The sequence below is a fragment of the Grampus griseus genome (assembly GCF_964374135.1).
Source record: "Grampus griseus genome assembly, chromosome: 19".
Classification (NCBI taxonomy): domain Eukaryota; kingdom Metazoa; phylum Chordata; class Mammalia; order Artiodactyla; family Delphinidae; genus Grampus; species Grampus griseus.
The window spans coordinates 17,050,722-17,194,900 of NC_139013.1; the positions used below are offsets into that span (position 1 = coordinate 17,050,722).

A 144,179-nucleotide genomic window follows, 5' to 3' on the forward strand; every position below is an offset into this window, starting at 1 on the left:
CCCCAGCGGCACCCTTGGCCACCCTCTGCTGTCTTCTTACAGCCGAGCCTCCTGTGCAAAGGGCCCTTCTGGGCAGCATGAAGAGTCAGGGAGCAGCGCAGGCCTCACCGCCAGGCCAGGCCGCCCCGAGGAACCAAAGCTCAGGGCTGTCACGTGCCCTCCCCTGAGCCTGGGACCGTGGACCACGGAGCCCCCTCCGTCCAGCAAGGTCATCTGGGGCTAGCACACTCCCCATGCCAGGGGCAGCTCCCCCAGCCTCATCCATGGTCATTGTACCCACCAGCATGGGGCCCGGAGACGGGGGCAGGATTATTTCAGCCCTGCTCAGCCCCACACTGCCCACCCCTAGTTCCTGGAGACCACCCTGGTCCACTCCTGGGCCCATAAGTCAGCAGTAATCCCCTTGTGCCCAGTTCTAGGTGAGATTGGGGGAGATACCAGGACAAAATTCCCATGATTAGCCATGAGTGCTCCCCAGAGAGGAAAGGGCTAAGAGGATGGGGAGAGTGAGGGGAGACCACCTTCTGCCCTCAGGGCTCTCCTGGGACTCCCATTCCCCCACCGAGGGGTCTCAACCCTGAGGATGAAATTGGTAAACAGGCCCTGCCTGGGAGGGGATAGGGGTCCTGGATGACTGTCCCTCCATCCACTACCTGCCCACCTCTGTCTTGAGCCCTTTTGTGGGTGGCCAGGCCCATGGTGACAGCAGATAGGATGGTTTGGTCATGTCTGGGAGGCCAGAGGTAACTGAAACTCATGTCTGACCATCTGGCTGGACCTCACATCTCATCTCCCCAGGGGACTCTAGGGCTTTTGGGATGTTTGTTCTCTTCACCACTTAGAGAGCAGGTCTCATGTCTAGGGAGGGCTCAGCTGCAGGGACTTCACTGTGGGCTGCCCCAGAGAGGGCCTATTTGGAGGACCAAGCTGGCAGAGGGCACTGGGAGTTCAGTGGTTATTTTCCCAACTTGATGGGCCGGCTTGGCCCCTGGGAGGAGGCTGTGACCCCTTCTTGGACCCCTGACCCAGAGGGCCCCCTCCTTCACCATGAAGTGATAAACAGGTTAAATGGGGCAGGGAGGGGCAGGGGAGGGGCAGTACACGATGGTCCCAGAGAGGAGGGAGGAAGGTCCACATTCCCCCCATCCTCCCAACACATATACGGGCTCACACACGTGTACACGCCCCCTCACCCCAGACACAGATGCCCATAAGACACCTACCACACCACTCACACACACTTATACACGTACACATAGACTCACAAGCTCACCATGCGCCCCCCAGAAACACACACACACACACACACACACACACACACACTTTCCTTTGTTGGCAGTTAAGTCCACTGTCCTTAGGGCTGTATGAGGCTGGGCCTGGGGCTGGGGGCTGGAGCTGGGCCCAGCACCATCTCAGTGGATTCAGGGTGAGGTCTCAGGGCTGGGCTTCTGGAGCTCATACTGGGGACCATCAAGCGGTGATCACGGTCATTGCCTGGACTGTGCTTCTGCCGTCGCCACCCAGAAGGAAAGCCCCTCTCTGATGGATGTGTTTGTGTGTATGTCTGCCCAACCCAGGCCTGGTTGTCTCTGAGATATGACACAAGATGTCTTTTCCTACCCTCAGATACACACACACACACACACACACACACACACACACACACACACACTCATTCACACCATGGAAGGATGGTCCCTGGGCAATCCTGATCGCCTCCAAGCAGCAGCAGTGGGTGAAGGTGCCCTGCAGGCTGCCCCAGCCGGGCTTCTGTGTGTCTTCTTGCTGAGTAGAAGACCAGTGACACTGCCACAGTCTTCGCCAAAGGCATCCTTGACCAGAGGCACTGTTTCTGCATTAGGAATTCCACCTCGCTTTGTGAGCACCGCAGCCTAGGGGCAGCTGTTTCTGGGTCCTGGTCAGCCAGGCCCCTCCCTGCCTCCTCTCACATTGACCTGGCCCTGGCTGAGGTGTTGAGGCGTCCCTGAGCCTCTCACCATCTGCCTTCCTGCCTTCCACACCTGTGAATCCCTCAGGCCCTGACCCCAGCCTCCTCCCTGCCCCTCTGGGTTCCTTCTGTCCAATGGCCCAGGCCACTTTCAGCTGGAACCCGAGCGGAGCCCTCACCCTGATCAGGGTTCTTGGATACATGTGGCCCTGAGCAGCTAGTGGGCAGCCTCAACCCCCTTGTTCTGCCTTTATACCTTTCCAGAGCCCAGAAAGAAAGATGGAGCCAATCATGCTAGTGTGAACCTGGCTGGGATGTCCCACCTTGGGGAGCACAGCGCCCTCTGTGTCTGGCAGCATCTCCCTTAGCAAGTGGGAGCAGACCGAGAGCCAGCTCGCGAGAGAAAGGCCACAGAAGGATTCAGGAGGGCATGCGGCAGACTGCGGGCAGACAGGCTGACAGAGAGATGAGACCCAACGGTGGCAGACAGACAAACAGGCCCCTAGAAACATCCAGGCAGCACCTCCTATTACAAACAAGACCCCAAAACAGCCGTAGTCATACCCAAACTCAAAGCTCCAACTAACACTTTCTCTGAGGCCTTTCGAGAATCACCCTGCCTTTTGACAATTTCAGACCATTTCTGCGTGTGAAAAATGTATGCTTTTGGGGGAGAAGTTTCCTCTACAGCTCCTTCCCCCCCGCCCCCACCCCGCAGAGCTGGTTCACATGTGGGCAGGCAATCCTGGTGTCTTTGAAGTGGTTCCGTCAGGGAATGCAGTCAGGGATCAAGGCCCGGTCAGGGGGTCTGCAGATGACATCTTCCGGCCAAAGCCCTGCTTATCCCAGGGTTCAGAAAGCCAAGGATGGCATCACTCCCTGCCTGGAAATGCCACACCCCCTGAGACCCGTGTGCAGTGTCCCATTGACTCCAGGGGCAGCCCCCAAATAGCAAGCTTGCCCAGAGAGCTTGTCACTGCTCTGGCAGTCCCCAGAGGGCCCCGCACAAAGTGCACTGACAAAAAGGGACCTTGATGGTCCTCCACGGGGACAGGTCTATCTTCTTTGGGGATGAATGTGCCGGTACCCAGACGGGAGGACCCTACTGACAGAGACCTGGCCTCGGGAGCCCGAGGCGAGATGCTGCTGGCATCCTGAAAGTGAGCTGCTGGGTGCTCTGCTCCTTCTGCTTGTGCCCTGGGCTTGCCTGGCTGGGGTCTGCAGGCGCGGGGCTCAGGCTGTCCTCAGGAGAGAGAAGGAGCCCCAGAAAGTACGGGGAAGGGCCCCTGTGTTTCCACACCAACGCACAGAGTACGGACACGGCTGCTCTGGAAACCATGTGCTTTATTTGGAACCTCATTCCAAGGGAACCTCCCCCCGGGTCTTAGAAAAGCTGCAAACCCTGTGGTTTGGTACAAGGCAATGGCTAAGGGATGCGGGAAATCCCTTACAGCCGGGGCCTTCATCCTCTGGGCCTCAGACTTCCCTGGTCATCCTGACGGTAGAGCTGGGTATGGGCAGCTGGGACTCTTGGGGTGTCCAGCTCACCCCCCAGCATCTTCCTTATTTGAGGAGTATGGAAGTGGGTATGGGACAGAGGCCAGGGTCCCCATCCAAGGCCTGGGTCTCTGTGGCCCCCTGAAGGGCCTGCACCACCCAGCAGGCATGGCTCCTCAGAGCCCTGTTGCTCTGGGTACATCTCAGCTCCCAGGTGAGAACCCACGGAGCGTGGGATGCCCCTGCGGACATGTGAGTGGGTGGCACCGGGCCGCCCACGGCCGGTTGGCCCCGCCCCTCAGTACAGGTCTGCGAAGGGCTTGGAGTAGTTGAACATCAGGTAGTCCATGTAGTAGAAGTCGTAGGTGCGCTGCCGCTGCGGGGTCGAGAGCTGGGCGAAGTACTGGTGTGCGATCTGTGCGGTGGTCCGCGCCTCCTGCGAGTGCCGGTCCTTGAACCGCGGGAAGGTCAGGTTCCGCGGCGCATGGACGAGGCTCAGGAAGAAGTCGGCGTCGTCCTCCATGCTCTCAAACTTGCCCACAAAGTCATAGTCGATGAGGCAGGGGCTGCACAGCCGGCTGACGTGGTCCCAGTGGATGTCCATCCCCACGGGCCGGTGCACGTCCAGTAGGTACTGGATGAACTCGGGGAACCGCACGCCGGAGCCCGTCCGCAGGGCCTCCCGAGAGGCGTTGGCCCGGTATCGGGCCAGGATGGCCTTGCCGAAGACGGGGTGATAGTAGCTATTGGGGTGCTCAAACTTGTCGCGGAAGGCAGAGACCAGCCTCTCGAAGGGCTCGCGGACAAAGAGCATCTTGGTGTAAGTGCTGAGGCGGTGAAGGATGCCCTGGCGGTCGAAGGTGTCCAGCCGCCTGAGGGCGCTGCCGTAGTGGACGGTGTTGTGCTGGATGTCGGTGGTGGACGAGGCCAGCCCGGCCAGCACCATGAGTACCCGCTTCCAGTTGGAGCAGCCCGCCTTGGGCACCTCGCAGTACAGCACGCGGTGGCGGTCCTCCACGAAGATGCGGGACACGTGGCGGGGCGTGACCGCCCTGCGGCTGCTGCTCGCCCTGTACTTGGCGCACGCCTCCCGCATCACCCGCTTGCGCTCCTGCTGGCTCTGGTGCAGGCTGACCCAACGGCCGTCCAGGGCCCGGGGTGCTGGCCGGACGAACGTACCAGCCGAGCTGTTGGCCGGGATGGCCGCCGCAGCTGGCATTTTCTTGATAAGCAGTCGCCGGCGGCGCTGCCGGGGTCGCAGACGGGCCCCCACGTTTAGGTGGGCTTGAGGCTGCTGGGACACCTGTAGGTTCAGGCCCCTCGGGGCCCGGCTGGACAAGTCTCGGGTGACACTCTCTGTGGGTGCCTTAAAGTCACCATCCTGGGAACTGCCTGATGGGAGGTCCTGGGGCAAGAAGAGAACTGGTTAGCGGGGTGGACAGGTCAGCTGGGCACTGGGGGTCACACAGGTCAGGCCCTCGCCACGGCCGGGGTCCCTGACCCCTCTGTAGACTGAGTTTTTTCCCAGGTGAGGGAGAGGGGGACAGGCTGGCCCTGCAGGACGCGACCCCTTTGGTCTGAGCCCCCATAACAGCCCCCACAATCCCCTCTCCCCTCAAGAGGCCGTGGCGTGAGGTGCAAGTGTCATTTAGGCCACAAGATGGCGCAGGTCTCCCAGGAATAGCCTCCTGGTGACGAGGGGCAGGGGGAGCCGGTGGCCCGGGGGAGCCAGGCTCAGAGGTAATGCTTCTATCAGCACAGGCCAAGGCCGCCATCCAAAGGGAAAGGGAAATTCATGGGGCCAAGGTCCCAGGCTTTGTTCCCAAGGCTCCTGGGAAGGACAGGACACATTTTTCTTTCCAAGAATGGGTTTACTGTGAGCTCTGAGCTTTCTTCCCTGCCCTCCCCAGCTTCCCCCAGGTTGCCCATGAGATTCATCAGACTCTCAGAACTCACGCTGTGGGGCTCCTGTGGCTTGATGTTGAACTTTATTCCTGAAAAGCAAACAGAGAGGACAGTGTTAGCAGTGGAAGTATCACGTGGTCCACAGGGACCACCTGCTTACAGGCTCTTGACTGTGGGTGCCCGGGCTGGAAAAGGCAGTTCGGGGGGACGGGAGGAGAGGCATGGCACGGTGCAAGTGCCCCTCGCCTCTCATACCCATGCAGCGAGTGGGAGTGCAGCAGAGACTTGGTCCCACTGGCTCCCAGCTGACGCTCACTGCTGGGTGTCCCACCTCCTGATGTGACCATCACGAGGGTCCAGAGGCGCCCTGCCCAAGGGTGCCCGCATACCTGCCCAGTGGAGCACCCAGGACCTCACAGCCTGCCCCCACCTCACACTTTCATTAAGTCATGGGGAAGCGCCCTCCGGGAAGATCTGTCCATCTTCTCCTTATACCCTGTCCTAGCTCTAGCCTTTCTGTGCCTGAAGATGACACACTTGTACCCATACCTTGGCACACAGGCCTGGGAGTGGAACACACTTTCCCCTCCGCCTTGGGCCTCCCCACTGGCTCCAGAAAGTTCCTTCACCTCGGCATCTGCTTTGCGGTTTGGGCCATCTCAGCTGGTCTTGGGGCTCCTGGCTGAGCTGGCTTCATCTCCAAAGGGCTGAAGAGAGGCCCGCACAGGGACTGACTGCCTGGTGAGCCTTTATTGGCGACTAGGGGGAGAATGGAGAGAGATCAGCGCATCACTGGCCACGCTCCAGACTGTTCGCGCTGCCCACCAAGGAGGTGCTTTGCCTGCGCTTATCACTCAGGATAAGCTCTGGGGAGTCGAGTTTTGCTTGGGTCTGTTTGGTCCCAGTTTGGTCCTTTTCAGGGGAGGTCCTCGGAGGACGAGAGGATTTCCTCTGGGGGAGCCTATTCAGGAGTCTTGGCTTCCTTTCCCATCCCAGCCTGGCCTCTGAGGCGTCGGGGTTCTTCCTGCCCCTGTGCCAGGCGAGTGGACATTTCTGCTCTGAGGCGTTGCCAAAAGCCACAGTCACAGTCAGCACTGGGCGTCCTTTAAACAAGCGGAAAGTTCCAACTTCCAGCTGGCGCGGTGGGACGCCTGCCTGAGCTCTGCCTGCTGCTGGGGGTGGGGATTGTTCTGAAGGCTCTCCCCCTGCTGTCTCTGTGTACACGGCAGAGGTCCAGTGGCTGGAGCCCAGCTGACGAGGGGACATCCCAGTCCTCTGTCCCTGACCCAGGGACTCCGCTGATTCCTTGTGAGATCCATTTTTACAGGTTCAGCCACTGCTGTGCCCCTGGCCTTATACTGGTCAATCTGAGGATATGCCCACAATTCTCCTTCATTCATCTGCAAGTGAGAGTGGGGGAACGTGAGGTCACCCCTGGGCTGGAAAACCTAAATTCCCTGAGCCTGGCTGGACCTTTTCCGAGTCCCATGATAGGTGGAGGTGAAGGCACAACTTACGTTGCATCTTTCTTCTCTGCAATACTAGTCTTTGACCTCTTTTCCCAGAGGATGACCCTTCCCTGGGCAAAGGGCAGAGTGTCCACACCTTCCCGGGCATCCCCCAGCTTATGTGCATTATGTGTGTGTGCATGTGGCTGAGCCCTGAAACAGGCCTTCCAGACTCTTCCATGGAGAGGGGGAAGCTCCCTGTAGAACTGGCTGCACCCCTCAGGGGCTGGGGTGTCAGCAGCGGGTGCCTGACCTTGAGGCAGGAGCCTCTTAGAATTAAGCCCCTCAAAGGGTCCCCGTCTCAGCCCAGAGCCTCCTTCCCTCTGCTGCCCCCCCGTCCCCGCATCCTTCCACATCTCTTCAGGTGGCAGTCCCCAGCATGAGCTTTCTGGGCTCATTTCCCTCTGATACGGGCAAGTTCCCTCTTGCGGCCAATGATCACAGATCCCTTCACCAGAAGGGACCCTCTGCACACTCAGTTTTCCTTCACGCTGTCGGGTTTCCTTAATTATTTTCTGATGGCAGCTGGCTCTGCTAAATCACCTTTCCTCCTCAGAGCCTCAGACACAGGAATTTACTCTGCTTGTCAATCCTGTCAACTTGTCAAGGTGCTATGCTGCTTATTTATTTTCCTTTTCTGGAGCAAATGAGTCGTGCCAGATTTGGCCGAGAACGGGGTGGAGGAGCCGCTTACAAAAGGCATCTTGTCAGCAGGTGAAGTCAGATGAGGATGTGCTCACAGAGTCACAGCCCCGACGGCTGCGACCTCCCATCAGCTCTGTCCCCACAGCCTGGAGGGTGGTGGGCTGTGAGGTCTGACCCATTTTCATCTGTGCAGACCGGACAGGAGGGCTCTGAGCCCGAAGGGGTTCCAAGGCAGGCCAGGCCAGAGCTCTGAGCACAGCCTGGAGAGAAAGTCCTTGCTGGACAGAGCCCAGGGCTGGGTGAGTCTCCTGAGCTATTGGCCGCTTTTGTCCAACAAAGTCAACCTGGTTGCAACTGTCCCCTTTGAAAAAAACAATCATCTTGTGGAAAACCCAACAACAGATCTTATGTGGAGCCTGAGTTGGCCACAGGTTGCATGTTCGTGACCCTTAAACTTATGGCAACTTGTTTGCAGACCATGAGCCTATCCCACATGGCCACTTTGGAATAAAGAAACTTAAGGAAGGAAATGTAACAGAAATGGCCGGAAATGGCCCCGCTGGCCAGGGTCCCGGTGTCCCAACTTTTTTCTTGGAGGAAGCTGCTCTTTCACACCCTGTTCAGATAAAGGCTGAAGCAAAGACCACCCCCAGCTCTGTGCAGGTGACGGCCAGGAGGAGCCTTGGGCATCTTGAGCCTGGGGCCTGCGCATTCCCTAGAGAGCTGCACTCAGGACCCTGGACAGCTCCAGGGAGCAGCCCGGGAAGGGCCCTGCCTCTGCTGCACCACCAGGAAGGTATTGTCACCAGGAGCCCCCGGAACCCGTGCCACGGGGGACTTGGCCTCAACACAGCACCACATGCCCAGCCCCCAAATAAGTCTAAGAGGTAGATAAAAGCCATGCCCCCCAGCCTTCTCTTCCATCCAATGTCACCGTGCTGCGTCTCACCTCGCCTGTCTCCCTCACGCCTACCCTGCGACAGGAACCCCCAACGCCAGTCATGTACACCCTCTGCTTTCAGAGTCTGAGTCACCTGTCCTCTCCCTTCAGCATAACATTAATAACCTGTAAGGGAGCCCTATCCCCCTGTACGGAAAGAAATAAACGACCACTTTCTCTTTCTGGACAGAGGAGATTGGCAGAGTGGTGGAAACACATGCAGTATGATGGCAGTGAGCATCGGTGGGAGTAAACAAGGTGTGAGCTATTGGGGCTGCCAAGCGCCCTCCACACTGCGAGCCCTTCATTGGCTGAAGGTTTTCTTCTGAGCGTTTGGCTGAAGCAGCTTCCTGGCTGCCTGCCAAGGGGATGCAGAGACGGATGAGAGTGAGAGGCCAGCCCTATAATTAGGCCATGCAGCCTGGGTCTGCAGCAGAGCTGGGGAGGGGGGGGGTCACTGGCATGTGGGCTGTTGGGGAGGACGGTCCCTAGCCCACCACTCCTCTCTGAATCACAGGAGGGAGACGTGCTGTGCTCAGTTCAGAAGTCCCAATCCTGGATGCCCAGGACCCACTGGGGGTGGGGGCCGGGGACCAGCCTTTCGGTCTGGCTGTGTAGACAAGTGACACTGACGTGGGTCAAAATAGGACTCAAGTGCCTAGAAAGGGCTGCCTCCTGAGCCCTTGAGCCCCTGGCCCCAGGTCGGTCATTTGAGGAGAGTGACTGCTATTCTAGCTGCTCAAATTCCAGCCCTAGGCCCTGATGGGCAGTGGGGAGAGGGTCCTGCCACTCTAAACGCCGCAGCCTTGGGGAAGCCATGGCTGTCCTGAAGGAGTCAGACCCACAAACAGGGACAGAGATGGGAGAGAACTGGAGGGGCCAGGCGGGGCCCCAGCTATGAGTGCAAGTGCAAAGTCCCTGCCTGTCCGGAGTTTCAGACTCGTGGTCCTTGGATTCTCCAGAGTTTCCTGCACTGAGCTGGGTTTCCTTGGTTCCTTTTTCCACAGCCTGGCTCTTCCGGCGGCTGAGTCTGCATGATGGACATCCCCACACCGATCTGTGCTGTCCACCCACATGTCCACTTATGCTGCCCATCAGGCCAGGAGACTCCAGGGGTTTCAGGCTGGGCGGAGCCAGGAGAGACACCAAAGGCAAGTCCCCCACTGCACCCTGGGTGCCCCACATGCGAGATCCTGCATCCAAGCATCGGTCCCACCCCAGACTCCCTGGCAGCTGCGTCTGGTGCGATGAACACCGTTGCCCTGCTCTGCTGTTTCCACATCCCAATTAGAAAGAAGTTGATCCTGTACCTACCACGTGTACTGGGAGAAAGGCCTTCACGCCCTGGGGCAGCCCTGCCTGGCTGGCCAGTGTGCAGGACCTCACGCAAGCGGTGATGAGCTACAAGGTGTGAGACTGGGATGCTGGCAGGAGAAACGGCAGCCAGGGTGCATGTGCTGGTTGCTCGGGTCAGGGGAGAGACCCCGAGGGAGCTGCGAGGCCACACTCTGCAGGGAGCCTGAAAGGTTTCTGAATGAGGGTCCCCCAGAGAAACCACCAACAGGATATATGTATGTGGAGGAGGGTTTAGTTTAAGCGATTGGCTCTTGTAGTTGTGGAGGATGGGTGAAATCTGCAGGGCAGGCCACGGCCTAGAGACCCAGGGAAGAACTGATGGTGCAGCTCGGGTCTGAGGGCCGTCTGGAGGCGGAATTCTTTCCTTCTTTTCTCCTAAGGCCTTCAGCTGATTGGATGAGGCCCACCCACATTATGGAGGGTAATCTCTTTATTCAAAGTCTATTGATTCAAAGGTAATCATATCTAGGGACTTCCCTGGCGGTCCGGTGGTTAAAGATTTCACCTTCCGACGCAGGGGGCGGGGCGGGTTCGATCCCTGGTGGGGGAGCTAAGATCCCACACGCCTCGGGGCCAAGAAACCAAAAACATAAAACAGAAGCAATATTGTAACAAAAATTCAATAAAGCCTTTTAAAAAAATTAAAAAATCAAAAAATAAAACATCAAAAAATAAAAAATAAAGGTAAACATCAAAAAATAAAGGTAAAAATAAAGGTAAGCTAAGAAATACCTTCACAGTAACATCTAGACTGGTGCTTGACCACACATCTGGGCACCACAGCCTAGTCAAGCTGACATATAAACTTAACCCTCACAGAGGGCGTAGCAGTTTCCTAGGGCTGCTGTAACAGTACCACAAAACGGGCTGGTGTAAAAATAACAAAAATGCATTCTCTCACAGTTCTGGAGGCCAGATGTCTGAAATGAAGGCGTCAGCAGGGCCCTGCTCCCTCTGGAGCCTCAAGGGGAGGATCCTTCCTTGCCTCGTCTAGCTTCTGGCTGCCCCAGATGCTCCTTGGCTGTGGCAATTGAGATCCAACCTCTGCCTCTGTCCTCACACGGCTGTCTTACGTACCTGTCCCTTCTCCTGTGGTCGTTTTGCATTAGGGCCCACCCTAATGACCGCATCTTGATGACATCTGCAAAGAGCCTATAATATGGTCACATGCACAGGTACTAGAGGCTGAGACTTCAACCTTTTTTTGGGGGGGGGGACACAATTCAGTTCCTAACACGGGGGAAGCGACTTCAGAGGGCTTTCAGAGCACTGGGCAGGGAAAACCTGGAGGAGGTGAGAAAACACTTCCCTTGCTGGTTTGGGTGGTCCAATTAGTAATGAAGGACTGTGTTAGTTCTCCGTGTTCTTGGGGCAGAAACTGTGTCAGACAGAGTCTGGCACAAGGCCTGGCACGCAGCAGGAGCTCAGTAAACGCTTGTGAGAAAGCCAAGGCTGCCTGGACTGAGAGCTGGCCCTGGAGGGGGGACGGGTGTCGGGCTTCTCTCTGCAGCCCAGGGTTCCGGCTGGAGGCCACCAACGCCCCGCTGAGCTTCTCCGGCTCGGCCTGGTAGCCTGGGAAGCGTCTGTGTGTCTGGGTGGCAGGTGCTAGCCGGGTAGCCGGTTGCAGACAGGAGCTGCGCCGGCCGAGGGTTTGTCCAGCCCAGCCCGGCTGTGTGGGGTCTGTGTGGTCGGAACTAAGACACGCCCAGCTGGCTCCCTCCCATTGCCACCTGGGGGGCACCTGGCCAGGGCCTGCTCCTGGGTCCTCGCAGTGGCTGTATCTCCTCCGGCTCTTCTCCCACCAGCTCAGGCTCTGCCCTTTTGAGGGGCAAGCCCTCCTGACCGCCCCCTCGGCCTCTGTCTGCCTCATTGTGAGCTGCTCCCTTCATCTGGGCAGATTGTTAATTTATGCAGATTTGATGCAAAACTCAGCAATTAGAGGGCAGCCTGGACTCAAGGCACAGAACTCAGATGGAAGAAGCCTCACCAAAGGGCCTTAAATCCTCACTTGTGTTCACTGGAAAATTCAACTCATTAGATTCTCTGCTAGGGACTCAGCTCACAGCCATGCCACCTCTGCTGCCCCCAGGGCCCAGGGCAGGCAAATGGGGCTCCAGGCAGCTGGGGGCCCCAGACGAAGGTGCTGGCTGCTCCTGGAACCAAAAGGTGGCTCTGTAGTCAGTGTGGACCTTGGGGAAAGGTGGGGGTCAGGCCACACATGCTCCTGGGCGGGACAGCAGGTGGCCCTGCAGGGCTCTGTCCTCTTGCCTCAGCCTCTGGGGAGTGGGGAGAACTTCTTCAAGTTGCTCTGAGACAACCAAACTCACAGTGGGGTCACCTTCGGCCCCAGACCAGAGCAAGGGCTTCCTCTCCCTTAACCTAGAGACGCCACTGAGTCATAGCTTTTAACAAGGGGTCAGCATATTTAAAAAGAAGGAAAAGAGAAAATGAGAACACTGCCGTGTGACCTTAACCTCACTAAACTTTAGTCTCCTCACCAGGAAGATGGGATAAAAATACCCATCTCCCAGTTCCACAGATGTGTAAATGAAACGGTGCACAGTGGTGGGCATAGAGAGCGCACGCAGGATAGAAGCCACCGGCCCCTGGTATCCCCATCAAATGGATACCTTCGCCCCGGCTGAGTTTCCCTGAGCCCAGCTCCCGCACGATCGCAGGACCTCTGGGACCTGTCTGCCGGGGAGGGAAGCGGTAATCTTCCCGTCTTGGGCTGATGGGCACCTGACAGCTTGGACCGCTACTTGTTTTGGTTAGCGATTCCATTCCCTCGCCTCTGAGATTAGGATCCGCATTTCAACTGGGTAGCTCCTTGTCCGCTCAGCCTTGGCTGTGAATCCCCTTGGAGCTGTCAGAGTGGGGCCCTGGAGCTGCCCGTCAGTCAACCAGCCAGCCAGTTAGAGGGTCTGCAAAGCCGACAGCTGTCCTGCCGTTCCACCCCTACCCCTCTGCCCATCACTTGGTTGGGTGGGGGGTGTCTCTGAGCATCCTCTGTGTGCCCGCCTGTCCACAGGGGAGGGGTCCCCAGCTCCCACCTCGAGGCTCTCCTGTGTCAGAGCCTGGGGGTGACTCCACCACGTTCAGGGGGGGTGTGTGGCCCCAGCACACGTGCCATGCACTGCTCTGTGCCCTCACATATGCACGTTGCATGGAACAGGACCTGGTACGTCGTGCTGCTACACCACGTGTGCCAAGGGGATGCCTCGCACCACATCTCTGTGCCGCACACACGCATGCCTCCTGCTGTGCGCTGCGGCCTGCGCTGGGCGGGGAGGCCACGTTCATGTCCGTGTACGGTTTCTGAGAGCACGTGGCACACGCTTTAGAGCAAGCCACGCCTTTCCTTCCCTTTATGTATTCCTTCAACACACACAGGCCTTTCCAGGATAAGCGGGAGCTAGTGGATGCTGCTGCAGATGAGATAGAAGCAAGCTCGTGACACTCGCCGGCAAAGTCACGGTGCCCCCGGCGGCACCTGCGGCGTGGGAGCTGGTGGCAGAACACAGTCACGCAGGCCACCACGGTCTGGCCATTCACTCCACGCTGACTGAGCACTGTATGTGCCCGGCAGTGTCTTAGGCGCCAGTGACGGCATCTTGGCCGTGAACGGGACAGTCGTGGCCCTGCCCTCATGGCGTTCACAGGAGGTGAGGCGCTGAACAGTGGTTCCACGTGTGATGGCAGTCACGGAGGACGTGGCGGGCAGCAAGTGGTGGGGGACACCAGCGAGTCCAGGGCATCAGGTGAGCTCTCCCTTAGGTGGTGACAATCAATTGACACCTGAAAGTGATGAGGGCATTCCTGGCAGAGGTCGATGGCCTTGACCATGACAGCAGGGCTCATGGGATGCAGAGAGGCAGAGACTGAAGGGTGTCCAGAAATGGCAGGACCATGGTGGCTGCAGGGAGGCCCAGCAAGGAAGGGGCCGTCTGGTCCCAGCAAAGGTAGCAGATCCTTAACTTCTCTCCTAAGGCCCGAAGGGGAGCCTAGAAGGGCTTTAAGCTGCGAGTTATTTTGAATTTGAGTGATTCTGAGATGAAGAGCTGAAGACAGAGCAGAAAGGCTGGTCCGTGCGTGTTGCCGTTGTCCGGGCAGGACATGTCTGAGGCCTGGCCCCAGGTGATGACGGTAGAAAGTGGGGAAACGTGCGAAGAGTATTTCAGGAGGAACAGTCAGCAGTAGGAGGTGTGCTGGTAAATGTTTAACAACTGGCTCCGTGGGTGGCGGGTGGGGGAGGAGCCTAACTTGTAGTGTTTGCTGATTTCCCGCGTGTAAATACTCCTACCGTGGCAGATTCCAAGCTGCTGATGTAACTGTGGAGCTGGGCCCTTGTGGACTGGTACCAGTGGGCCCCTGGATCAGCGGGACCTGGGGGCTGACTGGGAGCAGAGTCAGGGACCCTGGCTTCTGGCTTCAGCAGTAGGGGTGTGCTGGTGGCATTTCCTGCGAAGGGGGGCAGATCCTCACTGAGTCTGAGACGCCTATGGGTCTCCCAAGGGCAGATGTCCAGAGGGCGGCTGAAGGAGGGACGATGGGGGCAGGTGTATGAGCTGGGGCACATTCCATGGCCTGTGGCTCTCTGGGGTCGGTGACGGTGTGGGACCAGCACTTTCCAGAGGACAGAAAGCAGGGCAGACGCAGCCAGTTACCTGGAGCACAGGCAGTGGGCCTGGCCTGGGTCCTGCCCTTGTCCACAGCCCCCGGGGAGCCACGGCTCCGGCTCCGAGTCACGTGACCAGCTTGAATGGGATGGATGTAACGTTCTTCCTGTTTGGCTGTCAGGGGCCCCTGGTGACTGCTCTCCAGCCAGCGCTCTGCAGGAAGGGGCCTAATTTGGCTTGAATATTGGTGAGTTCCTGCTGGGGGTTGCCAGAAAATAAAAACGAGTGAGTCATGCTGAAGCCCGAGGCCGAGACGGCCCCACTGAGGGGCTGCCTGTTTGCAGGGAAAATGCCAACACCACCGACTGGCCCAGGCCTGTGACAGACTCTGCTTCTCTGGAGCCGAGTCAGGCCGTCAGAGGCCGCCGGCGGGGCAGCCTCATTACCGCGACGGCCTGGCCACAAGATAAGGATCGGGCCAGCTCGAGCCGGCTTAAGGATGTGACGTGCCGGCCGCAGCATCAATTACTGAGCTGGCCTGTGGCTGTCAGACCCGTCACAGCTGCTGCCTGCGATACCCTGAAGAGCCACAACAGTAAATCCATCGTAGCTGATGCTTCCTTGAAGGGCCCCCCACCTGCTGCAGGGGCCGCTCGGTGAGGGAGGCATCCCAGGCTCCCAGGGGGGAGTCGGGCTCCTGCAACGGAGACCGCAAAGGGCTGCCCGGGGGCTCAGGGATGGGCCGCCCCGGATGGCCGTGCATCGGCAGTCACGCTGTCCACCGATCGTGCCCGGAGGGGCCCCTGGCCCCGACTCCAGCACCTCCCAGGCCCATCCTGTCTCCAGTGTCTCCTCCAGCACCATTGGGACCCCCCCCCCCGCCTCCCCGAGGGGCAGTGGCATTTCAGGGATCATCCTGTGTGCCCCTGAGCAGAACTGAGCCCCTGGTGACTCACAGATGGCAAGGGCAAGGCAGGGGGCCCTGGCAGTCCATCCAGCTGTTCTCTGCCACGGGTCTCGAGAGCTGCGGTCCACAGCTAACCCTAACCCCAAGGCAGGGCCTTGAAAGTGGAGCCGGTCCAGCCAAGGACCGGGCCACCAGCGGCTCAGGAAGTCTTAGGCCTGAGGATTTGGCCGGGTCCTCCAAGAGGTGAGGCACTAATCCTGGCCTTGACAGTGGCTGGCTGTGGAGACGTCACCTTCCCTGGACATCTGGCCAAGACCCACTCACTCTCCCTTCTGTCTGCCCAGCTCATCACGCTGGGGTCCAGCCAGCAGTGGACCTGGCTGGCTGGGGGCTGGGGAGCACAGAAAACCCGTTCTCCCACTGCTCCCTCACGGCGTGCTGGAGCTGGGCTCTACACGCACATCACGCCATCATGCAAAGACCCACAGGCCCTGTGTCCCCAGCCCCCAGCTCACGAAAGGTAACGGTCTGCAGAAACCAAAGGCCTAAAGGCCCAGGAAAAACTGGTCAGGACTCTTAAACCCTAATGTAGAGGAGCGATGCTGGGCCTGAACTCAGGCGGGGCAGGGAGCTGAAAGGGGAGGGTAGATTCTGGAGAACCGCCGGGGGGAGGGCTGGCGGGCTTGGTGAGGCAGGGCTGAGGATGAGGGAAGTGTCTGGGGTGCCCCGCATAATGCAGTCCGGGGGAGGTCCAGGGGGAGGGAGGAGCCGGCGGGGGAAGACAACACCCTGGGTTTATTCATCTTGAACCAGAGACCCAAGACTTGAGTAAGGCCTGCAGATAGAAGCTGGAAACAGTGTCTAGACACAACCCAGCCCAAACTTCCAACATCCTTGAAACACGAGCCAACGTAACACGGCATAACAATACCCTCTTAGCTCTGAGCACAAGAATATTAAGTAGAACTACACACCGGAAATACCATCCAGCATTTTCACAACTGTCACGTGTATTTAGAATTTGCCAAAGCAGCAGAGACCCCAGTGCCCCTCTGGCCAGCAGCATTTGGGGGATGTCACCTTAACTCTGAGAGGCACCCTTCACAGGGAAATGCCTGGCCGGGGCACAGGGCTGCTGGGTTCCTAGCAGGCACTCTCTGAGGTGACCGGATGTTCCCTTCAAGGCTCCGTTCTCCTCTTAGCCTCGGCCTGCACATTGGCAGCAAAGCTCTGGAAGTCAGACGCGCCTGCGTTGCAAATCGAACATGGTCCCTGTGTAATAGCTGCTCACAGGGTGGCGAGGGCCACTGTGAACAGAAAGCTGAAGAAGATATTCTGAGCTGTCTTTCTGCTTCCTTTGAAGTCCAACCGGCAGCTGCTCTCAGGACGACGAGCACGGATCACAGGCACAGACGCAGCCCCTCCCGGCTATGTGCATTTCCTTCGGAATTAAGACTCCGGCCTGGATTACTGGGCACGCGTTTGGGGCACCTCTTTGCAGTTGAGAATGTGCCATCCCACAAAACAAAAGCAACCTGGCTCGCGCCTTGTCCTTCTGTGCCTGTGTGCGGTGGAGACGAGGGGCTGCCCATGTTGGTGTCTTTGGGGCCATCCTCTCCAGAAGGAATTGGTTCTCTGGCTGGGTGAGAGCGGCTCAGCCCACCGAGGCTTCTTCCGCAGGATTAGACATCATTCCTTCTAATGACTTATGTCTGGAGGTTTACAGCTCCAAACAAAATATTGTGGATGGCAATAAATCACACCAGGGATGTTTACAACGGCGACTAGAGTGTTTTCTGTTTGTTAGGGAGGTGAGTAGAGAACGAGGGGCTGCTGTGTAATAGCTCATGTGGGGCAGGGAGTGCCCAGGACACACGTGGCATCAGGCAGAGGGATGCTTGAACGCCTGAGGCTTTTGTGCGAATTTGTGGCTGGAGATGGCAGGGGTTTCAGAAGAGCTGGAGATCCGCAGGAAGGCACTATTCTGGACGCGGGAGGAGGCTCACGGGCGGTGGACATCCTGAGGATATCATTTCCAGCTTTCAGCCACTGTCTCCCCTGCTGCATCCCCGACAGAGGGCACAAGCCGGCTGATGTCAGGGCCCAGGAACCCGTGTATGCCGTTCCTCTGTGCACTGGACAGCTTCCGCAGCACACTGGGGCCATGTGCCAGTCTGCAGCCTTGTCTTGGGTGGGGAGAGGACCTGGATGGGCCAGGCTAGAATGGCTCTGCAGGGCTGAGCTTCTGGGAAGAATGAGGACCAATCGGGCTGCAGACAGGTGCCCCTGGGCTGGCATCTCTCACTCAGACGGTCAACAGAGAGCGATCTCTTTCCCCCCGAGACATCACCCTGCAGAGCAGAGCTCAGAGGAACCGAAGTCAACCTCAAGGTTGGCCAAGGATTTAGATGGGACCCCAGCCTGGGCTCAGGAAGAAACCCACAGCCCTGCTTCCCCAGCTCCTGTCCTTCGCTGAAGTCTTCTGTCAGAGATGCTGTCACCCACGCCCCCAATGGCTGGGAATGGCTGTCCCTGTGAGGCAGGGCAGAGGCTGGAGCTGGCACGCAAGGACAAACACTTGAGGGGCTGCCACAGAGCAACCTGGACAGTTCCCACCAGACCAGCTGACGCTCCATTCTGGCTGGAAGTCTGTGAGAGTCCAAGCCTTTTTGTTGGTAAAATGAATCCTGTCCCTGGCATCAAACTGGGGGAAAGGCAATGAGAGGAGGCAGGACTGGGGTCAAGTTCTGGGGGGAGGTTTGCTGATCCCACGGGAACACAGCAGCTCTTCTGGCACTCTCTTCCTAGGCAAAGAGGTGTGTTCTCGGAGGAGCCCCATGGCCTTAAATGCCACATCAAAGACAGTATGCCCACTGGAGGTCATGGGACGGGGTGACTCAGGGATGCTGGGCACTGGGGGAAAGTGATGCATGATGAGGTATTGGCCCCAGCCGCTGCTCATGGCACATTTAACTGGCAGGTGTGGGTGGGGAAATCAGGGTGGGGGGAGGCTCATATGGTGCACAGAGGGTGTCTTCCACATCAGACGAGATGCAGCACAGGTGATGGCTGGGGAGAGGGCACGTGAGTGGCACACTGACAGCACAGAGGATAGTGGGTGAGAAGGGAAGAGGATGGCATGTGGGTGGTGATGGATGGTGGGTAGATGGTTGGTGGATGGGGGTGTGGATGGAAAGTGGATAGTGGATGGATGGGTTGAGGTCCAGGGAAGGGATTTCAAAAAAATTTTTTTTCTATTGGAGTATAGCTGGTTTATCATATTGTGTTAGTTTCTGCTGTATATCAAAGTGCAAGTTACACATATACATATATTCACTCTTTTTTAGATTCTTTTCCATATAGGTCATTACAGAGTATTGAGTAGAGTTCCCTGTGCTATACAGGAGGTCCTTATTAGTTATCTATTTTATGTATAGTAGTGTGTATATGTCAATCAGGGAAGGGATTTGAGATGGATGCTGGGTGAGGACCGGACAGGTGGGTAGCTGGAGGGGTGACGGAGGGAAGAAGAGGCTACACAGACACAGGCAGGCTCCAGTCCAGCCCCACTGGCCAAAGATGCAGCCGCTGGTCGTGGCTTCCCTGTGGGCAAGATGGACGGGAAGCTCAGTCCCTGACCACCTTTGGCTTCCTTGATGGTCAGGAGGTGGCTTAGGTAACAGCTCCAAGTCAAGGGTAAGCCGGCACCCCCTCTGACCCGCCTTGAGCCCTGAGTGTACATCCCGGCCGCTTCAAAAGACAGCACTTCCCTTTCCACCAAATGCTGAGAGCAATCTCCAATATGTCAGAAGACAAAGCTTCTGTCCATCTTTGATTAAACCAAGGGCCTCCCCCCCAAAAATGTTGTTTGCTTTATAAAGTCTGGCAAATTTTGATAATGAAACCTTCAGAACATATAATACCAAAACTTTTCTAATTCCAGCTAGATAACTTCAACTAGATAACTTTCAACTGCAGAAGCAAGAAATAACCTTTTATCACCTAATTTAACAACGTTACTGGGAAAATATGTTAGGAGAATGTAAAAATGCTATTTAAATGATAAAATATTCTGTCTTGGATGGCAAGGATTTTAATTGCCACACTCAGAGTCCAAACACACTTCTGTGCCAGCTCTGACAAACACCGTTAATGACATGGTGTCCATAACGAGGTGCGGCGGAGAGGGTCAGCAGCTCCCCCGGGATCTGCCAAAACCCAACAGCTGTCTGGGCTCTGCTCATCGACATCCCTGCCTTGTGAAGTATGAACCGGTTCGGTATTAATATTAATCGGCCAATACATTAATATTCATCAGTTAATATATACTTCCCATGACAACAAGAGATAAAGGAATCTTATTATGTGGGGGATCAGGGAACACGGAATATCTAAGTGGATTTCTTTGGGACGCACAGCATGAAGGAGCCTAAGCCTCTTACACGTGTCGTCTCCACAGAGAATAGAACCAGGGCGCACTAGTGGGCAGAGTCAGGAGCAGGAAGTGCCTGGGGCAGGGTGAATCCTCTCCAGAGGCAGGGAGATGTGTCCCCTAGCTGGCGAGCAGGTTGGTGGGACCGTGGAGGGTGTGGGCGGCCCTCACACTCCTTCCTCTCAGAAGAATAGCTGTTCCCAGGGGAAGCAGGCTGCACAGCCCACAAGGAGAGAACACAATGGCCCTGCCCTCGACCCGCAACCCTCCTGGTCCTGGTGAAAGGGGTCCATTGCTTCTGGAATGAATCATCTGGGACCTGCTGGGTGCCGAGGACCCAAGGGTGTCTCAAGCGCTTCAGCAGGGGAGGTCTTGCTCCCGTTCTGCATGAATGAGAGCATGAATCTCACAGAGGTCACGTATGCTGCCTGCGTCCACACTGCTGGCCCTGTGGGTGGCAGAGCCGGGGTCCAGGCTAGACCTGTCTGACTCTGTGCCCTTGTTCTAACCATTACACCACACTGCCTGTCTGTGTCTGGGGACAGTGGGCTGGCCAGGCAGGGGGTCACAGCAGGTCTCACAGAGCCATCACACTGGCATCACATGGACAGAATGAGCACTTGTGCTGCGCACTCTGGGCTTCCTGGGGAGGCCAGCCTGCTGGGCAGGGGCAGGGGGTGTACGGGGGCAGAGCTCTCTCCACCAAGGACTGCCTTCCTGCATACTCACTTGCAGACAGCTTCCAGAGGCAAAGGCACATCTGAGCACAATTAACATTTTAAGCACTAATTATTTTACTTGGGTGTCTAAGTCTGAGGACCCTTCAATTTCAGTTTAATTGGAGAAAAATGGTCATCAGTTATTGAACAGCGGGAGGGCGGCTCCACGCTTCCCCAGTATCGAGCTTCCCCAATACCGAGCCAAGCTGCGAATCGTCCAAACATATGGGTCGCCGTGGCAGCAGCCGTGCCTCTGTGCCAGGCGAGGGTGCGGTGGGCGGGCCTCGGGCGCCCTGCCCTGCTGTCCCTGACATCTGCTGGGAAGGCTTTGGGGCCGAGTTACTCGCCTTTTCGTCTTTTCCATTTTGTTCCATTTTCTGCAACAGCGTCTGTTGCAAGAAAACCAACTGCAAGAGGAAATGGGATTCATTATTAAAAGGAGAGCTTATAACGTCCCCTTCACTCCCCCTTGTACTCGATAATCATCTGAGCTCATAATGAAATCCTCAGGCCCTCCCTGGCATGGCTAGGAGGGTCGGGGGCTGGCAGGGGGTGCACTTACCTGTGGCTGAGGGACATAAGGGCTGTCCTGGACGGGAAGCTCATCTGAGGGGCTTGGGCCAGTGCCCATGGCTGCCTCTCCCTCTGGGGGTGGGCACCCGGTGTCCAGGGTCTCATAGAACCTTGAGGTTTTGGTGCCCACACTTGTGGAAAGCTAAAAGGAATGTTTAATTTTGCTTTGCTTATTGTTTTTCCTTCAGTCCTCTATGAGCAACCAATTAAGAGAATCAATAGTTCTGGGCCCCTGACAGGGAGCTGAGAAGGTGGGCCCCAGGAGCCTGGCTGCTGGCGGAGTGGGGCTGTGGCGCTCTCCTCTGGCAGAGTGTCTGCAGTCTGGATGGCCTGGCCCAAGGCTGGGGGAGGGGGCTGTGGAGGGAGGGGTGGCCCAGGTAGCTCTGGAGAGGAATGAACAAGAGACTAAGGAGAAAGGGCCTGTCCCAGCACACACCCTTGCTGGGGACCGGAGCCCCCGGTGAGGGCATCTAGTTTTGTGCGCAGCTGGAAGAGCTGAGTTCAGCTGTGACCAGCCGTGGACATGTAACAGGCCCCTGCCCAAGAACGCATCCTTCCGACTCCCACTGACCCCACTCGGTAACCTCCCCTAGTCACAGACTCCCTGACCCCATCAGGGTCTCCTTAGTGCCCCCATGCTGTCACCACCCTGCTCAGGATACCCTTCTCAGGCCTCATCTCTCTCTCTCTCAGCTTCCAGACCCCTGGCCTTTCCTCCCTGGGGAGAGACCCCACTTCCCAGGCAGGCCTGATAGATCACCCTGGTGCAGGGTCTGGGTCCTTCCAGGCCTGACCCCTCAGGCCTGCGTCTGGGTCACGTCAGCTGCCTGGGATCACCCTTAACCCAGGCTCTGGCTTCACGGAGGCCCTTGGGCCCTGCAGGACTCAGGCGATGCAGCCTGTGGACAGAGGAAGGACAGGAGCCACCCCTCTGAGCGCCTGGCACGGCCCCTCCTCGCCTGATGTGTGCAATGACCCCAATCTTCTCAAGCACTGTGTGAGCCCACTGCACGTGCCCACCCTCTGCAAGGGGCCCCTGCCTCCTTTCCCTGGGGCTCTGATCCTAGAAGGCTGGGTCTCCCACCTCAGCGGCCCCCCCACCGCACCCAGAGGCCACCCAGGGAAGAGCCCACTCTGCTCCCACACCGACCCTGTTGTCCTCGTCAGTGAGGGTATTTTTTGATTCCAGGTACCTTGTAGAAGCTCTGGACCCTTACAGAAGCCCGCAAGGTCGGTGTTATTTTGACCCAACTTGACCCACGAAGAGACACACAGAGATGCACACGTGTTAAGCCACCCAAGGGCGCACAGCTGGTCAGTGGCGGAGCTGGGATTTAAACCCGGTGGTCCTTGGCCCCAGGGTCCGCTCTCCTCCCCACCTACTGCTTTCTCAGGGTCTTGCTGAGCACGGGACACAGGCTGCCCTTGCTACGTCTCCTCAGACCCAGCTCCCCCATTCCACTCCCAGTCCGCCCGGCCTCTCAGGGGTTGACTCAGGGTGGGGATTTTCCTTGCTGCCTCCCTCCAGCTTCAGCCTGGGCCATATCTGAAACAGCTTCTGGAACTTCTCTGACGCCCTCAGGCATCTGTGTGCACGTGTGGGACGTGAGCTTCCCAGCCTGAGTTTCTTCTTTAGACTCTCCTTGGCTGTCTGCCTTCAGTCCTGGCCGCCTCCCCCTGGGCTGTGGTCCCTGCTACCTCACTACATGGGCTTCTGCGTTAACGAAGGTGGCCTGGTCCCGAGGGTCTGAGCTGTGAGTCTCCACGGGGCCCATGAGCAACGGCAGTTCACTGGCCTGCAGCCTCAGTTTCACCAACTCTATAATGGGAAATCAGGGGCTTTGTACAGACGAATGTGTCTCCCAGAGGAAAGGGCGACGTGAACAACCTGGTGAAGGAGCATGCAGCCACTGTGTTCAGATGGTAGGAGCCCCTGGGTGCCCAGGTGTGGGCCAGACCCTCCATCTTCCCCTCCTCAGCTGGGAGCCCCAGCCAGGCTGCAAGCAGAAGTGAACCCCGGGGAAGGAAGGCCCTGGTGAAGGGAACCTGGAGGGGACAGGGCCACAGCCGCCCAGTGGCGCTGGCACGAGAGCGCGGGGGGCACCGCGTGGCTGCAAGAGCAAGGCCTCCCGCCGGAAGCTTCTTGCCCTGCCCGGTTCCAGACTCGCTCCGGTCCTGCATCTCCTTACGTGGAAAATGGGATTATGAGGGGGACTCTGGGGAGGGCGGCAGGGGCTCATCCGTGGGAGATGAAAAGCAGAGCGCCCAGGGCTGCTACGTGCCTGGAGCACATCTAGATGCTAAGTATCACACAGTGGGATGGTCTGGCTCTAATAGCCTCTCCGGGTCAAAAGAAGAACTGAGTTGGGTGCGGGGCGCAGATCTAGCCTCAGGCCTGAGGGCAGCATGGCTTGGTCCTCGACGGGAGGAGGTGCTGCACAGCGCAGTTCTGTCCACAGGCGCTGACTCATCTCCTTCTGCTGCCCATCCTGAGAGAAATGGGCATCTCCCTCCATGGGACCACGCTTAGAGCTTGTCAGGGGTGTAAACTTTGTAGCTGCACCCAGCAGGCAGACGGAGGGAGAGTCAAGACCAGCCTTCAAGCTGCTTCCACGGTCTCTACCAAAAAGCCACGCCTTATGTGTGTAGGTGAAGACGAGTTCAAAGCTTAAAAGGCTTCTCTAGAATTGCTTTTGTCATGAAACATTTCATTCACGCAAAAGAAGATGTATAACATATAATGTACACAGTACAAAGAAAAAGAGCACACACATTCAGGTATCTACAACCAAGCTTAAGAAACAGAGCTTTATTGATAGTACCAGTGCCACCCAGACTCCCTCAGCCCCTCTGACATCCCTATCCCACCCAGCCAGGATAGCCACTACACTGAATTCTGTGTTTATCATTCCCATGCTTTTAAATGTCATTTGTTTTTTTGTTTGGCACGTGCTTACACTCCTAAGCAACTTATTTATTTTTGCAAGGTAGCCTGGCTTTGGCCACAGTGGGAGTAGTTACACCACAGACATTGGAGAGTGCTACAAACCAGGGCTTTTTCGGTTTGTCTCCTGCACCCAAAGCACGTTAACCAGAGTGTGTCTGGTTGTAGGCCGCCTCCAGGAGGAAGGTATCACCTTCCAGATGAGGCTCCTGTCAGCCGAAGTCAAGTCTCTGAATTAAGGGTGCAGCTGTGAGCCATCAGCAGCCCACACTTATGGGGGCGGGTGATGGGTTCATCACTGGGAAAGCAGATCTGGGCGGGGCAAAGAGCTATAGCAAGATCCAGACTAGAAGTGACCCCACAAATCTGTCCCCTCATTTTTTTATTCTACGGCTCACAATACTTACAGGCCACTCCCTGGAGTCAAGCACATGCTTACCAGAGCTCTTCCCAACCTGAAATTATTTATGACTTGGCATTCAGGGAGGAAAAGCAATTTTCTCGAAATGTCTGATGTCATGATATATAGTCCGTTTGACATGCATGTGCCCAAACCCATTGCTCTGCAGGTCTGCCCCTCAATTACTATTACCCTGAATTAAAAAAGGAGAATTAATATTGCTTGGCAGGACACTAACTCAAGTAGTTTCCAAAGAAAATGCCTAGAGCATCTTCTAGAAAAATACATGCCTTGGAAGAAGTTACAAAATGCACCAGTTATTTGGCCAGAGCATTGTTTCCTAGGGCTCTTTGGTTAAGCGATGCTGGAGTGAAGTGATGTCCGGTCTCCTGGCTCATGGAGGCCCCCTCCTAGCTACTCAAGGCTGCACGGCTGTGTAAGGTCACACCCCTTTACTGAACTTCACTAAGGACCGCATTGCCTGTGTCCCGGTATGCCGTGACAGTAAACTCTAAGAACATGCCTACCGACAGATGAATGGATAAACAAATTGTGGCATGTCCATACAATGGAATGCTACTGTCTGTAAAAAGAAACAAACTACCGATACACATGGCAACATGGGTGAGCTCACAGACCTCACGCTGAACGAAAGAAGCCACACTGTACGTACTGCAGGATTGCACTTACATGAAATTCTACAACAGGCAAAACTAATCTCTAGAGTCAGAATAAGATGGGTGGTTGCCCGGGGGATGGGGACGCGGAGGTTGAGTGATCAGGCGTATGGAAGCACGTTCTGGGATGAAAGAAATGTATATTTCGATTGGGATGATGGTATACATTTGTCAGAACGCACAATGAATGTGTTTTCCTGTGTATAAATTATTCCTCAATTAAACTGATAAAAAATTGTGTAAACATATTTTAGAACTCTGAGGTGCCACGTTAAGAAAACCTGCCATCTCCGTTTCAGAGATCATGCTTGTATCTCAGGAACCAAACGGCAGTTCCTGGAAGGAAAAGGCTTTTCTAAAACTGAAAAAAGAAGTGAACTCAGTAACATTAGCTACAGCTAATTTTCAATGATACTCGAGTAAGCAAAGCAATTTGGAAAAACTGCTCCCCGGGTTTCCCTCCAGAGATTACTCCCGGCTGCAGAAAGTCGCCTCACCCAAGGTCGCATCTTCCCTGGGGCTGCCTGCATCCAGTAACCGGCTGATGCAGAGTATGAAGGCTCCAGCTCCTTGCTTCCATTCAGGGCCACCCTGCTCCGGAGCTCCATATGGGACTGGCTGACTAAATCACAGTCTGACTCTTCTTCCTCTGCCCGCTCTTGCTTCTCCCCCTTCCCGCACAGGTGTTGATCCGAGAGAACACCTTCCACCACACATTCCCTGCACTTCCTCAGAGTCTGCTCCAAAGGAATCAGACAGTTGGTGCCGGTGGTCTGAGAAAGCAGATGCGAAGATGAAGTGTTAGAGTTGAATCACCTGCTGGCCAGCCAGCGAGGACCCCGGACCTGGTGGTAGGTGGCGCAACAGACTGTCCCTGGCAAGAGGCAGTAATACAATTGTTAAAATTTTCACTGGTGGTGAGCTAGGATGGCATAGCAGTGGAAGGAGATGCACTGGTGTATTCAAAAATGTATGAGAAGTTTGAGAAATGTGGGGCAAATAGTCATTTAGGAACAATGGAGTTGGTTGGCTGTTGCCTCTTGGGCAGCCTATCAAGAGACCCTCATCTTCTGCAGCAGGAGGACCAGCCCCAGGACTTCATAGTTGGAGCAGCAGAGCTGCAGACACAGTTCGTTCTCAGCAATGTCAGGCACCTGATGGAGAAGGAATTGGAGCCTGAGAAATGGGATGGGGACATCTGGATTGATGTATGTGAGGAGAAAAGGGACTATACCCCTGAGAGAGGTGAAGGATCCATAAAACAGGCACCGGCAGGAGCCAGGAGTATACATAGATTCTGCGGGTGTTAAGATAAGAAAGCAGAACATCAAGTTGGATAAGGAGGAAGAATTTATAGGGGAGTGTTCTCTCGGGATACAGGATTTAAGAGTAAGGCGAGGACCCCAGGTGATGATGTTAACATGCTGCTAGGATGGCTCTTAGAAACACAGAGAAGGAGATGGCCCACACAAATGAAGCAGAAATGATAGAACTGCTGTGACAGACAGTGGAGGAAGAGATCAAAAGGCTCACAAAGGTGATCATGCCAGCTGATCTATGAAAGGCTAGAGAACTCACCACATGACTTGAGTTTTGTAGGAGGACCTGAAGGGTACTCCCTTGTCTAAAGCAATAGAGAATGCACCGGTGAGACAGGCACCAGCATCAATGAGAAGCTCAGTGGTGGCTCTCCTGTGTAGGACAGGGCTGAATAAAGAGATGCCATTATAGATCAGGACTCCCTGATATCCATGGGAGACGATAGGCTCCTGAAATAATACAACCCACGTGGCGGTGCTTAGCCACCACAAATGAATCTTAATGAGCAGCAATGTCAGAGCCTCAGCCAACAGAAGCTGGCCTGCAGAAAGCTATGAGGAAGGTTAATAGAACACGTCATCCCAAGGGCAAGAAAGATGGGTAGCCAACAAGGGTATTGACCAATATATACAACCCAAAGAAACCAAGGATGGACGATCAGGAGGTTGAGGGCCGCTGATCCAATAAAATGGCACAATCCCTGGACCAGTTTTCAAATCCAGAACTCAACGACTGAGGGGAGGTTGGGTCCCCAAGAGGAAGAAGCTTACGTCATCATGGCAAGTGTACACAGTAGTCCTTCCTCAAAGTGACCGGTGGCCATTTATTTGGATAAATATACACTGCAGGGGTTGGGGGGAATGACATCTAAACTTTTCTAGATTTTTGTCCGAGTTGACATTTACACCTAGGGACTTGGCTCTTGGGAACCGGACATGTAGCCTTTCAGGTAGAGTGAGGGAATATAGGGACCAGGTAATAAATGGCCCATATCTGGCAGACTCCCCCACCCCAGTGATCATTTTCCCCATCTCTGAATGTACAATTGAAATGGACATATGTGATAGTTGGCAGAACCCCTATGTCCTTGACCCATGGGATAAGAGCTACCACAGTAAGGAATACCTAGGAAGCCTTTGGAAGTTACCATATCCCCTGAGCCAAGATATTAAATCAAAGGTAATATTTAATTTTCCATTTTGCCATTCCTGGGGAAATGGCAGAGATGAGTGCTACCTTTAAAGACCTAAAAGATGTAGGAGTAGTCAAACCATCAAATCACCATGTAATTCACTAGTCTAGTCCCTACAAATGACAAATGAGTCCTGGAGGAAGAAAGCAGATTGCTGCAAACTCTATCAAGTTGTAGCCCTAATTGTAATCACTGTGTCGTGTGGTATCTGCTAGATTTACGTGGCCTTGGGTACATGGTATACGACCATAGCTTGACAAATAGATTCTTTTCCATCTCTGTCCAAAAAAAAGTATCAGAAACAGTTCACATTGACTTGGAATGGACAACAGTAGACGCTTAGTTTGCTCCAAAGCTATTTTAACTCTCCTGTCCTCTGTCATAATAGAGTCCCAATAAACTTCCTGCACGTGAATCTCTGTCTCAGAGTCTGCTTTCCCAAGGAACCAAGCATGCAGTAGGATGAAATGGAAACACAGCTTTGCAATCAGAGGCCAAACCCTGGTTCAGGGCCTGGCAAGACTGAAGTCACAGGCAGAGCTGATTCAGACAGGATCACGTCAACAGCTGCAAGGACTGGGAGCATGACTGAAGCAGAAGGCCAGATTCTCGCCAGAATCTAAGCTGCAGCAACAAACACAGCAACCAGCAATTAGGTGACTGAAATCAGGCTGAGGCCTGGCACTAGGACGTTCCTGAAAATGGGCCCCACTGGCAACTCAGCCAACTGGAAGAAGGGTGGCTGTTTTCAGGACCACGGACAGCTGCAAATGCTATTCCGCCTCCAAGATTTGGCCCCAGGTCGTGTTCTGGTCTCTGGTTCCAGGAGCCCCTGGAAATGTACAGTGTGAAGTCTGTCAAAACAACACTATGGATAACCAGGTGAGGTCCTGGCCATCAGCATAATCAAGTGAAATGACTGCAACTGAGTGTCAACACCACGGACAGTTCCTCAAACTCAGAAGCCAAGATTTGCACATGCACATGATACCAGTTCTGGGGGCTGATACAAAAATAAATCATTTATCTCCAGAGGGGTTCACTGTCTAGTGGGAAAGACACGTAGGTCAACTTATAATCCCCTTTATGGGTCCTTGAACCTCCTGAGATGAGAGAGAGAGAGAGAGAGAGAGAGAGAGAGAGAGAGAGAGAGAGAGAGAGAACAAACAGGAGAGGAGAGGAGGAGGGAGGCCTCCTCTGGCTGAAACTCCATGCTGTGGTTTAATCGCGAGAGTCTAACAGTATGTCTTAAACTGCCAGCCTAGGCCTGTTTCAGAGAGATTCTCCTCCCCCGGAAAGGGTGTTTCCACTAATTCCCTAAAGTGACATAGTCCAGCAGTGTCTTTGTCCCAGACTCACCTTCCCATGGCACATGGCCACACAGCCTGTGCTGTGTGGGGAAAACCTGTGTCTTCTCAGCTTGGTAACTGCTGGCTTTGAACTTAGTACGGCACATGGTTTTCATGACACAGTTCTGCAAACATACCTTCACCCTTGAGGGTCATTGGAGAGGTCCCCTCACCTTCAGAGATTGGGAATTTCTACGAAGGAACCCCACAAACCATTGTGAGGCACTCTTGGAGGGAGCTGCGAGAGGTCTGCTCTATGACCTGGTTTGACTTTCTCTACTCAGGGCTCCTGTGGTCGGTGGATGGTTCCAGCACAGCCTCATATTTGCATCTAATTCCAGGACAAGTGGTTGGCATTTATTACATACTGATTGAGAAAATATTTTAAAGCACATATTTCTTTAAAAAAGTAGTATGGAAGGACTTATAAGGAAAGTGACAGGGTCCTCATTCTTACCCCTCCTTCTTTCTGAGAGTTAACCTCCCCTAACCAGGCTGCACCTGACCAAAGCCTCGAGCGTGTGGTACCACTTGCCAGGATGTAGCCTTGTCTAGTTCTCTATGGCTCCTTGTTTATCAGCCCCAAATCCCATTAGATCCCTCGACCTTCTCTTTCTGAGAGGTGCCCAGAGCCTGGATGTCAGAGAAGAGAGATCTCATTTTCAACCCTTACCTAAGCATTCAGGGAATATTAGAAGAGACAAAAGTGTGTTTGTAAAAATACGTAATACATGTGAACTCTTGGGAACAATGTTTTGGGGCTGATGGAATGAGCCTTCAATTCCATTTAACACGCAAGCAGACACAAAATTTCACACCTCTGCATTCACAAATGCAAGTACCACTTGAGTCTCACACTGTGATTTGCAGCAAAAAGCAAATAAATGACTTAATTTCTATTTATTAACCAGCCCTGAGCACACAGGAGAAAACAACAGTGTAATTTGGGATGAACAAGTCCAGACACCATGTGAGGCGTCCGAGGATGATCAGAGCCTCAGGGGAGGAAGACAACTGGTCACCCAGCTCTGAAGGAAGGGGAGGGAAGGTTTTCTGCTTCCATGCCTTCTGGGGGGATGGGTGACGTCGGGGTGGGGATTACCTTTCTCTGCTTTTTATTGCTCCATCTTGTGGGAGTGGGAGAAGAATCAGCTCGGGCTGGTAATAGCCATGGCTGGGAGTGGGCTGGGGAAGAGATTAGGTGGTTGGAACGAAGTTAAAAGTAGACTCCAAATCTCCGTGAACTTACATTTTCCTTGCTCTCTCCCTCTCTCTCTGCAGGTGGAAATGGAGAGAGGAGAGTCAAGGCATGCCCTGTGAGCTTAAGTGGTAAATGGATTTCTGAAGGGGGCAGGGTTGGGTGGGGAGCTGTGTCCGATCTCCTTGGACACAGCCCATCCCAGGGAGTCTGGCTGGAAGGGAGAGGAGACAGGACTCTCACAGCCTTAATTAATCCTGGCAATTTCCTCTGTGGAACCATCTGTGCCCTTGCCAAAGAACTTGTGCCTCATCTCTCCAGATGTCCAAGAGAACTAATGTGGACATCAGAATAACAGCACACAAGTCCGTACTGGCTTTCTGGCTCATTTGGAGTCCACGACTTCCTGCATTTGACGGAACTGAAGTTTTGAAGTAATACGGGAATGCGTTTGGTAAATTCCACTCTGCTACAGCCACCTGGCTTGCGGCGTTTTGTCAAAAGCCGGGGGATGGCGAGCTCAGAACGACCGCAGAATCTTTACAAAGGTTGACACGAGTCCTCCTGCCTCTGCAATTGTGCCATTTCCCCAATTAATTCTAATGACAGGGAAGGGCAGAGATCAAATGCTGCCCAAATTTTCCAAACATACATTTTCAGGGCCTTTTGAAGTACCTAGTTCGTGACTCCATCCTCTCACACAGGCCGAGGGTGGCCAGGGGACACAGAGTTCCCAGATCAGCCCTGGGAAATGATAAGCAGGCAGAGACGATGATACATTTATCTAGCAGAATGTTCTCTAGCTGCATGTCATATCCTCATCAAGAATGGGAAAAGGGTAATTGGATTTAAATGTCAAGATGTTCCCAGTGTAGTGTGGAAAAGCACATCTCTGTTTTCTCAGCTGCATTTTTTTTTTTTTTTGGTCTTATGATAATGAGAACTGCAACCACTTGTTGCTGAAGATGACAGAAAATTCTCCAGGACTCGGGGATAAATGCTGAGTCACAGCCCAGGGGCCAGGTGCCTGGCTATCAAATGCAGAGGTCATTTGACAGGTGGTCCAGGGAAGAGGGAGAACCCAGGATTAGGCAAGGGGATAGGCTGGGCGGAGAACAAGTGGAGAAGGCCCAGGGGGAGCCCCAGGGGAAGAGATGGCTAGGACACCCATCCTGGAAGGAGGGCGTGACAGGCCCAAGCACTCCCTGGCGCTAATTCCTTCTTGGAGTTCTGTCCTGTGGCCTTTTTTTTTTTTGCGGTACGCAGGCCTCTCACTGTTGTGGCCTCTCTCATTGCGGAGCACAGGCTCCAGACGCGCAGGCTCAGCGGCCATGGCCCACGGGCCCAGCCGCTCCGCGGCACGTGGGATCCTCCCGGACCGGGGCACGAACCCGCGTCCCCTGCATCGGCAGGCGGACTCTCAACCCCTGTGCCACCAGGGAAGCCCGTGTCCTGTGGCCTTTTTCTGAATTTTGAAAAGCTGAAGGTAAGGACCGAATGGCAAGGGGAAGTGAACTGTCTCCCCCATTTGTCTCAGCTCTAATCAAGTCCACCTTTATCCCCGGTCACCAGGCAGTCGATTTCCACTGCAGGGGACAGCTCTGAATGGATGTCCCACTGGCCCTGCACTTGGATGTAGAATGACAATGACACACCACACATTCTTTCTTTCATGTACGTTGGGGACAGGGCTGTGGGCTGTATCCTACATGGCCACAGACCCCCAACTTCTGTGGTGTGGGGTAAGGAGGTGGGGGGCAGGGTAGTGTGTCTGCTGGTGCTAGACCATCTCTTCAGGAACAGGAAGGGCTTCTGGACAGCCCCAAGGACATGGGACCTCTGCAGTGTCCCAGGTCCCCAAACTGCCCATACACACTTAACGGCCAAGGAAGCGGTCACCCAGGTTGGCCTGACAGGCACAGACTGTGCATCTAGTCTGAGCTCAAGCAGACCCCACAGGGTGCCTCAGAAGGGTCCTCTGTAAAAGAGAAGCCCCGCTCTCTGGAGGTGGCAGTGCCCGGCTAAAGAGACAGCCAGGCGCAGGGGAGGGGAAGCAGGGGAGCCTAAGTGCCCATAGGAAGCGCTACCCCCCAACCCCTCACCTCTGGGAGAGGCCCTTGTGATCCCGATGTGCGTCCAGGGTTGAGAGCCCCTGGTTCCACCAATGCCTCCTCCCCCCACCCCCAACCCCACCATGCTCATAGTTGACGAAGAAAGGCGGTTTCCACAGCAGCTGGGAGTGGAGTCCTGGAGGGCAGCCGGGAAGGCAGGCAGGACCCCAGGGCAGTACTGAGTCTGGCTTCATCAGTTCCTGGCTAGTGCTTCACTGCTGGTCTCCAAAAAGCACCTGGACTTTGAAGCGCTCTCTAATCCATCCTCCAGCCTCCTCTCTTGCCCTCGAGGGGTCCAATTCTCAGTTCAGTAAGCACAGCTGATAGGACAGGAATGAAAGCAAATCATTCAGCCTGAGGGCAGAGTTTGGGCTGCTGCTAGGAACTCAGAGGGACACAGGCTTAGGAAGGGATTCCCGAGACCGCCTCCACCCAGAAGGCCTCCAAGACTGTCCCCACGCTGAGAGTCCATGCAGGGGAGCGAGGCTAGAGGCCTTTCTGAGAGAAGGCTGGGGCTCAGGTGTCTGTCTTGGTCACCACAAGTTGTTGGCTTGGTTGAGCTAAGGTCACTTGTGGTCCCTCAGCAAGGAGCCGTCCTTGAGAGAGAGAGAGAGAGAGAGAGAGAGAGAGAGAGAGAGAGAAGGAGGGACGGAGGGACGGAGGGAGACGGACTAGGTAAGACCCCCTGGCTGTCCACAGGCTGGGGAACCAGGAGGTGGACAGCACTCAGCGGGAGGCAGGCACCGCCCCCTCTCACAGCCACAGTCTCACGCTGCCAGGGGCACGCTTGGTGCCTTTCTCTTCTCCAGCTCAATTGCTTATTCTGCATGTGAGGTGTTTGAAGCCTCATCTGGATGTGCCCCCTCCCCGCCTGCCGAGAAGCAAGGGGCCTCTGTGGTGGGATGAGTGCCAGCGGGGGGAGGGGGCCCAAAGCTGTCCCCGCCTCTCTTCCACTTCTCCCCAGCCAGGCTGTGTCCAGGGACTGTCTTCATCTCTGCCAACAGCTGGGATGTTTCTAAAGGAAAGCCGGGTCTGGTACTGCTGCCTGCCAGAGAGCACATGCCCTTAGAGGCTGCCCCCGCCCCCCACCCCGGGCCACAGCCCTCCTCACCTGAAATGTGCTACACCCTCTAGGCCACGGCGTGGAGGACCCTCGGACAGAGACCCCACTCACCCTCTGCTCAGTTTGATGAGGGGAGCGGAGAATGTTTCGGGGACCAACTCGGGGGGATTCGCGGTCGTCACTGGGACCTCATCCCCGACTCACCGTGCAGGGTTTGTACCCACTCCCTCACACCCTGGGCAGGAAGGATACCCTGGGTAAGTCTGAGCTTCCAGGGAGGGGGGCTGGGCATGGTGGGAGGGGCAGCTCGGGGAACAGGAAGCTGGGTCCCCACTCCCAGCGGACTCTGCTGCTGGTGTCCCTCCTGCCTGGGCACAAGTGCCCTCCCTCCTTCTCTCCTCACTGCGCTCCTGCAGTTGGGGTGACAAAGGAAGGGCACACTCCTTGGAGTTAGGAGCCTGGGGTCTGGCCTGGCTAGCCCCACCCCTTCCTCTCCACCCCACCTGAGGGCAGCACCCCGAGTCACGCTCTGGGGCACACCCCAGCAGACACACCCTGCTGCTGTCTGCTCACAGAGCAATGAGCCTTGACTAGAAGAATTGACAAGATCATCAACTGAAGTCTCAGCAGCAGGCACGGGGGTGGACTGGGGGCCCCCTGAGCACCGTGCTCCGAGATGTCAGGTGCGATACACATAGGAAGCTTCCGCTCTTAGGTCACGTGTTCTTTTGGAGTTGAAGCTAGAACCAGGGATGATTTCTCTATTCCACCCCATCTTGTGCAGAGAGGGTTGAAGATGGCATCCAAGAAATGACAGCATAAATTAAAAGTGGGACTGACAAAGGAAAAACGAGTGAGGGGCTATAAATGGATTCAGAAGCAAAGTTGAGAGTTGCCTTTCACAATGACGTATTCACTTGGGAACAGGCTGTGATATAATAAACTACATAAGCGGCCTTTGTCCTGGGGTTCCTGGCACAGAGCTTCACACTCCCTTGGAATTTCCTGAGCGGTAGGGGTCTTTGTTGTGCTAACGAGGTGACTCTTGCTGGGCCCCTTGAGAGCTTCAGGATGGGAGCCGGTCACCAGAAAGGTCAACCACCGGCGGTTAGAGGGTTGGAAATTTCAGTGCCTGATGGAGTGGGGGGTGGGGGCCTGGAGACTGAGTCCCATCGTTTGGTCAATGATTCATTGATCCTGCCTCTGTTCTGAAACCTCAGTAAAAACTCTGGACACCGAGGTTCAGGGGAGCTCCTAGTTAAACACAATGATGTGTCAGGAGGGTGATGTGCCCTGACTCCAAGGGGAAGGACACGGAAGCTCTGGGTTCAGGACCCTCCCGGACCTGCTCTATGTGCGTTCTTTATAATGAAACTGTAATTGTGAATACAGCACTTCTCTGGGTTCTGTGAGTCTTTCTAACTAGTTATCAAGCTTGAGGGGATCGTGGAGCCCCTGAATTTGTAGCCCCTTGGTGAGCAGTGCGGGTGGCCTGGGGACCCCACTTGTGGCTGGTGTCTGCAGGAAGCTCAGTCGTGTGCAGCACTCCGCCCTCCACTTGTGGGGTCTGACACCAACTCTGGGTGTCAGAGTCAGAACTGTGTTGTAGAAGCCACCCGACGCCTAGTGGCGGGAGAAACAGAACACGGGCACGAGCTTCTCAAGCGCCAACACAGAACAAAGATGCTCGCTGAGTTCATCCTTAAATTAAAGGCAATCATGAACTTCAGGGGGCTCTTTTCCAGACCCTCCAGAGAAAGAGGCAGCGTCACAGGGAGCACACCCAGGACATCCAGCTGGACTCACAGGGCAACGATCAGTGCGGTGGCAGCCCTGGCCAGGTTGAAGTGGAGGCTCTGCAGCCCCAGCGTGTGGATGAAGGGCCCTCCCCACACCCGTACCCCAATCTCCTCCACGTGATCAAGGTGCTGAGATGCCTCTCCTGGTTTCCTGAGACTGTGAGCTGCTTCAGGTGGAAATGGGGCCTGAGGCAGCTGGCAAGGAAAACAGAACGTCCTCGCACCTCTCCTCTGCCCAGGGTCTTCTTGGGCAAACGAGGAACTTGGGCCACCCTTGGCCGCACAGGGCCCAGAGCTCCAGGGGAAGAACTTTAACTTGTCTCCAATCATTGTTTGCAGACATCTAGACACATAAAGACACATCCAGCGAGATGAAGGTGAAACCGAGTCCCCCTAAAACTGAGTTCCCCTGCCGAGTTTATGATTAACCTCTCTATCCAAAACTTTATTCCCCTTCTGGCCTTGCACCTGTTCCCCTCTGGATTGAGGAATGTCAAAGAAAAGGGGGATGGGAGCTGAGCAAGATGCTGCAGGGCCCTCCTGTGTACAGAGGCCTTTCTGTGTCCTCTGTTTCTTGTGTGTAGAAAAAGGCTTTAGTCTCCAAGGCCTTCCCTGAGTTCCAAAGAGCAGATTCAAGCAGTTACTAATTAGGGAAATGAGGGGAGGCAGGAACAAAGGAAAAGCAGTTAAGAAACAACAGTTCAGCAGTAACAGGGTCCTAGTTCCTCCTCAAAGGCTATATGCTTGTTCTGCAGGAACTAACGCCCCCTCCCTCCCACCAGGTGGAGGGTGGTGACCACATGCTGAGGACAAGCATGTAGACCCCAGACTGGTTGGAGCCAGAGGTCAATGACTGAGATTTCTGAAACACTACCAACTAATCAGAAGAAATTCATGCCCCTTGCAGCCCTCACCCCCATCATACCTTTAAAAACCATATGCCCTGACCAGCCAGGAAGATGGATTTGAAACAAGCCTATGTCTCCCATCTTCCCAGTTGGTGCTCTCGGTCAAGAAACATTTCTCTCCTCCAAACTCTGATGATTCGGCTTGTCTGGCTTCACTGTGTGTCGGGCACACGAACTTGGGTTCTACAGCAAAGGGGGCGGCGGCAAATGCCAGACCCTGGGAGGGTCAGGGGCAAAGACACGTCCGAAGGAAAAAGATGACACGTCTGCATCGCCCTGTGCTGAGCTTGGTCCCCATATTATCGCATTTAATTCTCACAAGGACCTGGGAGGGAGGCTCTGTGATTAACCTTACAGCCAATTTACATATAGGGAAACGAATCTCAGAGAAGTCAAGTCTCCCTGCTTCATCCTTGCCCCGTCCCAACTGTTTCTCCACACGGCAGCCAGAGTGATCCTTTACAAAGTAAATCAGAACATGTCATTTTCCTATGGAAGCACCTCCAGACCCCGCGGTGGTACCCAAAGACATCCCTGCCTGGTAACTTCCCTTGCAATCCCCTCTCCCCACACGTGAGAGACCAGCCTCTAACACACAACACACAGGAGACGGCTAATGCGATGGATGTCACTTCTGAGGGTAAGTTACAGAGACACTGAGATGCCTGTGTGATCTGCTCTGTCCTGCTTCCTTGCTCTGAGATAACCCAGCTCCTGTGTTGTGAGCTGTCCTATGGAGAGGCCCACAAGCAGGGAACTGAGGGAGTTCTCAGGCCTGGGAGGAATGACTCCTGCCAATGGCTGAGCTTGGAAACAGATCCACCCTTAGTCAAACCTTCAGATGAGACTGCTGCCCCAGCTACACCTTGACTGTGGCCTGTTTCGCTCTGAGTGTCCGCTGGACTTCCCTCTAAGCTCCACTGGTAACCGAGGTCTGGAGCTCCTGGGATGCCCACAAAGCAGGGCAGTCTGGTGCAAAACAGGGTCAGGCCCATCTCCCCTCCGTCTCACCCCTGTTAGATGCCAGCAGACCAGTTCCCTGTGCTTTGTCAGCACTTGGTCAGCTGCTCTTCCTGCCTGTTCCCAGCCCCTCCCACAGGACAAGATGTGGTCCACAGAGGGTGGGGCCGGAAGTTGGACTAGAGCAGCTGACACCACGGGGCGTGTGAGCTTGTCTCCATCCCAAGGCCCAAAGCTCCCTCAGGGGGCAAGGCTGCCTTAGGATGCATTTTTTCCCTGGGGGGCCCCAGCTCCTCTTGACCTCAGCTCACAGTCTCCCAGGCAGCTGGAAGGGGTGGGGTCTGCTGCCCTCCCACCCCACCCCCATTCTGTGCTCCCCCACATCTCTCTGCCCAGTGGGCTGCAAGCCTCTTGAGGGCAGATGCACGTCTGGGTACCTGTAGCCAGCCCAGGCACGGCCAGAGGAGAGACCAGGATGCTGACTGAACCAAACCCGAGTATCAGGAGATAGGCTGGGAGCTCTCTCCTGAGGCTGCGTGAGGCACGGTTACCTGAGGTCCAGCCCAGATGCGCCCCTTCTTCACCTGGCACCAGCTGGCACTACTTCTCCACCTGCCTTCTTTGCATCTGGCAGCTACTCTGAAGGACATCCATTGTTGGCGGCTGTGATGTGTAGTCCTGGGCAAGCCAGGGGAAGAAGCAGACACTACCCAGAAAGCTGAGGGGCACCACCACCCCTGTAACAGGAACCACCCCCAGAGCAGCGTGTGCATACGCAGATGAAGGCCGTAGACGCCACCCTTGGCCCGGCCGGAGCCAGGAGAGGTTTCTGAAAGGGATGGGGTCGTGTTCATTGTCCCAAATTTGTCCAGGAAATCGTGGGTTGGGCTGCATTTATCTGAAAGAGTAGCTAAGCAGTCTGCACGAGGTGGGCTGGGGGATCTAGAACAAAACAATTCAAATCTCTTCTGGAAATAAAGTTCTGCCTGTGAAGCCAGAATTTCTGTTGACTGCTGCAGGTGGGGCTGTGACCCTGCCACGAGGCTAAGGCTGGCTGGAGCCTCCAGGCGCTGCTCACAGCAGGCCCACATGGGTACTCGTCTGCCCATGGCCCTGCCCTTGACCCTTCGAGGACACACCCATCCATGACCCACCACAGGTGGTAGAGCCTGGCTGGTTTCGGGGCTCAGTGGGGCCAGGGCAGCGGGACTCTGGAAGGAAAGGCAAGGGGAGGCACGTAGGTTTTTGCAAACAGCACACAGAGGCTGGCCTGGAATGCAGCCACCAGCCCGCTACAGCGGAAGGCATCCCCAGGGAGCAGATTCGCTTGGCACCTGGTCACGGTAATTACAGCTGAACTTTAAAACCTAACGCAGCAAAACCGCAAATATTTAACATGTGCTCCTCCCCACAGGAGGCACGGAGGAAACAGGAGCAAATGGCCGGATTCACAACATGAACTCCGAGTCTGCTCACAAAATGGGTTAATAAAGAAGCCGGCCGAGACGAGATGCACGACCCCCGGCAAGCGGGAGCCCCCTGCCCCCAGCGCCGCTCCTCGGGCTGGGGGCAGGAGCCCCGTCAGCCGCAGACTCTCAGCTCCCCTGAGGCCCACTCCAGGACCACGCGGCACACACACGTGCACTGATACTCATGTGCCTGGATGCACCCGCCCACAGGCCTGCAGGCCCCCAGCCCCACCCCCCGTCCTCGGGTCTCACAGGCAGGACTCCTCGGGTGGTGCTAAGAGCTGCTATGGGAGCTGGTCCAGCCTCCCAGGTTAGCACGAGACTGGTCTGGCCCTGCCTTTCTAACCCAAGTATGAAGATGGAGGACTTCCAGGAGGGGATGCCCACAGTACCAGGCCTCTCCCCTGGCAGGAACACAGACAGCCTCAGAGCAAGGAAACACACGGTTCTGAAGAAAGGGAGGTGATGTGGGAGCATCATAACTCAGGCGCGGCTGGGGAGCTGGACACTTGGTCGTCAATGGTTCCCACGTGACTCTGGACAGAGTGCATCGTCCCAGCAGGTGCACATGCTGGGAGGGGGACCCGTCAGGTCAGGAACAATCGGGGAGTGCGGCCAGGTCTGATGCTGGTGTGGGTTGGGAGCAGCGCTGAGGCTGGGCAGATGGGAGGCCCGAATACGGGGCCAGCTGTCACTTTTTCTTCCGGCTCCCTTTGCTCACGACCCTCGGCCCACGTCTCCCTCGCCCCTTGCCAGGGGAGCCCCTCCTTTGCGGCAGTTGGGATGAAGATGCAAACCCAGAGCCGCCCGTGCCAAGAGTGGGGCTGGATGCCGTTGTGGAGAGGCAAGTATTTGGTGGGTCTCTCTGCTCTGGGGAAACGGACCCAGCTCCATCCTATTTCCCACCCAGCAGGGAGATCTGAGGCCCGAGACCTTGCCACCACCCCTAGGCTGATGCCTCCCATTTAGGCGGCCCAAGGCCCAGTGTGGCCAGGCCCGCGTGACCTGGCTCTGTCCTCTGCCCTACCCACAGCTCCACCTTGCACTCCCAGCGGGCAGCACGGTCATCTCAAGAGATCAGTGGTCCACGAAGGCCTCAGGGCAGAGTCAGGTCAACTCTAGTCCCCAGCTGACCACCCTCTCTCCCAGGTCCAGGGAGGGAATAAGAGGGATTGTGCAGGATGCCCCCACCCCCTGAGCAGTGACCCTCCTGCCCCATCCCAGCTGCTTCTCTCTGGACCGGCAGGAGAGCAGGACCCCCTGCAGGAGACAGTCCCGAGGGACCCCATTCCAAGCGTCCCAAGTGGCAAGTCCAGCTGAGCCCAGGCCCCCGCCCAGCCCACCCTGAGCCGAGTCTCCCCAAAGCGTCTACCATGACCGAAAGAGGGGACACAAAGGGACAGGGAATGCTGGGGCCAGAGGTCACCTGTGGCTGGATGCCCCAGCCTGGCTCTCCTAGCTTCTCCTCCCACCCGACCCCTTCCCCGCTCACACCTCTCTACAGAGACCCCCAGAGTCCCAGGTGAGGACCAGGTCGGGGGTCAGGGGCGGGAAGAGCCACAGAGAAATCCGACCTCTCACTCGTGTGGCGTTTGGAACAGATGTGGAAGGGAAGGAGGGAGGAGTCACTGCTGTCTACTAAGGAGGACACCAACTGCCAGGGGGGAGGAGCTGTCCGAGAAGGGCATGCGCTACCTCCAAGACCCCACCCAGGGCCCAGCAGGGAGCCCGGGCTGGCGCAGTGGCCAAGGAACGTGCCCCTTGGTTTCTAATTTTCACCTTTCACAAATTTCATTACCCAAAATCCCAGGTTTGAAGGATTAGACCTACAGGCTCAGCTCTCAGAATGAGGGTCCTGGAGGAGCCCCGACGGCAGCCAGGGGACGTACTCCAGGATGGGACGCCCTGGGGTTGTCTCTGGGGCTTTGAGGGCTCAGCCTGGAGCTAAAGGGAGAGGCCCTGCCAGGCTCGGGACCTCCTAGCTCTGATCAAGGCTCTGTGACATGCAGACCTGTAGACCTAGAGACCCAGCTGCGACCCCTCAATCACACCCACAGCCACCCAGCTCCTGACACATCCACACAGTGTGACACACCTACACACACACACACACACACACGCTCACGGCCCTTGTAACATCTGCCTCCCCACCCCAGGCACGTCACACGCACAGCTGAATTGGACGGCTCCCCAGAGCTCGGAGAAATCACTACCGGCCCCCTTTCCGCATCACCTGCTGGGTCCCTTCTCCAGGGATCTGCCTTGGAGCAGCTGCAGGCTGGCTCTGCTCCAGCCTGGCTCCTAGCTGGAGTTGGCCCGGGTGGGGCCCCTCCCTCTGGGCCCCCTGGAACAGCCGCGGAGAGGAGGGGCTGCTGGGGATGGCCCGGGTCCCTTCCCCTCCCCCTCCCCCAAGCAGCCACTCTGGGCAACTCCAGGCTTGCTAGGCCCGCCATAGGCAGCAGGCCCTCAGCAGACCCTCTTCTGCCCTGAGGGTTCCAAGGGCGGCAGGCGGGAAGGAGACTGGTGCAGGGGGCAGGCCCAGGCCTGGCCTCCACCCTCTCCAGGGCCATCCCCGGCAGATGGGGCCCACGCAGCAGCACCCTCTGGGCCCGCTCCTGCACTCAGTGGGGGAGGGGCGTCCTCCAGGCTGCAGGCGCACATTCTAAGGTGTCTTCAATTATTCACAGACACTTGGAAGAGCTGCCTGCCTGCTGGAACCCGGCAGCCATCCATGGAGGACGGCTTCCGGCTCCTCTGGCGGGATGTCAGAGGGGTCCTGGGTGTCTCTATCCAGGATGGGAGGCCCACTGTGAAGGCGAGGCCCCCCATGCTGTCCACGGGGAGAGAGGAGCTGGCCCAGCATCTTCCCCTTCTGAAAGGCCGCATGGGGTTAGGGGCCCCACGCCAGGGTGCAGACACTACCAGTGGGTCAGGGTCTCTAGGGAGGAGGGGGAGGCAACAAAGCAGGAGGCAAGACGGGACCGGGCCAGGGAGTCTGGGGTAGGGTTTGGGTTTCATGGGCAGGAGCCAGTTTAGGGCCTGGGTGGCTGGTAACCGGGGGAACTTGGTGAAGGGCATGTGGCCAAAGGCCAGGGTCATGGAAAGCCTGAAGCCAGAGGAGCTGGCCTCACCCAGGGCCTGCAGAGTGGCTGTTGTGAGCCCCCATGAAGGGCTGGGGCACTGAGGAGGAAGGGTCTGCACCTGTTCGTGCCCGGGACGTGAGACCTACACCAGGGAGAAAAGTGTCCACATCCTGTTCCTGCCCACCCAGTCGCCCCGTTCCCATCCCATCAACACCCACTTTATCCCCTCCACACTCTCAGCCCCTGCAGCTTGGATGGGGCAACACCACACACACACAGAGGGACATGTGATCCAGCTGGACCAACCAGCTTAGTGACAAAGCTAGGTGATAATGGAGGCCTGGAGACGCCAGGGCCACCCCCCTGGGGAGAGGCTGCCTGGGAGTGAAGCCCATAAAGGGAAAGCAGAGGCGAAGAATGGAGAAGCTGAGTTCTGATGACGAAGACAGCACCTGAATACAGCCCTACCTGATGCCGTCCATTTCAACTGAGATGTCAACCCAGGACCCTTCTCCCTACGGATTCTCCTCTCTCTGGCACCTGCTTTCTCCAGCAGGAAAGGTACAATGGGTGAGAACAGAGCTCCAGCCACCACTCCTCCCTTCTAGGCACCAGCTAAGGGGTGAGCGACACTGAGATGGCCCAGGGTAGGGCATCCTGCAGGCACCCCTCTCCCGGAGGGAGGACTCAAAGGGGTACCCAAGGGGGCTGCAGCCTCTGGCACGTACAGCAGCACCCTGATGACAAACAGAGGCACCTGGCACACACCTTCATGACACACACATGCGTAGATACATATGTGCACAGACACCGGCTTCTAAATGTCTGTGCACGCACACACACGGACACTCAAGAGATACGCACACAGACACACACACACATACAGACACACACATTCTCAAACAGATGTTCACAGTCATATGCACACACTTACAGATAAGCCCTCAGGCACACCCCAAAGGCCAGGCGTTCACGCTCTAGGCTGCTCACACGCACATGTGCACTCACGAGCCCAGGGCATGCTCACGTTCCCACGGTGGGATTGCGTGTTGGGAGTGGAAGTGTGACCTGCTGAGCACTCTCGGCCTGCAGGGGAGTGGGACAGAGCCTGACACTGCCTCCTGGTCGCCAGCAGGCCTCGGAGGAGAGCCGTGGATCTCGGGAAGGGTGAGTGCCAGGTGGAAAATGACGAGCTGTCCCTCAGCACTTAGTGTGCTCATACCAGCAGCCTGCGCCGGGGCGAGCTACGGAATTCAAGGAGCAGGGCAGGAAAGGGCCGCGCAGGGGTGCGGGGCGGGGAGCTGCCTCAGCAGTTACGCTCGGCTGGGGAACAGTCCTTTCTCTCCAGAAACCTCATCTCAGCAGTCACGCCCCTTCCAGGTTTGTGTCCCAGTCGTGAGGGCCCAGCCCAGGTTGGAGAGGGGAAGGGGCGTAACCAGCGAACAGAGGGAAACTTGACGACAAGACCACAGGAACACTGGGTGTGAGGAAATGTCAGCATTTGGGCCTTTTCCCTGGAGATACTGGAAAAATGAAGCTTTCTCTCTTTTTCCTGAAAGAATTCAGTCCACAGCCAGGGCTATAGCGTCAGTCTATCAATTAGCCTTTATTGACCTCCCTGTGACTTCCTTCTTATAGTGCATTTACCTATCCATCCATCCATCAGTCTGTCTGTCCATCCATCCATCTATCCACTCACCAACCTGCCCACCCATCCATCCATCCAACTGTTGATCTGTCCATCTGTCCATCCAGTTGTTCATCCATCCACCTACCTACCCATCTGTCCATCCATCTATCCTTCCTTCTTCCCTCCTTTCTTCTTCCCTCCCTCCCTCTCTCCCTTCCTTCCTTCCTTCTTTCATCTGTCCATCTATCCATCCTTCCATCCATTCAACAGTTATTAACCACTTAGCAGGTGCTAAGTCCTGCATCCTTTATGGTGATGGGAGGTGAGAAGGTGGCTGGAGGTGGACAGAGACAGGAACAGACCTGGGCCCTGTCCTGAGGGTGCCCAGTCTTGGAGGACAGAGGACCGAGAACTGAGGGTAGACTAGACTGTTGTGAGCAGGCTCACGGCGCCCTCTGCTGGTGGCAAGGCACATGCACAGCTCTAAAGCCAACGGGGGCTCTAGGGACCTTGGAACTGGGCTTCAGCTGGTGGTCACAGGGCTCCCAGAAAGGGTCCTGAGGGACCACCAGTGTTCCCACAAAGTTTTCATTTGTGGATATGTGGACTTTGGGCTTCCTGGTGCTACATGCCAGTCACATCTGGGACAAATGGCTTTGAACCTGGGGATGGCCACAGGCACAGGCCAAGGACAAACAGAACATGTCTGGTCCGACCAGGCTTCGGCCGCCCTTGCTTGGGCCAGGTCCAAGCACCATTCCTCCCTGTGTCCAGGCTGGGCCAGAGCACAGCAACGGCCAGAGCACGGCCATCCCTGTTGTGGGCTCCCCCACTTCTGACCCCAGCTCCCAGGCTAGGCTGACCCTGCAGGGGGAAGGGAACCAAGGGGTGGCATTTAGGATAGGCAGGCAAGGTCCTGCCCTTGGTAGCTCTGGCCCTGCACACCTTTGCCTGCCCAGCTCCCTGCCTGCTGCATCCTCATGGCTTTGGAGTGGAGACGTTGCCCAGCTCTCATCAGGGCAGGTGCTGCAGTCCACATGGGAGCCCCAGAGGGTTAAAAGAGGGAAAGGGTTGCCCCCTGCAGCGAGCAGACACCAGGACTGGCAGCAGAGCTTCGGCTGGGCGTGACTTTGGCTGGCGAACCGCAGCCAAGGGGATGGAGTGCGGTGTGTGTGATGTGTGTGTGTGATGTGTGTGTGTGCGTGTGTACACGTGTGGGTGTGTGTGGACCACAGGGCCCACACGGCTCCTCCCTGCCCCTCCCAAGGTACCAGGAACCTCAGGTCCTTTCCCTCCTCTGTCAGGCCGGTTCTCTGGTCGGGAAGGTCTGGCTGGGAGCTCCCAGCGCTCAGAGGGGTAACTCCAGCCTCTGCAGGAGAGAGCCACCGAGGCACACAGCGGGGCTGCCCGTGGAGCAATCAGTGCTGAAGCTCTCGCAGCGGGGAAGCCGGAGCCCAAGTGTCTCCTTGCGGCCCTAAGCCTTCCCATCGTCACCCAGCAGCTGACACGCTGAGTGTGCAGTGGCACTGTCACAATACAGGCCGGCAGCCTCTCTGGTTGGCTGGAGAGATGTTTGCAGGCGACAGTCACAGGCTGGGTAAAGCCCGGCTTGTTGTGCGTGGTTCTGGCCCCCCTGCACACCTGTCGCCCCCTACCCAGGGAACCCCAAACACCTACCCCTTCCTAGCCTTGGGCAAACTCCATTCCTCTCAGCTTTGGACACTGAATCTGCCTCACATCTTTCAAGGACATTCCCCGTTCCTTTTCCCTAGAACAATTCCAAAGTAAGCTCAGGATTTCCAAAACAGAAGCCAAAAGTAGGGGTGGGACCCGCTCCCTCACAAGGACACAGAGACTCGGAAGGAAAAATTCAACTGGGACTAAACACAGATGACTGTCACCATGGCTTATCCGGCAACTCGGCACAGCCCCTTCCTGCCTGCCCTGCAGGTCCCCCTCCCTCACAGACACAGGGCCCCCTACCCCAGGCCTGTGTCTCCCTCCAAGCCTGTCCTTTTCCCCCGTGAAGAGGCCTTGCTCTGATCCAGCTTCTCCAGTTTAAGGGCCCCCCGCCTCCCGACCCACATCCGGCTGACAGAAGGTATTTGCCTTATATCAAGGGAAGTGTAAACGGTTTTAAAAAAACATTTTAGCAGCTTCAGCAACAGTTTGGAAAACATGTATTATTTTGGAGGTGTCAGATGCCCCCCCACACCGTCTCTGGCTCTAGAGTGTCACACCTGTGACACCACCAGGGGGAGAGGGGCTGGCAGGCAGGGCAGTTCCAGGCCCTGGAACCAAGCCTGGGGTCCAGAGCCCGCCGTCACGCACAGCAAGAGCTGGGAATCTCCTTCCCTCTCTCCCAGCAGCAACAGGGATTCAGGATTCAAAGGGCAGCTCCATAGGCCTCACCCACAGCTGTGCTCTCACCCCAAACCCACCCCCTCAAGCCCTAGGTGGCTATAGCTCCTCCCCATTGGGTCCAATGGGGCCCGAGAGCCCCTGGCTGAGTCCGCGCTGCTTCTGTGCCCTCCCCTGCAGACCAGGAGGTTTCTGAGTGGACACAGTGGATTGAACGTATACATTTATCTCATCGTCCTCCCAAGATTCTAGTGTAATGACAGTCAAGGAATAAAACAGATAGAGGCCCATGGGAGCAGAGACCTGGAGGGGGACAGCAGCAGATGACAGATACCAACAGATTTTTGGAAGTCGGAGAGTGGCTGGAGGGTGCTAACAGATTCCACAAGGTGAAGGAGACGTGTAGCTGAGCTTGCAGAGGTGCGGATGGAGGGTTGATCTGTGTCACGGAAGCCAGGACTTGGAGAGGCAAAGCTGCCAGGGCTGATGTGTAGGCTTGAAAGCCCAGCAGCCCCGCAAACTGTCCCCTAATCACCACCTGTACCCTGACCCCACCCGGCAGGAGATGGAAGATCTCACCTCTGATGAGACTGCAAAGGGCCTGAGGACTCCAGGCTGGGAGGGGAGCAGGGCAGCTCTGAAACAAGAGGATTAACTGCATATGCCAGGGGTCCCCCCTCAGGCTGGAGATTGCAAATCTCTGTTATGGGTTAAGTTGTGTCCTCCCAAAATTCATATGTTGAAGTCCTAACCCTCAGTACTTCAGAATGTGATGGACAGGGACTTTAAAGAGGCAATGAAGTTAAAATGAGGTCATGTGGGTAGATTCTAATCCAATATAACTGGTGTCCTTATAAGAAGAAGAAATTCAAATACAGATAAAGACAGATCATGTGAAGACACAGGGAGGAGACGGCCAGCTGTAAGTCAAGGAGAGAGACCTCAGAAGAAAGTAACCCTGCTGACACCTTGATCTTGGATTTCTAACCTCCAAGACTGTGAGAGAATACATTTCTGTTGTTTACGCCCCCCAGTCTGTGGTAGTTTGTGGCAGCCCTAGCAGATAAGACACTCTCCCTTGGAAGACTCCAGGTAGATGGCTGATTCCTCCCCACACTTCATGAAGTAAAGCCTGCCCCCGACCTTACTTCAAACAATCAGGTGTTTGGTGACCTGCTCTCAACTATGAATCGATATCTAAGGGTCATCAAGCATCTGAGGACAGCCTCCAACACAAGAGAGACCGAAAGAAGCAAACAGATAAAGATGACCCTAGAGGAAACAGAAATAATTCATGAACCAGCCAAAGACTGCAAACACCATTTCGTGTTTAAATAAACCAATGGGACATCTTTACAATGAATACCATAAGGCTGTTAAAAAGGGTGAAAATAATCTTTATGTGTCTATGTGGAAAGAGGTCCACCATGTAGCATTAGGTGAAAGAAAATAGATTACAGTGTGCAGAATGTGACTGCGTTTATGCAAATTACACGGACATAAGGGCCTGGCAGAGGGTGGTAGGCAGGCTTACAGTGTTTATGGGTTGAGAATATCTTCTAAATGGACTCACACATGTCTATGGCTTTCCTGACCTCCAGGCTTGCCCAGTTACCTCTGGACCCATAGAGGCATTCGTGTTTGACCTGGAGGCCCAGGAACTCATATACCTGCCTGAAGAGGCCAGCATGAGGCTAGGCACACAGCAGATGCTCAGCGACTGCTTACTGGATAAACAGATGGATGGATGGATGGATGGATGGATGGGAGGATGGCTGGCTGGTTGGACACGATCACAGGATCATGCAGGTAGCTAGAGGACAACTGAGGTCAGCTAACCCAGCAAGGAGGTGAGGGGCATCCTGGGCGCTGAGCTGTCTGCCTGCTGAAGACCTGCACACCTCTAGGACTCCTGTCACCTCCTGTCTGAGCAGACAGCGATGCCCAGAGAAGAGGTTGAACCTGTTGAGTTGCTAAGGCAACCAGAAGCATGCTGGACGCAGAGCTGACAGTCCCAGGACGTCTTATCTTCCATTTCTTAAATCATAGCCCTATCAGCCCTACCTCAAAGCCTGTCCCTATCAGTTCAGAAACCAGCCCTCTGGGTCTGCTTTCCCTCCCTGACCCCAGTTCCAGGAGAAGTTGCGAGACGCCAGCCAAGACCCCTAGGTTCCCCACCCCTGGGAATGGGAGTCCCAGCTCCCGAAAGAGCTCAGATCATGCAGGGGACAAGGCATGGGATGGCACAACCAGAGAGTGAATTGGGAGCTGCAGGCCATTCACAGAACACCCATGGCTTGGACCAAACAGCAGCGCTGCGAGAGTGAGGGAGGGGAGGACCAAGGGTGAGCCAGTGACTTGTTTGAAGACAGGGCTGGAGTTCTTTACTGGCTGGAGCAGAGGGGCAGCTCAGATGGCAACAGGGCAAACATGAAAACAGCCGGGCGAGCATCCTGGATAAGCCGTCTAGAGAGAAGTGGGTGTGTGGGAGAAGGCGGCAGCCGGCGTCTTTGGCGCTGGGGTTAGGGGCCTGTGGAGGGAGGGGCTGGCTGGGTTTGCAGGGAGGGTGCAGTGGGGACACTGTTGGAGACAGTGTTGTGTGTCAGCAGGCTGTGCCTTCCCCCTGATGGGCAAGGCTGCTCTGCGAAGCCGAAGCCGGAGAAGTTCTGAGGCTTCGGGCAGTGTAAGCGAGCCTGGCGTCAGGATCCCACCCCAGGCGGGATAGGGAAGGCGGGGCTGGAGCAGGGGCCATGGGGAAGGCAAAGGGAGGGACACACCCAGCTGGGTCAGGTCCCAGAGTAGGAGAGCAAGAGATGAAAGAGCTGTCAGGATTCTGGAAGGACCCAAGCCTGGGCTTTGTCATCTGATGATGAAGAGATGTTGGCCTGTGACCTCTGATGAGGCCTGGAAGCAGCCTGCCCCTCTCTCTAAGGCTTGCTGGGCCATAAAAGTCTCCTAAACCAGTGTGTCTCAACCTCAAAGCGCATCCAAACACCCGGGAATCTTATCAAAATGCAGGTTCTAATTCAGCAGATCTGGCGGCAGGCCCTGGAGCCTGCATCTTTAGGAAGCTCCCAAGCTTTGCGGCTGCTGCAGGTCCACAGCCACACTTTAAGCAGCACGATTCCAATTATGAACCCTTGCTGCTGGCAATGCAGAATCCTGGGCCCCACCTAGACCCAGAGAATCAGAATCTGCATTTTAGCAGGTTGTCCAAATGATCTGTAGTTATGTTAAATTCTGAGAAACGCTATTCTGAATCCAATGGCTTTCAAAATCGCTTGCACGGCGGAGTTGCCTGGGGAGCTCTGCAAACTTGCGCTGCTTGGATCTCTTCCCCCAGAGATTCAGGTTTGATTGGTCTTAGGCATGGGGCAGCTGGGGCATCAGCTTTTTAACATCTCCACAGGTAACTCTAACGCGGAGCCCAGGCTGAGAACTGTTATTCTAAGTTGTGGCTGCCCCTCCCGGTGCCAAGGTAGATGGAAGCTGTGGTATGCAGGCTGCCCTCACCCAGCCCTGCGCTCCTCAGCCAGGCTCTGTCTGGAACCCGTGGCTCAAAAAAACCTGGCAGATTCAAAACCCCAATCTCATCCTCTCCGGCAATAACAGTTTGAAATGCTCGGGTTTTGCCTGGTAGCTACATGCCTCAAAGAATGAAGACCCTGGGGAGGGAAAGAGGGTCGTGCTGGTGAGCATGCCCCGGTGGCATTTGAGATGGTGCCTCAAAGACAGCTGAGGAGGGAGCCTGTCACTTCACTACTGCTGCGACGGTACCTGCCAGGGTCACCAATCCTTGTTCTTCTGCTTGGAGAGAAGATACTGGAAGATGTGGCACCTCCACAGATCCCCACGGACCGGGAGAAGCCACAGGTGGCAAGTGGAACCTCATTTCACCCACCCACTGAGCTACACTGGTTCCTGAAACAGCAGCGAGCGTGGCCAGGCTACAGACCCTTCACGTGTGTCAGGGATGGAGGGACCTGCGCCAGGTGATGCTGGGGTTACCTATGTCAGGTAGGGGCTGTGAGTACCAGAAACCCCAATGCTGGGCTCAGGGCCTCATTGCTGGTGCGTGGCTGCTGTCCATGGGGTGAGGGCCCACGCTGGTTGGACAGTCTCCATCTACATCATTTCTGAAGGAATCACAGACTAGGGGGCTATGGGGTTTTATAGCATGTTCCTATAAATAAGGTTGGACAGATGGTGGAGAGAGAGCTGGATATACAGATAGGCAGGATGCAAGGGCAGAGGGTGACCAGGGCAGGAGCTAAGCAGGGTTCCAGCACCTTAGCTGGCGTGAGGGGAGTCCTGAGACTACAGCAAGGACGTCCTCTCTCCAGCTTTTGGCTCAGGGCTGCCCCCACTCGGGGCGAGGTGTTTCCACTCTTAGGCTTCTGTGGGACAATCTGCCTAAAGTAAGGTCTAAAATTAAGGCCCAATATCACATGCTGCCTTGACACCTGGTGAAATCAGGAGGGCCTCCAATGGCCCAACTGCAAGTCCCCTCCCCACTCTGCTCCTGCAGATGAGGTCCCCTAGCTAAACAACACCTACCAAGGGGACCAGGCACAGTTTCTGCTTTCCCTGAGGAGCAGGTTTCAGTGCCCTACCAGCCCATGGAATTATTCAAACAAATCAATGACATCCTCCCATGGGAACCAGGGGGCACCCCACCCTCTTGATACTACTAGCTTGCCTCCCACAGCCCCTGCTTGTTCTCTCTCCATGTGACCATAGGGGCAAGGCGTGCAGTGTCCTTCTTCCCCAGGCTGTGAGTGACTGATCAATGGCTGTGGAGCTCATCTGTCCAGTGTTGAGGGTTCACCATCCCCATAACCATAGGCTGGGAATCCTCTTTTACCAGTGAGGTGAACAGGAGGTGATTAAACAGGTGCCCAGCTCTAAGAGTGGGGCTACACTGAGAGGGGCCAGTGCAGAGGCTCAGAAGATATACATTATACTTCCAGAGCTGAGCCGCATTTGAAAATAAAGTCCAAAGTTTATTACTATCCCTATTTTCCTCCTTAACAAGATTAAGATCTTAGAATGCTTAAAGCCAATTACTGTCCCCATACACACTTCCATGTTATTGCAGTTCCTAAACTTGCAAAATGAGTGTTTATTTTTTTTACAGTAAATATTCACATTTATCTACATACCTACAACTTATTTCCTTACCATTATTTCTTGCATCCCATTCTTTCTGGTTAAATTTTCTTCTTACAGAATTACACTTACACAGCGACTTATCATCAAAATAAAGCCACTTCCGGGAGTGAGGGGAATGCTGATGATAATTACACCAGGCCACAGTATAAATCGGGGCTGTCCCAAGCAAACTGGACCCATGGGGAGAGGGTTTGATGCCTTCTGAGGGTGCTATTTATAGAGAGGCTGCACTCCAGTTCAGCGCCTTTGTCAGGCCAGAGACCTCACCTCCTGTCTTTGTAGACATCAAGACCCCAGTCCTGGAGGTGGGACGTCTAGAATGACTGAGTGAGGAGCTCGGCAAATTCCTTCCCTCAAAGAAATGACAGAACAGGAAAAAAAAAAAATCAAAACAACTGTTTAAGAACTCTGGAAATTGACCAACGGTACACAACATATTAGGCAACATTTATTCAAGAACTTCTACTGAACTCTAGGAAGAATAAGGTAAGCCTATGGCATTTTAGCCTGGGGCTGCTTCCATCACCCCGACTCAGTTCCCTGGTGGTTGAAGTTCTACCAAGGTAGAGCAGGCCAAGAAGATGGAAACATTCCATGCCCAGGAATGTTGCTGAAAATAATACTTCCAAATTCTCAGCTAGTCCAAGGTTGTGATATGGGTTGAGGGAAGCAACAGACCATGCAGAAATTTAAAGTGAGATCTAGGAAATGAGACAACTAAAGTGGACTCCAGATAAAACCATGCTTAGAGGGAAATGTATAGGTGTAATATCTATATTGGAAAAGAAGGATCTCAAATTAATGACCTAAGCTTCTGCCTTAAGGAACTAGAAAGAGAAAAGAAGAGCAAACTGAAAGCAAGGAGATAAAAGGAAATAATAAATATCAGAGTAGAAATCAATGAAATAGAAAACAGAAAAAACAAAAAGACAAAAACAGTGAAACTAAAAGCTGGTTCTTTGAAAAGATCTACAAAATTGACAATCAGGAACAAGAGAGGGGCCATCACTAACGAATATAAAGAAATACTATCAACATTTTTATGCTAACAAATGAGACAACTTGAGTGAAATAAACAAAGCCCTAGAAAGACATAAATTACTGAAGTTGACTCGAGAAGAAACAGAAAATCTGAATAGACCTATAGCAAAGAAATTGACTTAGTAATTTAAAAATCTTCCAGCTCCAGATGGCTTCATTAGCAAATTCTTCTAAACATTTAAAAAAGAAATAATGCCAATCCTTCACAAACTCTTCCAGAAAAATAAAGGAGGAGGAGGAGGAAATACCCTCAACTAATTCTAAGACCTATGTTAATCCAGTACCAAAGCCAGACAAAAAACATCACAAGAAAAGAAAACTACGGACAACTATCCCTTAAAAAATTCCACAACACAGGGACTTCCCTGGTGGTCCAGTGGCTAAGACTCTGCACTCCCAATGCAGGGGGCCCGGGTTCAATCCCAGGTCAGGGAACTAGATCCCATGTGCTACAATTAAAAGATCTCACATGCCGCAACTAAAGATCCCGCATGCGGCAGTGAAGATCCCACACACCACAACTAAGACCCGGTGCAGCCAAAGAAATAAATATTAAACAAAAAAATTCCACAACACAATCCTAGCAAAATGAATCCAGTAACAAATAAAAAAAATTATGTACTATGACCAAGAGGGATTTACCTTAGGAATGCAAGGTTGATGTATTAATGTAATATATTATATTTATAGAATAAAGGATAAAACCATAAAACATCTCAATAGATGTAGAACAAGCATTTGACAAAATCCAACACCCATTTAGGGTAAAAAAAATTTTTTTTCAACAAACTAGCTATAGAAGGAAACTTCCTCAGACTGGTAAAGGTGATCAACAGAAATCCTACAGCTACCATTATACTTAATGGTCAAAGGCTGAATGAACGCCTTTAAGATCAGGAATAAGGCAAAGACGTCCACTTTCACCACTTCTATTTCATATTGTACTAGAGGTTCTAGCCAGTACAATCAGGCATGGGGAAAAAAAAGGCATTTAGATTGGAAATGAAGTAAAACGCTCTTTATTTGCAGACAACATGGCCCTGTATTTAGCAAATTCCAGGGAATTTTCACAAAAAGAACTAGAATTAATCACCAAGTTGCAAGGTACAAGATCAATATAGAAAAATCAATTTTATCTCTTTATATTAGTGATGAACAGTCCAGAAATGAAATTAAGAAAAACAATTTCAGGGAATTCCCTGGTGGCGCAGTGGTTAAGAGTCTGCCTGCCAATTGCAGGGGACAGGGGTTTGAGCCCTGGTCCGGGAGGATCCCACATGCGGCACAGCAACTAAGCCCATGCACCACAACTACAGAAGCCCACGTGCTCTAGGGCCCACGAGCCACGACTACTGAGCCTGCGTGCCACAACTACTGAAGCCCGCACGCCTAGAGCCCATGCTCTGCAACAAGAGAAGCCACCGCAAGGAGAAGCCCGCCCACCGCAATGAATTGTAGCCCCCGCTCGCTGCAACTAGAGAAAGCCCACGCGCAGCAACGAAGACCCAACGCAGCCCCCCCAAAAGAAGAAAAAAGAAAAACAATTTCATTCACTATAGCATCAAAAAGAATAAAATACTTAGGATTAAATTTTTTTTTTTTTTTTTTTTTTTTTTGGTGGTACGCGGTCCTCTCACTGTTGTGGCCTCTCCCGTTGCGGAGCACAGGCTCCAGATGCACAGGCTCAGAGGTCATGGCTCACGGGCCCAGCCGCTCTGCAGCACGTGGGATCTCCCCGGACCGGGGCACGAACCCGCGTCCCCCGCATCGGCAGGCGGACTCCCAACCACTGCGCCACCAGGGAAGCCCCCACTTAGGAATAAATTTAACAAAAGAAGGGTAACACTTGTATACTGAAAGCTATAGAATATTGCTAATAGGAACTAAAGAAGATCTAAATAAACGGAGAGGCATTCCACATTCACAGATTGGAAGACTCAATATTGCTAAGGGTGCAGTTCTTCCCAAGTTGACTGTTGGATTCAATGCAATACCTATCAAAATCTCAGCAGGCTTTTTGTTGGCAGGATAGGCTGATCCTAAAATTTACATGGGAACTTACACTGTCTTTACAGAGACTCAGAATAGTCAAAACAATCTTGAAAAAGATGAACAAAGCTGGAGGACTTATACTTCCTGATTTCACAACTTATTACAAACCCATAGTAATTAAGACATTGTCCTGCTGGTGTAAGGATCAACAAATAGATCAGTGGAATAGAATTAGGACACCAGAAACAAACCTTTACATTCAAGGCCAATTTATTTTGACCAGACTGGCAAGATAATTCAATGGGGGAAAAGATAGCCTTCAATAAACAGTGCTGGGACAATCGGATATCCACGTGCAAAAGACCATTACCTCACACAAAACACAAAAATTAACTCAAAATGGATCATGGACATAGATGGAAGAGCTAAAACTATAAAACTGTTAAAGGAAAACATAGGGGAAAATCTTTATGACTTTAAGTTAAGCAGAGATTTCTTAGCTACAAGGCCAAAAGAATGATCCATAAAAGAAAAAAAAAACGAACTGTAGTTCTTCAAAGTTAAAAACTTTTGCACTTTAAAAGACACCACTAAGAAAATGAAGACGAACCACAGACGGTAGAAATGATTTGCAAATCGAATAAGTACTTGTATCTACAAAATAAAAATAACAACTCAATAAAAAGACAACTCAATTTAAAAGATGGGCAAAAGATTTGAATAGATAGTTCACTAAAGAATATATTCAAATGACTATTAAGCACGTGAACATATGCTCAATAACACTAGTCATTAGAGAATGCAAATTAGAACCACAATGAGATACCACTGCACACTCACTAGAATGCCTATAATTAGAAAGACAGATAATAACAAGTGTTGATGAGAATGTTGAGAAATTGGAACCCTCATACATTGTTGGCAGGAATGGAAACAGTGTAGCCATTTTGGCAACAGTGTCTTTAAAAATTCAACATAAAGTTACTAAACAATCTAGCACAATCTAGCAATTCTACTCCTAAGTATCTGCCCAAGAGAAATAAAAAACCTGCATGTGAATGTTCATAGCACTATTATTCATAACAGCCCAAAAGTATAAACAATCCAAAAGTCCATCAACGGGTGAATGGGTAAACCAAGAATCCATGAAATGGAATACTATTGAACAATAAAGAGGGATGAACTACTGATGCAGGCTACATGATGACAAGTGACCACAAACCTGATGCTAAGTGAAAGAAGCCCGATGCAAAAGACCACATATTGTATGATTACATTTATGGGCAAATCGATAAAGACAGAAAGTAGATTAGTGGTTGCCTGGGGCAACAGGGAGTGACTGCAAAGCGCCTGAGAGATTTGGGATGGAAATTGGGGGCGGGGCAGAGGACAGTGGAAATATCCTAAAATTGGATCGTGGTGATCACAGAGCTCTGTAGATTTACTAAAATCCACTGAAGTGTACACTTAAAATACGTGACTTTTATGGCATGTAAGTTATACCTGAATAAAGGTGTTTTGTAAAAAAAGGCTCTAGCCGCAGGCTCGGTGGCAGGCTGCTTCGCTAATCCGTCTCATTTTCTGGCTCCTGGGATTTCCCTTTCCTTCTGGAGTTTTAAGGAAGTTGTAGGTTCTGCTTTGCCCAGGGTGGGTGGGCACATCACCTCTGTCAGCCGCACTACCGATATTTGCTTTCTTGGAATTCTGGCATTTTCTGCTTCCCGAGGAGGGCTGTGTGTTCCTCTCAGTGAAGCAAATGGAAGAAATGAAAAACGGGCTCGGGGGGAGGGATGTTCCAGCCTGGGTGTGAGCTCCAACTGACCTCCAGCGTTGGATCTGGCTCCCTCATCCCTCTCTCTAGGACACAGGATGGGTCAGATGGGGGGGTCATGCCACACTAATGCCCTTCCTTTCTCTTTCTCTGGTGCGTGGGAAGTCGCAGCACGGTTTCAGCCTCGGACGCTAATTTACAGGTCCCCGAGCGGAAGGAGGCAGTTCTCAACATCACAGGGCTCCTGGGACCAGCTTGCTTGGGAAAGAGGCGGGAGTCGGGTGGGGAACACCAGGAATTCCCCATCACCCTACTCACTGTTGAGTTCCATGAGCGCAGGGACCTCATGGTCCGGTTCGCTGCAGAATCCCAGTGCCTGGCCACGTTGGGACTGCTCTCGCCGACTTTCATCCCAGTCCCCAGGAAGGGACAAGGCCCACACACGTTTTGCAAGCCCTGTATATTGTACCTGCTTGACGAGCAGACTTGGTTTAAGCCCAGAAAATCCTTTAATTACTGCTGCTACTTCTGGCCGGGTTCTGGGAAGGAACTAATTCGAGCAGCAGTCACTCGACCTGACTTATTAAGAATGTAATTTCATTATTTGGTCTGCCCCGGTCGCGGGCAGGGGGTTACAATAACTGGTTTTGCCAAGTTTCTGCTGGAATAGCAATTCATTCCTCACCCACTTCTGTGGTGACAACTCCCACGCTGTTGCCCGAGTCGCTCGTCCCAGCCCAGGCCCTGATTGTTTGCGTCCCACGCCTGCCCGTGGCAGGTGGAAACGTCAGTGTGCCCTCCAAGGAGGCGGCCACAAACTTCAGTGGGAAGCGTTCCCCATGTGAGCTGTGAGCCCGCGGCGCGCACACACCTCATGGTTGTGCACATACACACCTGTACACAGGATCGCGGATGAGAGCCAGACACACACACGTTCACAGAGGTCCCCGTCCTTCACCAGCCGATTTAGGTGCAAACCAGAACGTGTCTGCAACACACAGGAATGAAGTACACCCCACACATCAGCGTGGCACCGCGTGCAGGCTCCCAGGCTGGTCCTCCAACAGTGTGTGTCTCAGCTCTGAGCGGCTGTCAGTCACCCAGAAGACCCTGTGTCTTTGGGATCCAAAGACCCGGGTTCTAGTTTAGGCACTGCTACTTCCGGGCTGTGTAACCTTGGGCAAGTGACTTTGCCTCCTGTGCTTCAGTTTCCCTACCTATAACACGGAGACAAGCAGCTGTGAGTGTGGAAATATCTACAAGGCAGGTAAAGTGCAGCGCCTGGGACACAGGAGGCACCTGGCACTCATACCATCGTCACTGCCCAGAACACACCCCCAGGTGCCACCTCCCTGGGTGCTACTGGGACTCTCAGGTCCCACTCACAGCCCCAGTGCCATTGCGACTCCCTGGCCCTTGCCTCCCTGGCACCTCCGCTACCCAGTCATCTTCTGGGCCCCCCAGGTCCCAGGCCTGAATGGTGAACAGTGATCTGGCAGGGCTCCTGGCCCCCTGAACTGGGCAGGGGCCCCTCGGGCTCTGGGAAGCCACCGTTGGTCAGCAGACACCTGGAGAAACTGTGCCCAGCACTCGCTTGGGGCCTGGCTTGGAGTGAGTCCTGCCGGGGCTGGAAAGATAACGAGTTCCCTGCCCACCAGGGAGACCCACTACCTCTCCGTCCTGGGGCGGGGGTGTGGGGGGGAGTAGCTAGGGAGGGTGGGAGGGGGCAAGTCTCAGCCTGAGGGAGGGCAGGAGAGTGGACACAGCCTCTCCTTCCAGCCCATCCAACCAACAGGCGGTGACAAGCGTGACCAACTGTAAAAACACCTTCTAAAGTTTGAGCTGCCACTTAAAAATCAGGAGAAATTATATATGTCACAGATTCCTGGTTTCTTTGAAAAACTAAAAAATAAAAAGGAGGATCTGGCCACGCTGGGCCCGCATTCCACACAGTGCTCCTGGCTAAGGCTGAGCGGCGGCCCTGCCCCAGGAGCCAGGGACCATCTCTTCCCCCCTCCCCTCCCCCACCCCGCTCCCTGGGGTCTCCCGGCCCTGGCAGCTCTGCGCTGATACATTTTCTGATGGGCCTGGTGACCCAACACCATTTTTTTAAATTGACATTCCCCCTCATCCCTTCCTCTTTCCTATCTCCCTCCCTGCGGGGCAGGCCCAGACCCTGAGGGCAAAGGTCGAAAGCACCCACAGATGCTTGTAGCCTTTGGAGAGGTAGGGTGGGGGTCCCAGACTCCTTCCAGGCTGCCTTTTCTTCCCAGGACCTAAGCACATTCAGACACACAACCAAAACGTGGTGAGGGGTTCACAGATCACCCCCTCGGTCCAACCTAGCTTGGAAACCACCTGGGCTGAGAACCGCTGGCCAGGGACTGGACCCTTGGCCTGCTTTGAGGACAACCAAGCTGGGGTGAGCAGGTAGCTTGGGCGGGGAGAGCCTGCTCTATAGGTGGCCGGTCTTCAGGACTGCTGAGGAGGGCTGGGAAATGCCATGGCTGGGCCGCAGGGCTCGGTAAGAGGCAGCCCACAGCTTCCTGCCTGGACCCCAGACGGAGAATGGGAAGACCCCCCCGGGGCTCTTCCCCCTCCGGCAGGAGCCAGCCAGCTGTTGGGGACAATGGAACCCATTTAAGTTCAGCTATTTTTCCCAGATAAATACAAACTTTTAAAAGCGAGAATCGTCCACTGAGTTCTACCATGATTCAAGTTAAAACTGCAGAGCCATAAATCCTGGGAGATAAGATTTACCATGCAAATACCAGCAGACAGGTAACGATGGGCTTCTGGCTTAGATGGCATCTGCCTGAGCACCCAACTTCCTGCAAAGATTTCGGGAAGGAGACCCACACCGACCGGAAGGCTACAAGAAAGGCAGCATCATAATAGGAGGGGCCGGCACGCCCACCCGGCAGGCAGTCGGTGCCCAGGTGAGAGCTCCCCCTGGCCTGGCCCGAGGGCATCCCTGATTGGCCCACCTCACCACGGACCCGCATCGGCCTCCAAAATCAGCCTCCAGCACTTCTGTTGTCATAACTACAACCATGACATTTTGGGGGTTTAAAAAAACAAGAACCAGCTACGGAGAAGGATGGCAGTCGTAGCAACAGCCTTGTCCTTAGACCAGGTCCTGGCAGAGAACCACTTCTCTGCCGCCCACGTTAGCAACCTAGGACTTCTGGAAGGTTAGCAGGGCCTAGATAAGCACATGTTAGGACCCGACCGGACCCTTCCCCAATCTGGCGGTGAGATTCACTGTCTCCCTAGCCTCTCTCCCAGAGCCCTGAGACTGCAGACCAAGTGGGGCTGAGTGGGGAGGCAAGCCAGGCAGGAGGCCACCCCCAGAGCCCCGTGCCACTTTGGGATTGAAGTCTCGCCCTGTCCTGCTCTCCCTGGCAGAGCTTCTGGGCTGAGTGGGGGGCCTGGCTCTGATGTCAGGTGACTGACTCCCCCTCCATCCCCCCACTGAAGATGCCTGGTTGGTGCATGGGCACAGAGGTGGGGAGGTACGGGGTGCATGTCCCTGCTAATGCCGGCCCAGGTGCTCTCCCCACGGTGGCCCAGACGAGGTACTTCTGGGGCATCTCACACACAGATCTTGAGCCCTCGTCCTCCTCCCTGGATCCCTCCTATTCATTCTGGGCCGGGCAGATGGGAAAGGGGTCACCCCACACCTGAGCCCTGCTCTGGGCTCCCGGAGTCATGACTCACATCGCAGGTGAACAGAGCCTGATTCATCTCCCAGGAGGGGGCTTGGCGGGGGGCGGGGGGGAACAATCAGCTGCTGTGGAGACACAACCTGAAACCGGGGCTTCCGGGGTTGGCATGAGCATCGGAACCGCCAGCCCAGCTCGGCCGCTCAGCCCCGCCCAGACCTGGACACAATGGGAGCCCCAGTTTCCCAGCTGCACTGTAATTTCAGAAGGTGTCTTTGTGTGGGTTTTATTAACCAAGACGCCAGAGGAGCCTTGGGGTTGGGGCGGGGAGTCTGGCTGCCAAGAAATCTGCTGGGTGTCGGCAAGAAATGCCCTTTGAGGCGACGGTGGAAAAACAGAAAATACAGGAACTGCTGACCGTGACATCAACCAGCAGCAACAGGTGAGGAGGGCAAAGGGCTTTGCAAGCAGGCAGATCTGGGTTCGAATCCCAGCTCCGGCCACTCTGGCTGTGGGACTTCGGGCAACTGACCTAACCTCTGTGAATGTAAGTTGAGGACAGGGATGCCTGCGTCTCACTGGGTGAAGGAAGATGAAATAAAGGCACCCGAGACAGTGCCTGGTGCCAATAAACGATAACTATTACTAGGTTTCATGCACACTGAAGCTTAATTACATTGTCTCATTTAAAAAATTATCATCGTAAACGTGTGTGGGGCTCTGTGGTTTTCAAAGGCACCTTTGTCCATCACTTCATTAGAGCCTCACAGTGATCCTGTATTCTATTTTTAGCATTTTACTTTAGTTCCTTTAAAACATGTCTTGCTCTTATTGGATACGATTGTCCCCATTTTCCGTTCTGCTCTCCTTTTTAATTTCCCCACCCGTAGGAACATTTAGCATAACAATGCTGGGACCATTTTCTATTAATATCAGTTTTCAGATTACAGTGATAAGATGTCTGTTTCCTAATTTAATTAGGTGATTCCTGTTATTAGCTCCTACATGCTCATTATTTTTCACTTAGCATATTCGAACGCACCAGAGGAAAAGGGAGGCTCCAGCTGGAGACCTCCAGGGCGTCTTCTGCAGTGGGGAGGGAGGAACCCAGGAAATGGGGGCCACAGCAGAGAAGCAGATGCCAGGGGGCTGCAGGCCGGGGCGGTGTCTCAGGTGAGAGAGGATGGGGGCAGAGAAACTTCCACTGAAGACGGGCCCGCAGTGGACACCCCTGAGGTCAGGGCGTCCCAGGGAGGGCTCTGTGAGGGTCCTCCCCCCAAAGCAGACTTCAGAGAAGGCTCTAAAACCAGCACCCCTGGGGCCTACCAGCCCCCCTGGGCTCTGGTGCCCACACTTGAGGGCTGTGTGTTCTGACATGGCCCCCCTTTCTGGCACTCATTGTCCAATTGCCGTGGAGGTCCCATGTCTGCCCCTCCATCAGTACTGTCCTCTGCACAACTCCAGGGGGCGCCCTTCACACCACAGTTGAAATCAACCCTACCCTGGAGTTAGCATAGAACACAGTGTGAGTAGTGCCCTTGAAAGGTGCAGGCCCCGCCTCAACGCTCCCACCCGACCAAGGCAGGGCTCAGCCGTCGTGCCATGGGTTCCTGCCACCCCCGGTCCCCAACCATCCAATCGTCCACACTGACCCCACCAGTGTCCTTCCCTAGGCTGGCACAGTGATGGCTGGCCCGGCCCAGCACACTGCTCACCCTGTGGCACCAGAAAGAACCCCCCACAAAGCCACTCTGGAGTAGAGGAAAGGGGGGGACAGGAAGCCCCAGGGCCACGCTTGGAAGGAGCACTGCTACAAGCATCCTGACCGCAGCCCTGACTTCGAGAACCCAGTGCGTTCTGTGACAAGGAGTGGGCATTCCAGAGAACCGAAAACTCACTGGGTGGCTTTAACCAGAGTTAAGTTTTCTTTGCTGTGGTCATAGAAAGGCGAGGCGAGGCAGGTGAGGCAGCCTTCGTGAGCCCTGGGCGGCATTTGGTGAAGAGAGTTTGAACACACACGCTTGCAGGTGCGTTGTTTAGAAACACTGGGTTCTGAGAGTCCCAGCCCTGCTGATTTTGCAATGATATATTGCCAGCTACTTACCAGGACGGATCACTGCAATTACATGTCACTTCTGATATTCACAGTCACAACAAGGAGGTGTCAGTTTCACAAGGTTGTAGGAAATATATATGATGTTCCCAGTGCTGATCGAAAAAGGTTTCAGGAGACAGACTCGACAGGATTCTAGTAAAACCCACCTGCCTGGGCAAAGCAGACAGCTCCAGGGAAACTGGAGGGGCTGGCTCCCCTGGCCCGGGAAGGAGTGTGGGCTTAGGCACACCAGCTCCAGCAGGCTGCCCCTACCCCAAGGCCACCTTGCCCAGAGAAGGGGGAGGAGGGACGGCCACCGCGCTTCTGGTTACTCCATCACCCTCACGTGGGTGAGCTGTTGAGAGCATCTCAGCAGTTACCCCTGTGGCCCTGGCTCACCCAGGGCTTTTGGCCTGGTGGTGTCTCAGGGCTACAAGGGGTCACACCTAGGCAAAGACAGTCATTGTAGGAACAAGACAAACCCTCTGACATTGACCCCCGCACATGGGCACAGGCAGGGCCATGTGTCCCTGGTAACCAGGGAACCGAGAGTGAGGGCCATGCTCTCTCCAGCCAACACAGCCCTGCCTCCAGGGGACCAAAGCAGGAGCTCTGTCAATTTCTGAGTCAATTCCGGCTCTGTTAATTTCTAACTGTGAGATATTGGGCACAATACTTAGCGTCATGCACTCTGGAGAGAGACCACGGGCTCCCACTGAGTCTCATCCAAATTCACGTCACTGCTTCTGCCGGAGGTCAGCATCTCGTCACCTCTTGTGCCCTGGAGAAGGCCAACAAGCGATCCACAGCTCCCCTCCTCCAGGAAGCCCTCCCGACTCCTCCAGCCAGGACCTTGCCCTCGGGTGTGTGAGAGCGAAGGCGTGAGTGTGTGACCTGTGTGAATGAAGATGCAGGTGGGGGAGGGATGGGCAGGGTGGGAGCTTCCTGCTTTTCTCGCCTGTTCTTGTGACCTGTGAGTCTGGAACCCTGGATGGAGGAGTCACAGTGCAACTCCACACACCCTGCCCAGCATCTCAGATGCCATCTGCCCAAAATAGAACATGTGGTCTCCAGCTCCCTCCTCTGACCACTCCCTGTCTGAAGTGTCTGCCTCGGTGAGTGGCACCCTAACCCCCATCTAGCAGAGACAGACGCTCTGCGCTAGAGTCACCCTGAACCCTGACGGCTGCCTTCCTCACCCTCCTCGTCCTCTCACCCATGTGGTCACCAACTCTGGGGTTGCCGCCCCACGATGGCCCTGACCCACCCTCTCCAGTCCCTGCCTGCCTGCCCCAGGCCTTGCCATCTCTTCCAGTCTCCCTCAACCCCTCCCAGCCACTCTCCTTATACTTGTGTTCTCCCCCTCTGCCCACAGGTCCACGACATGCAGTCACTGGAGTGGGCTCTCCGGTGGCCACTGCACCCTCAGAATCCCCAGAGCTTTCCCGCTGAGCCTGCAAAGGCTCGCTCTTTGCAGTCTTCCAAGGGCTCAGGGGGCCCAGCGCCTGGCTGTGTCTTCAGCCCCTAGTCTGGATCCCCGGGTCTCACTCCAGCCCCTAATGCACTGGGAGCTCTTCGCACGCACATTCTCTCATGCCTCTTTGATCCACGCTCTTCTCTCTGCCAGGTTCTGCTCTGGGACCAGACAGGCCAGACCGAGTGAGCATCACTGCTGTTGGGAAGGCAGTAGGTGCCGTGGGCAACAGCCGGCTGCCTAAGGATGAATCTGGGCTCTGAAGCCCAAAGCTTTATGGCCCTGGGCACAGCTCGTAACCTCTCTCACCTCAGGAGTCTTGTCTGTCAAATGGTGTAATAGTACTTAACTCAGGGGGTTCCGAAAGTATTAAATGAGTGCTAAGTACTTGTGAAGTGCTTGTCTTAGTGGTGGGCACGCAGTGAGTGGCTGGGAGCGTTAGCCCCCATCAGTGTTTTCTGCGTGTCCATCCTGTAAGTCTCAGGACCTCATTTATTGTAAGAATTACATGCATTAAAACACGTAAAGGGCTTAGCACAAGACCTGGCACATGGTAAACTTTTGCTATTATTATTATTCCTGGATGCCCTGGAAGGAATGCCCTGGGGCCTGGCTATGGACCAACAAGTCATCAGAGGCTGTCCTGTCTGCACTCGGGGCCGCTGAGCCATCACTGTGGCTGCCTTTTTCCGTCGGCACCCCAGCACTGGCCTCAGTCCCCAGAGACGCCCCCCATCACAACCACATGGCTTTGGGGAAAGTAAAGAGCTACTCCACTAAAACGTGGGGTGGCTCACTCTAAGAAAATCCACTCTGCCAAAACCAAACATTAAAAAAAAACAAAAAAACAAAACAACCTACCTGTAGTATGCCAGCAACAGAACCTGTATCATAAGGTCACATTTTAAAATATATCAATGAACAAGCCAATCAATCCACTGTTCACTTTGGCTTCACAGGTCACTAACAACGCTTCGCCTCACCCCATTAAAACAAAATCCATCCCACTTAAAAGAATGAAGAAGGAATGATAATGATTAGAACATCACAGGGGAGGGGCTGGGGGACGGATGGAGTGGGAGGTTGGGGTTAGCAGATGTAAGCTTTTATGTACAGAATGGTCCTCCTGTATAGCACAGAGAGCTATATTCAATATCCTGTGATAAACCATAATGGAAAAGAATATTTTAAAAAAAGAATGTATATATATGTACAACTGAATCACTCTGCTGTGCAGCAGTAATTAACATAACATTGTAAATCAACTATACTTCAATTTAAAGAAATAAATTAAAATCAACTATACTTCAATTTAAAAAAATAAATTAAAAAATTAAAAAAAAAAAAAAGAACATCACTGGACTTGCCTAGTGGCACAGTGGTTAAGAATCGGCCTGCCCATGCAGGGGACACAGGTTCAATACCTGGTCCAGGAAGATCCCACATGCCGCGGAGCAACTAAGCCCATGCACCACAACTACTGAGCCTGTGCTCTAGAGCCCGCGAGCCACAACTACTGAAGCCTGCGCGCCTAGAGCCCGTGCTCCGCAACAAGAGAAGCCACCGTAATGAGAAGCCCACGCACCACAATGAACGAAGAGTAGCCCCCACTCGCCGCAGCTAGAGAAAGCCCGCGCGCAGCAACGAAGACCCAACACAGCCAAAAATAAATAATTTAAAAAAAAAGAACATCGCGTTGTACAGCCGCAAATGAATGGACGGTCTAGGTACAGGGTCAGTGGCTAACTGACATACCAAAAGAAAGCCGGGCAGATGTGCGTCTCCCAACGGAAGAACATAGGACCACACGTGAATTCTTGCCAAAAAAAAAGAAAGAAAGAAAAAGAAACCAAACCTGCATCCGATCAAGCTGCTAAATTTACTTAATTTATAGGGAATACAAAGAGCAGAAGGCTGTGCTGAGCTACACCAAACGGCACAATCAGCAAAAACCCCAGCTGTGGGAAACTCACAGGACCTGCGACCCAGTTTCCTCCAATAAACAGCAAGAGAGAAATAAAGGTGGCCTCTTATAGACTGAGACAGACCTAAACGACTCATCCACCCACTGCGACATGTGGGCCTTATCTGGATACTGGATAAAACAAATTGGAAATAAAGGTACTTATGGTATTTGTGGGCCCACTAGAAATGTGAACACTGGTCATGTGGTGAGATTAAAGAACTGTTGAATGTTAAAAAAAAAAAAGAGTTCTTATCTTTTAAACTGAGAAATATATTGAAATAGTTATGGCTTTATGGTTACCAGGGGGTAAAGCGGGGCAAGGGGGGGAGGGATAAATTGGGAGATTGGGATTGACATATACACACCACTATACATGAAGTAGATAAAATAAGAACCTACTGTATGGCACAGGGAACTCCACTCAATACTCTGTAATGACCTACGTGGGAAAAGAATCTAAAAAATAGTGGATAGGGACCTCCCCGGTGGTCCAGTGGTTAAGACTCTGTGCTTCCCCTGCAAGGGGCACGAGTCCGATCCCTGGTCGGGGAACTAAGATCCTGCATGAGGTGTGGCGTGGCCAAAAATAATTAAAAAAAAAAAAAAGAAAGACTGGATATGTGTGTATGTGTATAACTGATTCACTTTGCTGTTGAGCAGAAACTAACACCACATTGTAAATCAACTATATTCCAATAGAAATTAAAAAAAAAATTGATGGCTGAATAGACAGGCCATGTGGTATGCGCTTCAAAAGGAGAGAAGTGGATGGGGCTGTGGATGGGGCCCTCTTGAGGCTACTGGGTGTTGGGTGCATGGGGTTCATTGCACTATGCTAACCTACCTTTGTGTGTGTTCCAAGCTCTCCATAATACAACGTTCATAATAAAGACAGGCAGCTCATAAAAAGTCAGTGTGTCCAAACACACACGTGGAGAGCACCATTTGTACCCCCAGGGCCAGCACGTTGGGATGTGTTATTCCCGGTTCTGGTCTGCTCTCTTCCCCTTAAGGAAGGGGCAAGTGTAGTCTCCTGGGTCAAGAAGTGAATTTCCTGAGGCCTCAGGGCCTGGCAATATTGGAGACTGAAAAATAGTAGGATAGGTGGATTCTGATACCCAAGAAAATCTAATCTTAGAATGAAGGTAGGTTAACCGGCAGTGATTTATGTTCCAGGAGGTTTGATTTAAAATATAGCAAACAGGGCTTCCCTGGTGGCGCAGTGGTTGAGAGTCCGCCTGCCGATGCAGGGGACACGGGTTCGTGCCCCGGTCCGGGAAGATCCCACGTGCCGCAGAGCGGCTGGGCCCGTGAGCCATGGCCGCTGAGCCTGCGCGTCCGGAGCCTGTGCTCCGCAACGGGAGAGGCCACAACAGGGAGAGGCCCGCGTACCGCAAAAAATAAATAAATAAATAAAATATAGCAAACATTTTGGAAAATATCGCTTGGTTTACAGAAGCTGGCAGCCCCACAGGATTGCACCTAATGCACAAACCAGGTGAGATTTGCTGACTGGTCTCTGAGAAGTTCAGGTGCTCTTAACAGCTGGTAGCTGCACGGGAGAAATCTGAAGGACACCCCCACCCCAAGGGGCCACAAACAGCTACAGGCTCTGCCGCCTTCTCGAGCTCGTTTCTGGGTCTTCGCCTGCCCACCCTCCCCCTTCCACCTTGATCAGTGCCGCCAACAGCGGGTACCAGACACTCCGGTCCCAGGGAAGTTTCTGCTGCTGGGAAGGCCAGAGTAGCCTGTGTGGAATTTCCTCTGAAGGTGCCCCCCACCATCGGCCTTGCCTGATCCAGATGACAGGGCAGACCCCACACGTCCACACCTCCCGTGGGTAGAAATCCTGACTTGTCCAGGGCCCTTGGGGCCACCCACCCATGCAACTGGATACATACACTTTGTAAGTACTGGTTTCCAACAGATAAATGTAATCAAGGTTTATATGCTCAAAGAAGCCAACAGGATGGGACTGTTTCACTTGAAAGATCAGAAGAAAATTGTAACTAATGTTGTGGAAAATTACTTTGATATTGCTTTCTTGGTACCGAATCACAATTAGGCTGCTGTGAGAAGTACAGGGAAAGAATAAATGAATAGCAACAAATCAACACAAACAGCCTGTGTCAGGAACACTTTGCTCAGGGAAAGTAATGTAAGCATCACTTAAGGTTTTATGACTGTGTTTGAGGTGATTTCCGTAGAACATCCAGGTTGCCCGTCACCTGGCATGTGGCGAGGGGGTGGTCCAGCTCCATCTACAGCCCGAGGAAGGGAGCCCAAGACCCAGGTGTGCACCTTGCCTGGGTTTGCCAGGCCTTTGCCATCCCCGGCTGCAGCGGGAGGGGAATCTCCGCTTCCTGCCATCCTACACGCCCTGCCGGCTGAGGCTCCACGCTCCCCTCCTGCTCACCCCTCCAGCCCACCCCAGAAACCCCAGCCATCCGGTGGGCTCCCACCCCACCAGTAATCAAGGAGATCCGCACGTGCATGCACTGGGGGGGCTGTGCAAGGCAGTGCTGGCTGGCAGGAGGGACAGGAAGCCACGTCTGCAGAAGGATGAGGGGCAAGGGCTCTGCGTTGCCAGCTGCTACAGTACGGTGGGGGAGGGGGGGTGTCATGGCCACCAGACCCTGAGCCCACCCAGGAAAATAACACCTGTCTCCAGAGGACACCACGGATGGGATACACAGGTGGACACCACAGACACACTCATGCCTTCTCTCCCAGGCCCGTCCCAAAGAACGCAGATGTTCTGCCCACGTGTGCTCCAATCACACATACTCACCATGACCTGTGCCGAGGATACACGGTGCCATTAACCCCGAGCCCTGTCTGAGGGCCCTTCTTTGGGAGCCCACGTCTGCATATATAACCCGCAACTGCAGAGACCAACTCTTAGCGTCCCCGCGGGCACTGCCTGTGGAGCCCGGTTCCACTGACACAGTGAGCCGGCCGCTCTGGGGCTCACGTGGGGCTGCAAAGTCTCCGCAGAGGACCAACTCGGTCATGGGCCCCTGCTTTTGCTTCTCCAGAAGCCAGGAAGCAGCCAGACCCCCTTCGACAGCCACCCGCTAGGAGGGTCCGGCCCAAGCGTGAGTCAGCCCCACTGACTCACCCACTGTCTCCTGCAGACCCAGCGCCTGGGCTGCCTCTAGCTGACTCTCTGTGATGAGAGAATCAACTCATCAGCCTCTCCCACCAGGGCCCCTGAGAGCAGCTGCCAGGCCCAGGGCCCCAGCTCTGGCCTCCTTGTGCTTCTTCTGCCTTTCCGCATGTTGCCTACAGGCCCCCAGTCTGAGCCCGGGTGCAGGCTGCCCTGAGCGTGTGAGCCATGGCTGAGGGGGTGCTGGGCGGGGAGGCTGCAGGCCTGAGAGCCCTCCGCACTCAGGGCCAGGGGCCCCCGTGCCGTGTCCCGCACTCCTGTGCTACGGGCTGCGGGCAGGGATGGCACAGGAATCCCTCTGCCTAACTCCCCAGCCTCCACACTTCTCTCATTCTGTTCGTGTCCTGGAGCAGAGGGCTGTCATCACGGACTCTCCCCTAACAAGGCCTCTGGGACCACTGCTGGGAAATGCTGGTGCTCGGGCCTGGCAACGCTCTCCTCTCACCCCAGAGCAGAGTGATCCTTGGCCTTGGCCCCGAGCCGGATGCCCTCCAGCCCTGCCGTGCTCTCTGTGTCCCAGCAAGAGGGGCCTGGCCTGAGCTCCCCTCTCCACATCCTGTCCACCCCGAGGTTCCAGAACCATCCTTCCTGCTCTCCCCTCACTGCCACCCCACCTCTGAGTCAGGGAGGGTGCTTCCCTCCAGTGTGTTAGGAGGAAGCAGGTGGGGGGCCAGCAGGAGCCACCTCAGCTTCACAAAGCCAGGAGGTACCCCGACCTCCCTGCATTTGAGGGGTCCCCGGGGCTGGGCAGAGAATCAGAGTCCCATTTGGGAGGCCCGGGCTCAGGGAGAAGGCATTCATCTTCGGGTGTCCGAGACCATGTGGAAGAGGTCCTGAGAGGTGGCAGAATCCTCCTTAAATCTGGGTTTCACCAAAGGCAGGGAGCAGCTGAGCGATGGGCAGCCTGGCTGTCCTTCCCCAGAAGAGTGCACAGGCCAGAGGCCAGAACCCTGGGGCTGGTGGTCTGACAACAGACACTGTGTGCCCACCCTGAGGCCAGGACCCCTGCCTTGGCACCAGCGCAGCGCGGAGACCTGCACCTCGAGCGGGAAAGCCGGGGCCAGCAGACGGCGGGGCGGAGAGTGAGGGCTCACCTGGCACCTGCTGGAGGGCGAGCTCTGTGGGGTCCTGCAGGCTGATGAAGAGGAGGAGGCCCGCAGCTCCAAACAGCAGGATGGACGAGAACATGCAGGCCAGCCGCATCGTTCCTGCTCGCGGGGCCATCCGGGGCTCGCTCTGGGGTCACCTCTCGGGTGTGGGAGGCGCGTTCTTCCCTCATCGTCCACACCAGGTGTCCATCAGGCCACGGTCTACGGAGCAGCAGAGGAGAAAGACGGTCCATCACTGAGGCCCAGGGCCCCAGTCGCTGCACTTGACCAGCGTAATCCTGGATCCCTCCACCCTTACTCAGGTGCGTCCCTTTCACGTTTTCAAGCCCAAGGAGGTGAAGGGAAGCCCGGTCACCACCTGTGGCCAAGACACCAGCTTCCTGCCAGGGTCTCCTGTATCTGCACCCCTAGAAAAACCATGGAGAGACACTGCCCAGTTCCTGCCCAGGGGAGCCCAGGATGGAGCCCCAACACCCACAGCTGGGGACAGCGGTCACACCCCTGCAATGTCCAGGCAGGAATCTGGGTCCTTCTCCCTCGCAACTGGCCTGGTGGACAGAAAAGCTCTTGGGTCTCTCTCTGCCCTGGCTCCTGTTTACAGGGTGCTGGGGACAAGGGTCTCCATGGAACTGGAGGCTGGGAGAAGGAGCCTCCCAGGCCCAGAGGATGTCAGGGACTGAGTGACTCCCCACCCCCACCAGCCAGAGCTTTCCCTCCCTGACAGACTGAAGGATGGGCTGGTGGGATCGAGGCTCCACTGGACAGTCACACCTGCAGGAGCTGAAGCTCTGGCCAGATCACGGTTGTCCCTGCTCTCAAAGCCCTGGGGCCTGGAGCTGAGACGGGGCAGCCAGACCCAGATCTGACAGACCCCAGGCTCAGAGGCTGTGTCCCTGCAGATGGACCCCCACTGCTCTGGCCGCTGCAGACCCAGAGCATGCCTGCGTGGCTTGTCCCAACCCTCGTTCCTCCTGAAGTAGAAGAAATTGCAAATACACCAGTACCAACCAAGTGACATGGGTTGGGCCAGGCTGTGGGTCAAGATGGGGGTACCCCAGGACTTCCCTGGTGGTCCAGTGGTTAAGACTCCACGCTTCCACTGCAGGGGGCGTGGGTTCGATCCCTGGCCTAGGGTCCCCTTACCTTCACTGGGTCCTACCCGCCCGGGCCCAGGGATACCACCCTCTTTCCACCCAAGGAGCCCTTGGGAACTTGCCCCTCCCTGGCACAGGGTAGTGCCCGAGGGAGGCTGAGGCCAGGTGGGCAGATTCCAGCGGCCTCCAAGAGCACAGCTGGGTGGCTGATGGGGCCCCAGACCAGATGTGCTGCTCGGCACAGGACGGTCCCTGCCCAGGGTCTCCTTGGTGCGATACGTTGGTCAGGGAACCCATCCCCGACCTGGCACCCAGGTGCTGGGGGAGGAAACCCTAACTTTTTCCCCTCTGCATCCAACCTGGGGGGCGCGAAGCAGGAAATGATACTAAGAGAAGCCCCTCCCTCCTCTGCCCAGACAGATTCCCAAGGACTAGACGGTGCTCAGCAAAGCTCTGAGGCTGAGGAGAGTTAAACTGCAGGTTTAGGTTTCTCCCCTCTACAGTCTCTGTAATTATTTTTTCACTCAGTTAACTTTAATTAACCTGCTCCAGGCCTCCACGTACGGGAACGTGCGTGAATGCCGGGCTCTCTGGGCTGGCCCGAGCAGGGGTTTCCCACGGCCTCCCAGCTTTTATGTCTGGGAGGCAGTGCTGAGCCGGGCTCGGTTTGCCTCTGGAGTTGGCTCTGGGGTTCCAGCTGGCCCTGACCTCGCTGCAGTGGCCCCTGCCGCAGAGAAAGATGGCTGCTTCCCGCCGTCACCAGGGACACTCCCACCCTGGGCTTGCGGTGGGTGAAAATGGGTAGCCACGTGTCCCCAAAGGCTCAGACCCTGAAGCCCCTCATGAAGGGCTGTGGCCTCCCCCTCCATGGCTGCCCCAGATGGGACTGTCCTGGGGACCTGGCTCATCATCCTGCAAAGACACAGATGCGAGAGCGCAGGCCCCAGGCTCCGGGAAAGGACGAGGCCACTCTCAGCGCTGCCCACAGCATGCCCGGCACCCTGTGGTCTCCCAGGCCCTTCCCTCAGTGAAGACAGGCCCTGAGTGCAGGACCCACCGGGTAAGCCTATAAGCAAGGCCGCAGCTGTAAGGACACCCAGCTTATGCTGGCCGTGGTGTTGGCACACCTCCTGCAGCCACACCGGCCTGCAGAGTCAGACACGAGGCCAGGAGGCTGATCTGATCTAAGGAGGGGGAGAGGGAAGGAGAGAGGAAGGCGGGACGACAGGATGGCAAATTGATGGCCAGTGTACACAGCGGCCTGGTTAAACAGCTAATAAAGAGCTGCCTGATCTCGACCCAGAGACTCTATTGGATGAGAAAAGGGGACTCAGACGCACATGTGATCATCATCGCACTGTCTGTACAGTGGCTGGCCCTGCAGAAGTGAGTACAGAGAGCTGGTCAGTCCCTTTTTCTTCCTAATCTGTCACACTGTCGCCGTTCAAGCCAGTATCGATTCCCCTTGTCCTGCAGCCACGACCTGTCCTCGCTTGTTTCTGAACCTGCCCAAACCAAGTCCGCCCAGTGGAGCCAGGCTCCAGCAGCCCATGTGCCTGGAGCCAGGATGAGGACCACATCCCCGCCCCCAAATCTGGGGGAGAAGAGAACACAGCCCCAGGACCTGCACCTTCACTGTGGCAGGAGCGTCAACCATACAAGTGTCTCATTTCAGTGACTCTTTTTTTTGTTGGCCCCCAAGAGAATATAAGCCCCTTCCCCCACCAGCCCAGGGAAGCTGGTGTTAGAGTTGTGTTTGGCTTCCCCTGCCCAGACCCAGCCCTTAAGCCTCAGACCCCAGCCTTCCCCCACCCCCGCCACCCCCCCCCCCGCCCCCCGCGGCACTCCTCCCAGTGGGGGCTCTCACTGAGAGACCATCTGATTGGCTAACTCCCTGCTCCACGTAAACAAGAATCAAAGGTTAGCATGCCTCCCCTCCTGGGAGACTAGTTCACAGTCTGGCTGGGTCTTCAGTACCCCAGGAGGGGGCCAACATCACATTATCCATAGGAACGTCCTTCCTTTAAAGGGAGGTAGCTGAGAGGTCACCAGCAGACCACCAGACACTCCAGAGGGTATGCACATCTGATCCACTACTGTTCCCGTGAGGGTCCTTGTCTTCAAAGTCACACGTTATTTTCAAGGCCGTGGGGAGAGCTGTCCAAAGGCTGTCTCCCTCTCCAGGGAGTTGAGCTGCTGCCTGGGAAGGGGTCACCACACTCTACCACAGGCTGGGGCCGGGCTGCCCGGGGGCCCATAAACACATTCACCGGCCTCCGCCCCCAGCTGGGAGGCCTGGTGCATCCTCCGCACGCAGGCGCTGCATCACCCTCGGCTCTGATGACAAGTGGAAAAGCCTCCCCTACTTCCCTGCTTCCCTTCCAAGGCCAACAGACAATAAGAAAATTCAAATAACTGGGGGTGGAAGGGGGAGGGGGGAGGCAAGAAAAATAAACAGCCCGCTGAGTTTTCAGAAGGTCCTGCCCTTCTCCCTATTCCTAGCGCTCCCAGCGGCTTCTCTCCCTGAGGCCTGAATGACACCACCAATTTTTACAGTAAGAAAAAGAAATCCAATTAATCTTGTAAACACCTCCTGGGACACAGGGCAGGGCCAAGGATTTCTCCTATTTCCTTATTTATCTGATTTAAAAATTCGTCTCTAGAAAATTCACTTCAGGGCACAAGCAAGGACTTGGGAATTCAGCCAACAAAACACACGCACCTCCAGTGGCGAAGGGCCGGCAGGCAGACGGACGGACGCCTCCAAGGACACACTTGCCTGTGGAGGCTCCAAGGCCCAGACACTCACCCCAGTCACCCAGAGGACGCTGTGTCCCGCTGGAGGCAGCAGGATGCATCCAGCCACATGCCCACCGGGTGCACTCACTTGGTGTGCAGGCCCCGGGCCCAGGAAAGTTCTCTGTCTAGTCAGTCTCCTTCTCTAACCGGCAGGAGCGAAGAATGACGTCCCTCCCAGCTGAGGGTTCCAGGAGAAGCTGCTCATCGGGAGACAGGCTGCTATGGCAACTTGAGGAGAATGGAGCCAGGCACTGCCGTCACCTTGAACCCGGCACCAAGCGTTCTGCCAGGGCAGCAGAGGGGGCTGCGCCTCCGGCTCTGCCCCGCACCGAGGCCGGCGCTGGGGCTGACCTCCCGGCTTCCCTCCTCGGCCTCCTGGCCTCAGTAACTCATCTGCTCTTTGCTGAAACAAAGCACACAGCCCAGTCCCCTGAGAACACCACCTCCATCTGTTTTGTCAGACGAGTTCCTCCATGTGTGTGGCTCCTGCTTACTTCTGAGATGGGGTTCTTCTTGATTTCAGGTCCTTAAAAGCCTGCAGCTAATTATAACTGCTCTCACGGCAGTGGTGGAAGCAGCAGCAAACTCTGGGACGAGTCCCTCCAGTTTTCATGCCTAGGCATAAAGTTGCAATGCTCTGTGAGGATGACAAATGGCTGCAAGTGCTGAGACTCTGAGGCGGGGCTGCAGACTCCTGCCCCACCGCTGCCACCTGTGTGTGTGTGTGTGTGTGTGTGTGTGTGTGTGTGCTGACCTGGGTCCTGAAATGGCCAGGGCCCAGCCTTGGCACACCCAAGTAGGCATGACAGCACCCCATTCCTGGAGGAAGCAATTCACCTGATATGCATCCCCCTGTTACAAGGCAGGGAGTCCCTCCAATCCCCCATGCTCTCCGCAGGGGGAGGGAAAGGGGACGCTAAGGTGAAGGCCGAGGCATAAATCAGGCTCAAACAGCCCCAAGCCATATCCCCACTGCCCCACTAGGAACACCACAGCCCAGCTTCCCATCACTGCGCATACAAAGAGGATGAACGGAAGACGAACAGCCACAGCAAGAGGGTCCTGAGAGCCTGGCCAAGGTGTCACAGGCTGCAGTGCCTTCCACTGCTACTCTGGGTATCACCTCTGCCCAGAACGTCTTATATTTTCAGGGTGTTTTATGACAATGGAACTGGGTCGTGGAGTAGTAATTCTACAGGTAGAAAAACTGAGTCCCTCCCCACCCCTGCCCTGGCTGTACCTCCAATCTTGTGAGCATGTGTACCTCAGTTACAGCCCTTCCCCCACTGTGTGGAGAGCATTCACATGCCTGTTTCAGACTCTCTGCTCATCTCTGTACTCCCAGCACTTAGCACAGTGCCTGGCACAGGTGATCGATAAACTTCGCTGCACGTTGAATGAGCATGAGTTAATAGACAGAGGTGATTGGGCCATCTGGAGAGAGGCACTCCATGAACCTGGACTTTTAAAAAGGTCACTTATGTTTCAGGGAGCTGTGGGTTTGTTTCGATCAGGTCTGGCTTGGAATCAGGTCCAATGAGTAGTCCAATCCTATGACTGAAGAAGAGACAAGGAACTGAGCTCCACCAGGGAGCCCAATGGAACCTGACAGCTCCCAAACACCCAAGGCACACGCACCACCAGGATCCTCATGCTGGTGGGGCAGGTTTCCAATCATGGGGCTTGAAGACTCGTAGACTTGTAGAGGTAAACGACGACTCTATTTCTATATATACACGTGTATTAACACACACAACACACGCACAAGCAAATATACAAGTAATTTAGAGGCTGTAAAATGGATGATTCCCAAACCTTTAAAATACAGTAGGATGACAGGAAACTCCCAGACAAAACTGGAGGTTGAACGTGTTGATCAAAAGCCAATGAAAGCAACACATGGTGTAACATGGATGAACCTTGAGGACATTATGCTATGTGAAAGAAGCCAGTGACAACAGGACAAATACTGTACGATTCCATGTAGTCAAATTCAGAGACAGGAAGTAGAATAGTGGTTACCAGGGGCTGCAGGGGAGGGAGGGAGGAATGAGGCATTATTAATTAATGGGTACAGACTTTCAGTTGGGAAAAATGAAAAAAGTCCTGGAGATGCAGAGTGGTGATGGCTACACAACAATGTGAATGTAGTTAATGCCTCTGGACTTAAAAATGGTTAAAATGGTAAGTTTTCTATTATATATATATAAATAACAGTAAGAATAGTAATTTTACTGCAATAAAAAAAAAATCAATGAAAGCAAACTGAGCAGAAATCACTATGTTATCATTTTGCTCATCCCACAGGTGACTGGGTGTGGGCCCAGAAGCTGAGGAGGACCAGAATGGTCAAGTTCACGCCTGTGTGAAACATGACCAGGACATAGAGGAACTAAGTTTACGAACCCAGGCAGCCCCCACACAAGCGACCAGATGTCATGGGATGGACACAAGGCTCAGAGTGGAGCTCAGGTTCTGGACCTGGCTGCCCCTCCAATTAACTGTTGACCCTCAGGGCTTGATTTTCCTAACCTTGAAATCAAGATGCGTCCAAAATACGCACTATAGGTGAGTTTCCAAATTCCTTGCAGCTCTGGAGTGAGACAAACACCTATCCTGGAGAACAGAAAGGCACCTTGGGAATTTTATCTGCGTGAGGCCACTTTCAGGTCCCTCCCCCACACCTGCTGACTATCCCTTGCCACAAATCTGGGTCAATGCTGTGCCCCTATGGACCAAAGCTGCCAAGCTGTTTCTCTTCGAGATAACTCTGTCCTTATTTGAGGGGGCAAGGGATGCTGATGCAAGTGTCCAACTGAAAAAATGTGTTCTCAGGTTCTTTCTGATCTACCCCTGAGGCCTGGATGGTTGAGGCGAGTCTCTCCTGGGTCCACTCTCTACCTAGGTTACCACTGCTCTCTGTTTGAACCCACTGAGCCCAGTTGGGACAGTGTCTCACCTAATGATAAAAATCATTTTAAGGCAGAAATCTAAACAGGGCTAATGATTTGAATCCCACTGTATCCATGGTCAACTTTGTCATTTAAAAATCTTTAATTCTTAAACAATGTAAAAGGGGCAGCATGAGGCGTCCTTGTGGTGATGGAAATGTCCTCTGTCTTGACCGTATCGATGTCAACGTTCTCACTGTGATATTGGACTGTAGTTTTACAAGATGTTACTATTGGGGGAAACAGGATAAAGGGTACACAGTATTTCTCTGTATTACTTCTTACAACTGTATGTTAATCTATAATTATTTTGAAATAAAAAGTTTAATTAAAAAAATCAAGAACTTAAAAAGAAAAGGTACCGGCCTTTCAGCTCACGCATAATGGAAGCCCATTCTAATGTTGTGCACGTAAATAACAGATAACCATTTTCACGGATTAGCGCCATCCTCTGTTGAATAAGAAACATTTTATAGGTAAGGGACTATGCCTTTAACGGGAAAATTTGATGTGTTAGCAACTACTGGTTGATCTTTGTGTATTTTTCGATTGCAAATTGCACTTTAAAAATGCAAACAATTATTAATATTGATTTGGACTAAAACCATATTGAATTTCAATGTACTTCCGGCTCTTTCATGAATCTCCCCCTGGATAATACTCTTTTATCATAATCAATGATAAAAGAGTATTTGCATGCTCGATTTCTTTTCAGTGAGGGACGTTGAAGAGGGCTGATGTGATCCATGGATACTGAACTTCACAGGGACAAGGTTGGCTCCAGAGTCCTCTGCCAGGTTCTCAAACTTAGCAGCTGGGACAAACTTTCAGGGCCACTTTCCCCTCTGGTCTTTATCCAAACCGATATTACAGAGCACAGGCTATGAACAAATGCTCAAGGCCTGGAATGCGACTTAGTGTCACTGTTTTTAGGGGAAACGGAAAAGGAACAGACATTTGTCATGCTTTGTTAACTAACGTTCCAGGCACTATGTGGGATACCACATCAACATCTCATTTAGTTTTCACACAATAACCTCTTGAAGTGAAAATCTTTATCCCTATTTGTCACAGGCTTTGGTTTTCTATAAGGAGATGCTGTGATGGAGTTTGGGGTACAAGATGTTTATCAAGGCTCAACATCTATGAAGGGAAAAGGGAGGAAGGGGGAGTGAGCAGAAGTCGGTCAGGGTTTCAGGTCCAACATAGCCTGGATGGGAACTCTGGAGTAGGTGTTGGCGGTCAGAGCACCCTGCAGCAGGCAGAAATGGCTCTGCCTGGATGCCTCTACCTTACTCAGTAGCTGGATGTGGGGTGCCCAGGGAAGGGCATGACCCGGGATAAGGCAGATCCCTAAGGAGCTGACGGCTGACCACCTGTCCCGCGGGTGGTCAGTGAGTCCTTCCTGGAAGGGGATCCAGGCAGCACATCTCCAAGTCCACTGCTCTGTTTTACAGATGATAAAATTAAGACCCAGAGAGACTGTCAAGGTTACACGGTAAATAAGCCATCCCAGATCTGTTTGTCTTGCTTCTTCCAAACAAAAGCGTAGATCAGATTATCCTGACCTTCAATTACGGAGGCACGAAGGTTTGAAAGTCTCCAGAGGAACATGCAGAAAGTTTGACTGCGTAAGCAGATACCTTTGTTTCACCTGCAACGTGCACGACTAACATCCCTGCAACACGCATGCATGTGTCTGGGTGCACACACACGCTTACTTCTTGGCAATTAACTCATTGCTAATGGTAGGCGGGGACGTGGATTATCTGGGTTAAAAGTTCCCCTGACGGTACAGCCTGGAGAGCATCTCCCCACAGTACAGCCTCTGCATCTTGCGAAGCGCAGCAGACGACGTACGAAGCCGCACGGCCTCCTTTTACTTTTAGAAAGCACTGAGCTACTCACACTTTCCAGCTGCTTTGAAATCCACAGCCACAGCAGGGAAAATTACAGGGAGGAAAAAATTGCATATTTACTTCTCAAAATTGAAAGTTGGGGTATAATATGAACAGAAAGGAGTGTATGAGTAAACCCAGAATGCCCTGGGCCCTGGCAGAGTGCAGCTGCCTCTAGTTGCAAACTGAATCCACAGACTCCAGAGGAGTAGAGAATGGCTAGGAGGCTTGGCTTCCTTCCAGGGAATCCCTCTCCCTGCGGCTGGCGCAAGGAAGCCCCAGAGGGCTTGCTTTTGTGCTCCCAGCTGCCAAAAGTGCCTGGCACAGAGGAGGTATTCGGGCAATGTGTAGTGAGTGATGAAAGGCTAGGAGGAGGAGGGAGGAAGGGAAAGGATGCTTGTACACTAAGGCCGGCTGGGCGCTTTGAGTTGAGGTCATGTGGAGCCCAGCAGGTGTGCCCTGGGTGTCCTGTGGGAGCAGGCTGGCCTTTCTAAGCTGGTGCCAAGGCTGACCGCCACATTCATGATTCCTACTGGTCCAGCATGATTTCCCCTGGAGCTCTTCTCAGAACAGGCTGCTGGTTCCTTCCGATCTAAGGGCTCAAAGACTAAGGATATGGCAGAATAACCAAGTTGTCTCTGTCCTGACTGTTCCGTGGAGAAGTGGGTCTCTCTCAGGCTATCAGGATGGGGCCAAGGCTGTGAGTGACCTGGAAGTCCTAATGAGCAGCTATGCATGAGGTAGAAGCCTGCCTTCTCCATGAGACTCTGCCTCATGTCTCCTTCCACTTGACTTCCTGTATTTCAAGTCTCCTCCCCCTCAATGCCTTCCCCGCTTTTCACCACAGGGTTGGAAAGACATAAATTTAGGACCAACCTCCCCTCCCTTCTCTCTCCCCCGACATCCAACTGTACACTTGGTCCCCTGCTCCTGTCCTGTCTATCTTTTCCAGCCCCTCAGTGTGGCTGATTCAGCACCGGGGTCCGGGACAGCTCCCCACCTCCACACCACTTCTGGCAGTGCATGTGCTGTCCCTCCCTTTTCAAAACCGTCTGAGGGCACCCCGTTGCCGAATAGTCCAAGTTTAAATGTCTCAGCATGTCCCACAAGGCAAGTGAGTATCCGGTCTCATCTCTCACCATTCCCTGACAGCCCCCAGGCTGGGTGAGAGGCATCCAAAGAGCCCCTGGGCTTTCCTCCAACACAGGTAAGAGTGAGAAGTTAGTGTAGAGAAAGGACCGCTGGGCTCTGAGTGTGTGCTACTCTCAGCACTAAATTTCCTCCCTGGGAGACTCTGGGGATCATCATTTTACATCTCTGAGCTTCAGTTTTCCCAACCAGTCCGTCAGTCCCAGGTGGACTGATACCACACAGGGCTATTTGTGAAGATTCCTGCTGTGATGGGATGCCGTCCTGGGGTGGAGGAAGAGACTCAGGGCAGGTGGGGTGAGCTTCTGAGTCCCAGTGCCTTCCCTGCAGGGCATGTGCTCTCCATGGTTGGTCTTGCCCTTCTCTCCAAACAGTTCTGCTGACTTCTCTGCTTACCCTGAACAACATACAAGGCAGGGGGAGGGGTTCTGGTTTTTCTCTCCCTGAGCCTGCAGCCTCTTTTCTGCTGCCCTGCGTCCTGGATGTTCTCATCTTTCAGCTTCAAGGACACAGGTAGAAAAGGGGCTAAACCTTTATGATCCCTGGACATGGCACTCTATGGCATGTTTGCCAGGCTGGAGTGGTGGGCAACACCCAGTGAGCTGGGAGCATCTGAAAACAGAATGGCATCAACACAGGCCCCACGTTGTGCCCTATACCACTCTGCATGCAAAGGGTCACTTGAGCCTTGACTTTTTACGTGGTTGCTGAAAACAGGAAGACACAGGTGCAAATACACATTTTTATGACGAGACTCAGACTGGCCAATCGACGGTCTTCAGTGAACACTTGTTTAAAGCAGCCCTGTCCTATAATAACCGTAAGACATTTTAATATGAAAATTCTTTTAAAGTAACCCTTGGTAGCAGATCCAGACCTTCAGATTTTCTGGTTTGAAAACCTGGATTTTTAACTTGATAGTTCCTGATTCTTAAATTGGTAAGTAATGTACATTTTAAAAACCGACTTGACCCAATAAAAACTCATGTCCAAGTTGGATTTGGCCCGGGGTCCACCCATTGCCAGTCCTGCCATGAAAATTATAGCCTGGATTGGGGAAAAGCACCCAACCTCTGGATAAAAATGATGCCTAACAGTTCAAGGAATTTTTGTGCAAAATCATCTGAGGGGAGAGAAAGCTTGTAAGTCAGCTGAAGTGGAGTGAGACTGCAGCAGCCTCGCTGGTCAGGAGCTGCTTCCTACAGCTCTGTAACCAGATGGCACTCACGCAGAAACAGGGCCTTCCAGCCCAGGGCATCTGTCTCCACCTGGAGGACAGTCACTGTGGTAGGACAGGGGAGTAGTGACACAGTATCCCAACCCAGCAGTCACACACACACACACACACACACACACACACTCGTATGCACCTGTTATGGGTTGAATTGTGTCCCCCCAAATTCATATGCTGAAGCCCTAATCCCCAGTACCTCAGAATGTGACCTTACTTGGAAACAGGGTCATCGCAGAGGTAATTAATTAAGATGAGGTCACACTGGAGTAGGTGAGCCCCTAATCTAATAGGGCTGATGTTCTTATGAAAAGGGGAAATCTGGACACAGACATGCACACAAGGAGAATGTCCTGGGAGGATAAAGGCAGAGATCTACAAGTCATGAGATGCCAAAGACTGCCAGAAATCCCTCAGAAGCTCGCGGAGATGTCTGGAACAGATTCTCCTTCACCACGCCCAGAAGGAACCAACCCTGCAAATACCTTGATCGCAGACGTCTACACTCCAGAATGGTGAGACAGTATTTTTCGGTTGTTTAAGCGCCCCCCTCATCTGTGGTACTCTGTTATGGCAGCCCCGGCAAAGGAATACAGCTCCTGGGGCGGAAGGCTCAACCCCCACCCATAGGGCAGCGTCCTCGGTGGGACAGGAAGGAGCTGGGGTGTTGCCAGGAGACCAGCTCTTGCCTGGTTCGGTGGTTGCCATCAACTGTGTGCAGTGTCAGACTAAGCGTTTGCCATGAGCCCTGTGACAACCAGCATGTGTTTGGAGGTGAGCAATAGAAAACCCAGCTCGGTGGGAATCCCGAAGTTTCATGGTGTCACCAGGACCCAGGTCCTTCCTGTGGCTCTACTCCTCTGTCCTCAGGCAGGTTTTATCCTCAGACGGCTCCTTCACGGTTGTGCGATGGCTGAGCCGCGGTCCAGCTCACAGGCATCCTCGTTACATCCAGCAGGACAGAGGGAGCCCCGTCCCCAGCTGGATCCCAAGACAATGGCACCTCTGGGGCTGGGGGAATGCCTTCTGTTGGTGGATGCAGGCCTGGGTTCCTGGAGCCAGTGGGATGGAACTGGCCTCCCTGGAGCTGAGGGTGGGGTCCATCCCTCCCAAACCCAGAGACCAGGGTACGAGCTGGGGAGGGGTGATGCAGAGCTGGCCACTGAGCTCACTGTACAATTATCTCCTTTGCTCCATATAAAAGCCACATGAACAAGTATAACCCCCATTTTACAGATGAGGAAACAGACTTAGAGAGGCTGAATAACTTACCCAAGGCCACACTGCTAGGAAGTGGTGGAGTCAGACTTGAATTCAGGTCTAAGTCCAAAGGACGTGCTCTCCACCACTCCTCCTGTTGAGCCCTGGAACTAACCCTGACTGTGACCAAGGAAGCCACATGCCAGGTACACGCCAGCACAGACCTGTGTCGGTCAGTGGGGAGGTGGTCAGGGCTGCTCTGCCGCTCTCGGGAGCCCTCTCTAAGCCACACCCTGCCCGCAGCTCTGGCCTGCTGGCTCCCAAGCAGATACTGGCCTTGGTGAGAGCTTGAGGGACAGTGAGAGCAAGGAAGGTCCTAAGAGGGCCCTCAGCTCATGCGTGGAAGCGTCTATAACTACATGTGTGCACACACATGTGTGAGCGTGCAGACGTGTCTCTGTGATTCTGTCCTGTGGATTGAGTGGGTGAAGGGCCGGGTATGTGTGCCTGGCCTGGGTGAGCGTGTAAGTGGACATGTGTGTGTGAGTGGATGCGTGTGCGTGTGTGTGCCCCTGTGTGGCGGTTCCAGAACCTCCCACCCCTCTGCCCTGTGACCACCAGCAGGGAGCACTCCAGCTGCAGCCCAGGCCGTTCCCAGCTCCTGGCCACCAGGACACAGACCACAGCAGCCCTCGCTCCCAGATCAGCGGTGCTCCCGCACCCCCAGCTGCTGCCTGGGGTCAGGCCTCCTTCCTGGCAGAGGAGAACAAGGCTCCCTTTTCTGCAGGGCCCGGAGGGAAGGTGGCGGGAGGGTGGGCTGCGGGGGGCAGTGCTCAGGGGTGGCAGCCCAGAAAGGCCATCTGTGCTGTGCCTCCCACTCTCCCCACTCCGTCCCTTTCCGCCTCAGGGTGCATCACTCTGGCGACCCCTGGGAACTGGAAGCTAATTTTCCATGATCATTAGCGATGGAAAGACCTCAGGTTCTGCCTTTAATTAAAGTCAAACGTGGGGCTGAGGAGCAGCGCTGCATGCAGGCATCCTCTCCTCACTTGTAGAACCATACGCAAGTAATTAAGCCAGGCACGGAAGCCATAATTAAAAATTTCACAAACCCCCTCATTAGCTGAGCAGCCTGCACAGCGCAGTGGAACCGAGCCCCCCCTCCTGTCGGTAGCAGTTCCTACAGATGGTTGACTGGGGCTGGGGGAGGGGGCAGGCTGCACCTAGCTGACCGTGCACCTGGCAATGAGCCGACAAGACTCCTGACCTCCCAGGCCAGCAGTGATGACCTCTCACCTCTATCTAGGAAGCTTCTAGCCAAGGGCTAGGGCTCCCAGAGTGTAACGGGTGGATCCATGTTCATACCCCCCACCCCCCCACCCCCAGGTCAAGGAGGACCACGACACAGGACCCTGGTCCCAAATCTCACAGTCTCCCTGGCTCGGGTCCCATCTGTGCAGGGCGGGATGCACTGACGACGCAGGAGAAGGGTCTCAGCTAGCGATTAGAGATGGCGCCAGTCGGACATCCTCAACCCCCCCTACCCCCCAGTGTGCCCAGGAGGGAAGCGGGACCCTCGGATGGAGGCAGGCTCAGCAGATCCCTTCTCTCTCCCAGCAACTGTGTGTCCCTTCAACTCCTGCCATGCACACAGATGTCCCCAGGCCTGGTGGCCGCTGTGCAGCAAGTGACACACCTGAAGACAAAGGCCCTAGACAGGATACCTCCACACACCCCAGAAACACTCCATCGGCCCCAGCTTCAGTCAGCTTTCAGACAGCTGTGAGTGGGGTGGCATGGCAGCCTCGCTGTTCCAGACATTCTCTGGCCCCCTCTCCCCCGGCCCGAGTCTCAGTCCCTGTAGACATCTGGTCCACCTCTTGTCCTGAATCGATCCTGCCCTGCCGCTCACCGCAAGCATAATCTCCACGTGCCCTCTAACACTGCCAGATGAATATTCACTTGTCCCGATCGCCGCCACTTGTCTTCCGTCTGGCCTGATCAATGGCGCTCCTCTGAAGGAACTGTTCTCGCCAGAAGCATTGATCGACATCTGGGAAGTTGCCCGGCGTGCGTGGGGACAAGATGTGTCCTCCCGGCCATGACCAGCTCACCTCATCTGCAGACCACTGGCCCTGTGCTGGGCCAGGGCGTCCACACAGCCAAAACTGGCTCTCAGCAACTGGCTCTCCTTTTGTGGATTTGGGGATCTTATGGGGCCACAGGAAGTCATGGAGCCCGAGATCTGAGTTCTGTCCTGCTCAGGTCAGTCTCCACCCAGAGGAGGTCCCATCTGAGCCTTCTACCAGGTCCCCGAGCTGAGCCCTTTCCACCATCCTCGTGGTTCAGGAAATGTCATTTCTCTTCTGCCTCTTCCCTGGCAAACAGAAGGGATGCGAGCCCTTCTGCCAAGGGTCCTCAGACACATCCCACACCGCCCTCCCCCTCCCCCTGCTCCCAGCATGCTGTTCTCGGAAGCTGACCCAGGGCAGCTCTGCTTTTGTCCCTCATCTGTTCTCAACATGTTTTGACCGTCAGCTCTGCAAGTCAGCTCAGGGATCCCTTCACTTCATTCACCCTCCAAGCCAAGCTGCCCTGATGGTCAGAGCCCTCGCCCCACTTCCTCTTACTGTCCCTCCACATTTCCTGGTTACAAACGCAACTGCCTAAGAACCTGCACTTTCAGCCACTGACACAGGATAGTACACAAAAGTGAGCCAATACACTTGGGTGGGGAAGGGGACCGTCCTACTGATACAAACCATATATAAATCTTACTTTTTGACCCAATTTGATTTTTTTTAAATAAATTTATTTATTTATTTTTGGGCTGCGTTGGGTCTTTGTTGCTGCACACGGGCTTTCTCTTGTTGCGGCGAGTGGGGGCTACTCTTTGTTTTGGTGCGCGGGCTTCTCATTGTGGTGGCTTCTCTTGTTGCGGAGCACGGGTTCTAGGCTCACAGGCTTCAGTAGTTGTGGCTCGCGGGCTCTAGAGCACAGGCTCAGTAGTTGTGGCGCACGGGCTTAGTTGCTCCACGGCATGTGGGATCTTCCCCGACCAAGGCTCAAACCCATGTCCCCTTCATTGGCAGGTGGATTCTTAATCACTGTGCCACCAGGGAAGTCCCTCCCAGTTTGATTCTTTAAAATTCATTGTGAAACATTTCAGATAGACAAAAAAAATTAAAATAATATAAGGAACAACCAGTGCACTTACCCTTAGCTTAAAGAACAAAACAATTACCAATATTTGGAGTCTCTTTTGTACCCCTTCCTACTACTTAACCCCTCCCTCCCCCCTAGAGGTAACCACATGTGTTAAATACTTAATGAGCACCTACTATGTGCCTGGCACTGTTCTAGGCAATTAGGATCTACTGGTGAACAAAACAAACAAATATCCTGCCCTTGTAGAATTATATTCCAACCAGGAGAGAGATAGTGCTACGAACATGATAAATGAGTAAATTACAAATAACTCTAGAGGGTGATAAATGCTATGGAGAAAAGAATAACAGCTGGGTGATGGAGATGGGAGAGCTGGAGGCTAGAGGCAGTCTCAAGACCTAAGCATGTGGGAGGAGGCCTCCTTGAGAAGTGACATTTGAACCATGTGGGTATCTAGGGAACAGCCTGTGCAAAGGCCCTGGAGTGGGAGCATTCCTGACTCCCAGTATGTTGCAAAGAAGTGAACATAAGGAAGATGAAATGAGATAAGGTAAAAGAAGTAATGAGGGGCCAATCATGTGGGCTGTTGAAAGGATGTCGGCTTTGACTCTGAGTGAGATGGGGGACAGTGGAAGGATATTATGACTTGGATTTCAGCAGGACCCCTCTGACCATGTGGATAGGCAAGGGCGGAAGCAGGCGGGTCAGGGAACAGGCAACCGTAATAATCCAGGTGAGAAATTTCAGCTGTAACATGAAAATCTGCGTCTGCCATTCTCATGAGAATTGGTACTCTTAGAAGAGGTCTTTATTACGATGTTGAAAATTATATGTTTTTACTTTGTTGCTCTGATATCAATGTGTATCTCAGGTCCACTTGCTGAGCTTTTCTCATGTAAATATTCTAGTTCCTGAGAAAACTGTAAGTTACTCTTCATGTCAAGTCTGGCCCTCCCAGCTGTTTTTCATACCTAGAAGTGCAGGAAACTCAGTTGCCTGGTATATGTGAATGAAATGGAAATGAGATAATGAGACACATGGTGATGACTGGAAGGAGGGCGATGGAGTGGCCAGGCTGCTTGGGTCCAAATCCCAGCTCCATCACTTACCAACTGTGTAGCCCTGAGCAAGTGACTTAAGCTCTATGTGCCTTGGTTTTCTCATCTTCAAAATGGGGGTAATAATGGTTTCCTCCCAAAGTTGTGATAAGGACTAAATGGGAAGTGCCTGGCACACAGGGAGTGCTCCATCATGTTAGCGGCTGCTTTGGGGAAGATGAACAGCGCTCCCCGAAGCGTTCCTCTCTCGAGCAAATCCATCAACCTGGACCTGGAGAAACAACTCCCTCTCGCAAAGCCCTGAATGACAGCAAGAAATGGGAGTTGTGGAAGCTTCCAACGGGGGTCTCTGAGAAATGTCTCAGGGACTCGGGCTAATAGGCAGACCCACAGAAAAATGTGACGCTCCTGGAAAGGGCTTCCATGAAACTGGCCCTTGAGCACGTCTTCAAGAAGGGAAAATGAGCAGCCGTTCCAAGCACTATGGCTCTGCAGCCGGCACTGGCCTTGGGCTACCTCTACTGCGTGTGTCATGACGAGCAGCGGGGTTGGTATATATTTCAAAGTACCGTGTTTGCAAAACTATTTCAATCATGTCTGCTGAGTATGCCAGACACTTCAGAATGATCAATTTCAAAAGTTTGATGCAGTTGGTCTTTTCGCTGATGATTAAAAACACGGTAACATCTACCTTCAGCCTGTTTACTCACCAAGCACTTTGGACAATTTCAGCTCAGACCAAGAGAACCCAGTGCGCAGTCCAAATTCAGAGAATTAAGAGAACAGCACGGCATCCAATGCATTGGGTTTGGGTGGGTGTTTCTGGTTGTTGTGAGGTGTTTTGTTTTGTTTTGTTTTGACATAATTATTTTACTAGCAAGGTTGAAGTCTTCTAAAAAAACCTGGCAAATGCTGAAGCTTGGCAGGGAATGATGGAGTATATTCTGAAAATATTTGTGACGTTTTCCCTTGTATTCACACACACGCACACGCACACACACACAAACATACACACACACACACACAGTCCTTGTCTTGAATTTGGCATTGCAAACACACCCTTAATGGAAGTCTAATATTATTTTCCAATTCAGCTCATTTACTTCGAAGAAATTTGACTCCAGTTCAGAGACATAATCTATTCTACTGGTAGCCTCCAAGGCTTAGGAAAACAGCACTTCCTCTCTGATCACCTGCTGAGCCAGGGATCACACACACCTAGGTAGCTATGCACGGTTTCCTTTATCACCCATTCAGCACAGCTAATAGCCAAATAATAGATCTGACCTTTTGCAAAACTTTTAGCCTTCCACCCTTGTAATGAATTCCTCCGGGCTATGTTCTCAGTTTCTTCACTAAGGCAAGGTCTGGCTGCCGTAACAAGGTAGTTTTCATGGGAATTTCCAGTAAGGTGAGAATCTGTATCCTTTAGGATTGCAAGAGTTTTGCACAGACTCGCGACAAGATCCTGATGATGCTAGTTTCTTTCATGTGACATAGAGAATGACGTTTTGCAGGAAAAAAAATTAGTCCCACAGGTTTTAGAATAAATTTCATGTGATCTTGGTCCAAAATATTTTAAGATAGGAGGGTGGTTTGGCATTGACTGCCCAGATTTTCCAGTGCCTCAAGGAAGGTGACCCCATCTTTGCAAGAGACATAAATCTACCCTCGATACCAGCCTCATGTGTCATCATCGTCAGCTACCTCAAAAGGGACAAAGAAAGCAAAACCTGAGTCTTGATGCTCAATTTGATTTGCAGATGGCAGTGGGACCTCCATGGCCAGCAGCCAGAGGGTAGTGGGGCAGGCCCGGCATCCATCCACACCCAGGCTCCAAGAAGCAGGAACGTGGCGGTGGTTTGTTTCACATAAAAAGTCGTGAGCACAGTGTAGTGGCGCCTGTGGTGATGGAAATGATCTTACTTTGATTTCCAGCTCGTGTAGTGTTAGGACCAACTTCAACTCTTGGAATGGATAAAACTGAAGATGTAACAAGCTCACAGTCCCTTTTCTGTGCTACTCTCTAGTAAATACAAAAATCAAACTTTTCCTCAAAGCATATCCTCACTTTAAAACAGAAAATGCTTCTGTTTATGACACGTAATGGGAACCACAGGGCACACGGCAACATAAGCACACAATGACGGTCCACAATATACACAAGTGTCACAGAGCAAAATCTCTTTTGTTCGAAATTCTGCAGAGCCCCACCCACCAGAAGAATTGTAAAAAGCTTTCCTTTCTATAGTTTGATTATGAAAATATAATTTTATACTTTGAACCCTCCCCACAAAACACCTCTCCAATTATGAAATATCCTTTTTCAAGCATTTCAAATCCTCCTCTCCCTCCCCAGATACTGATACACTTGCCTGAGCTTCATCTGCCTGTCCCTCTTCCTCCCATCTCCCTGGAGAAGTGCTGCTGTCGATGACCACCTCTGGGGAAGGTGGTGAAACAACGCCACTTGCTTTCCAATCTCTAATTGCTCAGAGCCTTTCTTTCCCTCCCCACAAAGCCACAGCACCTCTTCCCATCTTGGTTAGGACCAAGCCCCAACACCCAGCACGGTAGAGGGTGGACTCCCCCAAGGCTGTGTGTTCTCCCAGCCCCATGATGAAGATCAGTGGAGGTTCTCAAAAGGAAGGCAGGGGTTTAAGCAGTCTGCCTAGCATGGAAAACCCAGGGTCCCCAAGCTCTAAGCCTCTATCTATCCCCTGGCAACAATCGCTCAGATGCAGTTTAGTTAATTTCCTTCCACACCATCTCTGGGCATGACTCAGCACTCATGGCAGGCTTCCCGCATACAATAGCAGAGGGGGCAGAGTGGTGGGCATGAAGGGACCTCAGAATCATCCTTTCTCAAGCAGAGACAATTAAAAACCAAGCGTCAGATTTGCTCTCTGACGTGTGCAGCGTTATGGCCACTCTCATTCTTTCCCTCAGGCCCTGTTGTTTTAGGATGGTATGAAGTAACTCTAAAAATGGCCAATATTTCTCCCCCGACACAAAGGCATAAATCACTACATCTTTGGTGCTTTCTCTGTGGTATCGATTCTTCTCGGATCGAAGGCAGATGGTTCCGATATGGCATCATCTAATGCTCCCCCAGCTTGATTTATGGATTTCTTTGTGCATTACCTGAACATAAACCAGTCTTGCGTTATTTCTTGCACACTTGTCAAATTAAGGTAAGATATTCTTGTTGACCTTTAAACCTAAAAAAATTAAATGTGCCTGAGACATTTTCCAGCAAGCATAAAAACGAGCTGGGTCCTCAGATGCCAATTAAGAGGATGTAATTATGAAGGGGATCGTTGTCTGTGCTTCGGGTGATGATTTAATTTTAGTTTTAATGTGTTCACTCAATGGAGGAAAAGAAAATAAGCCGGTTACGAATAACCTCGTGAAAGAGACGAGAACAATTTGGCACGATTTGTCCCTTAATTTACCAAAATGGGAAGGAGCTGGGGGAGCTTGGCACCCCAGCCTTCCAGAAGGAAGGAACGCTTCTTGAAAGGTGCAGAGAGAAGCAGCAGTGGCAAGAACAAAAATAGAGACAAGGAGGCCGTTTGCTGTGATGTTACCAAACAGAGTCAGCACCAGCCTTCGGGCTGTGCGAGGGTGTGAATTGGATCTAACTTTCAGCAGGGGGAGGAAATTCCGTTTGGGCGCTGCATTAAGGCTTTCTCCTACGTTGTTTTTCCCTCTGCCCTTCCCACAACCAGGCCCAGACCCAGGAAAAGGGTCTCTGGGCAACATCCACATGGGGCTGACTATTGTCTGCCAGGACACAGATAAAATGAATGCACTGTTCACTCTCCTTCTACAAACCCTACTCTTCAAGGCTAAAATGATGTTGGCTGCACCTACGTGGTCTAGCCTCGGTGTGTACAAACCTAGGAGTGCACACACACACACACACCTGTGACCACATAGGGCCTAGCCCATATGAGGCTGGCTTTGGCATGCCTGAGGTCCCTTTCAGAAAAATACCCACTTTCATCACTTATGAAGATAGTATGAAGGTTAAAAGACAAGAGTAGTAAAAATAACTATGATTACAACAATTAGTTAAGGGATACACCAGATAAAAAGATGTAAAATGTGACATCAAAAACATACAACATGGGGGATGGGGGGGTAATAATGTTGAGCTTTACAATGGGATCAAAATTAAGTTGTTATCAACTTAAAATAGACTGTTATAGATATAAGTCGTTATGTGTAAGCCTCATGGTAAACACAAAGCAAAAACCTATAGTAAATACACAAAGAGAAAGAGAAAGGAATAAAAGCATACCTGTAAAGAAGGACATCAAATCACAAATGAAGAAAGCAAGAGAAGATAGGAGCAGAGAGGAGCTATAAAAACAGCCAGAAAACAATTAATAAGCGCATATCTATCAATAATTGCTTTAAATGTAGATGGACCAAATTCTCCAATCATAGAAAGGTGATAGATTAAAAAAAAACAAGACCCTATGCTGCCTACAAGAGACTCACTTTAGATGTAAGAACACACACAGACTGAAAGTGAAGGGTGGAAAAAGATATTCCATACAAATGGAAACCAAAAGAAAACTGGAGTAGTTATACTTATATCAGACAAAATAGACTTTAAAACAAAGACGGTAATAAGAGACAAGACAAAGAAGGGCATTACAGACAAAGGGGTCAATCAAACAAGAAGACGTAGCATTTGTAAGCATTAATGCACCCAACATAGAAGCAGCTAAATATATAAAGCAAATATTAACAGACCTAAAGAGAGAAATAGACAGCAATACAATAACAGTAGGGGACTTCAACACCCTACTTTCGTCAATGGATAGATCATCCAGACAGAAAATCAATAAGGAAACATTGGCGTTAAATGACATATTAGATTATATGGACTTTGTTAAGTATGCTTACAGAATATTCCATCCAAAAGCAAGAGATTACGCATTCTTCTCAAGCGCTTATGCAACATTTTCCAAGATAGATCATATGCTGGGCCACAAAACAAGTCTTAATAAAAATAAGAGGATTAAAATCATATCAAGTATCTTTTCTCACCATCATGGTATGAAAACAGAAATTCATTACATGAAGAAAACTGAAAAATTCACAAATGTGTGGAGATTAAACAACATGTTACTGAACAACCAAAGGGTCAAAGAAAAACATCAAAAAGAAATAAAAAATACTTGAGACAAATGAAAATGGAAATGTAACATATCAAAATTTATGGGATGCCCAAAAACAGTTCTAAGAGGGAAGTTCATAGCAATAAATACCTACTCAAGAATAAAGAAAAGTCTCAAATAAGCAACCTAACTTCACACCTCAAGGAACTAGACAAAGAACAAATGAAACCCAAAATTAGTAGAGGGAAGGAGATAGGAAAGATGAGAGCAGAAATAAATGAAATAGAGACTAAAAAGACAATAGAAAAGATCAATGAAACTAAGAGCTAGTTCTTTGAAAAGATAAACAAAATTGACAAACCTTTAGCTAGATTTACCAAGAAAAAGAAGATTCAAATAAATAAAATCAGAAATGAAACAGGAAACATTGCAACTGATACCACAGAAATACAAAGGGTCAGAAGAGACTATTATGAACAATTACACATCAACAAATTTGACAACCTAGGAAAAAAATGGATAAATTTCTAGAAATATACAACCTATCAAGACTGAATAATGATGAAATAGAAAACCTGAACAGACTAATTATTAGTAAGGAGATTGAATCAGTAATCAAACACCTTCTGAAAAACAAGAGTCCAGGACAAGACACCCTCACTGGTGAATTCTACCAAACATTCAAAGAAGAATTAATACCAATCCTTCTCAAACTCTTCCAGAAGACAGAAGAGGAAGGAACTCTTCCAAACTCATTTTACAAGGCCAGCATTACCCTGATACAAAAACCAGACACAGATGCCACAAGAAAAAAAAACTACAGGCCAATATCTCTGATGAACATAGATGCAAATATCCTCAACAAAACATTAGCATACCAAATTCAACGTTAAAAGAATCACATACCATAATCAAATGGGGTTTATTCCAGGGATGCAAGGATGTTTCAACATCTGCAAATTAGTGTGATATACCACATTAACAAAATTAAGGATAAAAATCATACGATCATCTCAATAGATGAAAAAGCATTTGACAAAATTCAGCATCCATTTATGACAAAAACGTTCAACAAAGTGAGTATAGAGGGAACATACCTCAACATAATAAAGGCCATATATGACAAGCCCACAGCTAACATCATACTTAACGGTGAAAAGCTGAAAGTTTTTCCTCTAAGATCAGGAAAAAGACAAGGATGCTCATTCTTGCTACTTTTATTCAACATAGTATTAAGTCCTAGCCACAGCAATTAGGCAAGAAAAATAAATAAATAAAAGGCATCCAAACTGGAAAGGAAGAAGTAAAACTGTCACTATTTACAGATGACATATTACATAGAAAACCCTAAAGACCCCATCAAAAAACTGTTGGAACTAATAAACAAATTCAGCAGAGTTGCAGAATACAAAATCAATATGCAAAAATCTGTTGCATTTCTATACACTAATAATGAACAATCAGAAAAAGAAATTAAGAAAAACAATCCTATACAAATACATTAAAAATAGAATAAGAATAAATTTCATCAAAGAGGTGAAAGACCTGTATATTGAAAACTTATAAGATATCAACGAAAGAAATTGAAAAAGACAGGTAAAAAATGGAAAGATATACAATGTTCACGTATCGGAAGAATTAATATTGTTAAAATACTACCCAAAGCAATCTACAGATTCTAGGCAATCCCTAATAAAATTCCAATGACACTTTTTCACAGAAATAGAATAATCCTAAAATTTGTATGGCACCATAAAAGACAACAAATAGACAAGGCAATCTTAGAAAGCAGAGCAAAGCTGGAGGCACCATGATCCCTGATTTCAAGCTATATTACAAAGCTATAGTAATTAAAACAGTGTGGGGCTGGCAGAAGAACAGACACATGGATCAATGGAAAAGAATAGAGAGTCCAGAAATAAACCCATGCATACTTGGTCAATTAATTTATTACAAAGAAGCCAAGAATATATAATGGGGAAAGGAAAGTATCTTCAGTAAATGGTGTTGAGAAAACCAGACAGCCACACGTAAAAAAAAAATGAAACTGGACCACTATCTTACACCATACACAAAAATTAACTCAAAATGGATTAAAGACCGTAAGACCTAAAACCATAAAACTAGAAGAAAACATAAGTTGTAAGCTCCTTGACATAGGTCTTGGCAATGATCTTTTGAATCTGACACTGAAAGTCAAAGCAACAAAAGTAAAATCACAAATACAGACAACAGATTGGTGGTTGCCAGAGGCAGGGGGTGGGGGGTGGGAGAAATAGTGAACTGTTTTGGGGTTTTTTTTTTTTTTTAGTTTAAATAAATTGAATTTAAAAAATAGCCACTTAGGGACTTCCCTGGTGGTGCAGTTGTTAAGAATCCGCCTGCCAATGCAGGGGACACGGGTTCAAGCCCTGGTCCGGGAAGAGCCCACATGCTGCGGAGCAACTAAGCCCTTGCACCACAACTACTGAGCCTGTGCTCTAGAGCCCACAGCCAGAATTACTGAGCCTGCACACCTAGAGCCCATGCTATGCAACAAGAGAAGCCACTGCAATGAGAAGCCTGTGCACCACAATGAAGAATAGCCCCCGCTCGCTGCAACTAGAGAGAGCCCGTGTGCAGCAACAAAGACCCAACCCGGCCAAAAATAAATATTTATAAAAAAAAAATACCCACTTTACAACCAACCTTTAATTAAATCTATCCCCAAAGCTCACTAAGATAACAAAGGGATCCCATTGGTAACGCCCAGCTGCCTGTTAGAGCCCTCTGTCCCCATCCTGCTTCGATATCTTGCGTGTATGCACACCAGCTGTCCCTGTCCCTCTCCTCCCTCTGTCCAAATGCCCCAAACCCCTTCTCTCCTCACACCCAGCTCTGAGCTCCATAGCCCACGCAGCCCCTCTCACCTTCCACTCCCTTCTTTTCTTTGCTGTGATAACTCTGCTCTTTCCTGGGTAACCCTGTTCCCTCTTCCTTCCGGGACCAATGGGATCTGTCTTTCTTCTTCTCATTACCCTGACTACACAAAGGCATGGGAAACACCAGGAAGACAGAATTCTCCTTATGAGGCTGGGAGGAGGGGAGGCTGAAGTGCCCGCCTGTTAGAGATGGTTTCCCAGCCACACCCCTCTGCAGGCGTCTGCATGTGTATGTGCGGGGACACACACACATACACGTGCTCACTTACCATGAAGGAGAGAAGACACACATACTCTTGGGTCCCATGGGGTGTAAGGTGCTCAGTCCCAGAAACAAGTGCTCCGTCTTAAGCCACGTGTCTAATTAACGTGGCCTACGTAGCTGGGCGCTGATAGGTCCTTCCTGTTCTGCAGCTCATGGTGCTTAACCTCAGCCCCCTGGCCCGGGAGAAAGCTGGGTGAGGCAGAGGGGCTCTGATGCCCCAGTCAGGAGGGCCGAGGGTGGTCCAGGGGCTCCTCTGCCCCAATCTGACCCTGTCCACCACCTCCCCAGGGCTGGGTGGGCCACTCAGAGTCCTCTTCAGGCAAACAAAGCTTACTGAGTGCAACCGTGTGCAAGTTCAGGTCCCTCCCAGACCAGCACAGGGTAGGGAAGCACCTCTCAGAGGGGCTGCTTCCCCCAGAGCCACAGAGAAGTCCTGCCTCTCCTTCCTGGGCTCCGGCAGCCTAGCTTCACCCTGGAAGAGGCTGTAGGACAGTGCTTAAGAAAAGCAATGTTTTTCCTTTTTCCTTCAGTTTTGCAGATCCCCAAACAATTCTTTCGATATGATGGTTCTGATTAGATGCCTAAAATACTTCCATTGGATATTTTTCTCTACTTTCATACCCATCTGTGTCTTAAACCCCTAAGAGTCAGCCAACTACGGCTCACAGGCCAAAACCCACCGGCAACCTGTTTCTGTAAATAAAGTTTTATTGGGACATAGACATGCTCATTTGTTTTCCTATTATCTATGGCTGCTTCATGTTACGATTGCAGAGTTGAATGGTTTCAGCAGAGACCTTTCGGCCCACGGAGCCTAAAATATTTGCTACCTGGCCCTTTAAGAAAAAGTCTGCTGACCTCTGACCTGAACTGCAAATATAATTCACTTATAAATCAGCAGTCAAATAAACTTTTGGGATGTCCAATAAACTTTGAGTAAGCCATTCAACACCATCACTCAAAGATATAAAAATGAAAATCCCAGAAGCTCAAGGTAAACCGTATAGAATCTCAATTCTAAATCCATACATCTCTTAAAATGACACACACACACAGGAATATATTCTCATAGGAAAAAACTTCAAACAGTACAATTAAAGATCCCTTTGAAAGTCACCCCAATCCAATCCACTCCACACTGGGATAATTTGGCCTAATTCCTTACAGACTTCTTTCTAGCTATGTATTTACAATTATGTAAACAGAGAATATACAGTTGTGGCTTTTTTTTGCATGCACGTATTTTTAAGCCATAAATGGTATATAAGTACATATTGTTCACAGTCTGCTTTTTAATTTAACAATACATTTTGGACATTTTTCCGAGGCAGTACATACATGCTTTTTAACCATCTAGAATATCTGAAGGTTGGGTGTTGCAAACTCTAATCTCAATGCACACAAACGTCTGGAGTGCCCGCTGAGCTTAGCATAACCAGCTATCCCTCTTCCCAGGAAAGAGGAGCCAACGTCCTTGGGTCACGTCAGAAAGCAACCTTTCAGTTGATGCACTGCAGGCCCCTGGCACACACACGCCCCCGCCATCTATTTGAAGGCACTCCCCACCCCCGGAGGCCCTGGTCCTTGTCTACAACTTGTGCCCCCTCAAGGAGTCTTTGCATGACCCTCAGCCCCTCCTGGCAGAGTCCCTAAGAACCATGACTCCAAAAACATCACTCGAACGAGCTATTTGAAAGGAGAATCACTGTGAATTTAAATGACTTTCTCAGAAGCTTGACTTTTAAAAAAGGAAGATGAATCTGGCCCTTGCAAATAAAAAACAGATTGAGAAGCTGAGCTTCGCGGAGTGACTTAAACAGGCATTCAGAGCTGGCACCCACTGGGAACAGTGCAGCAAAGGCGGGCGTTGGGAACAGGCAGAGCCTGGAACTTGACTCACGAGCACCTCCCCCCGCCTTTGTATCTCCTCCTCTTTGCCCCCCGCCTTCATCATCCCCCCCACCTTTATCTCCTCCCTTTGTTCCACAAACCCTCACTGAGCACTGCACCCACCATGTGCCAGCTTGTATATACTGCCCTCAAAGAGTTGCCAGTGATGCCAAGACAGTCCTGAGGCAAGGGACCATGGCATGTGGCTCTGGCCTGGGCAAAAGGATGTGCAAGGTGAGAACTGAAGGAGGAGCAGGGCAGGTAAGGGATGGGGGAGGGGTATGAACCTCTCCCACCAAATATGTGCAATTTTCTCTTTAAGAAGACGCACTCCGGCTGCTGATGGAGAACAGACCTGTGGGAGGGAGTTGCTCCACCCACCCGAGGGCAGCCTGAGTGGCGCTGGGTAAACATTGGCCAAAGGAGCAGGGGTCCCACGCACACTGTGCAGGGGCTGTGCAGGCTGCAGGGAAGACTGTGGCTGGGAGGTGGGTACCGCCTCTCTCCTGAAGGTCCGGCCGTGTTGGTCCAACCATGGGGCGCCAGACTGACCCTTCCTTGGGGAAGGAGAGAGGGACTCCAGGGGGTGCTGAGCTCTCTCCAGCTGAAATTCATGAAGCAGCCAGGAATAGAGGACCCGGGTGAAAACCCCACTGGACTACTGACTGGCTGGATGACCACACACACGGGGCTCAACCCTGGGTCCCTTTTCATTCATTGACTGGAATCAAGACAAGGCCGCCAGCTCCACCCAGCTTCCATGCCCTCACGTGGGGCTGGGATGTTTGTTAGAAACCTTCCTTCCTGCCATGAACACATGTACAGATGGACACCTGAGGGTGCTGGGGCTAAGGAAGGTGGTCAAGCTGAGTAAGGAAAGAACACTCATGCCTGGAAAAGCAGTTGTCGGAAGGAAAGGGACTTCTGTGTTAAGAATGACAACAAACACCATTTGTCTAACTTCTTTCCTTCCAAGCTTACTTTGAAAGAATCAAATAAATATAGAAATGGGCGGGGTGGGGGGTGGAGCCTGTATCCATGGAGGAAAGTTGGTCAGGTATCGGGGCAGGAAATCAGGCACAGCCAAGAATTCTAGCAAGCCTGGTGCAGCGGGCACAGGACGGGTGACAGGGCAGCCTCTGGGAGGTCAGGGTGCCTGGCAGAGTCCAAGAGCCACAAAGGAGGTTCACGAAAGCTTCAGGGGGACGCCAAGGGTCAGCCCCATGGAGTGCCCTCCACAGATGGGCACCAATACATCTCACAACATAGCTTCAGAGTCTATAAAGCAAACGATTAAAGGCAAAAGGAGACTTGACAAATAGCCAGTCATAAAGGTTTTAACACTTTTTAAATGAATAAATTATGCAAACAAAATTAAGTGAGAATATTAAAGGCTTGACTAATAAAATCTGGCGCTCTCTCTCACAGCTTTGTGCTCAGCAAACAGGATACAGTTCTCTCAACCACTCTTAGAATATTTAGAAATATGGGCTTATATTAGACTACAGAAAAAAATCTCAATAGAAGTTATTACTGGGGCTTCCCTGGTGGTCCAGTGGCAAAGAATCCGCCTTGCAATGCAGGGGACGCGGGTTTGATCCCCGGTCAGGGAACTAAGATTCCCACATGCCGCAGGGCAATTGAGCCCGCGCACCACAACTACTGAGCTTGCGTGCCTTAACTAGAGAGACCGCATGCTGCAAACTACAGAGCCCATGCGCTCTGGAGCCCACGCGCCACAACTAGAGAAGAGAAAAACCGCATGTCACTACTAGAGAGAAGCCCGCCTGCTGCCACGAAAGATCCTGCGTGCCGCAACTAAGACCTGAGGCAGCCAAACGATAAATTAAATAAATAATAAATAAATCTTTTTTTCTTAAACGTCATTACCTTACCATGATGCAGTAAAACAGACTCTAATGAAAAAAAGAGAGATAAAAATGTTGGCTACAGCATTGTTTTCAATAGAAAAAATGTCAAAAAATATAAATTCCCATTAGCAGAAGAATGTTTAATTAAATTTTGGTCCTTCCAAACTCTGGAATCCTATACAGCTGCTGAAGAGAATCACCTCGTTCATCTAATACAGAGTTGCAGAAGAGAATGGGGTACTGGTAGGAAAAGCAATAAATTGAGGGAATATGGCTGAGAATATTCCAGAATGGAAGAAACATAGTTTTTTTGTACTGAAAATGTACACACAATGCTAAAATCTGGGTAAAAATGTTAAAAATTCACCCATCTTGGTAAAACTCCAGAATACCAAAAAGGTAAATCTTAAAGTTTACCGGAAAGAAAAGACTGATCGTCTACCAACAGTTAGACCACAGCAGACATCTCAGCATCAAGAGATGCCCAGAAAACAGTGGAGGAATATTATTTTTTGTAGGTGCTGTAGGGAAATAAAGGTCATTCTATTCAATTATTCAAGAATGAGGGCAAAATAAAGACATTTTCAGACACCCAAAGCTGAGGGTGTGCCAGCTAAAATAAAAGAATTACTAAAGGATACATTTCTGCAAGAAAAATGAACTCAGAGAGAACGAGTGGGATTTAAAACACAGGAACATTGGTAAAATTTGTTGGCAAATTTAATTAACTATCAACCGTACATATTAAAAATACTATTTTTGCATTAAAGTACCAAAAAATTCTCAACTATGACAACAAGGAAGATGGAGGGAGAAGTGTTTGGTGTGCAGTCCCTATGTGCAAAGATCCTTGATTGTTTTGGAGGATGACAGAGATAATAACTTTAGACTTGCTAAAAAATTTATAGTTAAATACGTATGTTAACATTTTGAGGGTACTCAAATGATAGAAAAAATCTATAGTTTTCAAATCAACGGAGAGAAAGAAAAAGAAAGAAAGTTGTATTGACTGGATGGAAAACAAGAAAGGAAAGTAAACAGAAGCCACAAATAAGCTGATAGAAATAAATCCAAAGTATTAGTGATAACAATAAATATTAAGAGATGAAGCCCATCTAACATTTAGCGATGCTCACTATATGCCGAACTAAACATGATACATGTATTGGCTTATTTAATCCTCCAAACAAGTGCATGAGCTAGGTATTGTTACGATCACATTTTATACATGGGCTAACTGAGGCCCTGGAGGTTAAAGGAATGTGTGCATCACCCGCGCTGCTAGAGAGCAGAGCCAGGATACAGACGTGCACACGCAGGATCCCCAGCCTATGCACTTTCTCATGTCCTCTGCTGCCTTCAGAAACAGGTGCTTTCATCTGGCCTACTGCCCGCCAGATGAAAACCATCAATCTTGATGGTACAGCCCTTTAAAAAGCAATACGGAAAGGCTGGAAGTGGCTGGAACGTGGAATGCCAGGAAGTAGTAACCAAAGGAAAACTGACATGATGTTATTGATATTATTATCAAATAAAAGTGAATTCAAGGCAAAAAAGGAATTAATAGAGGTAAGGAGTGGCACAACACAATGAGAAAAAGAACAATCTGAAAAAGAAGGTGGAACAATTAGGTACTTGTAGGCATCTAACAACAGCCCCTCACAATACATAAAGCAGAAAGTGGGAATCACAAGGAAAATTAACAAATCTACCACCAGAGTGGGAGATTTTAACAGGTCTCACTCAGAAATGGAAAGACCAAACCAATCAAAAAATTAGCAAGGGTACAGAAAATTTGAAAAGCACCGTTTCAAGACTGATTTTAGAATATGCATGTGTATGAATGTGTGCATCTGTGGCATATGCAAATATAAATGTGTGTGTGTATTCCTATAGCCAGCAAATAGAGAAGATACATTATTTTCAAGAACATGTAAACATATATAAAAACTGACCACCTACCACATACCAGGTTACAATGTATTGCAAGGAACTAATATACTACAGATCACATTCTCTGACCACAATGTACTTAAATTTAAAATGAATGATATATGATATCACTTATATGTGAAATCTAAAATATGCCACAAACGAACCTATCTACAAAACAAAAAACAGACTCATAGACATAGAGAACAGACTTGTGGTTGCCAAGGGGGAGGTGGGGAGGGAGAGGGATGGACTGGGAGTTTGGTAGATGCAAACTATTACATTTAGAATGGATAAACGACAAGGTCCTAACGTATAGCACTGGGAGCTATACTCAGTATCCTGTGATAAACCATAATAGAAAAGAATATAAAAAAAGAATGTCTGTATGTGTATAACCGAGTCACTTTGCTGTACAGCAGAGATTGGCACACCATTGTAAATCAACTATACTTCAATAAAAAAAATTTTTTTTTATAAAATAAATGATAAACTCTGTATTTCATACATTCTAAGATTTACTTTTTCATAACATTGATGAAACCAAGATACATCTTCCAATAGATGTGATGTTAGAGTTTAACTAGCAGTGTTTTGGCTTTTTTCCTGCTTATTGGCATATAAAATAGTGGTATTAATAATGGCATATAAAATAGTGGCATATATAATAGTGGCATTACAATCAGCATCAATTTAAATTTCATGTAAATATGGTCGTTTTTAAAAAATATATGGGATACAATACTAACTAGAAATTAATAACAGAAGAAAAAATAAAGAGCTTTAAAATACTCTCCTGAACACCTCTCTCATATCAAAGAGAAAATAAAAACAGCACTTTTAGACCATGAAAAATTATGATCATGGCTACTTACGCACACCAAAACTCATGGAATGTGGCCAGAACTGTACTCAGAGGAAATTTTTAATACTTTAAGTGTTTTATGCTTAAAGAAAAAAGGTAACAAACGAACTGGACATTCAACTTAAAATTAGAAAAAGAACAAGATAATAAACCTTAAAAGGGGTTAAAGATGAAAGAAGAAACTACAGAGTTTTAAGACTTCAACAGCAGGATGAATACATTCAAGAAAAGTGTTTCTTAGAAAAGGTCAATATAATATACGAATCGCTGGTAAGTCTAATCAAGAAAAGAAAGAGAGAAAAACATTAAAGAGAAAGAGGTATAACCAGAGACGGAAAAAAAACCTATTAAAATGTAAGAATACCACGTGGAATTCTATGCTAATAAATTTCAAAATCTTGATTAAATGGACGATAGTCTAGGGAAGCAGAAGTTACACAATCTGATTTAAGAAGTAGAAAAGCTGAATAGAAAGTAAGTGTGGAAAACAATCATCCCCACCCCCAGAGGCGTTGTCCTCAGACAGATTTCACTGGAACATTTCAAAACTTCAAGAACAGAAATTTTCTGTGCTATTTAAAATGTTCCGGAGGATAAAGACAGGAGAGAAACTTCCTAATTAATTTTATGAATAACGCATAACCCTGGCACCAAAACCTGCCAAAGATGAAACAAAAATAAAATCATAGATTAATCTTGCTTGTCACTCTAGATGTAAAGATCCTAAATAAAAGATCATGACAGAGAAACACAGCCCCCGCCATCACCACCCCCAGTTCCAAATGTATGGAAATGCTGGATAAAATATAATATAAAATAATTAAATACATAATCAGGCTTAAGGGAAAAAAGGGAAATCCTTGGGTGCAAAAAATAGAGAGATGTGTGAACTGGAGCGATAAACTGTCAGCTGGTGCCCCTGAGGCCCTGAATAGCAGATGGCAGACAGAAGAGGGCAGAGCTGGGGCGTTAGTGTCCACGAGGGGCAGGAGATATAGCCTGGCTCTCACCTCTCATAAGAAGAGGAGCTAAAACTGAGCTCTTGCTCCAGAGGGGATCTCACCTCAGTGAAATGCGGCCTGGAACACTCAACCTCTGTCCGGGGAAATACAAAAGATCTTGTAGGGGGGGGCAGTTTCCAGAAAGAAAGGAAATTCCATCCCTGCACTATGGTCATGAAATCCAAATTTACACTATGGCTGTGGTGTTAGAATCCCCGCATGTAGAAATAATGGGGAAAATGGGTCCCAACTGGTGCATCCGTGGAACTCCCAGCAGAAACAGTTTTTGAAATGTACCAAAGCAACACTTTTACAACCCAGGAAGCACAGGGCTACCATTAAAAAAAGAGAAAGAAATCACCAACCTTAAATTAGCTTGGATAATGTTTTGTTTCCCTAGAATATCATATAGAAATTATAATCTGCTCAAGGAAATGATTCACTGTGAGTGAAATCAGCTGATAAACAAACAGGACTAGTACTCCATGACGCAATAAGGAAAAACCCCAAAAGATACTATAATTATTTTTAAATTATTAAGTGAGTAAAAGAAAGACTTAAAATAATGAAAGAACAAAAACTACGAAAACAAGCATGTAGATTTAAAAGGTCTCCATAGAATTTCTAGAAATAAAAAATATAATGGTTGAAATTAAAAACACAGTACAAGAGTTTAATAATAGATTAATTAGTAAACCAGGAGATGTAGTGATCTAGGAAATAAATCTGATATAATCACCCAAAATTCATACATAGAAAATATGAGACTGAGGTTACAAGGAAGAGAACAGAATGAGAAGGTCCCAGATAATACTCATAACCATAACTAATAACCATAGAGACTCTGGCAGAAATGCATCCCCAGGGACTAAAAGAAAGTCAGATCCTTCTGGAAAACTTACAATAATGATCTTGAAGCAAACGTGTTAGTGTCAGTGTAGGGTCTCTGGAGCATTCCAGAGAACACTAATAACTAAGACTTACAAAGAAATGACCATGTTCTAGGAGCTATTTTAAACACTTTACATACATTAACTCATTTATTAGCACAACAACCTAACTAAGAGTTTGGTAATATTATTATGCTCAACTTGTAGATGAGAAAACTGAGAAAGAGTTTATATAATTCTCCTCAACTGTTATGCACTGAAGTAGAGTCAGATCCACGTAGCTATCTGCAGAGTCCATATTCTTAACCACCATGCTATACTGTCCCCATACATGTGGTTGGCATTTCAAAGGCTAACATTGAGAATGAAGGAAAAGAACTATTGGAAGACATGATGACTGAAAATTTTTCAGAATTTAAGAAAGTCATCAGATTGAATAAATAAGTGTTTCAACTTCCAAGCAGGAGAAATAAAATTATATAAGTAGCTATATCTGAATGAAGCTGAGGACTATCAAAACAAAGAGAAAATCACAAAAACTACTGGAGATAAAGATATTATCCACAGATTACTGACAGACTAACTCCCAGCATCTCTGAAGAATAGTGGACACCGGAAAACAATGGACTAAGTCTTCAAAGAGCTAAAGAAATATAACTATCATCCAAGAATTCTATACCCAGTTTAACCATTAAGGGCAAAATCGTATTTAAATGAACAAAGTCCCAGAGAGTCTTTGGTCTTCCACACAGGTCTTCCCTGAAAGGATTACTAAAGGGTTATGAGGGGGCAGTTAGAAATGGAACCCAGAGAGAAGGAGTAAGATGCAATAAGCAAGAAGTTGGTAAACAGTTGTAAACCTAAATAATCACTAGCTGTAAATAATAATAACAGTAATAATGACTTAAAAATTGGGGAGTTTGTCAACAATATGGTGCTAAAATTAGACAAAAGATATGAGATGAGCATATAATCAGAATTAAAGTGTTCTACAGTCATTGTGTTGCTTTGGAAAAAGGTAGAAACTTTTATTTAATTCATACTGTGTTAAGCCAAGTATGCATATTAAGAATTTGAAGGTAATCACTGAAAGAATAAACAACAGAATGTATAACTTTCAAATCCATAGAGGGAGCAAAAAAGAAAAAAGAAAATACAATTAACCTTTTAGAAAGCAGAAAAGATTTTTTTAAAAGAAACAATAAAAAAGCAAGGAAAGTAGAAAACACAAAACAAAACAGAAAAAAGAATGCAAATACACCAGTAACTACACACACACACAGATGAATCTTGCTACAAGAAACTTCCAAAACATGATTCAGAAATGTTGAAAATCAAGATACTATAAAGCTATACCATATAAAAGACAAAGTTGTTTTTTACAATATTAATATAAGGTTAAACCAAATTTAAGGCAAAAAAGCATCAATGGGGATTAAAAGAGTTCTTACACACTAGGAAGATGTAAGTCTTGAACCTGTATGCACCCAATAATATAGCTTTTAAAAAAAAGAGAGAGTAAAAGTTGATAAGATTACAAAGAAAAAATCAACGAATTGATAATCATATTAGGAGATTTTAATACATCTCATTCTGAAATTGATAACTAAAAAGACAAAAATTTAAAGATATAGAAGATACAAACAATACAATTAACAAGATTGAGCTAAAGAATGTATATAGTTATAGGTAATAGAATTCTGCACCCAACTATTAGAGGATATGTATTATTTCAAACATAATGGAACAAAATATGACCATATACTAACCAGGAAACAAAGCAATTCTCAACTAAAGTTAAAGAATCAAGAGCACACAAACCACAATCTCTGGCTACAGTGCAGTAAAACTGGAAAGCAGAACAGAAAAATATGGCTTTGAAATGCTTAAGAGTCTAAATAACTCATGAGACAAAGAATCACAAAGGAAATTATAAAACTTCTGGCTATCGAACAAGCAGTATAATAAAATAATTATGTACCCCAACAAATTAAGATTAATCCAGAAATGCATTACAGACGACTCGATATTAGAACATCTATAACATAACTTATTGATCAATAGGTCAAAGGATAAAAACCATGTTTATCTACATAGATAGATTAAATACATTTGCAGGGGAGGGGGAAGCCCTTGATTACATATAAACACTAGTAAGATGAGATACTTTGTTTTTTTAAATTCTGAAAATCTTATCTCATAGACAGCATCAATGATTAATAATGAAACATTAAAGTCAGGAATAGAACAAGGGAAGCCAGCTACTATTTAATATTGCCCTGAGAAGATTTGTCAATTTAATTAGAAAGGAAAATTAAATTTAAAACATATATAAATAAAAAGTAGAAAGGAGTAAATCTTCATGACCTTGAGTTAGGCAAGGCCTTTTTAGATACAATACCAAAGCACAGCAACAAAAGAAAAAAAAAGATAAACTGGACTTCATAAAAATTAAAAACTTTTGTGCTGCAAATGACACTACCAAGAAAGTGATAAGATAACCCACAGAATGGGATAAAATATTTGTAAATCATATATCTGATAAGGAACTTGTATTCAGAATATACAAAGAACTCTTACAATTTGATAATTTAAAAAAATTAATTTACGGGCAAAGGATCTGAATAGACATTTTCCAAGGATGTACAAGTGATCAGTACGCACATGAAAAGATGCTCAACATCATTAATCATTAGAGAAATGCAAATCAAAACTACAATGAAATCAAATACTAAATGCAAATCAAATACTACTTCATACCCACTAGGATGGCTAAAATCAAAAGGACAGACAATAACAAACTGGCAAGGAGGTGGAAAAATGAGAACACCCATACATAGCTAGGGGGGATGTAAAATGGTACCATCATTTTGGAAAGCAGCCTGGCAGTTTCTCAAAAGGTTATGCATAGAGTTACCAAATGACCCATGATTTCCACTCCTCTGTCTATGCCCCCCCAAATGAAAACACACATTCACAAAAAATCTTGTCCCATAATGTGTACACAGCAGCTTCATTAATCATAGCCAAAAAGGTGGAAACAATCCAAATTCCCATCACTGATAAAAGGATAAAATAATAAAGGTAGTATATACATTACAAGGGAGTATTATTCAGCCATAAAAAGGAATGAAATGCCACAATATGGATGAACCTTGAAATCATTACGCTAACTGAAAAAAAGCCAAAAAAAGACCACATGCTATACGACTCAATTTATATGAAGTGTCCAGAACAGGCAAACTTACAGAGACAGAAAGTAGATTAGTGGTTGCATAGGATGGGGGAGGAATAAACGAGGAGGGACCACTAATACGTACACAGTTTCTTTTTGAGGTGATGGAAATGTTCTAGAATTGACTGTGCTGATGGTTGCACAACTGTGTGGACATCCTGAAAACTTCCTCTTTTTTTTCTGGCCACACTGCGAGGCTCATAGGATCTTAGTTCCCAGACTAGGGATTGAACCCGGGTCTTCGGCAGTGAGAGCGTGGACCTCCAGAGAATGTCCTGAAAACTATTAAACTGTACACTTTAAATGGGTGAATGGTGCAGTATGTAATTATACTAGAGAGGTGGGCAGAGAGAGCAAGACAGAGAAACAGAGAACTTCCAGATTCCAGTCGCCATATTGGCACCCACTATTCTGCCTTCTTAGTCTTCTCTGTGCTTTGCCAGAGGTTACGTGTCTGTACTCCAAGGGCTAATCCCTCCACTTCTACCAGCTCCAATGCTCTCTTACCTTCTCAGGGACTTCGAAACAGCCTATAGAATTTTCCACATTCTACTGGATCATTCCCATCAACATAAAAATATCCTGTTATGGACTTCTCTGGTGGCGCAGTGGTTGAGAATCTGCCTGCCAATGCAGGGGACACAGGTTCGAGCCCTGGTCTGGGAAGATCCCGCATACCATGGAGCAGCTGAGCCCGCGGGCCACAACTACTGAGCCCGTGTGCCACAACTACCGAAGCCCGTGTGCCTAGAGCCCATGCTCTGTAACGGGAGAGGCCACAGCAATGAGAGGCACACGCGCCGCAACGGGGAGTAGCCCCTGCTCGCTGCAACTAGAGAAAGCCTGGGCGCAGCAGCGAAGACCCAACGCAGCCAAAAATAAATATAAATAAATAAATAAATTTATTTTAAAAAATATATCCTGTTATTTTTCCCATCAGAAAAACCAAGCAACAACAAAAACCTCTCTCAACTCTTTTTGCTTTCCATTGCTTTGCTCTGTTTCACAGAAAAACATGTTACCCATATTCACAATCTCATCTCTTGCCATTGTCTCATAGACCCACTTAAATCAGAACGTTGTTTCCCCCACTCCACCAAAGCCCCTCTTGCCAGGGCACATAGTGGATCCACTAGTCAATCCTTGGTCCTCAGCTTACCTGACCTGCCACCAGCATCTGACACAGGTGGACCACACGCTCCTCCAGGAGGTACCTTCTTCACTTTGGTTCTAGGACACCACACTCTCGCTTTCTTCCTACCTCACTGGTCACTTTTTGGTCTCTTTGGTTGGTCCCTCCTCATCTCCTCAAATACAGTGTGTTCTTAACTGAATTCCCTCCAACACCTGTTCTGCCCACTGCCTTTCCCATCTCAGTTGTGGGTAATTCCATCTTTCAAGTTGCTTGGACAAAAGCTTTCTTTTCCTCACACCCCATCTAAGCCATAAGGAAATCCTGTTGGTTCTGCCTTCAAAATCTATCTGGAATCTGACCCATTCTCTCCATGTCACTGCCACTGTCTTGGCCCAGACCACCATCTCTCACTGCAACAGCCTGTCAGCTCTCTTCGTCCTTTATCATGGCAGCAAGAAAAGAACGATCCTCTCAAAACATAATTTGATCATGGCACTCCTCTGTTCAAAATCCCACAGTGGCTCCCTACCTCATATGGAGTAAAGTCAAATTCCTTATCCTGCCCTGTGCAACCCAAATTGTCAGCCCTCTTCCCATCTGCCCTCTGACCAGTGACCTCATTCCCAGCTGCCCTCCCATTGCATCTCTCCACCGTTTTACTGTTCCTCACTCCTGCCTTAAGACCTTTCACTAAGTGCCCCTCTGCCAGGAATATCTTTGCCTAGATCAGGATTTCTCAACCTTGGCGCCATTAACATTCGGGGCCAGACAATTCTTTGCTGTGGGGGCTGTTCTGTGCATTGTAGGATGTGGAACAGCGTCCCTTGCCTGGCGGTGCCCATTAGATACCAATAGCATCTTCCAGCTGTTGCCAAATTCTCCTGGGGGGGCACAATTGCCCCAGGTTGAGAACCACTGTCCCAGATCACCTGCATGGCCCACGCCCTCAGTTCCCCCAAATCTCACCTTGACAATGAGGCCTCCTCTGACCCCCACATTCCCTCCTTCCCCACCCCCCACTGCCGATCCCCTTTACCCTGCTTGGCTCTTCAAAGCAACTCTCATGTTGGCTTCATGGGGGACTGGGATCTTCCTCTGCTTTGTTTCCTGACGTATCCCCAATGCCTCAAATACCGCCTGACACACAACTGGTTCTCAATAAATATTGTTGCATAAATGAATCAGAAGACTCAATACGGCAAAACATAATAAATAAATAAAGTAAAAGGTCAATTTATCTGCCAACTTATCCTAAATTTATCTACAAATGAAACACAATCCCAACACAACTCACTACCGGAAAGTATTTGAAATCTGACCCAACATTTCCACGAGCGTACCTGAAAGAATAAAAATGTGATATCACACAAGCATAATGAGATGGTCTGCTTCCACTCTAAGATATTACAAATGTATTCGTAAGCTACAATCATTAAAATAGTGGGTTCTGGTACTAGAATAGACAGACTGAAACAGAGGAGTCCCAAAGCGGCCCCAGGAAATACAAGAATTAAGCAAATGATGAAGCTAGCATTTTAAAAAAAAGTAAGTAAAGAGTGAGTGCTTGATAAATAAAGCTGGGACAACTGGCTGGCCGTTTTACACCTGCAGTATATGCATGTGATATGGAAATAAATAGAGAAGTAGTCATATACGCCAGGGAAACAGCTCAGAGTCCTGGGGGGTTGCCTCTGGGGAGCAGGACTGGGAGAGGTGGGGGGGGATAAAGCGGGGGACTGCTGGGTTTATTACACTCCTTTTATTATGTATGCTTTTAAAATGACACATACATATTACCTTGATGAAAATAAAAGTTATTTTAAAAAAGCAATAAGCATGCCCCTCTTTCATCTGTCAAGTTAACCAAGATTTTAAAAATGAAGATTTGCTGGTATGAAAAAAGGCACACTCATGCACCACTGGGTCTTTCTGTAAGGTGATCCGTAGGGAAGTATTAAAAGTCTTAAAAATCAGGCATACCCTTTGAGCCAACAATTCCACTTCTAGAAATTTATCCTGAAATGACACAAAGGAATACAGCAAGAACGTTCACTCTGACATTCTTTAAAATCGAAAAACAACAATGAAAATCCCCCCAAATGTCCAACAGGGAACGGTTTACATAAATTATGATAAATTCATAGGAAGGAATGCCGTGCAGGTGTCAAAAGCGGGATGGAAAGAGATCCATTAGCAGGCAAAGGCGTTCGTGACGTATAGAGTGATTAAACAGGTTATGTGCAGTAGGCATAAAAATTATTGCACTTTTTAGAAAACGAATACGACTTACGAGTTTATGTACATAGAGTGATTTAAATGTAAGATCTTCCCACCCTGTGAAAATGTATGGGAACCTCAGATCCAGAGGGTAGGTTGGGTGATGAGACTTTTATTTTCTTCTTTCTGCTCTTAAGGCAGGGAGTTACTAAGATTTGTGAAGGTGAAGGCAGGAATGCTAAGGTGAGGTCCCTCAGAAGTGGGGTGGGAGTCTGCACAGGCCGCTCTGCTACTCACTCATCCACCACACCCCAAGCTGAGTGGACCAACCGGCCAGCGCTGGACTTGCCAGGATCCAGCTGCACTCAGGGTCCAGGCAGCAGCCCGATGGCCGCAGCCACAGTGGCAAGGGCCCCCTTCTAGCAGATTGGACAAGGGGGGGGGTCCCAGGACGGAAGCCATATTTGGGCAGCCCACAGCTGCCTGCAGCCCGGCAGTTCTTCAGCATGGCCTGCAGTCTTGGCGGTTACTGTCCCTTTCTGGGGCTCTGGCCCCCACCCTCCAAGTGAGGAACTGTTCACCTTGCCAGTGAAGCTCTGGGGTCCAAATTCCTCCAGCCCAGAAGCCAAATGCAGTTCACAGGCATATTGTTTGGTCAGTGTAGGACTTGGATTTTAAATTCTGAATTAGTCTCCAGATTTCACAAGGGGAGAGATTTCATATAAAAATCTACCCATTCTTGAATATTCGAATACCTGGCTACACCGAACCCCTAGCCCTGCCTGCGATGACAGCTGGATCTGAGTTCCCCTCCCCCTTCCGAAGGGGCAAGTGTCCCCAGGCATCCCAAACCGCACCACCTTCTTTCCAGGAAGCCTGGCTGCACTGGGGGCTGAATTTTCCACCCGGGCTGTTCATGTCTGGGCTACATCATGCCCTCTCCCCACTTTACCAGGTCCCTTTTCCCTCCTACCATTGGCTGTGGGAACCAGTGCCCTCAGCCCCTGTTCTGACCTGCCCCTTTGGGACATTAGGGTTTTTGTTGCGGAAAACCTCTCCAAGTCTGCCCCCCACCCAGAGCCGGGTGGTGTGGCAGCTCAGATCCGAGGCAGCCCTTTGGCCCTTCTGCTGCTCAAACCCTCCCCAGGGGGACCTGGACTGAGGCCAAGACCTGGTCACTGCCTCACCCCAGCCCTGGGCTCAAGAAGGGGACACAGAGCAAAAAGAAGGATCTTGGTCCTCGGGGACTCTGATGCTGGCAGACAGCTGGTTTAGGAAAAGCGAAATCCCTAAGAGCCAGTGTTGTGGGCTTTGTTTCCTGGAAACTCTGGGGATTATTGGGAAGGGCTCTTGGAAGAGGCCCCTGTGAGGAAGTGAGGAAGACAGGAGTGGGCAGCCAGAGAAACTGACGCAATGCCTCACAACTGAGGCCTGAGCCCGTCCCACAGGGGGCTCCGGAGCAGGGACGGACACTGCCAGTCATCGGATGCAGATGGGGTTGGGCAGAGGTCGAGGGCAATTCTCATTTGGTGAGGAGGGGTACGGCTGGGAGCATCAGTAGCAGAATTTCCCAGCAGCCCCCATGGGAGCTTGTGGGCAGAGCACCACCTGGGAGTGGCCAGGGAAGCGCCCTGGAGGGGTGCTGCCAGCCTGAGTGCTCTCTCAGGCAAGTCCTTCTAGGAAGAGCTAGAGACGCGAGAGGAGAGTGCACTGAGAATTCAGTCACATCCCGGCATTTATTTGAAACAGAACATTAATTCTGACTGTCATTAGAGTCCATTTCAATTTTGTAATAACATTAAAAGTTTAGAGTCTAATTTATTCATACAAAGCTTGTTAGCATCCAATTGCTACATAATGTAACATATTCCTTAAAAAGCTGACAAAGCAGGAGAAATTAAAAACGTAAAAAAAGACATCCAGGGGAGCTCACTGCCACAAAGCCAAAGGTGAGGAAGGGGAGAGCAGGATTGCTCCAGAAAGGGCTGGAAGATTGGAACAGGAACCGGGGGACGCTGGAGAGGCAGGCTGCGCCACCTGAAGGAGCTGCCACCTGAAGGAGCTGCGGTCCCTCACATCCCAGATGCTGCAGGGGGGTGGGGCGCTCCTCTTCACCACCTGCACGGCCCCCACCTGTCCCCAGCATGCGTCCCTGCCTTTCCAGCTCCACAGACAGCTCCCTAGCACCTTCCTCAGCAAATCCACCCTCGAGAGCCCATAACTCCTCTTAATTACACGTCTGCAGTGTTTGCATTAGATAGCTGTCACCCTGTAATTTACGCGTACACGGGTTTTAATTGTACATTAATCTTTCCTACACGCCACTCCTCTGCTAGAATCTGTAACAGCAGCAGTTTGGGCCATTTTGTTTATTCCTCAACCAAAAATAGCTGATGAATGTAATTGCAGATCGTCCCTCCCCTTCTTTTCCAAGGATTACCTGCTGTGTGCCCAAGAGAGGCTCCTGTCACCTGCAGGCTGCCTCTAAACACAATATTGGACTGTTTCACGGCTGACATAAATTTCAGAGGAAAGGTCAGCAGCAACAAGCAATCTTCCAATCACCTGCCACGAGCTCCCTGGGCGCCTCTGCTCACATCCTTTCTCTCAAGCTCCAGCCTGAAGGGTGCTGGGAGCGCTCGCTTGGCTTAAGGACCTTTCTCACAAGAGAGGATGACAAGAGAGGGCAATGAGTGAACCTAAGGAATCCACTGGCAGGGAGGTTCCAAGGTCACTTGGAGAACCAGGAAGGAGAACTATAAATTACAAAGCCCTGGCTAGCTGCCAGGGCCCCAGGAAGCTACATTTAACATACGATTCTCCCAGCAGCAGGAGGAAGCTTGAACTCCCTTTCCAACGGACTGTGAATGGAATTTGTTACAGGGATATTGTGATTGAAATATCACCGCTTGGCTTTTCATGACAACTCTGCAATAGCCTGCAATTGCGATGGGTTGTGGGGGGGGGCGGGGGCGGGGAATGGTCTTCAGGGGGCTGAGTGGCAGGAAGAGAGCCCCCTACAATATTTATGAAATCCAGATGAAGCCTTACCCTGGCAATGAGCTGATACCATAACACAGATTTCAAAAACGCCTTGACATTTGCCCAAGATCAAATCTCCCCTTGCGAAACCCCAGGAGGCCTTGTGCTGACGGCAGTTGGCCTTCCTGCCCCCCTCCAGCCACCTTCTCCATTTAAACCTGGGTAATTAACACTGGATGGGAGGAACCGAGGGATTGGAGTGGTGCAGACTAGACTAATACCGTGAAAGCCAACTTTTCCTTTGTGGAAAACAAAAGCAGTGGTTTTCAGTGGTGGAAGACAGGAGTTTTGATAATATTTATTGTTAAACACTTTCCAACAGGCAAAACAAAGTGCCAAGGCGCGGCGATCTCCTCACTGACGAGGCTCTGACAGCGTATTTAGATGAAGAGAGACAGGCAGCGATGATCCATCACACATCAGCCCAGGAAACAGAAACGAAAGCATGAAATGTATTTCCTTGGGGCCACAGACCTCGTTTAGGTTGCAGCCCTTGATTCGTTTTAGGAGACCCCATTAGGAAGAGTGTCGCCAGCTTTCCCAGGACCCGGGTAACAAGTCATTTCCAAAGTGGTCCCTTAGGGCATCCTCCACCCCAAAGGGCTCCCTTTTCTACCACTACCCAGTACCCGTGGCTTTTAGAGACATAGGTTCCCCATGTTCCAGGACCTGGAGTGGTGGAATATTGCATGAAATACTGCATAGGAAACACTGAATGAAATACTGTATGGAATTCAGGCCTGAAGTCCCCAGAGACTGTTTATTAGTAAAAGGCGTGGGTGATTTAGTTGGGTTTTGATAAACACTTCATAGAGCACATCCTAAGAGAAGCAGAATCCTTGTCAAGCATGCATCTTTATGAGCTGTCTGCCTATAAACCTTGCATGAAAGGTCCATGCTTAATGTTGGTTTGGCAGTAAATTGGCACGATGCATGCGTCTGCGGCATCAAATTAGCATCAACCCATAAAACGTTACTGAACGATTCCTCAAATCTGCCAAGTCTTCAGATCAATTCGGAGAAAGTGTCAAAGGTTTTTTTTTTAACTTTGATAAACTTTTCATATTAGTTATCACAGAAGAGCATAAACCTTTCTATTCTGTCTTTCCACACAAAAAAAAAAGGTGTTGTTTTTCCCAAACTGCTTTTAGCTCTTCCATCTTTGCACACCCGCCGCCACATCGGCATAAGCAATGTATGTGTCATGGACTCTTTGTTGCCCTATTTTAAAGTGATGGGTATTTAGCTCACACTGCCCCTGCCCCATGATCTTGGAGAAAATTTCTACTGGCATCGTAACAGGGAAGAGGTAAATCGGACTCCACATTGGATCGGTTCGACTTTAACCTTTGCTTTTCGTTGCTTTTGTTATTATAATCATACCTAATGGCCTGCCTCAGGGAACCCTTCCCACCTGTGAATGGCTGCAAGAAAAAAGAAACCAACACATCCCCTCACCGAGGCTGGTCATTCCAGATGTTTTGCAAGACTGATGGTCCTTTTACTTTACTTCTTCACCGCCTCTCCCTCTATGATTCTATTAATGAAGAAGGTATCCAGACCCCGATAAGATGGCTTTTCAGAGACACTGGTCTGTCATCTTCTCAGTCTGCCAGCTTTCCGAATAAAGTCGTATTCCTTGCCTCAACACCTTGTCTCCCATTCAGTGGCCTGTTATGCGGCGAGCAGAGAGAGCTTGGGCTCGGTAACAGCCCAGGATAAAGTTCTCACCCCTGGTCTTTGATGTGCAGTCCCAAGCACACCTCCTCCAGGAAGCCTTCCATAACTCACCGATGAACTCTGATCCCTGCTCTATGCCCTTGTGTGTCGTGTCAACTAGACTATAGTTTCCTGGGGGCTCAATGCACTTCCTTCCCTGAAGACTTCACATTTTGGACCCTCAGGGATGGGGCTCACACTGAGTGATCCATGAGGTGTCATCTCCCTGCTCCCCATCTTTGAGGGCCAGCCCAGACCTCCCTCTTCCAGAGCCCCCCGCAGATGCTCTGGCCAGAATCACTTGCCCTCACTCCCCAACCTCAGAGATCTCAAACCAGCCCCCCCCACCCCGTTATTCCCCCATGGGCTGCATCAGAGTTGTATGTGAATCTCTCTCCTGGAGGTAACGGCTGGGTCCCCAAACCAAACAAGAACAGAACCTGGATTTGAACACAGGTCTGATCCAGAACTCTCATACCCCTGGCAGTGCTGCTTTCCACACAATTGTCACACTGGAGGAGAAAAGGACCAAGTCACACCCAAAGAAAGGAGGCTTTATCATGGTCCCCATCAAAATGGGATGGGGCAGGAATGGATGAGGTGCTAATAGACTGGCCCTCTCGCCTTCACTTGACCAGAGGGCATGTCATCTATGCCCTTTGTGTGTCATCTATGAAAAGGTGGCATTGAAAAGCCTAGCAGGCTACATGGAGCAGGGATGGAGCGTTGCTCTCTGCAGAGGGACCCAATGACAGATAAGCCCATCAGGGATGAGGGCCCCCTCGGGGTGCTCCTAAATGGCCAGTGTTTGGAGCACTGGAGGTGAGCACAGCTGCTGTGGGGAGGTCACTTAAAGGAACAGAGCACCAGGACAGAACACCCTCCAGGGTCCGAGAGCTTGGCTTCCAGAGCCATCCTCATAGCGGCCCAGGCTTCCAACAAGTCCCTGTCAAGTCAGCTGGGGTGGGAGAGGACAAAGCCAACAGGCAGTGCTCCGTCCTCTGGCCCTGGGCCCCACTCTGTGCCAGGACTGTCCTAAGCACTGGGACACAGCAGTGCACATGACAGACAGGGCGGTCTCAGTGCTCCTGGAATCTGTGAAGGGAAAGAAAAACGAGCCCCGGAGAGACTGATGGACCACAGGAATCCATCTGGTCATTCTGGGACAGGTGGCCAGGTCCCAGCTTCATCCAGAGAAATAACCTGTCTACTCCACCCATTGCCTAACGACATGGAGGATTGAAACCTACCTGGCAGAGTGAATTACCAGCACCCTTGACATTTAAGACACTTAATGATTTGAAGATGGAAGTGAGTTTTCAAATTTGTTGAATAATGTTTTCAACTACAACACATCCTTGGCAAAAATAAATACTGTATTAGTCATCTGGGAAATCAAATTAAAACCACAGTGTGATACGTCTGCATACTCACAGAAGAGCTAAAATGAAAAAGGTTGACAACACAAAGTGTTGGAAAGGATGTGGAACAGCAGGCACTCTCATATATAACTGGTATGTGTTGGGGGAATTAGTACAACCCCTTTAGAAAACTGTTTGCTGGTACTTACAAAAGATGAACATATGCATATTCTGAGACCCAACAGTTCTCTTCTAGGTACATGCTTATGAATATGTGTACAACATATGCCCAAGAGATACATGCGAGAATGTCTTCAGCAGCACTGTTCATATAGCTCCAAACTCCGAACAACCCAAATGTCAATCAATAGGAGAAGGGATAAATAAATCAGGGTATCTTCACACAGTGGGGTCCTACACAGTAACAAGAACAAACAAACTACAACAACTCACAGCAACACAGCGGACTCTCACAGACATGATGGTAAGCCAGACACAAAGGCACACAGACTTATGACTCCACTTATATCAAGTTTAAAAACAAAGAAAACCGGGCTTCCCTGGTGGCACAGTGGTTAAGAATCCGCCTGCCGATGCAGGAGACATGGGTTCAAGCCCTGGTCTGGGAAGATCCCACATGCCGCTTAGCAACTAAGCCCACGCGCCACAACTACTGAAGCCTGCATTCTAGAGCCCGCAAGCCACAACTACTGAGCTCATGTGCCACAGCTACGGAAGCCCATGTGCCTAGAGCCCGTGCTCTGCAACAAGAGAAGCCACCGCAACGAGAAGCCTGCGCACTGCAACGAAGAGTAGCCCCCACTCACCGCAACTAGAGAAAGCCCGCACGCAGCAACAAAGACCCAACGCAGCCATAAATAAATAAATTTATTAAAAAATAAAAACAAAGAAAACCAATCTATGCCATTATGAGTAAAGAGAGCAGTTACCCATGCTAGAAGGGAAGTATCAGGAAGCGATCACAGGGATGTTGCCATGTTCTGATCCCTGCTCTGGCGCTGGGCACACAGGCCTGTCTTGTGTGCAGATATTCATTGCATTGTACACACAATCTGTGCTTTCGGTATGCACACCGTACTTGGAGTTAAAAGTTTTCAAAAGGGAACCCACCTACACTGTTGGTGGGAATGTAAATTGGTGCAGCCACTATGGAAAACAGTATGGAGGTTCCTCAAAAAATTAAAAAGAGAGCTACCATATGATCCAACCATCCCTCTCCTGGGAATATATCTGGAGAAAACCCTAATTCAAGAAACTACATGCACCCCTATGTTCATAGCAGCACTCTTTACTATTGCCAAGACATGGAAACAACCTAAATGTCCAACCACAGATGAATGGATAAAGAAGACGTGTTATATCTATACAATGGAATATTACTCAGCCATAAAAAAGAATGAAGTAATGCCAATTGCAGCAACAGGGATGGACCTAAAGATAATCATACCAAGCAAAGTAAGTCAGAAAGAGAAAGACAAATACCATATATCACTTATATGTGGAATCTAAAATACGATGCAAATGAACTTCTCTACGAAGCAGAAACAGACTCACAGACACAGCGAACAGACTTGTGGTTGCCAAGAGGGAGGGGGGTGGGGGAGGGATGGAGTGGAAAGTCCTACCGTATAGCATAGGGAACTATATTAAACATCCTGTGATGAACCATAAGAGAAAGGATATGAAAAAGAATATATATATGCATAACTAAATCACTTTGCTATATAGCAGAAATTAACACATTGTAAATCAACTATGCTTCAATAAAAATTTTTTTAAAGTTTTCAAATGTACTGAATGCAAGACAGGGAAAACGCATCCATGGGAAATTGCTAAGAAAAGGGACACCAGTCTGTAGCGGCACATGCCCCCTAAGCCTTGGTCACATCACCAGACAAGGCCCTTGATCAACATGCTTCCTTGCCCCTGAGATGGAGAAGGACTGAGCCTCGACTGAAAGACCAAACCCAGGAGATGATGATGATAATGACGATGAAATAATAGCAGTTTCCATTTACTGGGGGCTGGCTATCTGCTGGGCGCAACTGCTCTATGAGGTGTATTCTATTATCATCTCCATTTTACAGATAAGGAAACTGAGTCCCTAGTCCACAAAGTGATCACATGGTGAAGCTGGGTTTTGAATCCAGGCAGTCGGACTCCAGTTGCTGGCTTCGCACAGAGTGGAGCGAGGGGTGGAGCTGGTTGCCATGGCTGTCCATTGACACTTTAATTCGTGGCAGAGGGAACTGAGAAGCGTTAAGTAATAGGCATAGATTGTGTTTTCACAGGGATGAATGGTCATGAAATTAAATTTGCAGATGAGGCCAACCCTCAGGAGTGGAAATAACACCAGTGGAGACAGAGGCCCAGAATCTAAGCAGGAGACGGCAAGATGGGCCCAATCTGGAGCAATGCAGTTCGCCAGGCACATGGAGGCAGCAATCCACGCCTAAATGACTTTCATGAGAAAAATGTGTGGGAGTGGGTGCTGCGAGGGATGCTGAGGTGGCCGTGACCACGGACAGCAGGCAGCCCCTGCACCACAGCAGCGGCAGGCTTGGCCCCCAAGCACAGTGACGGGAGAGGAGGCATCGGGCTGAGATCGCCATACGGCACCAGGTCACCACGCCCCACGTGCACACCACCCCCGGCCCTGTGCCAGCCTCTGCCAAAGAGATTCGAATAAGATGTGGGGAACTGAGGGAACCATCAAGAAAAGCTCCTTGGAAGTAAGACTCAATTTGGACCCAGATGTGTGTAAGGCAAGGGGTAGAAAACAGTATTCCTGGCAAATGTGTCAAACAGGCTGGCTGTATCACCCACTGGCTCCACCAGTACAGACAGGTGGCTTACATCATGAACTGGGCCAAACCAGTGTAGACAGACTGTGTTGCACTTTGGGCTCAACCACCCCAGCTCCGGGAGACAAAGCCTGATGGGCAGGACCATGTCTGAGGGGAAGCAGGGGGCCTGAGCTGAGTTCAGCCCCAGGGAAGTCCCCGAAGCTAGAGAGAGAGTTTCAGAGCTTGTGCAAAGACTCCACAGAAAGTGGGGCAGGCGTGGACTAAACGGAAGGTTCCAGTGCTCACAGCCTTGACTCAGCCAGTGTGGACAGACTGCCTGCACCATGTACTGGCTCAGCTGGTGTAAAGTATCTGTGTCACACACTGGCTCCACCAGTATAGACAGACTGCACAGTTGAGCTCACTCTGTCTGCCCTCAGCAATCAGTGAGTACCTTCTCCATGCCGAGAGAGCAGTGCTTCTGCCAGCATCGTGACCCGCTGCGTTCCCTTGGCTTCCTCCAGACCTGGCAGGAGGTGCTGCACATGAAGGACCACAGTCAGTATTTGCTGCGGGCCTGGATGCTTCCCTCAGGAGCACAGGGAGAAAAGGCCCACCCCCATCTCCGAGCTGGGGGAGGGTCTCAGTGCTCACAGGCTTGGACAGATGGGTCTTGTCCAGGGAGATGAGTCAGCCCCCCACGAAGAAGCAGCCTCAAAGGTTGGGACAACTAGTCTTCCAGGTATGAGTCAACCTGAGCCTGGGCTGGGAGCTGCTGGCAGGGTGCTCTCCTGTGTTGCCTTCCCACTCATGAGCACGAGGGCATGACCGGTGGTCCACGGTGGCGAGTGCAGCAGGCAGAATAGAAAGGAAGGCGGATCTGGTGAGGCCGCACTCCAGGCAAAGAGCCCAGGGGCTGGAGGAAGCAGCCCAGGGAGGCCTGGGACCTGTGGAGTAGATCTGTCCCTCCTAGCATCCTCTCCTTGGTGCTCATCCCTCCCGTCCCAGAGTCTGGCCCAGCCAGGGAGGAGCTGGCTCAGGTCCAGGCAGAGTGAGGACAAGGTGACAGCGACCTGGCCTGTTGCCTGCAGCTCAGGGGCTGCTCGGCTCACGGCCCGAAGCCAGCAGCGTGGGCACAACAGGAAGCGGGGTGACTCACAGGCCTGCTCCCCCCACTCTAGTTTTGGAAGACAGAGCCGGGGGGACCCAGCTGATGTCCGCGGGGAAGCCAGGGCCTGAGCTGAACTCAGCCAGCTGCACGGAACTCACCGGCATGAGCGGGTTTGGGAGCTCAGGGCCTTGGGCAGAGCCCCTCACAGAGGGTGGGGGGCAGGCACAGCCTGGCTCCACAGGGAGGAGGGAAAGGAGAGAGGGTGGAGAATGAGGGGAGGGGACAGGAGAGGAGTTCTTTCTGGGGCAGGCGGCAGCCAACTGCCTGTCAGATACAAGTGGGTGGCAGGTTAAGGACCTACCAGGGATGAAACACAGGTCGAGGCCACCTCTGGCCAGCAGGTGGGCATGAAGGGGGGCGTCCGAGCAGCCTGTCCTCATGAGAGAGCACTGACACTCAGCTGTCACTTACTGAGTGCCCACCACGAGCCAGGGCTAAACGGTGAACACACGGGGGAAGGTAGAAGAAGGCCCAAGGGCTTAGGGGACAGCTGGGAGGTGGGCCAGGCGGGCAGGGGCACACAATGGCTGCCTGACCCACCAGCCCTGGAGGATATAACCCAACCAGAGCGGATGGGCACTTGGAACATTCTGGTCCGAGGAGCACTAACAGCTCCCAGTCAAGATCCAGAAGCCACGGTCCCAACCATGGTCAGCATCTCCTCTCTGCGCGTAACCAAGCCCCGGTAGATTCATGCCCACGCACCCCCTCTGTAGGACCACAGCCACCTTCCTTCAGGATTACTGCAGCCCCCCTCCTCACTGGGCTCCTTACTTTGCAGCAGCTGGTAGCATCGAGTCCCAAGTCCCTCCCTGGCCTTCAAGGCTTTTTACGGCCAGGACTCCACCTGTGTCTCCAGCCCCGTCTCCCCCTCCTTCACCCTGCTGGCCACATGGGCCTTCCCACAGCTCTTGGACGGCGCTCTGCGAGTTCTCTCACTCGTTCACATTCTGCGCCGGGAGGCTCCCTCCCTGCTTAGTTCCAGCTCTTCCTTCGGAGCTCAGCAGAAGAGTCACCTCCTCCAGGAGGTCCTCCAGAGCCCTCGGTCTAGGTCAGATTACCCTACTGTACATCTCGCGACCACCCAGATGCTTCCTTTATACGTTTATCACGGCCTAGAATCACACTTGTATTGGTGACTTGTTTAGTAATGGGGTCGTCTGGCACAGCATGAATCGGTGCGTGACGAGGGGATGGTGAGAGAGTTTCTGCAGGCGACAAACCCCAAGGGCAGGTGCCCCTCTTAGTTTTGCTTTCCCCAGAGCCTGATCCAACAACAGACACAAAATATTGGGTTGGCCACAAAGTTTGTTCAGGTTTTTCCATAAGATGTTATGGAAAAACCTCAACGAGATTTTTGGCCAAAGCAATACATGCTCATATACGGTCACTGAACGGAGGGTGACAAGGAGTCTGACGCTGGGAATGTGGGACGGATCATGATTTGGCTTCTGGTTTCAATGTTGACAACTCTAATTTAGTTCAGATAAATGTCACTCACCAGGGCCAGCTCTGACCTTGGGTTGGCAGGGACAGGGTGTCTTGCCCTCCGTCACCAGTAGCAAGGAGCACTGATTTCCCAGAAATGCACAGCCTTCAAGGTGGGGAGTGGGAATGCTGAGACCCAGGCCCGTTGCCTGCAGACACTCTCTGACTTCCCCAAAGGTGGGTTTCGAGATGGAATTTTGCTTCTTGATGTCAGCCTACCTGGTCACACGCAGGCTTCCCCCATTTTGCCAGTGGCCAAGGCTGCATCTGTGGCCAGCAGGTGCAGGTTAGAGCACCAGATCACAAATGACAGGTAGTTTTGTACAGGGTAAAAGTTACAACTTTTTCCCATGACCAATTTGTAAGTTTCATGTTCTGCCACAGTGATTTACCGACCACAGGGTCACACATCCTCCAGCCGGAAAGAAATGAGACAGCATCTCCGGTGTCCTCTGCCACCTGAGCTAATGTGGCTCTGCCCGCTGGCTGTCTGAGCCCAGGGGTTTCCTCTGCCTTTGGGCAGCCTTTTCCCAGGAGGGAGGGAACACAGCTGCTCTGGAGTCGGACGAGCCTTGGCAGTGGCTCCAGAGACAGTGCCAGGGAGCCTACTGTCACCCCGCAGTCGCCGCACAGGCCACCTGCTCCCAACAAATGTCCGGAGGCTCCCAGACACCGTAGCCGCATGTACGTCCAGACAACCATCCTTGATAGCTTTTTTATTTCTCGCTGTCCCGTGTCAGAGCCACATTGATCTCCTTGGGCCAGCACTACATAAATCTGCTGTTTATAACTCATTACCTTCTGATTAGCTGAAAGGCTGGGTACTTAGTTCACAGTGTTTACTAACTCGAATCACCATAGTTATTCATGAAGGAGCTGCCATCGTCCTTTGTCCACCTTCCTGCCCATACACTCCCTCCCTGATCCATATTTCTCCAATGTGGCTGCCACACACGGATAAATCAGGGAGGTGTGGCAGATGCAGCTAAGACAGGTGTCTGAGACTCCAGACCAGGCAGCAGGCAGGAGATGGGGAACCACACCTTCCCCCACCAGCCCCCAAAAGACTCTCGTGCCCACCGCGGGTGCCTTTAACCACACGCATCAGCTAGCGATGCTAAAAGCTCCCACCTCTTCGATTGGCAAAACCACAAAAAGCCTATCAGGCCACCGGTGGCAGAAACCACGTGAAGCGCAGAGAAGCAGCCTGTGAGACGTTTCCGATAAGGAGAATCTGACGTTCCTCCTTTTGAAGGTGAATTCTGAGATGAGCCCACCAGACACGTCCTCCCAAGAACCACACAGCACAAAAAGTAGTTACTGCACTTTCCCAGACTTATTAGCTTACACAAACAGAGATTTGAATAAATGTTTAAAAAAGGAAATTCCCCTGATACGCTGTAATCAGTAAATGTTCATTACGGAAACACAGCAAATATGCATGAAATTTCCCAAGTGGTATTCTGGCTACAAGATGAAAAAGGCATCTCAAACAGCAGGCTGAGTTACAAAGCCTCCTCCTCCGGTCACAGCTCAGGAAAGCTCAAGCCCAGGAGGTCAGGTGAGGCTGCTCCTCTCCCAGTCGGAACCAGGGAAAATCAGAAAATGCTCCTTCGGCCACTCAGGCGATTTGGAAGTGAGCCCCCGCACGGGTTGATGGATGTGTCTCTATAAATAATTAATCCTTGACCTTGCTTTAAGAGAGCCTTGACTTTTAAATTTGGGGTCTTTTAAAAAATCAATACTGGGGGGAACATAAATCACTCTTGTGGAGTCTGATTCCAGGTAAATAAATAAATAAGCGATGCCTTCCCTCTGTCCCAGGGTGAATGGGCCCGGCAACAGATGGGGTCAGACTTTGAGGGTTTTTTTTTTTCTATTTAACTGCTATTGGATTATCGATCATCCTGTGAGACTCAGTTCTCTTCAGGGTCTGAATTTTATCCCTCCTTTGGGTCACTTCACAGAGGCAAGTCTGATGAAGTCTTCAGAATGTGCTTCCACACCCGCCAAGGGCTTCCCAGAACCCGTCCTGCCATATGTAGTGGGCTGTCTGGATTAAAACAAGGTCTCCTCCAGGGACCAGAGTGTCAACCCCTTCTGGTGGCCTATCTGCCTTGCCTTTGGGACAGGGGCAGAGGGTGGGCAGGAGAGGCTATGACAGTTGGGAAATTTTAAAGAGGGCTCTGCCACTCTTGCCCCAGAGGCTGCATTGTTCTAGGGCAGGACTTAGGAAAAGTTCTCCACCCCATGAGCAAGGGTCAAGGTGAACACAGATGTGAGAGGTTAGCTAAAGAAAGTGGGCTTAGTAGTGCAGCTGGTAAGCAGCCCAGGGATGGGGAAGCAGCTATTCTGCCCCTTACGCCTCTGCAACCGCCGCCCCCCGCCGCCACACACACACACACACACACACACACACACACACACACACACACACACACACACACACACACACACACACACACACACACACACACACACACACACACACACACACACACACGTCCCTTCACTCACAGGCCTCTCCTTCAGGCTCCGCTGCCAGGCCAGATCTCCGCCAAACAGATACAGAGGGCCCAACCCGTTCCCCTTAGCATAGCCAATCACGGCTCAGCCTACAGGTGGGAGGGGGCCCAAAGATCCGGGGTTCACCGCAATATCGGAGACGGCTAAGGGACAGAGAGTCCCAGGGTTGGCCCCTACTCTTCGTCTAGGACAGATAGCCGGGCAGCGAGTGCCCACAGCCGAGGGCGCTGCATAGTTGCCGCGCCAGCTCCACGTCGGGGTCGCGGGGCCTGGAGCCCAGACCTACCGCAAAGTTAGGGGAAGGGAGAGAGGTCACTTCCGACACAAGCGCCAGCACTGGCACAACTAAATCCCGCGAATGCGCCTTCGCCCGGCCGGGCAGGCCTCGGGCGAGGCTGGTGTGCAGAACGAGAAGCCAGCAGCTGAAGCTGCAGCCGCCGCCAGAGCTCGGCTGGGTCCCGCGGCAAAGCGGATCCTTTCACCGCCCACTCCTGGGCTCCTGCACTACTAGACACACGCACGCACACACCTTCACACGATCACTGACGCACACACACTCTCCTCGAGTACAAAACAGGCTGGTGCCCCGGAGAGTCGTGGGGTGAGGATGCGCGCGACAGAACCCGTAGCCACCTTCCGCCGTTCCGTAGGAAGCCAAGAAGGCAGCCTCTAACTCCTTCCTCGCCCCTGCCCGCCACAACCGGTCCCCGAGTCCCAGTCCCCAGAGCGCGGGAAAGCTCTGGGCGCCGCGGGGCTCCAGCCCGGCTCTCTCCGGGCCCGACGCTGCCTCCCCGCGCCCAGCATCCAGGGCGAAGAAGAGGAGCGGAGGATCCGCAGGGACCGAGGGAGCCCTCAGGGTGGCAGTTCACAGACGCGCGGCAACGACTAAAATCCAAGGAGCAAAAGTCTAATTAAAGTTCCCGCTACTGGAGCCAGTCCCCAAAGTGCGGCCAGACCGGAACCCCGCGCGCTCTATCTCCGCCCGCGGCTTGGGACTCTTACCGGCGTCGGTTCTCGGGTAGGCGGCTCAGTGCAGTCCCGGGCCCTCCCGGGACCCTTCGTGGCGCCGCTCTCGGCGGGAGCCGGCACAGGGCGGGGACAGGGGTGGGGCGGGGGCGCAGCGCACCTACCTGGCGCAGCCGGCGCTGGCGGGGCCTCGGGTGCCACCAGCCCGGGCGCGGTCCTCCACGGCGAATCCTCCGTTCCGGTGTGCCCGGGCTGCAGGGAGGACCCCCGCCCCAGCTCGGGCCTGGTGCCTCCTCCTGCTCGGAGCGGAGCCCCGTGCGGTGGGTGAGGCGAGAGGCGTGGGGCCGGCCACCGGAGCGCGCAGCAGAGGGAGAGGGCGCGGCGGCGTGTTCCTCCTCGGTCCCCGGCTCCGGTCCGTCCCCCTCCCGCCGCCGTCGTCGTTGTCGTCTTCGTCTCCTCTTCTCACTGCACCGCCGGATCCTACTCTCGCGCTGGGAAGGCTCCCAGCGAAGTATGAGCGGAGCCTCCGGCGAGGCTGGAAATAGCGCCGCGCCCGCCCGGCGCCCCGCCCCCGGCCTGGGCCCCGCCCCGGGCCCCGCCCCGCGGTGGTGGAAGCGGCGGCGGTGGCGGGGTCGGGAGGGGATCACTCCTGCGATCGACTTGTCCCCTCCAGGGAGCTCACGGGCTCCGCGCCCCCGCGCGCTCTGCGACTCCGGCGGCCCCAGGAACCGCGCGCTGGGAGGTAAACGCCGCTGGGCGCGGTCCGGCGGCCGCCGGGGTGGGGGTGGGGATGCCCGGCGTGGCGCCGGTCTCCCGGGTTCCCTGAGAGCCGGACTCCCGGCTGCCACTTGGCTCCAGACCGCGGCCAGAGTGCTGCCACTGCCTCGGGGGGTCGCACGCCGGCGCCGACCCCGGGAAAGGACTAGGTGTTACCAGAGTGGGCCGTGACCACAGCTGGGCAGGAGGGCGCGCCTAGGACCCGACTCTGCGGGGGCGCGGGGCTGGGGAAACGCATTGGATAGAGTCGAGGAAGACTGTGAAAGGTCCCTGGGCTACAGCCTCGGTGGAATTCGGTCAAGGTCTTGGGCAGCCTCGAGCCCCCGTGTCCCCACCTATCCCCGCATTCCTAGGGCTCTGGATTCTGCTGAAAGCGCCCCATGACTCAGGCTCTCCCTTGAGGGCTACCTCCTTGAAGTCCCTGTTGCGTCATGGACCTGAGAGCTGGGAGGGGTCCTGAACGAGGTCCACCTGGGTCAACCAACCCCTCTGCATACATCCCCCCAAGAGGAGAGTGGGCACGTGACAGATCCGTAGCCACACAAAGCCAGGGCAGAGCAGGGGCGTGAAGGGAGTCGGTGGGCGGCTCTGATATTATGGTCCTTGTTCTTCCAGAGAAGAGGCAGCCCCCACCTGCAGGGGCCCAGCAGGTGCCAGGAAGGAAGGCAGGCTGGCTTCTCACAGGAGCTACACGAAACTGCTAATCAGTCACCTCTTAGTCTTGAAGGGACACCCAGTATTTTCAAAAACCTGTAGAGAAACCTTTAGTAAAATAAAGTGAAGGATGTTCACCCTCCTCTCATTTTATCGGCTGATAAACTATCATGATCTCCCTTAGTTTCTGCAACAACTAAGTAGGCATTATTATTCCTGTTTTATAGAGGAGGAAACTGAGGTACAAGGTTACCCCCAGCATACAAGTCACAAGCCACCAGGTTGCTGGATTCCACACATCTGGAGGATGGCAGAGCCAGGACTGGGCTGCTGATTCCAAAGTAGAATGGGTTCGGTGCTGGGGTTCCCTCTCCAAGACCAGGGCCCTAGGCCCAGCCATGCTCCACTGGTTGCATGTTACTTGTGTGCATATGAGGGAGGGGGATGTGTATGGCTGAAATCTACCTGCTCCACCTCAGTCAGGTGCAGATTGGACAAACTGAATGTAAGGGACAAGGACTCAAGTGTTAGGGAGAGCAGGACAGTGGCTCCTTATCCATCCCATGACCCAAAGCTGTCAGAGTTGAGAGGGAGGAAAGGAGGTGGCAAACAAAGGGGTAGGGTGGTGAAGTGGGCAGAAATCTACCTTCCTGAGGAGCCCAGAGTTCCCTGCCCCTCTACCTGCCCCTGTGCCCCCTCGTCCCTACACCTCCAGCCCCCTCTCACCACCTGGGGTCCTGGCTGCTGGTTGGCTGGGCTGCTGGGCTGGTTGCTGAAGCCTGGTGGTCAAGGGAACCTCTTCAGTACCATGCACACTCACTCGGGCAAACACACACACACACACACACACACACACACACACTCACTCACTGGACAGTGGGAAAAGGATGAGGAGAGGAGTTCCGATTCCCTGACCCCAGCCCTACAGTCAGGAGGAGGCTCTGGACCACAGGTGCCTCCACAGGATGAGTCTATACAAGCTCTGCTTCCACAGGACGCGTCTACACAGGCTTTAACCCGGCCAGGCTAACGGTGAGTGTGGCTGGCCAGGCTGTCTCAGCTGCCCTGTGCATCTGTGTGCAGTGATCCTACTGGGAAGGACGGTTATTCCATTAGCTTTTCCAACTGTACTTATTAGCACTTATTTGCATCTAATATTCAGGCAGACCGACTAGGAATCAGAAATACTGCATTCCTTTGACATATGCTACATGTTCAGTTTTGCACTCAGACTTCCTTCTTGTTTCGAGAGGCCCTCAGGGCAATCCCCAAAGGGGGCCTGAGGTCCCTGGCACCAACGTACACTGAGATTTCCTCCTCGGGATTTGTCCAGGGCTGTGTGCCCTTTTTTGAAAGTCAGGCTCAGCCTCTGCAGCAAGGAAGGCGGAGAAACACTGCAAATCCCAGGCAGGAAGCCCTGTGCTCGCTTACGATTCTTGATATGTGTGTCTCCACTGAAAGATTAGTGGCAAACTGTTCCCTTTGCATCCCAACTAGAGTAAAAAGACATTCGCACTGGATGGCCCCCTGAGTCCACCTCCCAGGCCCCAGGAGAGGTAACAGGGGTTCAGAAGGCATTCTGTTACGGCCAAAGGGGTGGGTGCAGGAGGGGGCCTGGCCAGGCTTGGCGGAGGGCAGCAGGCAAACCACCCCTCCCCTGCTGGGCCCCGGACCATTCCCTGGAGCAGCGGAGATTCTTGCTGCCTTGGGGCGGGGAAGTGAGACAGCACAGCAGGGAAAGCACCTTGTGTTTGATGAAGGGCATGGAAACCGGGTAGCAGAGCTGACTCCTAAGTTCTAAACCTTCCATTCTGTTGCAGTGAGAAGCACCAGGACGCTGTTCTTGGAGGGGGACGGAAGTCATCTGGAGTGGCAGGTCTGGGAGCATCTGTCTCCCTGATCCCACGGGAGAGAGAAGAGAATGATGGTATGGACCAGGGGGTCTGTCTCAGGTCTCCAAGGGCCGGCTGGCTGGTCTTGAGCGAACCTCCTAGCCCTCCCCATCCTGTTTCTTCACTTGCAAAATGGGAACAGTCGACTCCGCCCCGCTAGGGCAGCAGGGATTCGCAGAAGAGATGAAGGGTGTGAAAACATTTTGAAAAGTGGAGTCCGGGGCCGGCCCGCTCTGAAATCACACTTAGATCAACCACCTCAGGGCTTAGGTGTCCAGCATCTGGCCCTATACTGACCTCTAAAATATCATGACCCCAAGGTTTCCCAGAGTCTCTTCACCACATCAGGACATGCTGATCTGAGCACCATTCAGATGGAGGACTCTTCCCCGGGGACCTAGCTGCTTCCCAGCTGCTTCTGCTGTGGTCCTGCTGTGGGCTGGTGGCCAAGCCTTTCCTCCTTATTTGAATAGTGAGGGGAGTGCAGCCCAGGTTCTTGAGGCTCCTCCAGGCCTGAGCTGTGATTCCATGATTCCTAAAATTTCCTCACCTGGAATGGAGGCCCAGAGGTTCCCTTGGCCCCCTGGGATCTTATCAGATGAATGTCCCTTCCCTGCTCCTTTCCTCCACTCACCGTGACCTTTCTCCTTTTCTGTCCACCCTTGGGTTTCTGAGGAGCTGGAGGGAATACGTCACTTTGCTTCCTTCTGTGTTGAGTTGCCTGAAATTCCCTGAATGTCAGCGTGCCTGTGTGAAAGTTGGCTGCATTAGCAATGCTGCTGGGGTTCCAGGCACCCACGTGTACCAGATATCTGTTATAATTTCTCAAATTCCACCATCGTAAGAACAGTTCCTTTTTAAAGAGCAGGTTTCTGGGGACACCAGTGTCCATCCTTAACACGACGAGAGCTGGGGAACAGATAGGGTTTCCTGGGTAGCACATAGTAGAAACTGACTGTGGTTAACTTGAGTAAAAAGGGAGGCCTTCTTGAAAGGACACTGGGGGTCTCAGAGCAGAGAGGAAGCCTAGAGTCGGCAACCAGGGCAGAGGGCTAGAGGACCCCTGGGGTTTACAGGAAGGGATACCCTGCTTCCAATCTAAGATCCACAGGTCTGCAGATGGCCTTTTGTTGACTCCAAAGTCCAAGAAGCAGCTGGATAGATTTAAGTCCAAGTCCAGCCCATCCACGCAAACTGGACTCAGAGCCAGCCTGGTTTCTCTGTTGAGTCTTGCCGATATGAAGTTCATTTTGGTGCTTCTTAATTAAAAAGCAAAACAAACAAAAACAAACCACAAAACACTATTGAGCTAGTCAGCTGCAGGTCACTCCTTCAGTTCCCACGAATCCTTAGGCCCCATCATCCTCTGGCCGTCTGCCTATGGGAGAGGACACTAAGGTGGGGCTTAGCTGCAGGAGGGGGTCCAATAGACCCTGAACATAAATGGTAGAGATTTTTCTCTTCACTTTGCGGTAAAGAGTTTAAAATTCTAGACTATTTATACGTCACAACTCAGTACATGCTATCTCATTTGGACCAAATGAATTCAGCATTCACGTCATGCGGGGCTGGGCTGAAGTTTACTTTTTCACTGTCAGTCAAAGACAGTGGAAATCGGCTGGTAGGGGGCACGTCTTCCCTACCTGGAGCATAAATGAGTTTGGACTTCTCTTGCCACTGTAGTGTTCCTGTGCGTCTGTCTGCATCCAGGTACAGACGAGCTCATCATGAAGAGCTCTCCCTAGTCAATCAAGTTCACCTGGCTGACCTTCTTTTCAGGCTATGTCTTGTTAGTCGTTAACTGAGATGACTATTAAAATGAGGAAATTACTGTATGACATAAATAAATGGTACTTCTTTTTAAACACTCCCTAATTGGGAGAGCTTGCTGATCCTCTAGGACTCCTTCTGGCTTAGCCCGGATTGGCACGGCTTAGCTTCTCATGTGTCTGCCGGTCCCTGCCCAGAGTAGAGTGGCTGTAGGTTACTCAGCTTCATCCAGGGCTCCATGGGGTCTGAGAGAGGCAGTGGGGTCTCTGAGGGTAGAATTTCCTCTCTAGCATCATCAGCCCGTATGCCTTTACCAAGGGGCATAAATCACTTCATCTCTTTCCATTATGTGGTAAGAAAATGGGGCTTAAGTATCCTCTGAGTTCCTGAGATAGATAAAAGCGTTTTTTAAAAATGCAAACTTGAATGCCATTCTAAATGTAATGCTTAGTATTAAGAATCATGTTTGGAGATTTTTGAAAAGAAAGGATTGCTTTGAGCTGAACAAAATACTTCCATAGGGACACTCCGGAAACATTTATCGGGTGCCATTGGGAGCATGCCATGGGGTAAGGAGATATACCCTGAGACTTCCCTGTTGGGGGAGGTTTATCATCATATGAGCTTAGAAATGTGACACAAAGATAGAGGACACACAAGTGGCAATTTCTTAGCCAGGCTAGAAAAAGCGCATTCAGGAGGAGCCCCAGGTCTGCGCCCACAGAGCTGCAAAGCAAGACGGTCACTAAGCTCAGTTGCGATGTGTGCTTTCCTGAAGACAGATACTGTAGAGAATCTCCCAGATGCAGTGGGTTAGTCTCAAGGTTCTCTCAGACCCTTTTAGCAAAGGCGAGTTGTGCCATAAACCACATGGGTGGCCACGGCAGAGATGATAAAGCCGTGGCAGGTACTGCCCTTCTTCTCCAGGCGATCCAGAGCAAGTGGCATTTCCACGGTGTGCCGGGGACCCACACAACGCCTGGCAGCGTGCATCTCTCCACCGGGACTGAAAACAAAAGCCAGTCCGGTTGCATGATGCATCCAAGGAAACAGATCAGGAGAAGCCCATCAATCAGGCAGCGTATGCCCCCAAGAGGGACATCCAAGGGCAGCAGATCAGGAATGCCTGTCCCTGGTCCAACACCCAAACCGGGTCCCTAACCTGCAGCCTCTGCTACCCACTCCTCTGTGGGAAGATGCCTCCACAGGAAACACCCGAGTTTACCTTGGAGGGAAGCACCTGAACCCTTCTCCTGCAGGTTCCCCGTGAAGGAGAAACCGGAAAATCCTGAGAAGGTTTAGTTCCTCAGACCCTCCAAAGGTTTTCCAAGCTGGAAGCAGGTCGTGCTGACACTTAACTGTCAGTCCCTCCTATTCCATGCCCAGCACATCTCTGAGAGCCAGCCAGCCACCCAGGAAACTCCCCTCCCCACTTTGCGAAGCCATCCCCCAGTGCAGAAAATGTGCCAGGGTCACCAGACTTGGGAAGGAGATGACACCACCTGGGAAGGTTTGTGGGGGAAGGGACATCTCCGGCTTCCCAGGATTCCTGGGTGCAGGAGCGTTCTGCAGGGAAATCCTTTTGCATACCTGGAGAAACTAAACCCTGTCATTGAAAATAGAAGGCCGTTGCGACAGAAACTGAGATAAGCAACTGCCGGTTCCTTGCTGAGTTCTCCCTGAGCCGAGGAAACTTCATCCTGCAAGCAGAGCTTGAGATGCTCTGGAGTTCAAAGCACTGCCCAGTGGCGTCCTGTCAGTAGCTATGGAAACAGTGAGCCCGCTGCCTCCCTGTCAGCTTTTGTGCCAGAGACATCTTGCTGTCAGTAGGGTTTCAAGTTAGCTTTAAAAAAAACAAGACAACCCAAATCGCCTCTTTTGACACCACGTGAAGGGCCCTGTGGCATGGAGGCAGCCCTGCAGGTCCCAGCACGGAGCCTGTCACGCTCTGTCCCCCATCCCTGTCCTCAGACAGAGCTTCCTGGATGCCTTGGGCTCAAATGAGTCCACCTTTTGTGCCTGTTCCAGCCCTGGTGGCTTGTCCCAAGATTCGGGGGTGGGGTGCAGGGCATGAACCAGGCTCAGCCCTGCTTAGAGGTGTGCTGAGATGATGCACCAGCTGGAGGTAAGCCCGTGAGTGAAGCCCAGCCCCTTCTATGGTTCTGGCCACCTGCCTTTAGGCACAGACTGTCCTGCCCCACCTTCATGGACGGACTGCTAGGGACAGGATGGGGGAAGCAAAGGGAAGAGCAGCTCACAGTAAAGGAAGAAGACAAATGTATGGAGTAGAATGCAAGGCAGATTATGATGGAGCCATGACAGAGGTGGCTGAGTCACCTTCCCCGGGGGGATCAGGAAGGGCTTAACGGAGGAGGTAGCATTTGACCTGACCTAATCTCACCTGGCCTGTTCTCACTCCTAAGACTCACAGCGGGGCTTCCCTGGTGGTGCAGTGGATAAGAATCTGCCTACCAAGACAGGGGACACAGGTTTGATCCCTGGTCCGAGAAGATCCCACATGCTGTGGAGCAACTAAGCCCGTGCGCCACAACTACTGAGCCTGCGCTCTAGAGCCCGTGCGCCACAACTACTGAAGCCCATGCGCCGCAACTACTGAAGCCCGTGCACCTAGAGCCCGTGCTCCACAACAAGAGAAGCCACCGCAATGAGAAGCCCACTCCCCACAACTAGAGAAAGCCCGTGCAGCAACGAAGACCCAACGCAGGCAAAAAAAAAAAAAAAAAAAGCCAACGGCCACAGAGAACCAAGGGGACAATAATTCAACATATATTTGGTTAAACATCAAGAATACTTTGGCACCTACAGATAAAAGACTCTCACTTCCACGCCCAGAAAAAGGGTAGACTCTACAATTAGAAGGTAGGATTGCTGAATTCTGGAAAACAAATGTAGCATTTAGGAATGACACTGTCTAGGGGAAGCAATCAATCAGGGCCTTTTGAGGGAGTAAAGAGGTTGTAGACAAGGAAAGACAAACATTTTATTTGTGTGGAATAAAAGATGCTCATCAAAGCTATTAAAAATATTAAGCCAACATCATCCCATTTTTGAACATCATAAGCAGGTTATACGACATGAGAAATGTTTGGAACAGGCAAAGCTACTGGAACACAGCTTAGTCTCTGTCTTGGGTTATGGTCCCCAAAAGCAGACCCAAGACAAGCGTTTGGGTTCAGGTAGTTTATTTGAGAGTGACCTCAGGAAGCTCAAGGCAGGCTAACAAGTTTTGATGGTTCCAGGGAAAGCTCTAGAGAGAGAAAAGAGATGCAGGAGCTTAAGGTTGGAAACATCTCCTGGGCTGAACTCAGATGGGCTGAGGGGATCCATAGAGTTTGTTACAATGTCATTATCAGCACAAGACACTCTACACAAATTAATGCTTACATAGCTTTTCTCCTCTGGTTCGGTCGTGATGAAGCGTGCCTTGGTTGTGTTAGGGAGCCAAGGTTAAAAGTTCTCCCTGTGGCATTTTGGAGAATATGGCAGCAGTGCTGGTGGTATAATTTTGAATCCCCTAATAAAACCAGACAGACCTACTAGGTCGCCAGACCTAAAACCCACGGGAAACCTTCTCAGTAAAACTAGTGGGCAATGGGAGTTCCCTGGCAGTCCAGTGGTTAGGACTCCGTGCTTCCACTGCCGTGGGCCTTGGTTTGATCCCTGGTCAGGGAACTAAGATCCCACAAGCCACGCAGTGCAACCAAAAAACAAACAAATGAACAAACAAAAAAAGTGGTGGGGGCTTCCCTGGTGGTGCAGCGGTTGAGAGTCCGCCTGCCGATGCAGGGGACGTGGGTTTGTGCCCCGGTCCGGGAAGATCCCACATGCCGCAGAGTGGCTGGGCCCGTGAGCCATGGCCGCTGAGCCTGCGCGTCTGGAGCCTGTGCTCCGCAACAGAAGAGGCCACAACAGTGAGAGTCCTGCGTACCGCAAAAAAAAAAAAAAAAAAAAAAAAGTGGTGGGCAACGTATCCCTCCAAACATCAGAAGACCAGCAAAGGGAAGAAACAGGGTGCTTGTCATGTCTGAGAACATGAGCACCCCCCAGATAGCCAGTAGGTATTCGCTGGGAAGCATAGAGATCCCGTTTTAGAACAGTAGCTGAAGCTGGGAGCGTTTTGCCCCCTCCAACAGCATGTAAGTGCAAAAGGCATCAGGTAAGATGATGTAAAGGGGATGGAGCATCCTGAAACTGACCAGCCAGGTCTTCCTTTCAGGAGGAGACACTGCTGAAAGAGGAATCAGAACTGAACCGAGAAGGGATAAAAGAGGGGAAGGAAACAGAAGATCCAGATAAAAGTGGAGACGTGTTTGTAAGAGCCAGACGTTGGAAATCGAACCGCCAGACCTTTTAACTGCGTGAAACGAAACAGGGAGCTTTGTGAAGTTAGAAAAGCTACCTTGAACTAAACTTCCTCCTGAAAGTTCAGGAAAATTAATTTCCTCTTTACAGAAATGAGCACAGGAAAAGGATCAAGGTCATACCCCACACAAAGTAAAAAAAAAAAAAGAGAGAGAGAGAGAGAGAATAGGGAGTAGAATACCATCTCCACGGACACTGAAAAGCATAAAGAAAGACATGCTTACAAACAAATAAGAAGCTATAACCTACTATTTCCAAAGATGAAAGCCATAAGAAATTAAGGAAGTGGTATAACAACATAAATCAGAAATTTAAAAACTCAGAAATGAAATGACAAATTCAGGAAAAAATTTGGTTTAAAAGAAAAAATATTTCAGAAATTAAGACTAAACTGGAAAGAATACATGAGTGAATAAACATGACAGATATTGCACTAGAAGCAATAGGAGATGGGAAAACAATATTAAAACTCCATAAGAAATGAACATGATACAAAGAATTCAAGAGAAAGTGACAAATGTTGAAGCTAGGTAAAGATGACTTAACATGCAGAGAATAGGAGTCCCTGAAGAAAAAACAAAAGTAGGGCTTGGAACAAATGTTAAAAGCTGTAATTCAAGGAAAACTGTCATAAACAAGAAAGGGTTGAAACGGCATATTGAAGGGTCACACCATGTTCCTGAGAATACTGACCCAGAATGACCAACTTTAGGGTATAATTTTAGTAAAAATAATGAGACTTAAAAAAAAATTCCTTTGGGTAAGCAAAAGTAGCCTATGATTTGATAGAAAACTGCATTATCACCAGCTTTTTGACTGTAACACTTGTGTCACAAGAAAATAGAGTACCATACCGAAGATACTCAAGGAAATAAAATGTGAACCAAGAATCTAGGAAAACTGACTTTCAAGTATAAAGGGTACAAACTCTTACCAATATGCAAAAATTCAGGAAATATTGAGCCCTTCCTGAGGAATCTGCCAGAGAACCAAAGTGACTAGAGAAACATGAACATAAAGAGATGAACACGAGCTCTAAATATTTGGTTGTTTATGGAATTAAGAATAATTGAAGATTAAAAAGGAAAGAGTATATAGTATGTAATGGCTATACTTTCTGACAATATTGAAATAGTACAGCTCTTTATTAATGGAGGAATAAGAAAATGAGGAAAGCATATGGAAAAAATTTTTTTAAGTATAATACTTTTATTGTACCTAGGTTTAATAGAAGTCAAATAAGATCTTGTTATATCTGTTCCAATTTTGTCAGCAAGAAAAATAACTTGGTATGATAAAATTCTTTTATTTTATTTTTTAACTGAAGTATAGTTAACTTACAATGTTGTGTTAGTTTCAAGTGTACAGCGAAGCGATCCAGTTATACATATATGTAATATATGTATATATACATTCTTTTTAGATTCTTCTCCGTTATAGGTTATCATAAGATATTGCATATAGTTCCCTGTGCTATACGGTAGGTCCTTGTTTTTTACCTATTTTATATATAGTAGTGTGTATATGTTAATCCCAAACTCCTGATTTATCCCTCGCCCCCCGCTTCCCCTTTGGTAACCATAAGATTGTTTTCTATGTCTGTGAGTCTATTTCTGTTTCGTAAATGAGTTCATTTGTATCATTTTCTTAGACTCCACATATAAGTGATATCATATGGTATTTGTCTTTGTCTGACTTACTTCAGTTAATACAATAATCTCTAGGTCCATCCATGTTGCTGCAAATGGCATTATTTCATTCTTTTTTAAGGCCGAGTAATATTCCATTGTATATATATCTATACCACGTCTTCTTTATCCACTCATCTGTTGATGGACATTTAGGTTGCTTCCATGTCTTGGCTATTGTAAATAGTGCTGCTATGAACATTGGGGTGCATGCATCTTTTCGAATTAGAGTTTTCTCCAAGTATATGCCCAGGAGTGGGATTGCAGGATCATATGGTAGCTCTATTTTTAGCTTTTTTTAAGGAACCTCCATACTGTTCTCCGTAATGGTTGTACCAATTTACATTCTCACCAACAGTGTAGGAGGGTTCCTTTTTCGCCACACCCTCTCCAGCATTTATTAGTTGTAGACTTTTTAATGATGGCTATTCTGACTGGTGTGAGGTGATACCTCATTGTATCATTAACTTTTTTTTTTTTTTTGCGGTACGCAGGCCTATTACTGTTGTGGCCTCTTCCATTGCGGAGCACAGGCTCCGGACGCGCAGGCTCAGCGGCCATGGCTCACGGGCCCAGCCGCTCTGCAGCATGTGGGATCTTCCCAGACCGGGGCATGAACCCGTGTCCCCTGCATTGGCAGGTGGACTCTCAACCACTGCGCCACCAGGGATGCCCATTAACTATTTTTAATAATGATGTTGATTAAGGTAGTATTAGTGTTTTACACTGAAACTTTTGTGCGTATAATATGGGATAAAGTAAATAAGTGTTGGATATTCTAATTCTGTGATTCTTGTGTACTCTTGAGAAGTATGATTTTGGGTGAGAAAAAGGAATTCAGGTATAAGAAAGAAGAGTTTAAATAAACACTTGATACTTCTCAAATTGAATTGAAAGAATCAATACACACTCATGAGGCATTTTATCTTTTTTTAATTAATAGAATTAGTTTTAAAGAACTGCTTTAGGTTCACAGCATAACTGAGTGGCAAGTATAGAGGGTTCCCCTCCACCCACCCCCATCCCCCGAAACCAGCCTCCCCTACCATCAACATCCAGTGTCAGTGTGGTACCTTTATAACAGTCAGTCTACCAGCATTGACCAACCTCAACCGAAATCCATTGTTTACATTAAGGTTCAGTCTTTGTGTTGTACGTTCGATGGATTTTGACAAATGCATAGTGGCATGTATCTATCATTATAGTATCATACAGAATATTTTCACTTCCCTAAAAATCCCCTGAGCTCCACCTATTCGTCCCTCCCTCCCTCCCTCCCTCCCCTGAACCCCTGGCAACCACGGATCTTTTTTACCATCTCCATGGTTTTGCCTTTTCCAGAATGTATTATAGTCAGAATCATACAGATGTAGCCTTTTCAAATTGGCTTCCCTCACTTAGCAATATGTGTTTAAGTTTCTTTCATGTCTCTTCATGGCTTGATAGCTCATTCTTTTTATTTCTTTGTATATTTTGGACAACAATCTTTTATCAGATATGTATTTTACAATATTTTGTCCCAGTCTATGGTTTATCTTTTCATTTTCTTAACATTTTATTTTATTTTTTTAAAAAAGATAGCTAGCTAGATAGAATCCACTATGTACAGATAGCAAGGAGACTGGCAGTACTAAAAGATATGTCAAAAGGAGATGGAAACCATCTGTAAGAGGCTCTTGGTGGCCAAATATGGAACCATTTGTGCTTCAACAAAGTTTATAATTGTAATGAATTAAAACCCATCAAATGTATTGAAACCTTTAATTCATAAAGCTACTTAAAACATAGTCACCTTCAGAGGAGAAAGAACAAATTTATTCTCTCAAAAACTGGTAAATGAAGGGAAAGAATCAAACATTTATCCTGCCTTTAATATGTGAACTGTACCACTGGGTAGCCAAACAGTGTATGAGTGGAAGCATTTCTTTTTTTTTTTTTTAATTAATTTAATTTATTTATTTTTGGCTGTGTTAAGTCTTCGTTGCTGCGCGTGGGCTTTCTCTAGTTGCGGTGAGTGGGGGCTACTCTTTGTTGCAGTGCGCAGGCTTCTCATTGCGGTGGCTTCTCTTGTTGCGGAGCACGGGCTCTAGGCACACGGGCTTCAGTAGTTGTGACTCACAGGCTCAGTAGTTGTGGCTCGCGGGCTTTAGAGTGCAGGCTCAGTAGTTGTAGCGCACGGGTTTAGTTGCTCCGCGGCATGTGGGAGCTTCCCGGACTAGGGCTCGAACCCGTGTCCCCTGCATTGGCAGGTGGATTCTTAACCTCTACGCCACCAGGGAAGACGAAGCATCTTTTTATAGAAGTACTCAAGTTAATATATGAAAGAGAAATGATAGAATATCACCAGTTTAAAGCCCCTGTGAATGAACAGAGCTAGGTATTGTGCAGCAACAGCTGTTAAACTCACAAAAGGAGAGGCAAACAGATATTATGTGTCTCCGTATGAAAGAACACATCACCACCTGTGGTCTTGCCAAAAGGACTGAACCCGAGTCTGATCCAACCTCTGGATTCAGCTGCAAATTTTACAGGAAAATACAGAGGGACACCTTGAACTCCACCAAGGATATCAATCAGCAGAACCCAGACAGTGGGAAACTGGGTCAAAAGGCTCAGATTCTTCAACAGATAAATTATAAAGAACAGAAAGGGATGGACCGGGAAAGCTCTAGATTAAAAGAGACTCAAAAGGTAGATTGGATTTTGAAAAATAGCAAAACTACAGCACATGTCTAGGAAGGCACTCGGGTGATACGAGTGTCAAGAAAGACAAGAGACCAGATTCCTATCAGAGTCTGGCGAGGGGTCACTTCTGCAGGAAGGAAGGCAGTTAAGATTGAAAGCAGACACATGAGGGCGCAGCTGGGGATGTTGGTGAAGTTCTATTCCTTGCTCTGGGTGGTGGTTGTTATAACAACTCCTTAAGCTATACATTTGTTGGGCTTATTTTTTCCGTTTTATTTTACAATGAAAATACTTCTTTAAAAAATTCTTCCCATCCCTAGTTTCATCCTCATTCTCCACATGCCCCGAGGCAATGGTTGTGGCTGTGACTGATTTCCCAATATGATGCCTTAGGGCTCTGGCTCCAGAGTAAGGATGCCGAGTGTCTAATTAGAAGGACCCAACGACCCACCAGAATAAATGCTCCAGAAGGTCAGAGACTGTGCCTGCCGTGTTCACTGCTGCACTTGGCATGGAGTAGGTGCTCAATAAATATGCCTTGAATGAATGTATGACAGAAGCTGGACTCAGTGGTTTCACTTTGTTGGGGAGAAATGTATAGTGTACTCGGTCATATAAAAGATACTGCGACCCCACCACGAAAAGGCCCGTCTCCTCCCTGTTTCTGAGTCGGACATATCCACATCTCTGAGGTCATTTTCTGGCCCACCTTTGGACACCATCCGTTCCACCAACAGGGAGAACCTCCTTGGTGAACCACAACGATGAAGGATGCCTTGCTGCTTCTAGAGAACTGGCCAGGCCAGGGGTGGGGCTGGATCATCCCTTCACCTTCATTTTGAACAAGAGTTTGAACAAGAGAAGCTATGCCTTGGACCGGTCCCCACTTCCCCCTACCTGGAGAAGCATTTGCCACGGTGACTGCCATGGGAGAAGCAGAGATATCTGTGGGCTCTAGGGTTCAAGAGGGTTCATTCTGAAAACATCAGGGAAAGACAGCATGGGCTGACACTGGTGTGTGCAGGCCCTCTGCTGCTCTGCTTTCCATCCCTGCCCTTGTGGGTCCCCAAGAACACGGGGATTCCAGGTGCACCCACATACAAACATGAGGTACAACCTTGATCCTTGGAGACCCAAATTCAGGGCGTGTTTGGAAGGTAGCATCATTTAAAGTGACTTAGATGAAATTAGGTTTACACGAAATCGCTGAGAATTATTTGCTTCCCTTAGCCCCCTTTATCCTAGTTTATACCCATTTAACAGCTGGGACAGCAGAAGCCAGAGGGTTAGTTATTACTCCAGTTGGAGAGGAGTAAGGGCTCTTGAGGGTGATGCCTCTGTTTTCCATAGATGGTCCCACTCATGACCGGTGCCTCCCAAACTTGACTTTGGAAAGGATGAGCAGGTGGTTCATGGGACTGGAGCCAGTTTCCTCTCATCTGGCATTTGTTTGCAGTTCTCTTCCCAGAGCGTGGATGCTACCTGCCCCTCCACATGCACCTCCACCCCGCTTCCCGAGAAATAAGTTCTAGAAATCTCGGGGATTCCAGTTCCCTACAGTCAGATCTCTGGGCCACCTATTCCAGAGTCACTTGCTGTGACTCCTCCCAGTACAGGGAGCTGATAATTCCTTCCACGTCATCTTCCTAGGAAGTGTCAGGCACAGAGTGAGCAAGACATGCCCAGACCTCCCCTCACAGAGCTTATCGCCTGCCCAGCGGACATTCAAACGTCCGTGCCTTGCGATTTCCAGAGGTGGCTAGAGGTTCCCTTGTTTAATAAAAAGCAGAAGAAAAAAGTGGGTTAAATCAAAGTTCTCTCAGGTAACCCTCTTCTCCACCAGTTAAGTACAGTAAACCTATTTTAAGAGCATCGCTCAGGAAGCATAAACTTCATTTCACTGCATCATATAATCCCCTGTAATAGAAAACCAGTGATGAGGATGCCAGCAGCAGGTGCAAAAGGCAGTTTTACATCAATAGAAAATTCAATTCTCATTAATCTCTTCACAGCCAACATAATTGAGTTTTCATGGGGACCACCGGGCTCAGCCCCAACCCCACCCCACTGTTCCCTTTGACGGGGGACTGTCTTGCCCACTGCTGTGCTGGAATTTGTCCGGAAACAAAGGGAAAAACAGTGCTGATACCATCTCGGGCAATGTGGGTTTGCAGCAGAATCTCTTTATTTCCATCACCGCGTTATTACTGACATCCAAGCCCTTGAGCGCAGTCTCAAAGTTCTTCCCTGGATATGTAAATAGCATCTTGCTTTGTTATTTATTTCTTAGCTCTCCTCTTCCCTCCCCTGCCCCCAAGTTGTTTTCCGTCTTTTTTTTTTTTTTTTTCTGAAGACATCACAGGGGTCACATCTCTCTCTTGTATCACAGCAGTCTTCACTTTTGCAACGTAAGAAGGAATTATGAGCCGGGTGAGTGCCGGTGTCCTACGCGCGGATGTATGTCTTGTCAGACTCCCCATCCTCCCAGGTTGAGGCCATAATTCATGCATGGGTGACAGCCAGTTTGAAAGCAATCACTGTGAAGCCACAAGAAAATGCACAGGATTCATAAACTCCCAATATTGCCTCCTCTGATCTATTTCCTTCATTGCTTCCTTCTCCCTATGTTAAACTGTGATCAGCCTTAGCATGGAGCAAAGTTGCATCAGCCTAATGTTTCACACCAGCTACGTTAATTAAAATGCTCCCTCTATGCTGGTTTCCAGTAGGCTCTCCTCCCAGCAAATGCGAGTGCACAGAAAAAGCCCAAATCAGACTTGTATTGGTTCTTCACGCCCACTGTGAGCAACAGGTCAAGCAGAGACGGGGCGGGGGGTGGGGGCACTGCCCAGGAGCCAAGGTCTGGCACAGAAAGAGGATGCTGCAACTTCAGAGTCCTCCTTGAAGAAGGGTTCCTGGTCCCTGTAATCAGAACAAGCAGCTTGCCAGGGTGAGTTGTCTCCCACCTTATTCGGAGTCTGGGGTCTGCTTTGGATGCCTCTGAAAACTGCGCCTAGTATTGCCAAAGATAGATCTAGGTTTCTACCTTGCCCACGTGAGGCGTTGGCACTGCCAGATGAGGCTGTGAGCATCGTCAGGTGTGGTTGGAGCAGTCCTGCCCATCCAGCAGCCCATCACCTGCATCACCACCAGATACCCGTTTGCCAGCTACCAAATCAGAGTCCCCAGACAGGAATTCAGGGCTGGGCTTAAGCAGAAAATCGGACTCCATCTCCCGTTCACCATCATCCTTGGACCTTGGTGTCCCAGAAGCCACGGACACTAGCAATGCTTTCATGTCCATGCCAGTAAAGACGACTAGGGTCAGCAGAAAGCCCAGAGTAAGGCTTGGGAATGGGGTCCGGATAGACTCCTCACCACTAGGGCTCGGGCTCCTTGGTGGAGTCTGGGGTCAAAGGATCAAAGGGCTCTCTGCCCAGACTCCTCCTGTGCCGGTTTCCCTTGAGGACGTTGAGGGGTTCCTGTTTCCCTGGTCAAACACCCGTTTTTAAACACATTGACGGATGCATGGATAAAGAAGATGTGGTACATGTATACAAAAGAATATTACTCAGCCATAAAAAAGAACGAAATAATGCCATTCGCAGGACGGATGGGTCTGGAGATTGTCATACCGAATGAAGTAAGCCAGACAGAGAAAGACAAATATCATATGATATCACTTATATGTGGGATCTAAAAAAATGGTACAAATAAACGTATCTACAAAACAGAAATAGAGGCACAGATGTAGAAAACAAACTCTCAGTTATCAAGGGGGAAAGCAGGGTCGGGGTCAGGATAAATTGGGAGATCGAGATTGACATATACACACTACTATATATAAAATAGATAACTAATAAGCACCTACTGTATAGCACAGAGAACTCTACCCAATACTCTGCAATGACCTATATGGGAAAAGAGTCTTAAAAAGAGTGAATATATGTTTTAAAAAAAAGTTCTGTACTAATTATTTTTTAAAAGTTACAATAAACAGCATTGTGAGACAGCCATAAAAAAATTTAAAAAACCACACACCCCACTTCCCAAACTCCTCACGGGGACAGCCTCCATCCACCTGCTCCCCTCTCTGTCCCCCGAGGGCCATCCCTCCTCCCTTGCCTGCTTGCTGCCTGCCTGTTCCTTGTTGCCCCTGCCGCTGTGGGTGCTGAGCTGGCTTCTCCTCTCTGGTCTCAAGATGTGGGCTCACCCTCTGGCCACCTCTTGCTCTTCTGCTGCTCTGATAGCTGGATAGGAAGGGTCAGAATGCGGTCTGAATGCCTCCCTGGAGATGCCGTGGGGAGTGAGTCACCGTCTCCCAGGCCTGCTTCCCGTTCTCATGCCACACCCTTGAGGTCCAGCTATCCCCACTAACCTAGAGATGCTCACTGAGGTCCCAGACTTTTATGGGGCTGAACTAACCAAGGTCAGAAAATGGAGGATGGGGGGTGGGGAAGGCTTGACCACTTTCTGATGTTTCAGGTGTTACACTGAAGTGTGGGGCCATAGCCCTTTGAGGCCTGAAATCTTGAGTTCTTATGGATTGCTATTTATGTGACATTCAATGACTAACAACAAAAATAAAAGGAAATCCCACAAGACCCCATCCCCACTTGGAAGTATAACTGAGGGTGTAGACATTCTTCTGGAGGGTGAGACAGGGAAGGCACAGAGGCTGCCCTTGGGGAGGATCATTAGTTTTGTCCTGCCACACTTGAACTTCTTTGGGAGAAAGCACAAACCTCCCCATGCTACACAGGGCCCCAAAGTTTTAGGACTTAAACCTAATCTCAACAGAAGACCTGGTGTTGCTTATCACAGGGAACACCAGCAGACACTCCCACACAGGTCCTGTCCTCACCACCTCCCCTTTGATGACTTGTAAGGACCTAACTGGTCACCTATTCTGGGTCTCACATCCCTCTGGCCCACCCTCCACCACAGTCTGAGTCGTGCTTCTAAAATACAGCCTGACCACACCAGTCTGATGTCTACCACTTGTCAAGTCAAATCCACAATCCCCACCCTGGGAGTTTAAGACCAACTTCTCCTTTCTTTACACCATTCTCTGGATGCGTCACTGCTTTCTTCCTGCCTACCCCCATTCACGCTGTTCTGCTGGAATGCCTCCCCTGCCACCCACTGCCACGCCTCAGTACACACTTGTGCTTGCTACCGCCTCTCACCCAATATTGTTCTGAGAGTCTTAGCCTGTGCAATAAGTCAAGAAAAAAATATAGATATGTATAATGATGCAAAAAATAGAAAAGAAGGTAATTACTTGAAAATTATATGCATTTCAAAAAAACAAATGGAAAACTGTTAGAACGTTGATACCAAAAAAAGAACTGAGATGCATAGTTTCCCTATATACAAATTGTAATGCGCTAAATATAATGAAAAAAATCCCATTTACCATAGCAACAAAATATATAAAATATCCAGGGATAAACCAAAAGAAATATGCAATAACTGTACCCAAAAAAATCTATAAAACTGTACTGTGAAATATAAAATAAGAGCTTAATAAATGAAGAGCCATGTTATGGCATAGGAAGACTTGGTAATAAAAGTATTTCAATTCTCCCTAAATGAATCTATAAATGTAACTCCAATAAAAAATCCCAGCAGGATTTAGGGAGAAGAACATAATAAAATTCAGTTGGAAGATTTCCAAATGACCAAGATGAACTAAGAACTGTTCTTTAAAGCGGAACAATGAAATCTTTGGTTTACTGGCTATGGAACCAGAATATAAAGGGATGCTTCTTAAAAATAGAAATAGACAAAACAACAGAAGAGAAAAGAGGATTCCCCAAATGGATCCTTGCATATGTAGACACTGATATTACTAAGAACGAAAACGGATACTTACTGAGTAAGTATCCCATGTGCCAGGCCCTGTTCTAAGCCCTTTACATGTATTAATTCATTTAATCCTGACAACAGCTCTGGGAGGTTGGTTACTATTACTAACCCAAGTTACAGATGAGGAAACCAAAGCACAAAGCAGTTGAATAACCTGCTCAAGGGCATACACCATTATGATGAGAGTGACAGATCAAGTTGGTTAAGAAGGATAGTCTATGGGACTATCGATGGGATAAAAGGAAGAAAATGGAATTAGATTGCCTACCTCAGATCATGTACAAAATTGAATCCCAGATATGGGAAAGATTTCAATGTAAGAAGAATCAAGGGTACTAGATGCTCATCACTATTCACAATCTCCAAAAGGTGGAAACAACCCAAACGTCCACCAACTGATGAATGGATAAGCAAGATGTGGCTAGTCCATGCCATGGAATATTATTCACCCATGAAAAGGAATGAAAGACTAATACATGCTACAATGTAGATGAACCTTGAAAACAT

At 50.9% G+C, this 144,179-nt stretch overlaps 1 protein-coding gene across 2 annotated transcripts; it reads right to left on the bottom strand.

Annotated features, from left to right (window-relative positions):
• Window positions 1-3,743: 3,743 nt before the first annotated feature.
• On the bottom strand, window positions 3,744-69,082 carry CHST8 (carbohydrate sulfotransferase 8; the record flags this gene model as incomplete). Of its 2 annotated transcripts, none has more annotated exons than XM_082677010.1 (3): window positions 3,744-4,826; window positions 5,402-5,439; window positions 68,953-69,082. In XM_082677010.1, the coding sequence occupies 3 exons, from the start codon at window positions 69,080-69,082 to the stop codon at window positions 3,744-3,746; spliced, it is 1,251 nt and encodes a 416-aa protein (XP_082533136.1). The 2 variants fall into 2 exon arrangements, with proteins under 2 accessions (XP_082533136.1, XP_082533135.1); XM_082677009.1 differs by having other exon boundaries at window positions 3,744-4,850.
• Between the last annotated feature and the right edge of the window lie 75,097 nt (window positions 69,083-144,179).